At 42.9% G+C, this 144179-nt stretch overlaps 1 protein-coding gene across 1 annotated transcript; it reads right to left on the bottom strand.

Annotated features, from left to right (window-relative positions):
- Positions 1-35346: 35346 nt before the first annotated feature.
- Positions 35347-102660, bottom strand: LOC124776033 (IQ and ubiquitin-like domain-containing protein). Its single transcript, XM_047250873.1, has 4 exons — positions 100961-102660; positions 75401-75530; positions 51253-51435; positions 35347-35523 (listed from the first exon to the last, which is right to left on the bottom strand). Exons 1-4 carry the CDS (start codon positions 102658-102660, stop codon positions 35347-35349), a joined length of 2190 nt encoding a protein of 729 aa, XP_047106829.1.
- Positions 102661-144179: the final 41519 nt, after the last annotated feature.

A 144179-nucleotide genomic window follows, 5' to 3' on the forward strand; every position in this document is an offset into this window, starting at 1 on the left:
AACCATTTAGCCCGTAGTGGCAATTTCATTGTTCTTCTGCCTGTTTCCATAGACGCTCACGACAGTAAAAATTGAACATTCGACCGGTCACGCCGTTTTCGGGAGACTCGTTCACAGGCTCTCCATAATAATAATCTGTCCTTTTGCCAAAGACGCTTATCTTAATGGATTTCCCCATTTGCAGGCCATATCTTCGCTAGGGTGATGCCACGTACCTTTTCGCTCCGCTTACGTATTTCTGTTAGCGCGTCAGGTGCCCGCAACGCCACCATGAACATCCACCGTCGCGGTAGTTAGTGGTTATAATGTTTTAGCTTATCAGTGTATGTGGCATTCACAGTTCAATTAGACAATAATAATACCACCATTATTTCAATTCCAAGAAAGTTGTATTACAGTCTAACCGTAAGTGGCACTATAATCACTAGAAACGTAACGCCGAGCAATGCAACTCTCTTTCCCAACTGCTTTCGTTATGTGAGCCGAAAACATAGAGTGAGATTATCAAGAACAGCGAAGCTTCTGTGGATGGAGGGCAAAAAAACAGCGGCCGTTCATGTACTATTAGTGGCAGTGGGTGGAGAGTGCCGACAGTCACAGCTGTTTACGGATTCATTCAGTTTCTTTATAGCTCAAAGGGCAGAATCTGCCGTAAATTCAGTATTAACTACATCGCCAATTTTTCTCTTTTGCAGAGATACAAAAATAAAATGTTGAAGCTTTATTTTCATAGTGGTTTCCTATTTACGTGCTGCTCTCTGTGATGAGTAACAGATAGACCATAAACATACACATGTGGATTCAAAGTAATACACTTTTAATAACATGTACAGAAACATACAGGGGTGGAGGGGCCAAAACGTTTCCAGCCTAACAAATAAGAATGACTCAAATTTCATAATACCAGTTTATTTTTCAATATAATACCTGGTCCGCCCTGAACCATGGACCTTGTCGTTGGTGAGGAGGTTTGTGTGTGTCGGCGAAACAGATAGCCGTACCGAAGGTGCAACCACAAGGGAGGTGAATGTGTTGAGAGTCCAGACAAACGTGTGGTTCCTAAAGAGGAGCAGCAGCCTTTTCAGTAGTGGCATGGGCAACAGTCTGGATGATTGACTGACTGCCCTTGTAACATTAACCTAACGGACTTGCTGTGCTGGTACTGTGAACAGCTGAAAGCAAGGGGAAACTACAGCCGTAATTTTTCCCGATGGCATGCGGCTTTACGGTGTGGTTCAATGATGATGGCGTCATCTCGGGTAAAATATTTCGGAGGTAAAATAGTCCCCCATCTGGATCTCCGGGCGAGGACTACTCAAGCGGACGTCGTTATCGGGAGAAACAAAACTGGCGTTCTACGTATCGAAGATCCCTTAATCGGGTAGGTAGGTCAGAAACTTTAAAAAAGGGAAACGAATAAGTTAAAGTTAGTTGCAGTGGGATTAAGTTAAGTTCGGTGGCAAGAGGAACAAGGCTTGTGATCAGGTGAATACAGCATTATAAGTATAAAATCAAATTGGGGTAATGCAGGAGTAGGTTTAATAATGAATAAAAAACAGGAGCGCAGGTAAGCTACTACGAACAGCATAGTGAACGCATTATTGTAGGAAAGATACGTAGTCACGATTATCACAGTAGTCCACTAGCTCCGCATATGACGAAGAGATTGAAGAAATGTATTATAGATAAAGAAGATCATTCAGATAGTGCAGGGAGACGAAAATTTAATGGTCATGGGGGACTTGAAATCGATGGTGGGAAAAGGAAGAGAAGGAAAATTGGAGTTAAATATTGAATTGGCAGTAAGCAATGGAAGAGAAAGCCGCCCAGTAGAATTCTGCACAGAGCATAACTTAATCACAGCTAACACTTGGATTAAGAATCATGAAAGAAGGTTGTATACGTGGAAGAGGCCTGGAGACACTGGAAGGTTCCAGATTGATTATATGTTGGTAAGACAGACATTTAGGAACCAGGTTTTAAATTGTAAGACATTTCCAACCTCTGAAAGAATCAAAGGTTGTAGGAATGGGTGGTTTTTGAGAGATGAAATAGTGAAGGCATCAGAGGATCAAGTACGTAAAAAGACGAGGGCTAGCAAAATTCCTTCAGTACCAGGAGAGATGTTCAGTTTAATTGATGAAAGGTAAAAATATAGAAATGTAGCAAATGAATTAGACAAAAAGAAATACAAACGTCTCAAAAATGAGATCGGTAGGAGGTGCAAAATGGCTAAGAAGGGATCGCTAGAGAACAAATTTAAGGATGTAGAGGCATATATCACTAGGGGTAAGATAGATAATGCCTACACGAAAATTAAAGAGACTTTTGGAGAGAAGAGAAACACTTGTATGAATATCAAGAGTGCACATGGAAAACCAGTGCTAAGAAAAGAAGGGAAAGCATAAAGGTCGAAGGAATATGTAGAGGGTCAATACTAGGGCGATGTACTTGAGGACAATATTATGAAATGGAAGAAGATGTAGATGAAGACGAAATGGAAGATATGATACTGCGTGAAGAATTTAACAGAGCACTGAGAGACCTAAGTCGATGCAAGGCCCCAGGAATAGACAACTGATAGCGTTGAGAGAGCCAACCCTGACAATGCTATACAATCTGGTGAATAAGATGTATGAGACAGGCGAAATACCCTCAGACTTGAAGAAGAATATAATAATTCCAATCCCAAAGAAAGCAGATGTTGACAGGTGTGAACATTACCAAACTATCAGTTTGATAAGCCACAGCTACAAAATACTAAAAGGAATTATTCACCTCCTCAAGGAATAACTGGTAGAAGCCGACCTCGAGGTTTATCAATTTGGATTCCGTAGAAATCTTGGAACACGTGAGGCAATACTGACCCTAAGACTTATCTTACAAGATAGATTAAGGAAAGGTAAACTTATGTTTCTAGCATTTGCATACTTAGAGAAAGCTTTTGAGAATGTTGGTCGGAATCCTCTCATTCAAATTCTGAAGGTGGCAGGGGTAAAATACAGGGAGCGAAAGGCTATTTACAATTTATATAGAAACCAGGTGGCAGTTATAAGAGTCGAGGGACATGAAAAGGAAGCTGTGGTTGGGAAGGGAGTGAAACAGGATTGTAGCCTATCCCCAATGTTATTCAAGCTGTATACTGAGCAGGCAGTAAAGGAAACAAAAGAAAAATATGGACTAGGGATTAAAATCCACGGAAAATAAATAAAAACTTTCAGGATTGCCGATGACATAGCAATTCTGTCAGAGGCAACAAAGGACCTGGAAGAGCAGTTGAAGGGAATAGACAGCATCCTGAAAGGAGGACATAAGACGAACATCAACAAAAGCCAAACGAGGATAATGGAATGCAGTCGAATTAAATAAGGTGATGCTGAGGGGATCAGATTGACAAGGAAAGCGTTTCTGAAGAAGAGAAACTTGTCAACATCGAGTATAGATTCAAGTGTCAGGAAGTCCTTTCTGAACGGATTTGTGTGGAGTGTAGCCGTGTTCGGAAGTGAAACATGGACGATAAATAGTTTAGACAAGAAGAGAATAGATACTTTCGAAATGTTGTGCTACAGAAAAATGCTGAAGATTAGGTGGGTAGATCACTTAAGGAATGAGGAAGTACTGAACAGAATTGGGGAGAAAGGAATTTGTGGCACAACTTGACTAGAAGAAGGGATCGGTTGGCAGGACATGTTCTGAGGCATCAAGGAATCACCAGTTTAGTATTGGAGAGCAGCGTGGAGGGTAAAAATCGTAGGGGGAGACAAAGAGATGAATACACTAAGCAGATTCAGAAGGATGGAGGTTGCAATAGTTTTTGGAGATTAAGAAGCTTGCACAGAATAGAGTAGCGTGGAGTGCTGCATCAGACCAGTCTCTGGACTGAAGACCACAACAACATAATACTCGGTACACTAATCCGCTCGGATAATTTCTGAAAACCATTCAAATATAAGGTCTTCGGTTTCAAGTCCAACCAAGCGTTCACAGCATTAATCACTGCATCATCATTGTCAAACTGTGATTCTTTGAGTTCTTTTTTAGGTTTGGGTAAAGAAAAACGCATGATGGAGCGAAATCTGGAGAATATGGCGGATGACGGAACAATTCGAACACGCAGTCACGCGAAGTTTCCAGTATTGCGAGGGCTCTGGGCGCCAGTGCATTGTCCTGACGCAAAAGCACTCCGCGCACCAATTTTCCGGGCCTTTTTTTCTTTATCTCTTCTCTCAAAGAACGCAGGAGGGTTCAAAAGTATGATGCATTGATAGTTACGCCGTTATGCAAGTAATCTACCATAATTACCCTTCTGCATCCCACAAGAGCGATGACTTCACCTTACCAGCTGATTTTTGCACCCAGAATTTCTATGGCTTAGTGGATAACGGAAGTTTCCAGTGTTGTGGTTATTGTTTTGTTGTGAACCCAACTTTCATCTATCGTCACATAGCTATCAAGAAACCTGTCTTCATTCACTTGAAATTGTCGGACGATTTCTTCAGAATACTGCTCATGCTCCCGTCTCTGATTCAAGTCTTTTGGGACCTACCGAGAGGAGACTTTTCGCATTCCCAAAATATCAACAACAATTTGATGAACACTCCCATGAGAGATTCCAAATGTTGTTTCAATGTGCTGCAACGTTGTTCAACGATCCTGCAAGGTCGTATCTTGAATTGCAAACTATAAACTACTACTGCGATTCCGTTATGAAGCAAGTGTAGAGGGGCGTTCTTGGGGAAGGGGAAGTGCATCGATTATGTTGTTCTGAAATCCTGAAATCAGCGCTTCAGAGTACAGAACCAGTCCCTTCCTGAAGCAGGAAAATGGCTGTACGAGGGAAAGGTAGAGAAAAGACTGGAGACTCTATTTCAGTATTTTCGTGTAAAAGTTCGCATCACTCTTGACTGGAGAGTAGTGGCGAAACTGACAAGGTACCAAGGAATCAGCGTAATTTCTCATGAGCGGCGCGAAGAGAAAAAAATCTCTAGGCTGGTAGTCACAGTATTTTCTATCGTGATCGATAATGTTGAATCTGAAGTTTAATAACGCCACAGATAATTACTGGCAGAACTTCGTGAGAATTTAGCGTTGACTTAAAGGATATACCCAGATTCCGGGGAAAGGAGCATCACTGCCCACTCTTAACCCAACCTCCCCCTCTCCCTGTGGACGCCTACGGTATCGATACATATCTGTCTGCCAAACAGCAAAAAAGATTCTTTCAGCCTCTTCTAGTTATGCTCTTCTTCTCTTTTCGTTTCTGAATCGGTTTCACCACTTTCTTTCATCCTTTATTTACTAATGTGTATTCTTCTCATGGTTCCTCCTCTCTCTCTCTCTCTCTCTCTCTCACTCCCATCACTTTCCTCACGTCCAATGCTGCAAGTGTTCTTAATTTAAATCTACCTGATTGTAATCTGCCTTTGTTGCTCTATCTATCATGAACCAATATACACTGCTATTTTTTCTACTATAATTACTACTATTTTCCACTATTTGTGTTACAGTTACTCTTAATGTGGTATCCCAAGTTGAATATATGTCCTTTTATAATAACTGCTTCGTTATTTGAATATAACATAAAATATGTAAAATGCTTGGTAAGATATAAGATATGTAATCTTGCCAGGATAAATAAATAAATGAAAAGCAAGATAATAAACGTAACCCACATACACAGGGTGAACCACAAATACACCGACAACTGTTCAGAGGTGGTAATACGGATCAAAACAAGAAAAAATTTCTAACAGACATGGGGCCCTAAGATGTTTATCTTAAGGGCTATGAGTACTTATTCATCTACGCTACTGCGAGACATCTCTTCTACTAAGAGTTCCTTGCTTTCCATAGTTTGAGAAGTGGTAGTATGGACCAAAAAAAGAAAGTGTACATTAAACATTGGCTCTAAAGTGGCTACATTAAGAGTCAAGAATACTGATTAATCGTCGCTACTGTGAAACACTTCTCATCTTCTGAACAAGTGCTCATGGCTCTAAAGGTATGGATTTTAGAGTCCTTGTTCACTAGACTTTTTTTCCTATTTTTGGTCGATACTACCAGTTCTGCAAGTTTGGCGGCGGAGTTCTGGTTCACCCTTTGTATACTATGTAACAAAATGATTATGACAGGCGTCAAGGGTTGTGAAGGATGTCTTGACAAACTGATTGGGAACACGAACCCATGTCTGGAAACGTCATCCGAGGGCGCTACAAAAGTCGACATAAAGTTGTATCAGCGCCTGTCGCTAGGGCACTGATTCAGCAATAGACTCCGACTTGGTACACTAGAGTCTTTGCCGCCGTCACTCTGATCGGTTTCTGCAGTGTCGCTGTGACATGTGGACTCATTCACGCTGCAGTGGTTAGCACACTGGACTCGCATTCGGGAGGACGACGGTTCAATCCCGCGTCCGGCCGTCCTGATTTAGGTTTTCCGTGATTTCCCTAAATCGCTCCAGGCAAATGCCGGGATGGTTCCTTTGAAAGGGCACGACCGACATCCTTCCCCATCCTTCCCTAATCCGATGAGACCGATGACCTCGCTGTCTGGTCTCCTCCCCCAAACAACTCAACCCTCATTCACGCTATCTAACGTCCTGGATGCTGTCAGATCCATTGCAAGAAATTCCCCTTGCCGTTGCTCCAAGTAGAAAATCATGTTCAGTACCGAATAAGGGGGCTTTGGTGACCATAGCTTGCATACTTGCAGCGTCGTTGGGTGACGTTTGCGGACATTGGTTCCTATCCTCAAATAATTCCTCAAAACATTCTTCACAACCTCGTGGAAGTTACTTTGTACTACGACTGCGGTTCTGTGTCGTGAAATTGTTGCTGTAATCTGCGTATACTTAAATAATTTCAACTCTTTTGGATGTTTACTTTGTAGCATTACAACTAAAAATGGTTCAAATGGCTCTGAGCACTATGGGACTCAACTGCTGAGGTCATTAGTCCCCTAGAACTTAGAACTAGTTAAACCTAACTAACCTACGGACATCACAAACATCCACGCCCGAGGCAGGATTCGAACCTGCGACCGTAGCGGTCTCGCGGTTCCAGACTGCAGCGCCTTCAACCGCACGGCCACTTCGGCCGGCTAGCATTACAACTGTCTGTTAATGTTTATGCCCTGTAAATGTCTTTTTTTACATTTTTTATTTGCGCAGGACTTTTATTTTTGTATGATCTAATGTGACTGAAGTCGGAAATTAAAGTGAGAGAATCTGAGACATACAGTATTTATTTTTGGGTGCTGAATCCTATAGTATTTGTGTTAAAAAATATGGGCATCTGTCTTCTCCACTTCATCTACGTCTACATGATTACTCTGCAACTCAAAATTAAGCGCCTGGCAGAAAGATTCATCAAACTATTATTTAGCCACTTTTTTACAGTTCCACCCCTGAACAGCGCGTAGGAAAAACGAACACTCAAATCTTTCGGTAAGAGCTCGGATTGCTTTTATTTTATTATGACGCTCATTTCTCCCTATGTAAGCGGGCGTCAACAAAATATTTTCACACTTTGAGTAGAAAGTTGATGATTGAAATTTTGTGAGGAGGTCCTGCCACAGTGGAAAATGACACCCCAATTCGTGTATCTTATCCGTGGCACTATCTCCCTCATACACAACAAGCTGCCCTTCCTTGAACTTTTTCGATGTACTCAGTCTGTCCTACTAGATTCAGAGCCCACAGCAGTACTCCAAAAGAGGTCAGACAAACGTTGTGTAATCAGTCTCTTTAGTAGACCTGTTGCGTTATCTAAGTGTTCTAGCTTGGTTTGCTTTCCCCACATCATTATCCATGTGATCGTTCCAGTTTAAATTCGTAACTGTAATTTTTAAGTATTTAGTTGAATTTACAGCTTATCGTTTCTCAGAATTTATCGCATAACCGAAATTTAGCGGATTCCTTTTAGTACTCATTTGAATGATTCACATTTTCATTATTTAAAGTCAATTGCCACTTTTCACACCATACAGATATCTTATCTAAATCATTTTGCAATTCGTTATGATCATCTGATGATTTTACAACACGGTAAATGGCAGCATCATCTGCAAACAATCTAAGAGGGCTGCTCAGATCGTCTCCTAAATCTTTTGTATAGATCAGGAACAACAGAGGGATTATAGTGCTTAAAAATAAATCCACAATAAATTATAACTGTTCACTTTGTTTTTCTGGTATCTGGTATATGCAAATCTAGTATCGTCTGCATCGTATTGATTAATCATGTTAGACATTTTGTCAGTTATTGACAAAACTTATGTACTTGTTTCATTATTTCACTTGTAATAGTCGCGTGTTTCTTGCAACCTCGACATTCTATCCAAAATGTTAATTTTTTTAGTACTTTACATACACTCTCACACCATACATCGTCGCTTCCCTTTTCTGTTACCATCCGACTCTTACTGACTTAGCATCCCCTCGGCCTACTGCGTCCGTACGTGTCGCACGGTGTGATCACGTGCACAATACACAGGGGTTGATAACAGTGCCTAATCTCTACAATTTTAGGTGCCTGAACGCTCCTATTCAGCAATACACCCCCCCTCCCAGCCATAAAAAACACTAATCACTAGTTTCGATTTTTTAAGACTTGCAGTAAAACTCACAATGACAAATAACTTTTTACAAAATACTGTTCTGTTTTAAAAGATAATTTCTTATGATCAAAACAATAAAACTAGAGGCTTTAATCCAAATGACAGGTACTACCGTCTGTCCACACGGCAGTGTTACTTTGCTCCTAGTTCTTCTTGATACATATCGCCACAAGTACGTGCTCTTCATGACTGTTGCGTCATGTTCTCAACTGCTACCAGCCGCAGCTTTTGAACAGTTGCATTGTAGCTGCTCGGTCAACGTGTGTCCAGTATTAACCCTAGGACTTGCCTTTTTTTCTAACTTGGGGGAGGGGGGGGGGGGAGGTTCGGCGAGCCCACAGGTATTAAATAAGTTTACTGACGAAAAATTACAACTTTCAAAATGGTTTATGTATTTTAACTAAGGCATCGGTTTATAAATGTTGTTAATTGTTATAAATATTGGATTGAGTGAATAAAAAATTGACATATTACAATACAAAATACAGATGTGTTCATATACAATAGACTACTCTGAGTCCTCAACTTCAAGGCAAGAGATACATTTCACAATTTTTTCTGAATGTGTGTTACACACATGTTTATGACACTGTTCACAATACTGTTTTGGTTTACTTAGATTGTTGTACTCCTGCTTCTTTGTTTTAGCTTCTCTTACACAAATATGGCACCGACCTTTCCCTGCAGGAGGCTGACGTGCTTCTGTTGTCACTTCTTTGATTTTCTTTTGTAGAATAGTCTCCATTGCTTGAACAATTTGGTTAGATAACCCTCTTGCAATGGCACTTATTTCTTCTACCTGCAATTTCACTAGTTCAATCCGAGATTGCAGAAGATAAAGTTTCTGTTTGTTGTGTTTCTTTTCATTCCATCTTGGATGTTGCTGGATGAATATGGTGGTTGCGTTGATAGCACAAATGTCGATGAGAAAGTAAAATACAGATAGAGGCCATCTCTTTGTTCCTCTCTTGCAGGTGTACATACGCGCCATTTGATCAATGGTATCAATTTCACCTTTAGTGGAATTATAATATGCATTTATCTCGGTTTTATTCGCCTCTCCTCCAACAGTGCCTTTATCTTGGTGCATTGTTGACAACATCAGTAAGTTTTTACTTGGTTTCGTTTTTGCTATGTAGGACACCAAAGTTACTGGAGGCCTACCTGTTGATGGGTCTGTGAACAAGAACATTGATGAATATAGCTCTCGATTTGACGTGTTCTTCATTATGTCTGGAATATGCTCCCTGTTTGACTGGAGAGTTCCTACTGTAGTAACTTTGTAGTCTTGGTTTAACTCTTCCGCCAAATCCGCCGATGTGTAGTATCGGTCTGTAGTAGTATTTCGACCAGTATTTCTCACAGGTGCTACCAGATGTTTGACGACAGCTGCTGAATCCCGTTCTTCTTTCGACAGATTCTGAACATTACCTGCATAGGGTTCCATATTCAAGACGTATCTGTCAACTGCATCGGACATCATGCGTATAAGGATGCCATACTTGCCCGGTTTATCCTTCATAAATACTTTGAAGGGACAGCGCCCTCTAAAAAAGCTGAGCATCTCATCAATGGTGAGGTGGACCCCTGGTTTATACAGTAGTGGAAACCTATAATTCACTTTGTTGAAAACATCACGGATTGTTGTGAACTTGTCTGCTTCCCTTCTTAGCTGGTGGGTACTTTTGTCATCAAACCTTATGATTGCAATAAGTTCTTTGAAACGTTCTCTTGCCATAATACCCTTGTAAACTGGGCGACCCATTAGGTCTGACCAAAGATCGTGTACACTGACAGAATTGTCCTTATTTGCCCCCATAAGTATCAGAATTTCTATAAAGGCATACAATTCTTTCTCATTAGTCAAAGTAACTTTTCGCCTAACTGCCTCTTCATTTGAATGTTTTACTATAACATCCATGATATCAGGGGTAAGAAGTAACTTCAAGGCTTCTCCAGGTGAATGGCAAACACCAAATGGAGTTACTCCTGCCTGCTCCCTTACTATATTAGCAACAGACCTCCGAGGAATTCTAGGCTGTGTGGTTACATATCTTCTTCCAGACTTGACCACAATCACATCCTGATGGTCACTGCCTGTAGCTGCGCTATCTTCATCTTCTCTAACATCCACATCACTTTCCCGATCTGAATCATACTCCATAACACCATCCTCATATTCACTTTCACTCCCCGAGTCAGAATCTTCATCTAAAATTTCATTCAGAACTCTTTCTAAAGACGAGTCACGTATTCTTTTAGTCATTTCTAAGTCTGGGTGTGAATAGTAGGGAACTGCACTAATTCACTGGATGTTTACAAGATAAATAACAGCTGATTGACATCAACAATCACTTCCTCTCAAAGTAAACCTATTGTTGTGAATATTAAGAATTCCAACCAACAACAAACTAACTTGTATTGTTGTAGAGGTGAGATATACGAAATCCTACTAAGGGAAATTTTCAATAGCATGGAAGCCTAAGGGGAGGGGTGGGGGGGGGGGGGGTTGTTGGACCCATAATAAGTTTATTTTTTCTTTCAAAGCAGGAATTTTCTATAAAATATATTGACTCTAACGTTTCATAAAATAGCCAACAAACAATAACTCAAAGGGAATATGTAGTATGAAAGTTACTTGGGAAAAAGCATGGGACATAAAAAAATTATGGGTTCAACGAACCCCCCACCCCCACCCTTAGGCGTCCTAGGGTTAATAAATAAAGCATTTAGCGATGAATTACTATGGAGTATCGTACACAGGTTGCAGACTACGCACACCGTATCAGCACGATAATGGCCGTGTCACAAGGCCTGGAGTGTCATGATGGGGTAGTTCGAGGAACACAGTGGCGAGTTCCAGTTGATGTGCTGCCACCCCCCCCCCCCCCCACGCTAGATACGAACCCGATTGAACATGTCTGGGATGTGATTGAACGTGGCGTCATAGCTCACTATCCCCTTCCGCGGAGTTAACGAGTATTAGGTGACTTGTGTGTGCAGATGCGGTGCCATCTCCCTCTAGCGATCTACAAAGGCCTCATTACTTCGATGCCATGACGCGTCGCCGCTGTTATCCATGCCAAAGATGGACATACCGGCTGTTAGGTAAGTGGTCAGAATCAAGCGACGATACACCGAGCTTGTAGAGCAACATTCTGAAACGCCTTTACCGTACCACTGAAATAGGGCATTGTGCTGGAGGTGGGAATCTGTTCTCTGTATCCCAGGAGGTAATACTATTCCCATCGTTTTTCATTATTTCAATTCTTAAAGTTTGCGTATTCTCTCACGTTGCTCTTTGTACACGCTAACATACACCCATCCTGTTGAAAAAGAAAAATGCTACCTGTCGCCGGCCGGTAATCGTCTTGGTTCAACACTGTTGAGTAAATTATTTTTCCTTTTATCACTGTCACCAACACCATCTTCCAATTGGCTTTCCCCGTCCTCATCAAGTTTCGCTACATTTCTGTTGTAGACAGAGGGCTCCCTTGCTTATTGTAACAGCTAGATATTCCAGTGAAGCATCACGGTTGGACCTATGGCATCGTCGCAATTGACAGTCAGTTCGGAACCTGGGGCACGTAGGATTCCTACGATTGCTTTAAGTCATACCGTTAGTCCAAGCATCAGGCAAGAAAACAGTCCACAACTTTCGCCTATCAGAAATACACTACTGGCCATTAAAACTGCTACACCACGAAGATGTGCTACAGACGCGAAATTTAACCGACAGGAAGAAGATGCTGTGATGATTAGCTATTCAGAGCATTCACACAAGGTTGGCGCCGGTGGCGACACCTACAATGTGCTGTAATGAGGAAAGTTTACAACCGATTTCTCATACACAAACAGCAGTTGACCGGCGTTGCCTGGTGAAACGTTGTTGTGATGCCTCGTGTAAGGAGGAGCAATGCGTACCATCACGATACCGACTGTGATAAAGGTCGGATTGTAGCCTATCGCTATTGCAGTTTATCGTATCGCGACATTGCTGCTCGCGTTGGTCAAGGTCCAGTGACTGTTAGCAGAATATGGAATCGGTGGGTTCAGGAGGGTAATACGGAACGCCGTGCTAGATCCCAATGGCCTCGTATCACTAGCAGTCGAGATGACAGGCATCTTCTCCGCATGGCTGTAACGGATCGTTCAGACACGTCTCGATCCCTGAGTCAACAGATGGGGACGTATGTAAGACAACAACCATCTGCACGAAAAGTTCGACGACGTTTGCAGCAGCATGGACTATCAGCTCAGAGACCATGGCTGCGGTTACCCTTGACGCTGCATCACAGGCAGGAGAGCCTGCGATGGTGTACTCAACGACGAATCTGGGTGCACGAATGACAAAACGTCATTTTTCGGATGCATCCAGGTTCTATTTACAGCATCGTGATGGTCGCATCCGTGTTTGGCGACATCGCGTTGAACGCACATTGTAAGCGTGTATTCGTCATCGCCATACTGGCGTATCACCCGGCGCGATGGTATGGGGTGCCATTGGTTACACGTCTTGGTCACCTCTTGTTCGCATTGACGGCACTTTGAACAGTGGACGTTACATTTCAGATGTGTTACGACCCGTGGCTCTACCCTTCATTCGATCCCTGCGAAACCCTACATTTCAGCAGGATAATGCACGACCACATGTTGCAGGTATTGTACGGGCCATTCTGGATACAGAAAACGTTCGACTGCTGCCCTGGCCAGCACATTCTCCAGATCTCTCTCCAATTGAAAACGTCTGGTCAATGGTTGCCGAGCAACTGACTCGTCACACAGGAAGTTTCATATCAGCGCACACTCCGCTGCAGAGTGAAAATCTCATTCAGTTTACGTTTTATTAGATTTGTGTGTGTTAGGACAAGTTTTATAAGATACTATCTCATGTAAGGTTTGTGGTGGGCAAATTAGCATCTGTCACTACTCTTGTTGAACTGTGCTATCGTATTGAAGCTGCATGGGCAGCTGTACCTGTACACGCCATCCACGCTCTGTTTGACTCAATACCCAGGCGTATCATGGCCGTTATTACGGCCAGAGGTGGTTGTTCTGGGTACTGATTTCTCAGGATCTATGCACCCAAATTGCGTGAAAATGTAATCACATGGCCGGCTGCGGTAGCCGAGTGGTTGTAGGCGCTTCAGTACGGAACCGCGTGACCGCTACGGTCGCAGGTTCGAATCCTGCCTCGGGCTTGGATGTGTGTGATGTCCTTAGGTTAGTTATGTTTAAGTAGTTCTAAGTTATAGGGACAGATGACCTCAGATGTTCAGCCCCATAGTGCTCAGAGCCATTTGAACCATTTTGTAATCACAAGTCAGTTCTGTTATAATAGATTTGTCCAATGAATACCCGTTTATCATCTGCATTTCTTCTTGGTGTAGTAATTTGAATCGCCAGTAGTGTACATGTTGCGAAAGGAGGTGGTAATTGCTTGTTGTATTTTAACAAGACTAGCGGGAAGAGCAGGAAGTAAATAATTAACAAAGAAAAAAAATGGCTCTGAGCACTATGGGACTTAACATCTGAGGTCATCAGTCCCCTAGAACTTAGAACTACTTAAACCTAACTAACCTAAGGACATCACACACATCCATGCCCGAGGCAGGATTCGAACCTGCGACCGTAGCAGTCGCGCGGTTCCGGACTGAGCGCCTAGAACCGCGAGACCACCGCGGCCGGCCAATTAACAAAGACTAAGAATTAAAGCTCTCTTCTGGCACCACTTGTGTGTGCATTTTTGCATGGAGTCAATCCATCAATGCGTTTGCTGCGGTTCAGTGTCTTCCCATTTTAGAGTTCAGAGAAAGATGTCCGTTTCTTTAAAGTATCTTTTAATGTATATGTGTCTGTCGAACAAATTTGAATTCTGAATAATATGTTAATTCAAGCGCGAGCTGGTGATTCCTTCAGATGTGTCGTCTTCTCGTCAGCTGAGATGTTTCGCAAAGTATGGACAATTCTTGCAAAATGCCTTACTTTAGTGCAGTTTGAATGGTTGAATATGTTTACTAATTGGTAAGGTTTTGTAGAACCTAGAACCTTCATTAACTAGTTGGATAGACTGACACAATGATTTTGTAAATAGGCTATGTATTTAAGTGTTAGGAAGCGTTTACTGAATATGTTTTCTTTTTCGGGGGTGCAGCTTTGTACGGAATTGGAACGTTCACTATAAGCAGCACAGACAAGAAGAGAGTGGGAGCTTTTGAAACGTGATGCTACAGAAGAATGGTGAAGATTGGGTAGATCAGATAGCTAAAGCAGTTGTGCTGAAATGTATTGCGGGGAAAAGAAATTGATGGCACAACTTGGCTAAAAGATGCGATCAGTTGATAGGAAACATCCTGGTGCATCAAGATCTGTCTGGTAAAAGACGAAAGTGTGTGAGGTAAGAATTATGACAGGGTGAGGCACGTAAGAGAGTCCACCTCCAGAATAAATAAACATATTGCGCTGCGATTTTCGCTAAGTTATAGCAGACAAAATGGCGATTTTCTTGACGTTATCAAGTAGCTTTTATCGTTTATTGTCACCCAATTACGAACCGACTTTGCTTTTCTTTCCTAATGGAACTATATGGTTTTTTTCTGTGAAATTTGAAAGGAGCTTCTAATATCACTTCTGCGAATAACATGTATTGTCAAGATAACAGCGCTGCAAACCACAGAACCGTGTCAGGAGAAGAGGTCCCACAAACTTGTACACTACTATACCAAATGTAAGGAAACGCGTAACTCCGATATGGCTCATGAGTTTACCTGTGCGCTTACAGCCTATCAGACTGTGTTCTGCTGTTGCCGCAATCAGGTAATTTGCTCGTAAACCTACTGACACATTCACGATGCATACAACAGTTAAAAAAGTTAAATCATTTATGGAAAATGACGGCAAACTATTAGAACTGCGGTGTGGTTGTAAGCTAAAGTGTCCAGATCGTGCCAAGCACTTACTATCTTTGACTGCAAATATTATTAAAAAATTCTAGAAGTGTGGAGAGTAAAATATGCCAAGGAGAAAGCGGAGCAAGAAAGAAAAAAAAGAAAGAAAGAAAAAGAAAGAAAGAAAAAAAAGAAAGAAAGAAAAAAAAGAAAGAAATAAAACTAACATTTTAGCAGCAGTAACCTACTTCGTAAATGTTAGAGGCGTCTCGGAAGTACGAGAGGGATCGACCAAACGAGTGTTCTGCGTACACTACATCCCATCACGTTTTATCCTCTTCACATTTCGCTGCATCTACAGCTTTATGGCAGTGATTTCCAAAATAGGTAACAGTTCTCATAATGTTATCAATAAAAATGCACAGTGATGTGGCATATCTATTCAAAATTGTGTTTAAGGATGAAGCATCGATTACAAACTACGGTCAAATCAATCTTCGCAATATGCACCAATCGTCAGCTGAAAATCCACGCTGATTCAAAAAGTGGATAAAAACAAAAAGTGGATAAAAACAAAAAGTGGATAAAAACAGCGCTCTTGGCCTGTCAATGTTTGGTGCGTGTTTTCAAGGGCCGCGTCATTAGCCGCTGCTTGATTGATGGGAATCAAACTAAATACACTCATGTATATCGAGTTCATAAGATATACTGCGGCTGCAGTTATTGGAAGGCATCCCACTGGACAAAAGGCAATCGTTGTGGTTTCAACTTGACGGATCTCTGTCTCATTCGCACATGTAATGACGGGCCCTCTTGAGAGAACATTTGGAAGAATTGGAAAGGTCGTTCAGGAAACACAAAATAGTCTGCACCCTTACAAAGTTAACACCTCTATACTTTACCTGTGGTGAAAGTTGAAACATGAGGTCTGTTGGGAAACACCCGCAACTCCCAAAGGCATGAAATGCCTTACAACACGGGCCTGTGCTGCCGTCAGATGAAATTGCTGTTAGATGAATGTGCTAGATGAAATTCAACGTCAGTATTGTTTCTCTAAAATTACTTTATAGGGTTTAGCGGTGCTCGAGATCAATATTTTGAGCGCTTGGTATGATAGCCGTGATAACAAACACAAGAACTGTACCTGAGTTACCTATTGATCTACATTTGGTATCACATGGCAGACGTTTGTGAAACCTATTCTCTTGACGGCGGAACAGAGGTATGCCGCGCTGTTGTTAGTATTCGATCAAGCATCGTACTTGTTATGTCGTTGAAGTTCTCTTAGAAGCTTCTTTCAAATGTCATAGAAAAAAGCATATAGTTCCATTAGCAATAAAACTAAGGTCGATTTCGTAATTCGTGGACTATAAACGATAAAAATTACTTGCGAACGTCATGGAATTCGCCACATTGTCAACTATAGTTCGACGAAAACCACCCTTCAACACATTTCTTCATTGCAGAAAAAGTTTTGCATCACCCCGGTTCCCAGAGCTCCTGAAGATAGACGTTGACTGTGTATGTTGTATCACAGACACAGTTCTTTTGACTGTTCAGAGATGACACTAAACCCGCCCAAAGATGTAAACAACCATGCATGAGCAGCGCCTATTATACGGATGGTGTCCGACAGCCGATCAGTTCCAGTCATTCCACCAGGAAGGAGGTACAGGGCTCGTGTTATCTGCACTTCAACCATGTCTAGACGGCCAGTACCGCGGTTCCATCGCGTCCGCATTGTTACTTTGTGCCAGGAAGAGCTCTCAACAAGGGAAGTGTCCAGGCGGCTCGAAGTGAACCAAAGCGATGTTGTTCGGACATGGAGGAGATACAGAGAGATAGTAAATTTCGATGACATGCTTCGCTGAGGCCGTCCAAGGGCTACTGCTGCAGTGGATGACCGCTACCTACGGGTTATGTCTCGGAGGAACCCTGACAGCAACGCCACGATGTTGAATAATGCTTTTCGTGCAGCCACAGGATGTCGTGTTACGACTCAAACTGTGCGCAATAGGCTGCACGATGCGCAACATCAGTCCCTACGTCAATGGCAAGATCCATGTTTGCAACCACGACACCGTGCAGCGCGGTACAGATGGGCCCAACAACATGCAGAATGGACCGCTCAGGATTGGCATCACGTTCTCTTCACCGATGAGTGTCGCATATGCCTTCAACCAGACAGCGCCGGAGACGTGTTTGGAGGCAACCCGATCAGGCTGGACGTCTTAGACACACTGACCAGCTAGTGCACCAAGGTGGAGGTTCCCAGATGTTTGGGGTGGAATTATGTGAGGCCGATGTACGCCGCTGGAGGTCATGGAAGGCACCGTAACGGTTGTACGATACGTGAATGCCATCCTCCGACTGATAGAGCAACCATATCGGCGGCATATTGGCGAGGCATTCTTCTTCATAGACGACGATTCGCGCCACCATCGTGCACATCTTGTGAATGACTTCCTTCAGGATAAAGACATCGCTCCACTAGAGTGGCCAGCATGTACTCCAGACATGAACCCTATCGAACATGCCTGGGCTTGATAGAAAAGGGCTCTTTATGGACGACGTGACCCACCAACTACTCTGAGGGATGTCCACCGAATCTGGACCAGCAGTGCCTTGATGAACTTGTGGCTAGTATGCCATGACGAATACAATAATGCATCAATGCAAGAGGACGTGCTACTGGGTAACCAGGTTCAAGTGGACGTAGGTTGCAGTAGTTATTCAGAGATGACAGACTAGCGTGAAGCAACCAGTCTTCGGACTAAAGACCACAACACCAAAAAACGGTAGTATGAAACCTTACGGAAAGTTACTTTTTTACTTTAATTTGTTACTGTAAGATATTTCGTGAGCATTTAAAATTTTTTCGGCGTTCTTATCAAGCTTGTCCTTCACAGATAAAGATGACAGCATAAAAACACCGAACATGATTTTTGAGAAACGACAATTTAAGCTTGTTAACCAGCAACTTCAAAAAACAATGTTTATAAGCCGACATTCGATTGCATTTCCACCGGGTGGTTATAACTAAACTTTCCCTATCAACACGTTATAACTCGGAAACTAATTAACGTACGAGTACCAAACTTAGTAGCATAAATGTCCAGAATATGGCGTGCATGATTTCCAGGCGTCACAGCGTAACCGTCCAGTTCCAACTCTGGCCACCAGGTGCCCTGATCAGTCATCGTTCATAGTCTCACACACCTGTCCAAACGCAGTGTACTTGTTGATGTGTCAGCATGAGCTTGTACAAAAGGAGCAGGACATTATTGATGAATCTCTATTATCAAAACAACACTAATGCTGCAGCTGCACTTCAAGAATATCGCCGGCTGAAAGGATTACAGAGGGGTCTTCTTTCTCTACCTGCTGTGCGGAGCATGATGAAGTAGTTCGAATCAACTAGAGAACTGGACCTCGCACTGGAAACTAAGGCCGACGACCGGTTGAACCACAGGTGGCTGATGAAATCGCTGTTGCTATAGCAGACAACGCTGCTCGCAATTCCTGATCGTCAGGCAGTGCGCATGCTGTGTGACGACAGTTGAATATCCCGTGGTCCGCTGTACGGAAGATGCTTCGAACCATTCTCAAACGGTATCCGTACAAGATCCACATCGTACAGCAGCTTGCACCACAGGACGCATAACGACGTTTTGACTTCGCTCTCCACTTCCTCACACGGATTGAAGTTGACAAGGGCTTGCTCTCAACCCCCCCCCCCCTCCCCTCCTCCCCCCCCCCCCCCTCGCGCTATGGACAGACGAGGCTCATTTTTCTCTGACAGGTGAGGTAAACATACAGAATAGCCGAATGTGGGGATCTTCACCTCCAGTCACTATGCATAAAGTTCCTCTGTAGGTTGAACGTGTCACCGTATGGTGTGTCTCCACGGCTATGTTCATCATTGGCCCATTCTTTTTTTAACACGTTGGCGCTCAAGAACCAAAGACGTGCTGTGTGACTGGCCAGCGTTACCGCGATATGCTTCGCCAGCATCTCATACGCGCCCTGCAGCAGAGAGACGCATCGAACTCGTTTTCATGCAAGATGGGGCCCCACCGCACATCGTTGATGAAGTTCACCCGCTCCTCCGAAACACATTTGGAAACAATCGAATTATCAGCTGATAGTTTCCAAACGCTTGGTCGGCACAATCACCTGATATCACTCCCTGAGATTTCTGGTTGTGGGGCTACCTGAAGGGCAGGGCTTACCAGGGGAACATTCACACATGTGCTGATCTGAAGGACAGCATATATAGAGAGTAGACAGATACTCACGGATATGCTTCGTTCTGCTGCGCAAAATTCAATCCTGCGCTTTCAGATTATTCTGGACACTGATGGGCGTCATATTGAACCCTTTTGTAGCAGTAATGGTTCCGACATATAATGGTATGATGTACCATAGCAGCACATTAAAATTATTTCTGTTGAACTGACTGAGTATTTCTCTTCCCCACGACCTTGACATTAATCCTACCAAGTTTGGTCTATGGACGATAATTAGTTACCGTATTATAACGTATTTAATAGGAAAAGTTTGATTATAACCACCCGCTATTTGCACGAAATGTATTCACATTTGCGAATATGGACAACCATCAGCCGCATAATGGAATAACGACAATGAAAGTTCGTGCCGGACAGGATTCCCCGTTTATCGCCAGCTATCGCCTTAACATTAGGCTAATCCAGCACGACTCACGTGTCATGTTTACTCAGTATTCTTCTGTTTTGTGCGCGCTGGCTCAAGCGTGTACACTGAAGAGATAAAGAAACTGGTACACCTGCATAATATCATTTAGGGTCCCGCGAGCACACAGAAGCGCCGCAACACGACATGTAATGGACTCGATTGATGTCTGAAGTAGTGCTCGAGGGAACCGTCACCAAGAATCCTGCAGGGCTGCCCATAAATCCGTAAGAATATTAGCGGAGATCTCTTCTGGACAGCACGTTGTAAGGCATACCACATATGCTCAATAACGTTCATATCTGTGAAGTTTGGTGGCCAGCGGAAGAGTTTAAATTCAGAAGTGTTCCTTCAGCCACCCTGTAGCAGTTTCTTTGGCGCTTCAGTGTAGATCAGAAAGGCGAACGAATACACAAAATCGATCATCGCTATAAAAAAATTGTTCAAATGGCTCTGAGCACTATGGGACTTAACATCTGTGGTCATCAATACCCTAGAACTTAGAACTACTTAAACCTAACTAACCTAAGGACATCACACACATCCATGCCCGAGGCAGGATTCGAACCTGCGACCGTAGCGGTCACGCGGTTCCAGACTGAAGCGCCTAGAACCGCACGGCCACACCGGCCGGCCGATCATCGCTATACATTTATCCTTTGCAAGCAGTATAGTCTATGTCAAGATCACCAATGATGCAACGTGTGAACGGATCCTTCGGGAAACAAAACAGGGCGTCCGCTTCTCCCACGTTGATGGCTATGTGGGTACTGTGGACGTCAATCGCGCAAGTTTGTGAATCTGTACGACAACGATCTTTGAACTTCCATTTAAACTACCAGCAGCAGAAGTCGAATCGGCTCTTCACCCCTACGGCATGGTATAAAGCCATTTGCAGAAAAATGGACGCAGTTCCGAATATGTTGTTGTTGTTGTGGTCTTCAGTCCTGAGACTGGTTTGATGCAGCTCTCCATGCTACTCTATCCTGTGCAAGCTTCTTCATCTCCCAGTACCTACTGCAGCCTACATCCTTCTGAATCTGCTTAGTGTATTCATCTCTTGGTCTCCCTCTACGGTTTTTACCCTCCACGCAGCCCTCCAATACTAAATTGGTGATCCCTCGATGTCTCAGAACATGTCCTACCAACCGATCCCTTTTCTAGTCAAGTTGTGCCACAAGTTCCTCTTCTCCCCAATTCTATTCAATACCTCCTCATTAATTATGTGATCAACACATCTAATCTTCAGCATTCTTCTGTAGCACCACATTTCGAAAGCTTGTCTAAGCTATTTATCGTCCACGTTTCACTTCCATACATGGCTACACTCCATACAAATACTTTCAGAAACGACTTCCTGACATTTAAATCTATACTCGATGTTAACAAATTTTTCTTCTTCAGAAACGCTTTCCTTGCCATTCCCAGTCTACATTTTATATCCTCTCTACTTCGACCATCATCAGTTATTTTGCTCCCCAAATAGCAAAACTCCTTTACTACTTTAAGTGTCTCATTTCCTAAACTAATTCCCTCAGCATCACCCGATTTAATTCGACTACATTCCATTATCCTCGTTTTGCTTTTGTTGATGTTCATCTTATATCCTCCTTTCAAGACACTGTCCATTCCGTTCAACTGCTCTTCCAAGTCCTTTGCTGTCTCTCACAGAATTACAATGTCATCGGTGAAGCTCAAAGTTTTTATTTCTTCTCCATGGATTTTAATACCTACTCCGAACTTTTTTTTTGTTTCCTTTATTGCTTGCTCAATATACAGATTGAATAACACCGGGGATAGGCTACAACCCTGTCTCACTCCCTTCCCAACCACTGCTTCCCTTTCATACCCCTCGACTCTTATAACTGCCATATGATTTCTGTACAAATTGTAAATAGCCTTTCGCTCTCTATATTTTACCCCTGCCACCTTCAGAATTTGAAAGAGAGTATTCCAATCAACATTGTCAAAAGCTTTCTCTAAGTCTACAAATGCTAGAAACGTAGGTTTCCCTTTCCTTAATCTTTCTGCTAAGATAAGTCGTAGGGTCAGTATTGCCTCACGTGTTCCAACATTTCTACGGAGTCCAAACTTATCTTCCCTGAGGTCGGCTTCTATCAGTTTTTCCATTCGTCTGTAAATAATTCGCGTTAGTATTTTGCAGCTGTGACTTATTAAACTGATAGTTCGGTAATTTTCACATCTGTCAACACCTGCATTCTTTGGGATTGGGATTATTATATTCTTCTTGAAGTCTGAGGGTATTTCGCCTGTCTCATACATCTTGCTCACCAGATGGTAGAGTTTTGTCAGGACTGGCTCTCTCAACATTGTCAGTAGTTCTCATGGAATGTTGTCTACTCTGGGGGCCTTGTTTCGGGTCAGGTCTTTCAGTGCTCTGTCAAACTCTTCACGCAATATCTTATCTCCCATTTCATCTTCATCTACAGCCTCTTCCATTTCCATAATATTGTCCTCAAGTACATCGCCCTTGTATAGGCCCTCTATATACTCCTTCCACCTTTCTGCTTTCACTCCTTTGCTTAGAACTGGGTTTCCATCAAAGCTCTTGATATTCGTGCAAGTGGTTCTCCTTTCTCCAAAGGTCTCTTTAATTTTCCTGTAGGCAATATCTATCTTACCCCTAGTGAGATAAGCCTCTACATCCTTACATTTGTCCTCCATCCATCCCTGCTTAGCCATTTTGCACTTCCTGTCGATCTCATTTTTGCCTGCTTCATTTACTGCATTTTTATATTTTCTTCTTTCATCAATTAAATTCAATATTTCTTCTGTTACCCATGGGTTTCTACTAGCCCTCGTCTTTTTACCTATTTGATCCTCTGCTGCCTTCACTATTTCATCCCTCAAAGCTACCCATTCTTCTTCTACTGTATTTCTTCCCCAATTCCTATCAATTGTTCCCTTATGCTCTCCCTGAAACTGTACAATCTCTGGTTCTTTCAGTTTATCCAGGTCCCTTAAATTCCCACCTTTCCGAACATACCCTATCCTAAATGGAGTCCGACAGGTAGGAACTGAACTTAAAAAAACACGTCCCCTCATATTTCCATATCGGCGGTTGCCGTGCCTTCGTCATTTATGATGGACAACCAAGAACATGTTCCGGATGCGGGGAGGAGGGCCACCTCCGATCCAAATGCATCCAACACCGCATCACGCAACTACCACCTGCAGACATGGCGCCGCCGTCGCAGCCGATACTGCTTCTCGTGGATTACGTTGCCGCCCTCACGACTACTGCCGTTTCACTGCAGCATCCAACACTCCCTGATGACCCAACGCAGCATTCTCCCATGCGGCAGAAAGATGAAACACCCGTTCTATGTGTTGCGCACTCCACTCCGATAGCGCCGCTCCCGTCGACGGATGACGATGTCCATGGCGATGAAATGATGATAAACTCGTTGATCGTGCCAACTGCGGCCTTTTCGCAAGAGCGTCGTGAGTCGCTGCCTTCGTCTGACACAGGGGTGCATATTAGAAAGCAACGATCTCTAAAGCGCCGACACTGAAGGCGCAGAGCAACTTCAGAACCAGTTGAGGGGCAGCCGCCGGAGAACAGGGACTCCACCCGCCAAGATGATGCTCCCACAGAGGCATCCGCCGCCAGCTGCAGCGTGGGAACGTAGAATGGGACTGAAGAAGTTTCGTATGTACCCACAGCTCAAGGATCAGACATCGATACGCGAGACGGACTTTGCTCTCCACATGCTGGAGTGCAGATACCCATCCCGCTTCCCAAGTAGACGGTAGGAGTTGGTTTTGCTATGTGATCAATGGTGGGGATGCCGCCACGTAAACTACATCAACAGGGACCGCGCCGATGGCGCCGGCACTTTAGAAACGGTTCCAGCCGAGGAGTTGGTGGAGACCAGTGGTGACGAAGCAGCTTGGTCCTCAATACACATTTCCGACCTAATGAATAACTTGGCACCCGCAGTTCGACAACAAGCTTATCTTATCGCCACAGTTAACCTCAATATGTTTGGAACAACAGTGAAGATAAATCTGCTGCGAGAGATGCTTCATACGTCAGATGTTGACTTTGCTTTATTTCAACAAGTGCGACTCGTGTTCCTCACATACTTCTGTGGTTGTGAATATATATGACACCTAGTGATCAGACTGGCAATGGTACGGCGTTACTACAATCTGTTCATCATAAGAATAAACCTGATGCAAACAAACACAAACGCGATGACTGGTCAGAAGCCGTAGTACACGTACAATGGTGTTGTTACGCTTTTGGAAGTAGTTCCTACTTATGTATTAGATATCTTATTACTAAGTTACGTTAAATGAAGCTTTAAGATATTCAAATGTATTAACAGCAATCAACGTTTTTCTTAATCACGCTTTAGCTACGTAGTTTTTATTTCAAAAATCGTGTAGTCACAGCCTCTGCAGCGTTGTGCTCTGATTGTCGCGCTGTTAATGAGCAGTATCAAAATGGCTGAGGCCGCTCTCTGTTCTGTAGTGAAGTACGCGCGTGGAACATGGTTAAAAAGTACCGAGAAATATGCTGTTCTTAATGTCTTTCATAAATTTACGGAGATAATCGGCATTGAAATCCCCACCCCCCGTCCCACCCCGGGGCTGTATACAATACAGTTGATTAACCTTTTGCGTATTGAATGTTTAGCGCAGCTGGTAGTGTAATAGAATAAGAACCAAATTCGATTATCCGTGCGTTGCTTCAAATGTCCCCCAAACCATTTTTTCCCTCGTTCGATCTGAAATACCTACATCTCGTAATTATAAAACTCATCTTCATTTTTTATGACTAATGCACGTCTACTCGTTTCTAATTACATATTGGACGCGTAATTCCTGTTTCCATTTCAAATACAAATTCTGAATTATCGATGTTTTATGAAAGACTGTTCATACAAGTTGTTTAAATTAAGAAAAACATAACAATTCAATTTTTAAGACAAAAATGAAATACCAAATCCTCTTCATTCGGACTATGTCCATCGTTTTATACCACAGAGGTAGATAAGTTCGGAGAAACATGAAAAACAATCATTTTCACACCATCGAGCACATCATACAAATGCTACATTTTTACATTTGGTACTGTACCGTTGCAATATGAACTCAACAGACCTGATCTGGAGCCAAGCTGTGGGATTTGGCCCGAGAAGTAACAAGACTGTTAAGCTGCCATACGTACTGGAACTAACGCAAGCAGCTTTTTCACACGTCACTGCAGAACGCTGGCGCGATGTAGAATAACTCATCAAAAAAGAAGATGAGAAAATGCTGCGCCTGGTTGGCTTCTTGGATTCTGTTGTTGATAGGCTCGTTATCAAAGTAGCAGGTGACACTTCCAGAACTGAAATGTATTTCTTGGATTCGGATGAGGAAGGAGCTAAAAGGAAGGAGCTAAGAGATTACCAGACTGTATGTAAGTAATACCTTCACTGGCTTCAATATTTAACTACACAGTGATGATGATGTTCAGATGTGTGTGAAATCTTATGGGACTTAACTGCTAAGGTCATCAGTCCCTAAGCTTACACACCACTTAACCTAAATTATCCTAAGGACAAACACACACACCCCGGCCCGAGGGAGGACTCGAACCTCCGCCGGGACCAGCCGCACAGTCCATGACTGCAGCGCCATAGACCGCTCGGCTAATCCCACGCGGCAACTACACAGTGAAATCCTTCAATACTCTCTTACATTACACACAGCTTATGCAGAAAAATTAGCTTGTGCTTAAGTCAGGAATTTTCATCATTCTTGTTTTTAATTACAATAGTACGTTAGCTAAAAACGATAACGTGTTGCGGATTTCGCCTAGTCGTCTAAGGAGCGTATTGTGGCAAATTTGCACTGTATTATATCAGTCTGCATAAAAATTAAATGAAATTCAAAGCTGTATTGCTCCTCTGCTCGTCTCTCTCTCTACGTGTGAACTTCAGCTGGCCAAGTCACTGCAGGCTAGCTGTACCAGCTGACCGACCAGTGCTATCCAAGTCCCTGTTGTCCCGTATTATCGCTAAGTCAATGTGTGCGTAACGCACAGCACAAAACATACCTATATTATCGCACTTAACAGTATTCGAGACACCCTGGCTGCAGTCCCACGTGAAACGAAAATCCAATGGGGTTCCAGCAAACGCGGAAGAACAAATAGTGCAATGTTTACATCTGGTTTATTCTTATGATGACCGGATTATGGTGCGTGACGGTATTCCCATCGAAGATGTGACTTACCTCCCCTGAGCCAGAGGGCTGCCGGTCACGGCGCTGGGTACACGTATTATTAACATGTATGCTCCATCGAGAACCGACAAACGTGGCGAAAGATCACAGTTCTACTCAGAGGAAATCACCCTACTGTTTCTTTGTGGCTACAATCACTATAACTTCGGTGGCGATTTTAACTGTGTGCTCCACGCCAAGGACCAGGTCCCACACTTTTCGGCTTATCAAGAACTTCGGATAATGGTATGAGACCTACATCTTATCAATACTTGGAAGAAAGTGCAAGGTGGCCGCCCCGGACACACATTTCTTACTAGTCACTCTGCCAGTCGCATCTATGTCTCACATGATCTTGCACCAGGAATATTGAAGGCCGTTCAGGTGCCACTTGCCTTCTCCAATCATAGTTCCTTCATATGCACGGTCACCCTCCAACAACAAAGTGTATGGAACAGTCGTGCCATGTTAAAGATGAAGCTGGCACACCTTCCAGGACCCAGAATGCCGTCAGATTATGGCCGCCGCGTTGGCAGACTGCGAAACACATCTTCCACGATATCCTTCAACGTTGGCATGGTGGATGGAATGTGCAATACCAGCGTTCCGGCGGGTACAAATACGATGTGGAAAGGACATCGCCGCATGGCATCGTCATACTTTGGACTTTTATTACATGACGCTTCGCGAACTCGCATCTCAACCGCCGTCTCTACAACGACAGATGGCAAGCCGCCTAATTAAAGCCAACATATTGTCCCATACACGGCGCAAATTGGAAGTTATCATCGTGCAGTTGCGGTGTCAAAACCGAGCAAATAGTGAAATTCCATCCATGTACCACATCGTGCTTGACAGCCGTCAACGCCGACAACAGTTAACCATGGATCCTTAGTAACCCAGGCAACCACCATGAAGTCTTTGCAAATCGTTATCGGCGTTTTGACCAGGAGGAAAATATAGAGGAAGGAGACGACAGCGACTTCTTGCAGTATATGTTTTGCACCCTCGACTCAGCAGTATCGTCGCTTTTAGCGGAGATAACGCAGGACGACACTGAGGGCGCGCTAGGTAAGGGTGCACTTACTAAGTCGCCCAGGCTGAGGGACTGCCGCTCGAATTCTATCAGACTTTCCGCACTCTGATGTTGCCACTTTGGATCACAGTGTACCAAGAGCTGATGTCCCCCTGTTTTCGCATGCCATCTGCCTTCGTCGAGGGACTACTCATCCCGATACACAAGCCTTTCAGAGGTCAGTCGATCGAGGACTACTGCCGGATTTCAATCTTAATTTTGGACTATAAGATTTTTCCCCGGCTCCTGCAGTGCACGTAAAGGAAGTCCGCCACTAATCGTTTCAACAGAGCAAACAACACGAGTGTTGTAACTGACAATTTGAAAGTTTCAAAACGTTCAGATGTGTGTGAAATCTTATGGGACTTAATTGCTAAGCTCATCAGTCCCTAAGCTTACACACAACTTAACCTAAATTATCCTAAGAACAAACACACACACCCATGCCCGAGGGAGGACTCGAACCTCCGCCAGGACCAGCCGCACAGCCCATGACTGCAGCGCCATAGACCGCTCGGCTAATCCCGCGCGGCATTTGAAAGTTTATACAACACAACTTTATTTACGTGAGTCTACATGGAATTGACTGAACAACCACGAAAAGTCCCAATCACAAAGCCAGTAAGAATTTCCTACTAGAGGCAACAAAAGGTAACTTCTAAGATTTCTACGAGAGTCCGTGGTATCACACATACACTTAATTCTAAGTCCTATTTCGATGGCGGAGACGTAGTCTTCGTGGAGACGTCCTTGAGGTCGGTATCCGGCGTGAACTGACTCCGGTGCTGGTTCTAGCCTTTAAATAGTATTGGTCATCCATTCAGATTTGGTGTAGAAATACTTCATGCAGGCCATCTCGAACTCCCTCAGCAGGAAGTAGTTCACGGAATGTCTGTTTCCAAAACAGCCGATGTTTACGCCTTTGGACCTATGCAACCTCGGTCCTGTGTCGTGTTAGATGTGTTGCCGGCCCATAGGGGCTACCTTGGCGACGGCGTAACAACGAGGAAGAGACTCCAAAATGCAAATGGCCCTGGTGAATGTAAGGTTTTCGTAGCTCTCGCCACATTATGTCGCCTCCGAGCTGCTATGATCTCAGTTGACTTCGACCACGCTGTTGACAGAGAGCACCACAAGTGCTTTTTTACAATACTGGCCATTAAAATTGCTACACCACGAAGATGACGTGCTACAGACGCGAAATTTAACCGACAGGAAGATGTTGAGATATGCAAATGATTAACTTTTCAGAGCATTCACACAAGGTTGGCACCAGTGGCGACACCTACAACGTGCTGACATGTGAAAAGTTTCCAACCGATTTCTCATACACAAACAGCAATTGACCGACGTTGCCTGGTGAAAAGTTGTTGTGATGCCTCGTGTAAGGAGAAGAAATGCGTACCATCACGTTTCCGACTTTGATAAAGGTCGGATTGTAGCCTATCGCGATTGCGGTTTATCGTATCGCGACATTGCTGCTCGAGTTGGTCGAGATCCAATGACTGTTAGCAGAGTACGGAATCGGTGGGTTCAGGAGGGTAATACGGAACGCCGTGCTGGATCCCAACGGCCTCGTATCACTAGCAGTCGAGATGACAGGCAACTTATCCGCATAGCTGTAACGGATCGTGCAGCAACGTCTCGATCCCTGAGTCAACAGATGGGGACGTTTGCAAGACAACAACCATCTGCACGAACAGTTCGACGACGTTTGCAGCAGCATGGACCATCAGCTCGGAGACATGGCTGCGGCTACCCTTGACGCTGCATCACAGACAGGAGCGCCTGCGATGGTGTACTCAACGACGAACCTGGGTGCATGAATGGCAAAACGTAAATTTTTTCGATAAATCCTGGTTCTGTTTACAGCCTAATGATAGTCGCATCCGTGTCTGGCGACATCGCGGTGAACGCACATTGGAAGCGTGTATTCGTCGTCGCCATACTGACGTATCACCCGCAGTGATGGTATGGGGTGCCATTGGTCACACGTCTAGATCACCTCTTGTTCGCATTGACGGTACTTTGAACAGTGGACGTTACATTTCAGATGTGTTACGACCCGTGGCTCTACCCTCCATTCGATCCCTGCAAAACCCTACATTTCAATAGGATAATGCACGACCGCGTGTTGCAGGTCCTGTACGGGTCTATATGGATACAGAAAATGTTCGACTGCTGCCCTGGCCAGCACACTCTCCACATCTCTCAACAATTGAAAACGTCTACGCCATCCAAGCTTTGTTTGACTCAATGCCCAGGTGTATCAAGGCCGTTATTACGGCCAGCGGTGGTTGTTCTGGGTACTGATTTCTCAGGGTCTATGCACCCAAATTGCGTGAAAATGTAATCACATGTCAGTTCTAGTATAATATATTTGTCCAATGAATACCCGTTTATCATCTGCATTTCTTCTTGGTGTATCAATTTTAATGGCCAATAGTATAGTCCACATAGGCTTTCCATCTGACTAACTCGACATAATTTTGCGCCTCTTACGCAGAACATCATCCCATGTTCTTGTAAATCGACGTACGGAGGGTCCCTTGCAAATCTGGCGTTCGGTCTGATAAGGATGCCCACTCTCCATGATTTTTTTCATCTTACTGGACTCTGACTTTCGAGGATTACGTGGAGGGGCCACATTGTCCACTGCAAAGCGTATGCTGATGATTTTCTACTGCTGGTCCGATCAAGCGATGAGGGGTGTTCCATACTTGAATGGATTAAGCGATATGGATCGGCGGCGAGAAGCCACATGAATGTAGCCAAGTCGGCAACGATGCATATCGGAAGGGACCTGCAGGGGAGCTGCGTGGCACCTCTCCCACATATGGATGCAGTCAGATATTTCGGTATTTCATTTAAATGAGATGTGTGTCACATGGCTACCACGAACAGTTTTCGTCCTCTACAGGCGATAGGCACAAAACTGCATCAGACTCTTCTTCGATTTATGGATCGCCTACAATGTGTCCGTTATCTTAACCTTCATGTGGCAAGCAAGTTGATACACATGGCTCAGGTTCTCCCACTACCAGCAGCGATAGCATGCACACTACGGGAGGGATTTGGGTATTACCTTTCTGCTAGATTGCTATTTAAAGTCCACTGCGACACCCTAACCCTCCCTGCACATGAAGATGGACTGTGACTTATAAATGTGTGAGTGCAGGCTACAGCCTCATATTTGTTCATATTAGTGAAACAGTGGACCTGCCAACATACTTCACTTACGAGAAGGCTATTGGAGGAACTGGTGGCGGCATCCAACCTGCCACCTGTTACAATTGCTTGCATCACTCCCTCTCTTTTCCATGTCTCAGCATTCATTATCGAATATAACTACGTGCCCCTGGATCTGTCCACCACTCGAGCTTCGAAGATTTGAGATGTCTATCATTTGCTGTCGAGATCCATACCTCGCAATGTGATGAGAGTAAAACCCTGTCCAGACTATGGCCTATGGTGTGGAGAGAAGACCAACAACCCTTCCTCTCTACACGGGTATGACTAACGTGGAACTGTGCAGTCAATTGGAAGTACGTAACGCAACACAGTTTGCACGCTATTGGGCTAACAGATTCTCCCATCTGCCTACAGTGCCACCTCCTAGATACTGACGGACACTGTTTCACATATGGAGCAACGTTTGACATATGGATGCTGGTACAGAAGATCCTCGCCTGTTACTTTCATGCCCCGCCTCACAAGACAGAGCCGCATATCCTCTTATGCCCGGAGGATAATTACTTCCTGACCGTAAAGACTCACCCTATCACATGATTTAAAGGCATGTCCATCAATTACTTATCCTTCGATGATGAGGAGATGGTTCTTGACTATTGACAATATTTACAAGATAATTGTTATCAACGACTTTTTGCAAATTATGTGTGCAGTATCTTCATCCCCCCCCCTACACACACACACACACACACACACACACACACACACACACACACACACACAGTTGGGGTGTACTGAGATAAATACGACCCCTGTAGTGGACCTTGACACAAAGCGAAATAGTTATCGACTTGGTACCGATGAACATTGTCCGGAGATGGGAAGCGCATGTGGAATGGAGTGCCGCGTTTGTTTTCCATGATTATTTTGATTTACTTTGACCGTGTTGTCATTGTTAAGTAATACAACTGTAAGAATTTCCGTTCTCTAATTTCTTTTTGATGTTTTGAGTTCATCCATATGTTGAAAGGTGGATGCACGAAGTAAATGTGGCTAAAATGTTTATTTCATATTGAGATTATGTTCTTTAATTTGTTTATAACGCCTTCTTACTAACAGAACAGTTTCTATTACAATTGTATCCGCAATTTTGGAGCCTAAGAATAAAATAAACAAATTTACAAAAGGATTGTAAAAAATCGTGAGGCGACAGCTCGCGATAAGTGGGAAATCTGGGTTCGAGTCCTAGTCCACCACAAATTTTCAGTGTTGTCATTCCATTCTACAGCTCATTTGACATATTCACAACTGGCAATACATTTAATGGCAGTATGTCTCGTGAAATTGGTCAAAAAGTGACATTTTCCGATTATTATCTCTCTATAATATTTTATCTCTCCTGAATAATTTGATGCATCATTTGTCGATTAATTCCAACAGGAAGTGTAGTTTCTATTATTTCAAACTTAATAGTGCAAGTGTAAAAAAATCCAGTCATTCTGCACTTACTTCCTTAAGTATCTCTATCTCCGGAACTATTCAAATTAGAAGGCTGTGGTTTTCATATATTTACTCCTTCAATTCATGTTAATGTTTGTGTTAAGAGCCTGGATGTAGTATGTAAACAGAAATGGCGATATTTCACATGCATTTTGTGGAGTTACTTTGTGGTTGTAGTGTTTTATAGATTATGAACTGTAACCATAGTGGTTTGGTGCGTTATTATACGTTCTTATGGTATACCTCTTTCAACATGACGTAAAGAAAGGGCGTTTCCATGGAAATCAGCATACATCTGAATCACAGACACATGATAAGAACAGGCCCACTAGTGCTTCGAAGAGGAAATTTGGAAAGCATGAGGATTTCTTACTGACAAAGAATAGCATGTAAACAGTTTACGTTTTATTAGATTTGTGTATGTTAGGACAAGTTTTACAACATACTATCTCATGTAAGGTTTGTGGTGGGCAAATTAGCATCTGTGAGGACACATCTGCAAGGACTGGACTTGCTAACAAATTTGTTATTCAGTGCAAAGTTTGCAGGCTTTCTACATCATTTTGGACTTCTCAAAAATGCATGAATGACTTGTTTGAGAGCAATGTTAGATTCTTGTATGGAATGAGGTGTACAGGTAAAGGACTGACTGCAGCTCAAGTATTACGTGCAAAGCTAAACTTGTCAAACTCACCAACCAGATCAATTAAGTACACCAAAGTAATTGGTGAATGTGTCAAATCTGTCACTGTAGCTTCTATGAAAGATGTTGCTAAAGAAGTAGCATTAAGTAACACAACATATTTACCTGTAGCAGAAGAGAGGCCACACATCTAAAAATTCAGTTGCAAGTGTCACTAGTGTAGACACAGGCAAAATTTTGGAGACACGGGCAAAATTTTAGACATAGAACGGCTCACTAAATACTGCGATCGCCGGCCGGAGTGGCCGTGCGGTTCTAGGCGCTACAGTCTGGAACCGAGCGACCGCTACGGCCGCAGGTTCGAATCCTGCCTCGGGCATGGATGTGTGTGATGTCCTTAGGTTAGTTAGGTTTAATTAGTTCTAAGTTCTAGGCGACTCATAACCTCAGAAGTTAAGTCGCATAGTGCTCAGAGCCATGTGAACCAAATACTGCCATCAGTGTAAATCAGTTGACAATGGAACAAGTGAAAGTCATAAATCAAATTGTGCTAAGAATTATGAGGGAACTAGTGGGGGTGTGGAGGCTATTGCAGTTGTTTCTGTGATCAGACGCTCACAGCAGGAGAGAGGTGTGTGCTACACTGAGTACTTGGGGAGGTGGTGATTCGAAGGTTTTCAGATCAGCAGTGGAAAGTCAACCTTATGGTGAAAAGCATATTTTAAAGATTTAATGTGTTGTCCACGTTCAAAAACGGATTGGAACACGCCTTCGAAAAGGAAAAGAGAAGATGTCAGATGGAAAGACTCTAAATGGTAAAGGAAGACTTACAGAAAAAACATTGATGGACTCTAGGAATATTATAGAATGGCAACAAGAAACAATACACATGATCTACAAGGGATGAAAAGAGCAGTGTGGGCTACATTCTTCCACAAATTATCCACTGATGATATACGTATACATGGTCTTTCCTCACCCAGTTCAGACTCATGGTGCAAGTACAGCAAAGCTCAGGAGACAGGTACAGAGGAACAGTTTAGACACAAAAATGGCATACCATTTGCAGTGATGGAAGCTATTAAACAAATATATAAAGATGATGACTATGATGATAGAGAGTTAGTTCATCCTGAACTTCCTTCCAAATGTGTCCGTGGTCTAACGCAAAACCCGAATGAGTCTTTCAATAATGTCGTTGGGACCCGCATGCCAAAAAACGTCTTTGTAGGAATGAAAACTATATGCTTGGGTGTTTGTGACGCTATGATGAAAAGATCGTAATAAGGGAAGAATTAGGGTACTAGAGCAACTTGGTATTACTCTAGGACCCAACATCGTGCAAGCCTCCCAGCTAATGGATCGACTCAGAATCATAAAAGTCCAGCGTGCAGCAGAGGAAATAAATAAAGAAGCAAGAGGCAGTAAAACAAAGAAGTTTTAGGTTTGCAAGGTGATCAAGAAGAGGATCCAGATAATGCTTATTATGGGCCTGGCTCTTTCTAGGAGAAGACATGACTCCATATGTGAGTTAACATCAAATGAAAACGTTTAAACTTTATTTCCTGAAAATGACTTTTTTTAAAGATTTGACCCATTATCTCATGAACTATTACATATATGTATATCTAATTTTACAGTATGTTACCTTTTAGTATACTGCTGCTGCTGAACCACCAAAACATTTTTAGCTATAATGGTTTTTTACTTACAGAAGCAAGAGAGGATTTCAAAAATTGAACAAAAATTTTTAAAAAATCATAACTAATTAATTATCTGCCTGTATGTCATGATTCTGGTTCAGTAATCAGAAAAGAAGTGAAACTATACTTTCTAAAACTTTATATCTCTATCTATCAAAGGTTCTGAGATAATGTGTCATCAATATTGTAAATGTAACACTTACAGCATAGCATGTACGTACCCCCCTTAATGTGTTCTGTAGTTAAGCTTTAGCTTCGACAATGATTACCTTTCCATGATATTTATGTCATTCTCCAACATCCGACCTGTCAGTCAGCAAGAGTCGGCGGAACCAGAAGCACCTCTGAAGATAATCGACGTACCTCTGCACTAAATGTCAGGAACAAAACAGTTTCATAGGGCGGGACAACATGTAAGACTAACCAAGTAATAAACAACCCATCGTCAAAGCCTACATGACGTAGAAAATGAAAGATGGTTGGGCAAAGAAATGGAAGTAAGAAGATATTTTGTTTTGCAGAAGCAGGAGCAACCTTGTCAATATTTTTCTGCAAACATGACTACTGCGAGTATCTCTCCTCCTATTTGAGGCACTCTGTTGGCGAAACTTATTATCACAACTGAATATGCAACGGCCAATATCCGCCCCGGTCACAAAGGTTAGTGGCGGGGAGCGGTAGCAAAATACCATGGCTACTCGCTGGAAGGAAAAGAATGACGTCATTGTGAGTGCGGTATAATTGCGCAGAGTACAGCGAGCAGCAACGGCGGGCAGCCTAGGGCTGGAAGGCATCGGCCTCCAGTGTGGGAGGGCAGTAGACGACATCGTCCTGCACCTTCTCCCACGCCCCGCTGTGCCGGAAGCGGCGCTCCGCCTCCGCCAGGTTCCGGAAGCGCTGCCTGGCCAGCAGGTGCCGCACCCGCACATCCTCCACGAAGCCCGGCTCGTACACCTGCGATAAATAAATACGTACAGTGTTTTCACATGACCGCATCGAGTTTCTAATGATACTGCTCAACGCTAACTCTCGCTGTTTACTAAAAGAAACAATGCCAGTATTATCTTCATTAGTTCACAGTCAAGATTATTTATTCACATTGTCTCTGGAGACACTCAAATAATTTTAATACTATTTCTCAAAATTAATAATGCTATTTCTTAGGTAACTGTGAAGGAAGAAAAAGAGCTCTGTATGTGTGAAATTCTTGTCCGACGTGGGCCTGATGGTCCTAATCAGATCAAATGAAATAAATAAATAAATAAACAAATAAATAACCGATGCATTAGTTTAATATACAACATGGTACTTAATATAATTCATATACAGGATGGAGAAAAATTGTGTCGCGAAATTTGAACCCGGGATAGCTGATGCCAGTAGGAGCCAAAATTACTAGTGTTGGCCGCGGGATTACCCTGTTGCTGGATACTCTGGACACTGCACGACCGCGAGTGCTTTGCCTGCCGGAGATCGCGATGTACCCAAGGCAGCCTGCACGCTCGGTGGTAGCGCGCCAGCCTTCCACTCTGGGGGCGAATACGCCGGGGTCCCGGCACATCCATTGTAGTTTCCTGGTAAGACGTACTGGGAAGAAACCCGTCAACGGCTGTTAGTTCGCGTACAGGAAGTCTTCTACAAATTGTGTCAGCCCTGAAAAGGTCCTTTTTTGTAGCTAGAACATTGTTTACATAAAGCAGGTGCTCGAACTGGCGACCCTCTGACGCGACAGAAGCTTGGTAACGCCGAACGGTGTTTTGTCGAACTCTTTCAAAGATTCCTGGCATTGCCCTGATGTGATTGGTGGCATGTTTCTAGACGGTTCGCGTCCGGATGGGTGAACTAGAACCTTGAAGAATGGCTCTGAGCACTATGGGACTTAACATCTGTGGTCATCAGTCCCCTAGAACTTAGAACTACTTAAAACTAACTAACCTAAGGACATCACACACATCCATGCCCGAGGCAGGATTCGAACCTGCGACCGTAGCAGTCGCGCGGTTCCGGACTGAGCGCCTCAACCGCGAGACCACCGCGGCCGGCACTTGAAGAATCCCCACAGGAGAAGTCCGGTGGCATGAGGTCTGGCGATCACGGGGGCCATGTCCTACGAGCACCTCTGCCAACTACGCGGCCATCGAAGAATTCATTTAAATATCCGCGCACAGCACGCCTGCAATGTGCGGGCGCCCCATCACGCTGCAACCAGATGCGTAGCCGTATGTCCAAGGAAACATCTTCCAACAGGCCAGGTAGAGTTTCTTGCAAAAAGTGAAGGTAATATGCCCAGGTAAGTCGAGGAGGTAGACAGAATGGCCCAATCAGATGATCACCCACAATGCCTGCCCAAATGTTGAGCGAAAATCATTCCTGGTGTCCGTGGACGTACGTGACATGAGGATTTCCCCTTGCCCAGTAATGAACGTTTCGAGTGTTGTAAAGGCCATCCCGATGGAAGTTGCACTCGTCGGTAGACAGCACAATGGCAGGGAAGTCGTGATCTCGTGCAACATGTCGCAGAAACCACCGGTAAAACCCTAGTATGTGTTCATAGTCCGCCACATGATTATAAGTCTTGGTCAGGGTCGAAACTAAATGGATGCTGGCTGTCATCCTTCAAAACCTCCCAGACTAACCGATGAGTGACCCTTATGTCGTGTCCAACCGCTCGAGTACTTGTCGTAGGTGCTTCCTCGAAGCGCTCGAGAACAGTGCCTTCAAATGCAGCATCTCGTCGTGTTCGAGGTCTTCCAGCATCACTATGATATCCCGCTAACGAGTCTGTTTCGTCAAGTCACCGGGGAATTGCTGTAACCATCTGTGGCTGTGCGTGACGTCTTGCTGGGTAGCGTTCCTCATACAACCGTCGAGCTTCATGCGCATTACCGTCGGCTAGTCCATAAACAAAGACCATATCACGCTGTTCTTCAAACGAATACTGTGCCACCATGCTTACTGTATGAGTAAATCACACGTGATGTGTGTGTGCTCCGAAGCGAAGCGAAGCTGATGTGAGGTGGAGACAAACAGCAAGACCTATTCGACACGTTGGGGCAGTAACGCGGAGAGAGACGTTTGTATGTGTGAACCGACAATCATAGCGCTGCCCGTCAACCGACGAACGACAACAGGGCAGTTCCATGGCCAATCGGAGTGCATGGCGTCAAGTTTCCGTAGTTTAAAAATGGTGTGTTTTCGACCTACACAACATTTCCTACTGGCATCAGCTATCCAGACTTAAAATTTCATGACACAATTTTTCTCTAACCTGTACAATTTTCTTTACGCCAGTTTTTATAACTTGCATACCATTTACACCACAAATACATTTCTATCATTACTACACTGACAAAAAAAATCGCGGCACCAAAAAATAATTAATGTAGAGTAACGAAATTTCTGGAATACATTTGTATGGGTAACATATTTAAGCGATTAACATACCGAGATCACAGATTAATGTAAGCGCGAGATAAGGCATTTCAAATATGCAATGCTGGTACATTAATAACAGGTGTAACCACCAGGATGTTGGGTGTAAGTACGCAAACCTACATGCATTGTGTTGTACAAGCGCCGCATGTCAGTTTGTGTGATGGAGTTCCATGTCTGTTGCACTTGGTCAGTCAATATATGAACGGTTAATGCTGTTAGCGGACGACACTGCAGCTGTCGTCCTATGACGTCCCAACATGCTCGATTAGAGGCAGATCTGGTCATCGAGCAGGCCAAGGCAACATGTCAACGCTCTGAAGCGCATGCTGGGTTACAACAGCGGTATGTGGTCGAGCGTTATCCTGTTGGAAAACACCCCCTGGAATGCTGTCATAAGTGGCATCTCAACAGGTCGAATCACCAGACTGACGCACAGTTTCGTAGTCAGGGTACGTGGGATAACCACGAGGGTTCTCCTCCTGTCATACGAAATCGCAACCTAGACCATAACCCCAGATGTGGGTCCAGTGTCTCTAGCACAGCGACGGGTTGGTTATAGGCCCTCAACTGGCCTCTGTCTAACCAACACGAGGCCATAACTGGCACTGATGCAGAACCAGTTTTCATCGGAAAACACAACAGACCTCCTCCTGTGTAGTGATCTATGCCATTCATGCAAGAGCATGCATCACGTATGTCAATTGTAGAGCTCAGAATAAAGATGTCCATGATCGCAATTAGTTTGTAAACATCGGGTCACATTCTGTGGGGAAGTACAAACATAAAAAAGTCTTGCATTACCTAGGTTCGGCTATTTACGGAACTAGTAAAGGAAACTGGAATAGAGATCAACATAAACATCATTTCTCCCCTTTTATTGTTCATGAAAATCACACATTGCATGTTGTAACGCCATACAGTGAGACCTTCAAAGCTGGTGGTCCAGATTGCTGTACACACCGGTACCTCTAATATCCAGTAGCACGACCTCTTGCACTGATGCATGCCTGTATTCTTCGTGGCATACTATCCACAAATTCATCAAGGCGATGTTGGTCCAGATTGTCCCACTCTTCAACGGTGATTCAGCATAGATCCCTAAGAGAGGTTGGTGGGTCACGTCGTCCATAAACAGCCCTTTTCAATCCATCCCAGGCGTGTCGATAGGGTTCATGTCTGGAGAACATAATAGCAACTCTAGTCGAGAGATGTCGTTATCCTGAAGGAAGTCATTCACAATATGTACACAATGGGGGCGCGAAATGTCGTCCATGAAGAAGAATGCCTAGCCAATATGCCGCCGATATGGTTGCACCATATGTCGGAGGATGGCATTCACGTATCATACAGCCGTTACGGCGCCTTCCACGATCACCAGCGGCGTACTTCGGCCCCACATAATGCCACCCCAAAACATCAGATATAGCCTCCACCTTGCAGCACTCGCTGGACAGTGTGACTAAGGCGTCCAGCCAGACCGGGTTGCCTCCAAACACGTCTCCGACAATTCACTGGTTGAAGGCATATGCGACACTCATCAGTGAAGAGAACGTGATGCCAATCCTGAGCGGTCCATTCGGCATTGGGCCCATCTGTACCGCACTGCATGGTGTCGTGGTTGTAAAGATGGATCTCGCCATGGACGTCGGGAGTGAAGTTGCACATCATGCAGCCTATTGCGCCCAGTTTGAGTCGTAACACGACGTCCCGTGGCTGCAGCAAAAGCATTATTCAACATGGTGGCATTGCTGTCAGGGTTCCTCCGAGCCATAATCCGTAGGTAGCGTACATCCACTGCAGTGGAACAAGGCATGTCAACGACAGTTCCTGTCTCTCTGTATCTCATCCATGTCCGAACAACATCGCTTAGGTTCACTCCAAGACTCCTGGACACTTCCCTTTTGAGGGCCCTTCTTGGCACAAAGTAACAATGCGGACACGATCGAACCGCGGTATTGACCGTGTAGGCATGGTTGAAATACAGACAACACGAACCCTGTACCTCCTTCCTGGTGGAATGACTGGAACTGATCGGCTGTCGGACCCCCTCCGTCTAATAGACGCTGCTCATGCGTTGTTGTTTACATCTTTGGGCGGGTTTAGCGACATCTCTGAACAGTCAAAAGGGACTGTGTCTGTGATTAAATATCCACAGTCAACGTCTATCTTCCGGAGTTCTAAGAACTGGGGTGATGCGAAACTTTTTTTGATGTGTGTGTCACTCGACATGTGTGAAATCTAGTTGCCGGAGAGCATTTACAATCTCCGTGCAGCGAGGAGGAAAGAAGGAGCTCTGGTGCCAAGGAAGACCACTGGCACCACAGGAGACGCATATGATGTAGATAAGCGATAGTTGTTATACACTATTCAGAGACATGTTAATGAGAGATCTTTGAGATAGTAATATCACTTGGTTTTGGGAGTAGTAATTTCCCATGTAACGTGTATACGTTTATAAAAGTTGGTGACAACATACAGAGTTAACTGGAACCAATCTGCACTTTATTTAAGTAGAGAAGCAGTGTTTTGTTTTATAACCACTTCACGTATAGAAGTCTGCACGGAAGAAAGAAGTTCGACGCCAAGGAAGAACAGGACACAGAACAGCTGGATCCTGAGAAAAATCACAAGAGTAGCAAGGTTGAATCTCTAGACCAGGCTGTGGCCGAGCGGTTCTAGGCGCTACTGTTTGGAACCGCGCGACCGCTGCGGTCGCAGGTTCGAATCCTGCCTCGGGCATGGATGTGTGTGATGTGCTTAGGTTAGTTAGGTTTAAGTAGTTCTAAGTTCTAGGGGACTGGTGACCTCAGAAGTTAAGTCCCATAGTGCTCAGAGCCATTTGAACCAGGCTAATAAGAGTTTTAAGGTGGCGGTGTTAAGTGTAGCTGCATGGAGCAAGAGGCTCAGAACACAGATGTTGTTCAAGCATTCAGAACATCGCCACACAAGCTGAATATAGAAGTCATCAGCCATTAATAAACAGTTCATGTGCCGACCGTCTGGTTATAAGTGGAATGTGGCAAATAAAAAACAGACTGAAAGGAAGAAATTCTGTAATACGCAATACGAGATGGCGCTGCCATAGAGACAGACCAAATCTGCTTCCGCTGATCCACGTATCAATATGTAATGAAGCCAATGAGATTGCTGCTGGCGTAGAAACTTTTCTCCTCGCGGATCACACTCGCGCAGTGATACATTAACGTGCAAGGTATTATAACAAGTGTACAGATCTCCGATTAGTCAGTCTACATTTGTCTGCACCTGTCTGTACCAGTCTGCATTAGTCTGTACGAGTCTAAAGTCAAGTTTCAGTCTGCACCTAATAAGATTATCATATTCCTGTACATAGCCATGAAGGTAAATGTATAGACACTTATCAAGTATCAGAGATATATGTGAGAATAAGATTAACGTACCAATGCCAAAGGAACTTCAGATTGTCAATTGTAAATAGCATCCAGAACCATGTTAAGTAATTTTTATGCTTGTTATTATTTTAATAAATGTGTGTGAAAATTAATCAAGTTCTGTTTAAAGTTGGTCACCGTCAATCTGCTACTCCAAGCGTGCAAGTGGCATTTCTATCGTCTGAAGAGTGACAAGTCAAATATCTGATGGTGTGTATACTGAAGGTCTTACAGTACGCACACCTCAAGGTCCATGAACATGTTAAAGATTTGCACATGGACGTAGATAGTTTTCATGAACAGAATGTAAGTTGGTAAAAAATCTGATGTTAGATGCGCAAACGACTTAGAAATTTTAGAACAGAGAAGCGACAACGGAGATTTCGTATATTCGCATGAAATACATTCAATTTTGGAGGAAAAAATACAAGAATTGTTAGATCATAAATTTCAGGAGTCTTCACGCACTTTAGAAAACGGGCAGTTTTCCTGGGAGGAAGCCACTAAAAACACCAATGAGTTTAAAAGACTGTGGGACGAATTGGAAAAAGCTAGAAGGGAACTGAGAGAAAGTCAAGTTAAAGGTACATCTTCCAATGAAACAGCACTATTAGAGGAATTACAGTTGGGAAGCGGAATGAACTTTTATAAGCATTTTCCAAAGTTTAAACCAGATAGGGAAGTACATCCAACGTACTTCCTGGGAGTATCTTCCAGGTTATTATCACAAAAGTGGGATGACTCTAGAAATACAGATTTCGTTTTGAGTTATTTACTACGGGGCACTGCTAAGTGGGACAAGGCCCATTCGGAAGAGTTTCCTCGTGGGACGATTTTCAGGAGAAATTCAAACGTAAGTATTGGTCTAAAACAATACAAGAGAAACTGACTCTAGAATCATTAGACCCAAAACATTTTAACATTCATGGGGTAGGTTCAAAAAGTATATAGAATGGCGTCTAACAGGATCCAAGTATTCTCTCTTAATATCAGAAAAAACGGGAGGTTAATTACTGTCAGGTAAATAAAAGTCACAATAATAAATTCAAATAACAAAGACGGGAAGTACGAAGTGTTGATACAATAGACGAAGTACATCTAGCAAACGTATTGGTAAAGCGTTACCATACTATGTAAGAAAGGAAATTTTACATAGTGGATCGTCTACCGTGAATGAATTACTGTCGTTTGTTGAAAATCTAGATACGATGAATAATCGCAGTCACGAGGATGCGTGCCAGGAAGGAGGTAAATTGAACTCTAAATATCAGAAAAAACGGGAGGTTAATTATTGTCAGGTAAATAAAAGTCACAATAGTAAATTCGAACAACAAAGACGGGAAGTACGAAGCTTTGATAAATAAATATTCACAAATAGTGGCCTGAAGGAAGGTGCTCGAGTAGTGCAGATTTTTCGGCAAATCAAACAAAATAGTAACGGAAAACAATCGACGTCCTGGTAAAGATGTCAGATTCAGTACGTGTCCAACTAAGTGTAGGCCCATACGAAAAAAGTTTGTTGCCTTTAGTGAGGTAACACCACTACGAAATTGGTTACTCGCTGAAGGAGACAAAGAAAAAGGTATTGAGATTACTAAACCAATAGTTTCGGAAACAACTGACGATCAGGAAGTGAGGGTGTCCATAGATTCGGGGAATGAAATTTCTATTGTGTCCCAGTTTTTGTTCGATGTAATAAAATGTGAGAGTATATCCAATACTGCCAATTACTGGTGTATATGTAGTAGGTAGTAGGAATAACTGGAAACAAAGCAAGATAAAGTAAGCATGAAGTATGGTTACCGAAAGCATTAAACCATTTTACGTTTATGCAGTCATTCTTAATAGTGCCTAATGTAAATTTGCAATTGTTAGTAGCTATTGATTGGCTGATATGATTTAAAGTAATACTAGATTTCTCAGCACAGATATTAACATGTACTTATCAAGATGAAGTATTTGAAGTATCATTTAGTGAGGAGATTACTGGTAATAACAAGATATGTAACATCCACCTCATAGCAACAAGCACTGTGACGGATTTAGAGAACAGTTCATATCCACAAAGTACGCTGCAAAAACTAATTAGGACGAAAGCTTATGAATCTGATTTGTTAATTGAGTTACAGAAAAATAATCTATACCATATACTGAGGAAGTATAGTAAAGTTTTCTTAAATAAACCTAGAGTACTTTGTAACTATGAATGTAGTTTTATGATCAAAGATGAATCGCCTTTTTTCTATAAACCCTATCTGGTACCATTAAGTGTAGGGCCAGCCAAACAAAAGGAGATTAATGAAATGTTATAAGCAGGAATAATAGAATGGAGTTATAGTGTATGCAATAACTTGTCATTAGTAGTGTCTAAAGCGATTGGGGGAGTACATCTAGTGTTGGACACATGTACTCTAAATTAGCACATAGAACCTGAAAAAGATCGACCAGTCAGTATAGACAAAATATTGATGAAGTTTGAATAAGGAAAGTATATTAGATCGATGGACCTTAGATTTGGGTACTGGTAAGTCAAACATGAGATTTCAAAGAAATTTACTGCTTATTTGTTTGAGGGTAAGGAGAGTTACCATTTGGATTAAATATCTCAATGTCGATATTCACAAGAGTCTTGGACGCTGGACTGAGTAATAATTTATTGAAAGAAGTAATAACCTATGTAGATGACATACTTCTAGTGTCCAAGACATGGGAAGAGCATTGTGATTTACTGGTTAGAACATTAGGAAGGTTTTACGTTAAAGGAATCGCTATAAGACTGTCAAAGTTGATTTTTAGGAGAGAAGAAGTGAAGTTTCTTGGTCACTTGGTAGATATAAGCGAAATAAAAGCAGATCCAGACAGGATAAGAGCCATAAAATAATGTCCAGAACCTAAAAGTACGAAACAATTGAAAGCATTTCAGGGACTAGCAGGATTCTTTAGGAAATATATTCCAGATCAGCCTATGAATAATCTTAAGTTATTAAACTTACTGAAGAAAAAACTAAATGGCTTTGGAATGACGAAGAGTCTAAGACCTATAATGAGATTCAAGTAGTTCTAGTAGAGGCATCCATTTTAAAACAGCCACAGATGGACAAACCTTTCAGGTTAAATAATGACACATCAGAGTATGGAATAGCGTGTGAGTTGTTTAAGAGAGAGTGGGAAATTAGCATGGGAGAACATAATACACTAGCTTCTGCGAGCTGAGCTCTAACCAAACATGAGTAGAGCTACAAAGTAACAGAAAAAGAATTATTTGCTATAGTGTTGAGTATCAAAAAATTTCAAGTTCTAATATGAGGATCAAAAATAATAGCGTATACTAATCACGAAGCACTAGATTTAGTTTTCGAAATTAAGTATATAATTACGCTTTCCAATGGGCATGAATTATTTTGTAAGAACAGAAGGTCCTGGAGCTACCTTCAACATTAATTTTTTATCAATAAGTTATACTAATAATGAAGTAAGAATCCTAAACTTAAGAATAATGAAGGACATCATTGATGATCCATATTTTAGGGATAAGTGGAAAACCTTAGACCAAGGAGGGACAATTGATAACGGTATGGTAAATCATGTTCTGTTTTGGAGATTAAAGAAAATTAGACTCAAATGGAGACTCTTTACTGAAACCTGTAGGACTTGGTTTAATTACATTTATTCATCAAGCGTATGGACAGTTTGGGGTACGAAAACGTGGAAAACATAGGGTACTTTAAGAACTTAAGTAAAATGATGCTGTTTGTACTACATACATGTGAAACTTGCCAAAACATGAAAGACAACAATCAAGCAATAATGTATAAGTTATACCCGACTCTACCTACAGGTTTACATGAGCTCACAGCTGTTGACTTCTTTGGCCAAATACCAACGAGGAGAGGGAAGGGGGAGGGTAACATATATCTGTATTGGTTGAGTGTTGGTCTAAGTATGTTAAACTCTACCCTATTAAACATGCTGACACAGAGACAGTGATTAGATGGATTGCCACCTATGGAAATAATGGATAAGCCTTTTATAGGAGAACCTTTACTAAAAGTGTTTACTTGGCCTCAGGCTGAAACTAGAGCGACAGAGGAGCTACATCAATAATTGTAGAAAAATATAACAGACAGTGACGATTCGCGAGTGAAGCGGTATAATATACAAGTGTGAATACTGGAATTTAATATTGAAGATCTAGTACTAATTAATGATCAAGAGACAGACAAGTAAATTTTTTTCCCAAGTATGTCGGCTCGTACAGAGTCGAAGGGGTACCACACCCAAAAGCATTATTTTTGATAGGGCCAACAACGGGGAAAGAGAAAAGTTTATACAACGTGGAAATAATAAAAAGCACAAACAATGAACTACTTGAAGAAAAAAATCAGTCGCCTATGAATTTGAAGAACACAGTACAAGATGTGTTATGTCATGATTATCGAGGACGTAACTGATGGTTTTTGTTAACTTTTGTAGTAATTTGATGTGTTGTAGGTGGGTTTGTGTTTAGCTTTTAGGGGTATGTGTGGAATTTATGCCTACTACAGGTCACACACAAACGCCCTCACGTACACAAACACACACACCTACATGCATACACACACTTAAAGACTATGCACAAACAAAGATGCATAAGGGGTCTTCTTTTGCTAGATTTGTCATTATTTCAAGGAAGGGGGGAATAAGACAGCGTGTCCTACTAATAAGCTTGATATAGAAATGACAAGCCAACGTTAAGAAGGAAAAGGAGTTTTGATGGGAGAAAAACAGGCAGGAGAACTCGTAGTGGAAAAGTGGGAAACGGCTGGAGTTTCATGGAGGATGCAGCCTTAAGCTAACGTGAAATGAAAGGGGAGAAGTACTGCAGTACTCAATGAAGTAGTGGAAATGGAGGGTGAGCTACTGTAAATTTGCAGTTATGGGTAAGTAATCCCCAAAGAAGGGAGCTTATGGCTGGTTCGAGTGGACCCATGGAAGGGAGGACCTCAACAACTTTAGAGGAAAGAAGCGATACTCGTACATCGCAATGACCGGCCTGCGAAATAAGAGGAAAGGAATGCTGAATCCCATTAAAGATATCCTTCAAGAAGAAGAGATATGCTTAGGGTAATATTCGCTAAGAGAAGAAATAAGGACCCTGCTTAAGGAAACATTTCCTACAAACTGGATAATAAATTGAGAAAGTAAAAATTAGCTAACTCTGTAGTTAACCACGAGTATTTGAGTCTCTACGTTATATGACGTTTGATTTTAAAATTATGTATAACAGTTTCTTCCTCCAAAGGCAAGAATACAGATTAATAGAATTAATGGTTAAAGAGCTGAAAGTGCTTTGAAAGAAAGTAATGTAATTATGGTTCACTCTACTTCACTTTGCCAGCCAAAGTAGAGGAGGTATTAAATATAAATTAACAAAGCTAATGAAAGTCCTAATTAGAGGATATGTACACTCCTGGAAATGGAAAAAAGAACACATTGACACCGGTGTGTCAGACCCACCATACTTGCTCCGGACACTGCGAGAGGGCTGTACAAGCAATGATCACACGCACGGCACAGCGGACACACCACGAACCGCGGTGTTGGCCGTCGAATGGCGCTAGCTGCGCAGCATTTGTGCACCGCCGCCGTCAGTGTCAGCCAGTTTGCCGTGGCATACAGAGCTCCATCGCGGTCTTTAACACTGGTAGCATGTCGCGACAGCGTGGACGTGAACCGTATGTGCAGTTGACGGACTTTGAGCGAGGGCGTATATTGGGCATGCGGGAGGCCGGGTGGACGTACCGCCGAATTGCTCAACACGTGGGGCGTGAGGTCTCCACAGTACATCGATGTTGTCGCCAGTGGTCGGCGGAAGGTGCACGTGCCCGTCGACCTGGGACCGGACCGCAGCGACGCACGGATGCACGCCAAGACCGTAGGATCCTACGCAGTGCCGTAGGGGACCGCACCGCCACTTCCCAGCAAATTAGGGACACTGTTGTTCCTGGGGTATCGGTGAGGACCATTCGCAACCGTCTCCATGAAGCTGGGCTACGGTCCCACACACCGTTAGGCCGTCTTCCGCTCACGCCCCAACATCGTGCAGCCCGCCTCCAGTGGTGTCGCGACAGGCGTGAATGGAGGGACGAATGGAGACGTGTCGTCTTCAGCGATGAGAGTCGCTTCTGCCTTGGTGCCAATGATGGTCGTATGCGTGTTTGGCGCCGTGCAGGTGAGCGCCACAATCAGGACTGCATACGACCAAGGCACACAGGCCAACACCCGGCATCATGGTGTGGGGAGCGATCTGCTACACTGGCCGTACACCACTGGTGATCGTTGAGGGGACACTGAATAGTGCACGGTACATCCAAACCGTCATCGAACCCATCGTTCTACCATTCCTAGACCGGCAAGGGAACTTGCTGTTCCAACAGGACAATGCACGTCCGCATGTATCCCGTGCCACCCAACGTGTTCTAGAAGGTGTAAGTCAACTACCCTGGCAGCAAGATCTCCGGATCTGTCCCCCATTGAGCATGTTTGGGACTGGATGAAGCGTCGTCTCACGCGGTCTGCACGTCCAGCACGAACGCTGGTCCAACTGAGGCGCCAGGTGGAAATGGCATGGCAAGCCGATCCACAGGACTACATCCAGCATCTCTACGATCGTCTCCATGGGAGAATAGCAGCCTGCATTGCTGCGAAAGGTGGATATACACTGTACTAGTGCCGACATTGTGCATGCTCTGTTGCCTGTGTCTATGTGCCTGTGGTTCTGTCAGTGTGATCATGTGATGTATCTGACCCCAGGAATGTGTCAATAAAGTTTCCCCTTCCTGGAACAATGAATTCACGGTGTTCTTATTTCAATTTCCAGGAGTGTATGTTTGTATTGATTGACTGTAATGTGTATGATCACATCTTGTCTCTTAGTGGAGCGATATGTAGTGATCTATGCCATTCATGGAACGATATGTATCACGTATGTCAATCATAGAGCTCTGAGTAAAGATGCCTTCTGTTTACTCTTCTCATAGTATCAGTGGGATTCATCAACCACCTGTCATGTGACACCTAAAGTTATCTTCTTTAGGTTGTCGTCCACTGCTTTGATAAGAATATTGTTATACTGGATATTATTCGGTTATATGTGCAGTAATTTTTATATGCGGTACTTTAACACGGACACACATTAGTGTGGTGGTTGTTTCTTCTCTGCATCGAACAGTCTTCCCATACACAAGTCACAAACATTACGACCTGATGTTTTCTGCATTCTCGTAACTGCACTACTAAGTGGACTACACCTGTCAGTATAGACTAACCATTTAGCGGCTACGCATCCACACTTCAACACTTGACTTGCTTCCCAGGAGAAAAACACAATGTCTTCCACTTGCCACACATACTTGGAGATATTAATCAACCTAAAAACATAAGACTTGTAATAGCTATAATTATTAGTCTACAAACGACATAAATATTTATGTAATGTTCTTCACCACATCATCCTCAGTCACCAATAGAAATATATGCACTCATACCTGTTATACCCCATATACACCATCTAAAAGCTGTTTTTAAGCATTATTTTCCTGCATCTGGTTGCGACTATTTCTTCATCATTTGGCGGACCTTGATGACGAAACAGCAATTGCAGGAAAATAAAGTAAATAAAGTTTTATATCAGTTCTTTGTTAGTTTATATAATAATTGCATCTTTCTCTGTTCATTCTAGCGATCCAGAATACATCATATAGCGTTTCTTAGATTGATGCTCTGTTTCTTGACTTCCAGAAAGCCTTCATCCAGTTTCGTACCATACTTATACAATATTCGCAAAACTATGTTACTGAACTGAAGACTTCTAGAAAATCGTTGTTGATGGAGACAAGTTGGGAGAAGTGAAAGTAACATTTTGTGTAACTCAAGATAATGTGGTACGCTTGCTTTTGTTCAGCACATATACGAGAAAACTGTTTGCCGAAAAAGTCCCGAGAATGGTTTTATGCACGGCAAATAAGCGACATCAGCGCAGTAATTACGGTGGCAGTTTGAACTAACAACCATAAACTACAGATTTTCATTTGACCTGTCAGTTGCGAACAGGCAGACGCATTGACTCAACATGGTTGTGTCACGAATCGCAATGAACTGAAGATGCCTAAGTCAAGTATTCGAGATTTCTTCATAATGTTTTGAAAAACAGAAGTATGTGAGTGAAGTTTGCCCCACACACCTTAACTATTGAACAAAAAACAACGACGTGTAGATCCTTGTCGCAATCTGACTGAAATGTAAAACGTGGACAATTTTTTTCTAGAAAAAATCATCACGGGTGACGATACTTGATGTTATCAATATGAACCTGCCATGGATAACAATATATGCAACATTTTAAAGAAGGGCTTTTCTGACAGTTCCACATGGTTATATGAACGTTCTTTACGTTGTACTTGTGGAGGGGAGACTATGTAAAAGACACGAAGTATTAAAACTAACATCTTAATTTTTTTTATAGTAAAGACAGCCCACTGGTTGCAATGGATTTTATAGTCGAATTGACCATGGTTTCGACTCCTAAACTAAGGGAGTCTTCATCAGAATTCTTTACTATAAAAAATATTTTCACGGTTGCTGCACACAGCTATGTTTAAAGTGGTAAAATCTTAAATTTTCATTATTTTTTTGTTAATCCAGTCTCGAAAATTTTTGGACTGACCTAGCAAATAACGGCTTTACACCTATGAGGGTGTTCGCAGAAGATGTAACTGTACATACGGGTTGATATCCTTAGAAAATTGTTACGAAATGCGAAGAGTCTTACAAAAGATCAGCGCCTGGTGGAAATATTTACTCCTGAACCTCAACATAATTAAACGTAATGCAAAGCACGTAAATAGACGAAAAATGTAATGTCGTTTGGCTAACGATCGGCAATTACTATTTGGCAAACACCAAGTACTAGTCTGAATTATGATGATAGGATCAGCTGTGAGGAAGGTAGCTTACGTATTTAGATCTATCATAAAGATGCTACAAAACTGTAATTCAAACATTACCAAGGCGGCTTACAGAATCTTTGTTTGACCAATGCTTAAGTACAGTTCGTCGATCTGGAATTCTTAAGAAATTAATTAAAGGATGTATTGACGATCTAAGAACAGCTCCACTTTTCGTTAATAGCTCATTCAATAAGTGCGAGAGCGTCACAAAAATGCTCAACACATTCCAGCACGAGCCGCTATAACAAAGGCTTTGTGCATCACAGAGAGCTCTATTTTCAAAATTCTTAAGAGTCCACGTTCCAGTAACAGTCAAAGAGCAAATTACTCCTCCCCCTCCGCAATATGCATATCATGTAATTATCACGACAGTAAAACTAGAGTGATTTGGACTTATACTAAAGGATGACTAATATTTCTTATCGTGTGACATGTATGGAACAGAAATTAGTCACAACGTCGATTCGCTCGAAATCCTAGCTCCAAAATCACTGCCATCTCTGGTTTCCGCTCTTTGCGAAGAATGGGCTGCCATTCTTCCACGACCTTCAAACATTTCATTAAAAATGTACCCAGCAGATTTCAAGCAGTCATAAACTGAACTGGAACGTGGACTAATAATATTGACAGCAGAACTCTCCACTATGCACAATGTATTTCTTGTAGAGTCTCGCACTGGAATTCGTTGAGCATTTCTGTAAAACTCTGGCGCTGATTAAACAAATCAGTGACGACAAGCGGAGCCCTTCTTAGAATCTTCTCTATATCTCGCATGAAATGAACTTCTTAATGTTTGTGGTAAACCGCCGTGCCGTAGCTTGTACAGGTGCGGATGCAGGGTGAGGACAAACCTTGTGGCTTGTGACGCGCACGTGGGCGCGGGCTTCCGCGTCTGTGAGCAGGACACAGTTCCAGGGCGCCCAGTCTTTGCCCACGTCCCAGCGAGACATCCGCAGGTCGCGCACGATCTTGTTCTCACTGAGGATGGACCGCGCGTGCCAGATGTTCGTCACCAGGTAGTGGAAGTCGTCCTCCTGCCACACAACGACACCAGCCCTCTCAATATTTTTATCAGTTTAAATACATTACCCTCCATATGTTTGGAAACACATGCTGCCCATTACAGAAGAGCAACATGGGAGTGGTATGTGTGTGTTATTGACTGTAATAAAGAATAACATGCTCAAAGAACGATTAACAATGATACTTACAGTATTGTACAGATAAATATTGTACATTTACATACATATTGGTATTGCTCAGCTTTATATAAACTGATTTACCTGTCCAAGCAGGTCTACTAAAAACGCTGGGTGGCGCCAGTAGCGGCGCGACTGTGTAGAAGTACGTTGTTTACAATTCGGTTCGGTTGTAGTTCCGTTTGTAATCAGTCCCCGAGACTTAGAACTACTTAAACTTAGCTAACCTAAGGACATCACACACATCCATGCCCGAGGCAGGATTCGAACATGCAACCGTAGCAGCAGCGCGGTTCCGGACTGAAGCGCCTAGAACAACTCGGCTACAGCGGCCGGCGAAGATAGTACACATGCAGCGCAAGTAATAGAAAATGGCCCCAAAATGCCAGATTCATAATGTTTCATGAGTAAAGATAATAATTACGCACCAGTAAGGCAACACAGTTCGACAAATATCAAAGAAACGGAAGATTTCCGTCAGTAGAGTTGTCAAGGCCATAAAGCGACATCGGGGTACAGGCTCCTACGATATTCGTCCTCGCTCAGCAGCAGTCAGGAAAATAGCAGAACACCAGGAAAAGTGAAACTTCCTGGCAGATTAAAACTGTGTGCCCGACCGAGACTCGATCTCGGGACCTTTGCCTTTCGCGGGCAAGTGCTCTACCAACTGAGCTACCGAAGCACGACTCACGCCCAGTACTCACAGCTTTACTTCTGCCAGTACCTCATGTCCTACCTTCCAAACTTTACAGAAGCTCTCCTGCGAACCTTGCAGAACTAGCACTCCTGAAAGAAAGGATATTGCGGAGACATGGCTTAGCCACAGCCTGGGGGATGTTTCCAGAATGAGATTTTCACTCTGCAGCAGAGTGTGCGCTGATATGAAACTTCCTGGCAGATTAAAACTGTGTGCCCGACCGAGTACCGGCCGTGAGTCGTGCTTCGGTAGCTCAGTTGGTAGAGCACTTGCCCGCGTAAGGCAAAGGTCCCGAGTTCGAGTCTCTGTCGGGCACACAGTTTTAATCTGCCAGGAAGTTTCATATCAGCGCACACTCCGCTGCAGAGTGAAAATCTCATTCTGGAAACATCCCCCAGGCTGTGGCTAGCCATGTCTCCGCAATGTCCTTTCTTTCAGGAGTGCTAGTTCTGCAAGGTTCGCAGGAGAGCTTCTGTAAAGTTTGGAAGGTAGGAGACGAGGTACTGGCAGAAGTAAAGCTGTGAGTACCGGCCGTGAGTCGTGCTTCGGTAGCTCAGTTGGTAGAGCACTTGCCCGCGTAAGGGAAAGGTCCCGAGTTCGAGTCTCGGTCGGGCACACAGTTTTAATCTGCCAGGAAGTTTCATATCAACGCACACTCCGCTGTAGAGTGAAAATTTCATTCTAGAAATATCCCCCAGGTTGTGGCTAAGCCATGTCTCCGCAATATCCTTTCTTTCAGGAGTGCTAGTTCTGCAAGGTTCGCAGGAGAGCTTCTGTAAAGTTTGGAAGGTAGGAGACGAGGTACTGGCAGAAGTAAAGCTGTGAGTACCGGGCGTGAGTCGTGCTTCGGTAGCTCAGTTGGTAGAGCACTTGCCCGCGAAAGGCAAAGGTCCCGAGTTCGAGTCTCGGTCAGGCACACAGTTTTAATCTGCCAGGAAGTCTCATATCAGCGCACACTCCGCTGTAGAGTGAAAATCTCATTCTGTAAACCAGGAAAAGTATTTGATAATGACTAGAAACGGTAAAGATTCGAAATTGTCCGTGAATTGACTGCAGAACAAAACGCAACTAAGGATACATCAGTGAGTGAGACAACAGTGAGACGCCTCCTGGCCGATAACAATCTCCAGGTTTATGTAGCAGCAAGGGCGCCATTGTTGGGGCGCGTGAATTCCTAAGGGATCAAACTGCTGAGATCATCGGTACCGTTGTTGCAGCCTGTTAAGAGGAAGAAAAGATTTAAATAGGCTACAACACACCAACATTGGATAGCAGGAGACTGGGGCAGAGCCTTATTCTCTCATGAATCCAAATTCGAAATATTTGGAAGTAAACGCAGTCAATTCGCACGCCGTTTACCTCATGAACGCTTGTATCCTCAGTGTGTTGAAAAATGGCTCTGAGCACTATGGGACTTAACATCTGAGGTCATCAGTGCCCTAGACTTAGAACTACTTAAACCTAACTAACCTAAGGACCCCACACACCCATGCCCGAGGCACGATTCGAACCTGCGACCGTAGCAGCAGCGCGGTTTCGGACTGAAGCGCCTAGAACCGCACGGCCACAACGGCCGGCCCTCAGAGTGTAATTGGAACTGTGAAGCATGGAGGGTGTTCTGTGATTGTATGTGGATCTTTCGGAGGGAAAAATGTTGGACATTTGCTGAAAGTACATGAAAAAATGAACCAAAAGAATTATCATGCCGTTATCCAGCGACATGTCAAGATATGTGGTTTGCGTCTGACTGGCAAAGAGTTACTCCTGCAGCAAGACAAAGACCCGAAAAATACATTCCGCTTGTGTCAGAACTATGTGAAATCTCTAGAGGTTCAGAAAATTCTGAAAAACAAGGAACGGCCTCTCTCGCCCGTACTATTGGGTAAGCTGGACAAGAGGATCCGAAAACGGGGAGTCATAAGTGAGGTACACTAGTGGGAAGTCCTGCAGCAAGAATGGAGACTAATTCTAACTGAAACGCTGGCAAAATTGACCCAACGCATATCGAGTGTATGTAAGGCAGTGTAAGCGTGGCTATTTTGGGGAATCTAAAATTTAATAGTTGCATTTACCTATGAATTGTTTGAGCTTCAAAACATTTAGAAAACAATTAAATGCAGTTTTATAATGTATTTTCTTCCCATTGTCCACAGTCCCTTGGTGTTTCCAAACTTATGGAGGGTACTTTATATACAACGACAGTCATATCTAACATATATGTAACTACTAAAAAGTTTGTGAAGTGCTCACATGGAACGAAAAAACTTGAAGAGTTCCTGGAACAGTTATATTCTATCCATCCTAATTTAAATTCGCAATGGCATTTCAAAAAATGATCAACTACATTTCCTAGAGTTGTTGGTTAAGAGAAGACTAGGGAAATCCCTGAGCTCGCGATGAGCTCTAACCCCACGCCTCGAGGCATCCGTCACAAAGAAATTCGATGCTAAAGACAGTTCCACTGAGATCAAACACTTTCAGACAAGGAGATCATAACCGGAGAATTACAACACATATCAATAGCGTTCCAGAGGAATGGGTACTGAGATCGGCAAATCGAGCGATCTTCGCAGTCAAAATCAAAAACGACTGAGAAAAGAGTTGACTGAGACAGGCAAAGAACCTTATGCTGACTCAACATCTGGTAAAAGCGGTAGACTCCTACAGAAACACTACACCCAGCGTACTTCGCTCCAGTCAACATACATGAAAACTTTTATGTGTATTGTTAAAGACACTCGAGGTCTCCAAAAGCCTAGTATGTACGGCATTCCATGCGAATGTGGCATATCTTATATGGGGCAGACTATTTGTAGGCTAAAGGAACACCTAGAAGTTAAACAATAGAGCGGATCTGCTTCAAACCAAGAAGGATACAAACTAGGGCACATGACTATTTGTATGTATAAATTCAAATATAAAAACAAATATATTTTAATATGTGTATCCTCTCGTTGTATAAGAATAATCCTGCTCCTGCTCGTTCTTTTTATTATTCTGGGTGCCTTGGAAAGACATGGTACTGCAAAGTGAGGGTACCACAGGGTAAGATAGTACAGATAGTGAGTATATGGTGTACACCGTAGAAGTGAACTTATGAGAGTGTAAAATTGTGAAAATATGAAGATGAATTTGTAAATTTCGTGTGGACATCAAAGTGTTGTTATTCATGTTTTATCTCGTATAGCTTACGTTAAGGAAATTTTCGTTTGTTGTTGGATATTTATCTAAGGGTGATAAATTACATTTTGACTAAATTAGATGAGTAGACGTTATGTTATATGTAGTAATGTAATTTACATTATGTATGCTCCGACTAAAAAATTCCGTGGAAATTGTTTCCAGATGGATTATAAAGGCCCGCATCTCGTGGTCGTGCGGTAGCGTTCTCGCTTCCCACGCCCGGGTTCCCGGGTTCGATTCCCGGCGGGGTCAGGGATTTTCTCTGCCTCGTGATGGCTGGGTGTTGTGTGCTGTCCTTAGGTTAGTTAGTTTTAATTAGTTCTAAGTTCTAGGCGACTGATGACCTCAGCAGTTGAGTCGCATAGTGCTCAGATCCATTTGAACCATTTTTTTGGATTATAAAGAAATGAAAACAGTAGGAGAGAGATACAAAACATCAGCGGCACATCCGACTGAAACAACCAAATAAATCAGTTGTCGCCGTAGACCGCCGGGGACGACCTCGCACATAACCACGAAATGAAATACTACGAAATCAGTAATGTGATGCAAATGCCATGTTTCTGCGACAGTATAACTAAGAAGTCTATCGAAATGAGGATGCCGGCCGAAGTGGCCGAGCGATTCTAGGCGCTACAGTCTGGAACCGCGCGACCGCTACGGTTGCAGGTTCGAATCCTGCCTCGGGCATGGATGTGTGTGATGTCCTTAGGTTTGTTAGGTATAAGTAGTTCTAAGTTCTAGGGGACTGATGACCTCAGATGTTAAGTGCCATAGTGCTCAGAGCCATTTCAACCATTTCTTTTTTTAAATTAGGATGTCGGAAACTCTAATAAACACGGATGGATGTTTCAATTTGAACGGAACTTGGGGTCTCTATGCCGATCCCTCGGCCATCACATCCACCTGAACTGGGAAATGTTGCCAGAGCGTAACCTTCAGTTCATAAGACTCCATACAAGACTGACGTCGTTTTGAAGTCGTACGCTCTATGGAAGACGAAACGACCTGGCTATCGACTTTCGTAACCGTTCGGTTCACAACACGTGAAGCGAAAGGCAACGTTCAAAGCAATAACGCTCACTTCAAGTAGAGAGAACTCAAAGTTACACTTTGTCGTTAATGCAGGATACGGTGACCTCGAAGCTACAGTGCTTTTAAATTTGTAAAGTTCTGCATTCTTGTGGACTGGGCTGTGAATAGGGGAGAGATTGAAGTATTGGCAACAATTAACTCTGAAAGTTATTGAAAAAGTAAATAAGAATCCTAAAACGCCTTCATCAACCCCGAAAGTGAAACGACTTACTGATTTACACGTAAAAAGAATTACATAAAATAAAAAGGCTGAAGCCAGCCAGTACTGAATCCAGTAACGCATATACACTGTGTGATCAAAAGTATTCGGACACCCCCCCAAAAACATAGATTATCATCTTAGGTGCATTGTGCTGTCACCTACTGCCAGGTATTCCATATCAGCGAGCTCAGTAGTCATTAGACAACGTGAGAGAGCAGAATGGGGAATTCGCGGAACTCACGGACTTCGAACGTAGTCAGGTGATTGGGTGTCACTTGTGTCATACGTCTGTACGCCAGATTTCCACTCTCCTAAACATCCCTAGGTCCACTGTTTCCGATGTGATAGTGGAATGGAAACGTGAAGGGACACGTACAGGACAAAAGCGTACAGGCCGACCTGTCTGTTGACTGACAGAGATCGCCGACAGTTGAAGAGGGTCGTAATGTGTAATAGGCAGACATCTATCGAGACCATTACACAGGAATTCCAAACTGCATCAGAATCCACCGCAAGTACTATGACAGTTAGGCGGAGGTGAGAAAACTTGGATTTCATGGTCGAGTGGCTGCTCATAAGCCACACATCACGCCTGTAAATGACAAACGACGCCTCGCGCTTGGTGTAAGGAGCGTAAACATTGGACGATTGAACAGTGGAAAAACGTTGTGTGGAGTAACGAATCACGGTACACAATGTGGCGAACCGATAGCAGGGTGTGGGTATGGCGAATACCCAGTGAATGTCATCTGCCAGCGTGTGCAGTGCCAACAGTAAAAATCGGAGACGATGGTGTTATGGTGTGGTCGTGTTTTTCATGGAGGGGGCTTGCACCCCTTGTTGTTTTGCGTGGCACTATCACAGCACAGACCTACATTGATGTTTTAAGCACCTTCTTGCTTCCCACTGTTGAAGAGCAATTCGGGGATGGCGCTTGCATCTTTCAACACCATCGAGCACCTGTTCATAATGTACAGCCAGTGGCGGAGTGGTAACACGACATTAACATCCCTGTAATGGACTGGCCTGCACAGAGGTATTAAAATCCATGGAGAAGAAATAAAAACTTTGAGGTTCGCCGATGACATTGTAATTCTGTCAGAGACAGCAAAGGACTTGGAAGAGCAGTTGAACGGAATGGATAGTGTCTTGAAAGGAGTAGTAACAGTAAGATCAACCAGGGCATTTATAAGACAAAAAGCTTATTGCAGTTATAGAAGCAAAACACATTAGCGAATTATGTAAAAAATGGATCTACAAAGCTACATTACAGGTCAATGAATGTAACAAAACTTATATCTCTGGCTACAAATGGCGTGAAACTTAGACTGGGATACCACAGACATAAAACTTAGACTTCTGGCTAGTGGCGACATAAACAAGAGTATGACAGTTCGTAAGTTAAATCTGTAGTAGACCTACTTACATTTCAGCGAACCATCGCTTGCTGTAATGAATAGGGCATGTTTGTACCCCCATCTTGTGTTTTGAAGGGAAAAAAATGAAAAGGCCGAGTACAAGGACGGTATGCCGCCGGGTTCCACGATTTTAATGTGACAAAAGTCGGCGTATGTAACAACTGATATTTTTCTTCTGTGGCTAAGGAACCATTTTGCACCGAGGAAGCCTGAGGGAACATTGTGCTTATTTTGGATGGACACAGCTCTCATTGCAGCAGCGTGGATACAGTAGAGTTTGCAGAAGAAAAAAAACATAATTTTGTTCTGTCTACCCAGCCACACCACACACTATCTGCAGCCGCTAGACAGAGCATTTTTTAAAGCTCTGAAATCCTATTATTTCAGTAGTTGTAATTCGTACATTAAAATAAATCCAAATAGAAAAATTTCCAGACTAGTGTTCGGAGGACTGCTTACAAAGGCATGGGTACAAGCAGCTACGACTGAGAATGCAATATCGTGGTTCGGAAGCACAGAAATCATCCCGTTTAATCCTGATGTCATCCCCGAATACGCGTTTTTAACATCAGCTGCAGATCAACATCAGGAAGACATCGAACGACATGAAAACAGACCTACTTCACCTCGACCAAGTTGTTCGCACTGGCAGGAGATACCTAATCCCTCGGAAGAAGCAACTGCAGACGTAGATAACGATCAGGGACTTCAACACATACAAGCTTCACCACAACGGGGCTGTTCGCAACGGGCGGAAAATCCACAGGAAAACATGCAGTTTTCATCAGAAGCAACAGATATGACCTCGATAGTAGCAACAGAATAATCTCAAATAACCCCTGGCAAACTCTTGGACCGTATTTCGCCGATACCTATCCTAGATAAAGTTGCATCTGCAAGGAAGAAGTCCAGAGCTTTAGCTGAGGTTTTGACTTCTCCAGAAAACATCGATAACCTGCGAAACAAGAACGACAAAATGAGTCAGTGGAGAGGAGAGCAAATGCTAAAAAGAGGACCAAAGGAGAAACCGTAGCCAAAGGAAAAACCGTAACCAAAGGAAAAATCGTAACCATAGAGACTACCAAGGGAAGTATCGAAAAGAAGCAGCCTAAGAAACGAAAAGCGTCTGCCACTGACACCGAATCCGACTCGTCGCTGGATATCCAACTGCAAGACGATGATGACGACGCGGATGATGAAGAGTGTTGTTGTGTAGAGTGTGGTGAACTGTACAGTTGCACTTAAGAGGATGTGGATTGGATCAAATGTATCAGCTACCAACGTTGGCTGCATGAAGACTGTTCAAAATATGAATCTGTGTGTGACGTATGTGGCAAAAAGCAGGGGAAAATAAGTTCACCATTTCACCCAAAGGGCATTCGCCATTTCACCCATATACATGGGTGAAATGGTGAAATTGATAAAAATAAGTATTGTTTTTTTTAACTTTTGTAGTGCCTTAAAGAGGATGTGGTACTGTTAATGTGTTACTTATGTATTTTGTGAAAGGAGAGTGTTTTTATTTTGTTTAAATAAACAATTTCTTGTCTTCTACGAGGCTCAAATTTTGTGTTCACCATATCACCCTGATTTTCCCTACATAGAACTGTCAGGCAACTAGAACAAACGGGCACAACAGATCCACGCCCCTGTCATAGATACGGAGTTCCAAAGACGTTAACTCAGGTGGTGCAAAACGAATCTTTTAGAACAAGTGTCAGAGGTAGGCTTCCAAACCCTTCTCTTGCTCCTTCATGCCCCCACCAAAGTGTAACAAATAAAATGCTACCGAAGCCTCAACTTATAGGTAAACAAGATGTGAAGGTCGTCAGAAGGCGATTGAACTTCGACAACACACGGAAAAAAACAATAGTTTACTGCGTGGTTGGACTCCAGGCAGCGAATACACATAACAAAAATGGTTCAAATGGCTCTGAGCACTATGGGACTGAACCGCTGTGGTCATCAGTCCCCTGGAACCTAGAACTACTTAAACCTAACTAACCTAAGGACATCACACACATCTGTGTCCGAGGCAGGATTCGAAACTGCGACCGTAGTGGTCGCGCGGTTCCAGACTGTAGCGCCTAGAACCGCTCGGCCACTCAGGCCGGCGAATACACATAACACCTCGATTCACGGCACCTGGTTCGGTCGCCGAAATATTGAGCACAAAATGGAAACAGGAACGCAGCTGAACAACCAGAAGTACACCATTAACTAAACTCCATTATGTTCAGAGGCCACGCGATGTTGACGTGAACAGCCATAAGGGGAATCGGATAGAGCTCCTCGCATGGCACTTGACCGCTCAGCTGCTGGCGTGTGAAGAGATGGGGAGGAAGTGCCATTGTGAGACTGAGCAGTATAAGATCGCAAGTATCTCCACAGAAAGAACTACAAAGTGACTATATTTTTTATTTATTCTCGTATAAGAAACATCCATATTATACATAGTCATGACTGTATTAGTTTTGCCCAAAACTTGGCTATTGGAAAAAGTGAATTTTCTGTTCCTTGATCAAATTCATCTTCTATGAAGGAGGCTGGATACAATCGACACTGAAGCATATGATGAACAGTCCGGCCTTCTCTGCAGTCTCACGGAATATATGTTGATCAGAGTAACCTTTGATCTGCAAACTGCAGATCTCAGTCTATTCAGGGCCTATCAAGTCGTCCATTTCTCATCATGGCTAAAAACTCTTTTCCAGCCAGAGGGAAGACAGGTCGTAGGCCTAGCTCAACCTAGCTTTTTTGGCAGTGGTTCTAAGTGCCGTCGATGTTCTAAGAAACTCCACCTTGACATCAGTCGTAGCCACAATATTTATTTCCCCTTTTTTTCAGAAAATAAGTTCTTAACTGGATTTATATCATATCTAGTTGATCTTCGTTATATATATATGCTGGCCATCAAGAGTTTAGATTTGCTACCGTTCATTTTAAACTCCTGTTATTTTAACATTGTTGTGAACCTCAGTATGTTTTTCTGGCAGCCATTATATCAACACAGTAGACTATAGCAAGATAGGAATACCTACAAAGCTTTTATGGACTGAGTAAGGGGATTTAATGTTGTTGACTGGAAAAGCTCTTGAAAGCTAAACCAAGGAACTAGAATAGCTGAAGGTTTGCTTACAATGACTCCTCGTTAAATGCAGAATCTTCTAGTTTTAACAGTCAAAACAGATAGTACAGAAATTCGTTTCTACAGTGCTAAATAAAAGAACGACACACCGACAGAATATCCTGCTTGAACGTTCACTGTAGGAAATAACTAACGCTATTCTAGATTCACTGTGAAATTTCTTAGCTAAACGGATAACGTATTTTGTGAGTAACGTTGTGTTTTATTGTACAGCGTCGTACAAAGTAATCTTGGTACTGGAGACAAATGAGAATCATGTCTTCACAAATGAAATAGAAATCCCTTTACCGTAGAAATGACACACTGTAACACATGAGACTGCTATATAATTTATTTTTAATTGTACGATAGATTTAAGTCAGAGCCCATTGCCCAGTACATTATGGATAACGGACAATGTTGTACAACAGGTACTAGAAAATAGTCGCTGATCGAAACTGGTCGTACACTTAAAAGAAAATTATACGGCAGCTCCATTCGCTACAATATCTCATTCTTAGGAATTATCAAAATTGTGAAACACAATCAAAAATGGTTCAAATGGCTCTGAGCACTATGGGACTTAACATCTGAGGTCATCAGTCCCCTAGAACTTAGAGCTACTTAAACCTAACTAACCGAAGGACATCACACACATCCATACCCGAGGCAGGATTCGAACCTGCGACCGTAGCAGTCGCGCGGTTCCAAACTGAAGGGCCTAGAACCGCTCGGTCACAGTGGCCGGCCGAAACACAATCGACAAAAACTACTTTTATCTGTTTTATACATTAGTAATTATGTGAGCAAGTATATTACAAATTTTAGTATGGAATTTATGAACCTAACCTAACCTAACCTAAACGCATGTAACAGAAAGAAAAGTAATTACTTTTGTCTCATCCATGTTTCGCTCCTACGTGTTTTTGAAATTCCTAACATCATGAGTTACGCGAGTATTTTGAGAAAGTGTGTCACATGCTCTATACAGTGCACAAACCAAGCTAGACTTTTTAAGAATAGGTGCGCCATCTTCCGCTGTCCGTTCACGTTTAACATTTCTGTCCATATGTGATGCTCTGCAGATTTATTCAAATGACTTGCTAAAAAATGTCACAGTTACTCGCAGTAGCGTAAGGTGATGTAATTTCTTCAGGTTTCAACCTGCTTCTCGTCTAAGAAAGCACTAGACGTCAAACTGTCAATATACGTCAGTTGCAGCAGCTTGTGAGTATACTTCTTTGTCATCCTCATTCAGTAAACAGGTGCTGAAAACATCGCCTTGTCTTTCTCGAGAAATCGCAGCTGATTCATTGATTCCGAGAATGCTGTTTCTTTTAATTTTTCTGTGAATTTTTGTTTTATTTTCAGCCTTCAGCACGCGGTACTCATCAATCATATGTTGATTTAATTTCTCTCGGTACCTATTTCTTATCTCATTAGTGGCAGGTGAAACCTTTCACCATCCCTATTTTTACAATTCGCATAATTTTCCAAACATCTACGGACCCTAAAATATGAACGATATCCGTTCATGATACAGACAGATTACATGGCGAAATAGCCTTCAGCACGCGGTACTCATCAATCATATGTTGATTTAATTTCTCTCGGTACCTATTTCTTATCTCATTAGTGGCAGGTGAAACCTTTCACCATCCCTATTTTTACAATTCGCATAATTTTCCAAACATCTACGGACCCTAAAATATGAACGATATCCGTTCATGATACAGACAGATTACATGGCGAAATAAAATTAATCAGTTTTTATTTTATTCCAGTCAGCCAGCAGAAACATCTGCACTTTTTCTCTTACTGACTTCTCGCTATGCGGAATGCCTTTGTCAGTCAGCTTTTATTTTTGAGACCCAATCGAAATTCAGAATTACGAGGGTCACTCCAAAAGAAATGCACACTATTTTTGTAAAAATACAGTTTTCATTCTGCATGTGTGCAAGTTTTACAGTGTGTAGATACATCCTTCCCACTTGTTTTCAAACTTAGTTCAACCTGTTCCCGTCAGTGGCGCCGTCACAGCATGTCTTCAAGATGGCTGCTACACTTGACGTTTGTCAGAAGCAACGTGCTGTCATAGAATTCTTGTGCTGTGAAAACGAGCCTGTGGGAGACATCCACAACAGCGTATGGAGATGCTGCTGTCGATCGCAGTACAGTTAGTCGGTGGGAAAGCAGGTTATGTGATGAAAGCGGGCACGGCAATATTGAGGATTGTCCTCGCAGCGGCAGGCCTCGTACTGCACACACTCCAGACAATGTGCAGAGAGTTAACGAATTGGTGACTGCTGACACACGCATCACAGTGAAAGAATTGTCACGCTACGTTGGGATAGGGGAAGGAAGTGTTTGCAGAATACTGAAAGTGTTGGCGTTAAAAAGGGTTTGTGCCAGGTGGATTCCCAAGATGTTGACAGTGGCTCACAAAGAAACAAGAAAAACAGTATGCAGCGAAACTTTTGGAATAGTGCGAGAATGGTGGAGATGAATTTCATGGAAGAATTGGGACAGGTGATGAAACATGGCTCCATCATTTTTCACCAGAGACGAAGAGGCAATCAATGGAGTAGCATCATGCAAATTCACCCAAGAAAAAAAATTCAAAACCACACTTTCTGCTGGAAAAGATATGGCTGTGGTTTTTTTTTCGATTCCGAAGGACTCTTGCTTGTGGACATCATGCCAGGTGGAACCTCTATAAATTCTGATGCATATGTGACGACACTGAAGAAACTTCAAGCTTGACTGAGTCGTGTTCGACCACATCGGCAAAAGCAGGATGTTTGCTGTTGCACGACAATGCACGGCCACATGTCAGTCAAAAAACCATGGAAGCGATCACAAAACTCGGATGGACTACACTGAAACACCCGCCTTACAGTCCTGACTTGGCTCCATGTGACTATCATCTCTTTGGGAAACTGAAAGATTCTCTTCGTGGAACAAGGTTTGAAGATGATGACTCCCTTGTGCACGCTGCTAAACAGTGGCTCCAACAGGTTGGTACAGAATTTTACCGTGCGGGTATACAGGCGCTGGTTCCAAGATGGCGTAAGGCAGTTGAGAGGGATGGAAATTATGCGGAGAAATGAAAATATTGTTCCTAAAGGACGTATCTACACACTGTAAAACTTTCAAACATGTAGAATAAAAGAAGGATTTTAAAAAAATAGTGTGCATTTCTTTTGGAGTGACCCTCGTATTTCACCCATTCGTACTGAAACGTAGTGATGGCTGCAACATTCTCCTGTGTCTAATAGTATCCAGTCAGAGAACTCTTAGCCTCAACGTACATCACTGAGTGAGACAATGTGGCATGTCAGTTGAAGAGCGAGTCAGATCTCCGTCCATTTACCTTATTTCGATTCCCCACTGTTTTCCTAGATCACGTAAGATGATGACGATATTGCTCCTCTAAAGTGGCCTTAGCCAATTTTCTTCCCCAAACTTGTTCAATGCAAGCTTCTACTCTGCTTTTAGTGACTTCAAACACAACGGGACATTAAAATCCTAATGTTCCTCTCAACTTTCATTTTAGGATGTGTGTTTATTTCAGTTTGACAAATTGCAACAAGCTTCCATGTTTTCTTAAGTTTCGTCAGTTTCTTCGAGCGTGGGTACACAGTTTGCCAGCTTGGCTTCCGACAATTAATTATAGTTGAATTTCCAAATTACCATGTCCCCTCCAGTCCAAGTAGACGAGGTGATATTCCAAAAGGCAGACCAAGGGGAAAATGGTACATGCATTGCACTGAAGAAAACTTCTGCCTCCTAGAAGACAAATAATCAGTCATTGCAGTGCTGATAAACCGAACTCATGCATGTGTTACGCATCGTTTCTGACTCTTTGGCCAGCTTAGTAGACCAAGATAAGCGAAACGTATCTGACAATGTGTTCTGTCGCCGATCGCTGGGCACTGACTAATGAAACACTCATTATAGCCATGGGCGGCTCGCCTTCATATTCCAATATGGCTACTGAAGGGTTATGCTGGACATATAACACATGGACCCTATGGAGTCATGATCGCAGATGAAGACTGCTATAAATTGCAGATGTCACTGACAACAAGCCAGCGGTCAGTCATATGGCTCCTTCCCCAGCCGTCCCATACCATGTTCCAACAAAGCGACGAGCATCCACATTACATGTGGGGCATGATTTCTTAGCAGAATACAGGGTGTACATGATAACTTATAACGTACCATGGTGGTTTAGGGGAAGTATAGACGAACAATTCTATATACAGGGTGTTCAAACAAAAGTGTCGCATACTTTGACAGGTGGCAGTACTCACCGAAACAAGAAAAATAAGATGATAATTAAATGGACACCCTAGCTGCTAACAGGTGTTGATATACTTCATTGGGGACACGTTGAAAATGTGTGCCCCGACCGGGGCTCGAACAAGGCGCACTATGAATGTAGTGGTGTGGACATGTTGGGAATGTGGGTCTCATGGGGAGCGTGCAAGGGATAAGTCCCTGCAGGCACACTATCCTCTGTGCCCTCGGTGGCTCAGATGGATAGAGCGTCTGCCATGTAAGCAGGAGATCCCGAGTTCGAGTCCCAGTCAGGGCACACATTTTCAACATGTCCCCAATGAAGTATATCAACGTCTGTTGGCAGCTAGGGTGTCCACTTAATTATCATTTCATTTCTAGCAAAGCTGCGTGGTCATGAGCGGTAGCTGTTCTTTCGGGAACAGATACTACCGTCATATACAGTATAAGAAAAATAAGTCCAGCACACAAGGGTCCCCGAGAATGCATACTTTCTAAGTCCAATAACCATGGGTTTGGAAATGCATACTTTCTGCGATAAACACGTGTTTAAAGGAGATGTTCAACATTTCGTCCATTCATGACAATGCACCCCTCTACCTTCCGCCATAAGGAATGACACACCCTTTGAAGTGTACCTGGTTGTTGTATCTGCTGACATGCACTGAATGTCCATCCCTGTAGTGTCCACACATCATTGATTGGCACGGCGCAGGCCAATTCCTTCAAGTGTCCCCATGACCAAAAGTGTCCCCCTGAGGTCTGGGAAAAAAGCAGTCCGAGGTATGCCCCTCCTTCCTCATACCCCCACCCTCACGCTATCGTGCATGAACCACATTTGCATTCGTTGCTGCAATGCAAGGTAGGCAATCCATAATGAGAAAGTCCAGATAATTCGCCCCAGTTAACTTATGTGGCAGGACGTATGGCCCTACTAATCTATCGCCAAGTATGCCTGCCCATACGTTGATGGAGAGTTGGTCTTGCTGCCCTCTTTCCTGAATTGCTTGGGGATTTACGCTACCTTATATGCTGGTTATGGAAATCCACAGCACCATCTCTTGTGAACCCTGCCTCATCGGTACGCGAAGTCTTGGATGTGAACAGTGGATTCGCGGCATTCTTCTGCAACAGCCATTGACAGAAGCGCCGTCTGCCATGATGATCCTGTGGCCTTAGGGCCTGAACGCCCTGTGGATGATATGGGAACAGCAATTGTTCATGAAGTACCCCCCCCCCTTCCTCCCCAGATTAGATAGTGAGATATGCCTTCTGATGCTGCTAATCGTCGCACGGTGGTACGAGAGGCTTCTTCACCGCACGTAGCATATGCACCTCCATGTCAGGTGGGTGGTCTGCGTGGGGCCTTCCACTGTCAGTCTTCCGAGATGCAAGGGTAACTGTGTCCCTCAGACGCTAGAAAAGTATGACGAACAGCTTATCAGAGGGCATTTGTACTGTGGATATTTTTCAGCGTAAAGGACACGGGCCCGCAGGCTACGTCCATGCTAAACCATCAGCCACTTCTATTGTCCATTGCTAACAAGTGGTGGTAGAGAGAAAATGCAAATTTACTACACCATTTGTACGTATAACAGCGTAATAACAGTAAATACATAAGTGAATTCGCGTTTGGAAGAAAGTAAAACACCATGATACGCACCCCGAGTTGACAGTGCTGCATAATAAGGTACACAAACAACGAAAACTGACGCAGCCTACGACACGACTCGCATCACAAAACTGACTGCGGACCACGTAATGGTAGGCAGAGTACTGTGAGTAAGACATTATAAATCCTGCCGACAGATCTGATGGAGCACCAACGCAACGTCTGTGCTAATATCCGCAACCGAGCGTCGTACAGCCCTTCCTGTAAACACGTGATTTTCTCGGGAAGCGCGCGAATCCCGACCCATGTTTATTGTACTTATTTTTCTTGTTTGGATGAGTACTACTACCTCTTAAAGTATTCTACAGTTTTTTTAACACCTTGAAGGACACATAATCTATCGCGTCGAGAAACAAACTCAGATTGGCGTAAAAAAACCTTGTAAGCTGCAGCGCATGCGCGCTGCGCTATTTTTGTGTATTCTCGCCCTCTTATGCCACCAGCTCAGTCGGTCAGCTTTATAAAATTATTTCGTAAATTATGAAAAGAGCTAGTTTGCTTTTATTCGGCAGCATTAGTTTATTGTGTTAACCGGCTTTCGGCTTATGAGGCCATCATCAGACATTTACTGACTACTGTCGCCAAAGACGTTACAATGTTTGTAAACGACATTGGAAAAGAACTTACACATCTACACTGAAGCACAAACGCACAGTAAATGATATCTTTGACAGTGTGGTGGTAATGCAATGAAAAACTAAAAAGTTGAACAATAAACAAATATAAAGGGAGTAAACAGGAAAACTTTAATACAAAACTAAAAAAAACATGCCTGCATAACAGTTTATGTTAATACACAAAATCAATAAAATAAAATAAAATTAATACTTGACAAAGCTACTTCAGGAGGTATAAAACATGGAGAGTGGTATACAAGCCAATTAAAAGAAAGAATTACCATTTGTAACTACAGAATATATGAAGAACTTAAGCAGTATCAATAAGATAAACAGAAATGAATAAATGTAGGAAAATCGAAGAATGCGAGGGAACATACAGTAAATACCGGCTTTGAGAGTGTGGTGGTACTGCATTTTAAAAGTAAAAAGTTGAGCAATATACAAATATAAAGGTAGCATACAGGAAAAACATTAACACTGTACTCAAAAACTATGCCTATATAACAGGTTGCATTAAATAAATGAGCCAAGTAAAATAAAAACAGTGCCTGACGAGACAACTTCAAGAGGTATTAAACCTGGAAAATAAGTACCAATAAAAAGAAATACTTAACAATGGTAACTATATGGATCACATAGGCAAATTCAATACAATAAAAGAACTCAATGAATACAGGGAAATTGGGGAATATGTGGGAACATAAGTAATTTAAAATTTTCCCTGAGAGCAATGAAGGAAAAAGACTTTTGTAAAAATTATGTAAAAGCTAATTACGTTTACTATTCGATTTAACTTAGCTCTCACTAGCACAGCAGTCTCATAGTAAGGAGGTCACAAAAACAAAATGATTTAATTTTTAATTTTGCGCTGTTAAAATTCACAAAATTATGAAGTAAAACTTACAGAAACGTCAATTTTACAATTTGTAAGTACTAAAACGAGGCACATTTTAGTGAGAAAATGTGTGAACTTCAAGCGATTAAGACCGACTAGGACTTTGCCATAAGAGGGCGAGAAGATATTCAAAATCTCGTGCGGCGCACATGCGCTGTAGCCTAAATTCATTTTAGAGGTCAATTAGAGGTTTCTTCTGGCTTGACAGATTACAAGTGTCCAAAAAAAAAAAAAAAAAATTGTTCGTTTCCAGTTCCGCTACGTGACCGCGGTACGTTGTAAACAGTTGTGGCGGTTACAAGCAAAGTGGTGTAACTGACAAAAACGGATATTTGGAGACATGTGCACCGTATGGTAGTGGAAGAATCGATCTATGTGGTTGCAAAGGGATGTAGCTATATGTAGTGATTTTAACTACTTCCTATAAGTTGTGTGAAGAACTACTGAACAAGAAATTAATTTACTCATAGAGAGCTCGAAGAGGCGATCTGTACTGATTACTTACGAGAAGAAGAACTTCTTCGCCGAGATCGCTATAAAAAGCTTTATTGAGGATAACCGGTTTCGTTAAAACTAAGTTACCATGTAATAAAATTACAAGAAGTGCTAAAAATAGTTAAACAAGTAATGTTACATTAACCCATAGAAGAACCAAATGACAATATACCTTCATAAAGGTTACTACAAACATCCTGTGCCATTTACCTTTTTTTGACTGCAACGCTGAATAAGCGACAAACATAGTTACTAAAAAGAAAAATAATTTTTTAAAACTTACTATAAAAGCAGAAGCACTTGTAGTTTTGTAATAATATAACTCAAATATGGTAAATATGATGTGTAGGGTTTCTTTGCAATGTCCTGCCTTGAAGAAATCATCCAAAATATTTTATAAACATTTCAGGATTACTTATGCATATTTGGAATCATGATTGGTTTTAATTACATATTTGACGTTTACTGATAGAATCTATATACTACAGCGACACATATTGTGATTGTGGTCAGTTCGTCTCACAGGCTGGCTGTTGTCAGTCTTGTGGTGTCCTGGTAAGCATCACATGTTGTTACGGGAACGATGCTTTGTAATAACTTTTATGATGGTATGCTGTCATTTAGTTCTTCTATGGATTAATGTAGCATTATTTGTATAACAGTTTGTAGCACTTCTTGTAATTTTATTACGGATCTGAAGATTGTATCTTAGTTTTAACGAAACCGGTTATCTACGATAAAGTTTTTATTGGGATTTCAGCGAAGAAGTTCTTTTTCTCCTAAGTGAATAACAAGTGTTTTGGTTTTGGATCCAAAGAGATACACTCTCTTGCTCAAAATGTTTTGCAACGTGCTGTGATCAGGTGTTTCGGTGCGTTACAATTTGCCGGATTAGCAGCTGTTTTTGCAAAAAAAGCATTAAGAAGAACAGGATCATATTAATAAAAATGGAGATGATGAACAAACGTCATTAAGTTTTGCATTTATATCATTAGGCATGCCTCACTGAAGACCATTTACAAGTTCCTGATTTCCAGCCGCTCCTTTACGAAATGTTTTACAAAACCACCCTCAATTATGACAAAAATTTTGACTTCATTAACTTAAAAACGATCAAACCCAGGATGCCCAAGCTCAGTGACAATGTGGTTGAATGTACTGTCACCACCTGCCATATCAGCAAAGAAATATCAGAATCAGCAGCAGTTATTTCAGTTTGTTCTTCTTGTTTACCATCCATTCTACATATATCTTAAGCACAAATCGAAAACATCTCTTTCCAAATGACATAGGAGATAATTAGTAAGTAGAAGACCAAACACACAACTGATAATCGCCTAGTGACTTCTGATAATGCTATGTGGGACTTTATGTAATAAACGCATAGGCACTTTCCGTAATAAACACATTTGGGAGTATGTGTGTGTGTCTATGCTAAGAGTTTGCTTAAAAACTTATGTTTCTGTATGTAACATTGTTGATTCATTTCCCTTATCCATTCCATTGTATGTATAATCAATAAAAGTTATGTGCATAGACTAATGTAATAAATGAAAATGATACAGAATATTGTATCACATTGTTGTGGTTCATTCAAACCCTGATATTAATGTGATCCAAACGTAAGTAAGGGGAAGCTTTGGAGGCAGATAGTTTAAGTGCTAACAAGGTTGTTCAAACAAATTTCGGGCTTGCAGCCGGTCGCCGTTCAATACTTCGCACGATATTTCAACTGGGCACCTGTCAGTCATCTTCAGGTGAGCCGTCGCAGACTGTCGACAACGTCCTCCGTTCCGCAATATATAGCGTACTGTAATTATTCTGCGCATGCGTCGAAAACTTGATAGTTGAACCACACTGCCCGCCGGCAGCGCCCTCGCTGGTGGAATAGCGGAATGCAGTCGCCCTCTGCGTTGCTGTTTGCCACGGCCGTCGACGCACTCTGTCGTGTTCGATTTGAGCAAATCGTGGAGATGATGGGATTCCATGCACTGTGCAGCTGGTAGCCGCTGTCACGGTTTAACAGATTTTGTGGGATCAGTTAAGGACAATCTATTATTACGAATGGCCGGAATTTACAAGATACCGTGCCAATGTGGTATGGCTTACATAGGTCAAACCACACGCACCGTGAAAGAACGCTGCACTGAACATCAACGTTACACCCGCCTTTGGCAGCCAAGCAAGTCCGCTATTGCTGAACATTGTATTTCTACTGGACATTTAATGGAGTATGAGAAAACAATGATTTTGTCCACAGCAAAGTCTTTCTGGGACTCCATTATTAAAGAATCCGTAGAAATACAACTGGCGGAAAATCTGTTACACCGTGACAGCGGCTACCAGCTGGACAGTGCATGGAATCCCACCATCTCCACGATTTGCTCAAATCGAACACGACAGAGTGCGTCGACGGCCGTGGCAAACAGCAACGCAGAGGGCGACTGAGTTCCGCTATTCCACCAGCGAGGGCGCTGCCGGCGGGCAGTGTGGTTCAACTATCAAGTTTTCGACGCATGCGCAGAATAGTTACAGTACGCTATGTATTGCGGAACGGAGGACGTTGTCGACAGTCTGCGACGGCTCACCTGAAGATGACTGGCAGGTGCCCAGTTGTTTGAACACTCAATTCACCGGGAAAATTTTAAAATTCACATGCTAACAAGGTTATTGGTAAAAACGTAACTGAGCACAACATCCTGAATTTAATTCATTGATCTTTTATGTACAGCTTCATTAATAACAACTGCATGTAATGGTTATTGAAGACAATGTAACAAACGAACATACCGTTTAAAATGTGATATAACCTTCGAAGCTATTTTTCTCAGAATCATGGTTTTGTCGCTTACTGCCCTTTGCTTTTAACCGCCTCAGTTGTGGTTTACAACCTGCAGACAGTATCTTCCGCTCCAACCCACGCTTTCGCCAGGCACGTAGCAAGAAAATTCATTGACATCGGGCAAGTCTAGTTAGTTCCGTAAAAGTACAAAGACTCGGATCGAAGCAAATGACAAACCTTTGCGCTTGTTTCATTCGATGATGTGCCACGCAGACACAGGCTATCTCAAAAAGATTCATCCGGTTTCTAAATCAATGATGATGGAAAATTGGAGGGAGTTTTGATTTTGCACATGGAAACTAAAATTTTATCGTAGCGCTAGTTGTAAGCTGCCAGTTCAAGTGGTTGTGTAGGTGTGTATGTCCTCCCCTTCTGCCAACTTTGGATGAATTGAAGACTCGCATACCAACAACAGTGAATACAATAATTCCGGGTACACTCACAAAAATAACGGATGAGTTTGACTCTCGTCTGGATGTTTTTCGTGCTTCCGGTGGAGAACCCTTTCAATATTTCTGGAAGCTAAATGAAAATTTTGATTCCAAACTCAGATGTAAAAAATATGCCAAGACTGTATGTGCATACGTGTAAAAAAACCTTGTAAAACTGGTCTGTTCTTTTGAAAACAAAAACTTTGAAGTCCATTGCCCAAGTTACAATTCACCCGACGTTTCTATCTTAATTCATGAAGAATATACAGTCTTGTGAAATCAGATGAATCTTTTTGAGACACCCTGCGTTTCAGGTGATGGTAACTGTTTCGCTACAATGCTTTGTTTGCATTGCTTTGAAATGCCAGTCATTTATTTACATCAATATATTTGATTTTTGGCATCAGGTTCTTTCTCTGCTAATGAGCACATTGTGCTGCTTGTTCAACGGCAAATCTGTTAATCACTTCGTATCTTAAAATTCGTGTTAGAGCATGTGTCCAATAAATGGCGGGAATGGGTTATCCCGGACAAAGGGAAAGAGGGTTTTTAGGCGGTCGTATGGCCAGGAACGGTGTTGGCGTATGTCTTGCATTCTAGAAGACTGGGACCCGTTGGCTCCGAGTCTATGCAATGTGTAGATTACTAGTGTAAGAATTGCTCGTGTTGAAAGTCAAGATATAACGAACAACGAAGCAACGTTGTTCGATCACATTTTTTACTGAAATGAACAAATTTCCTACAATGATTTCCGATAAGATAGGCAAGACTTAGAAGGACAAAGATATGTCCAGTGGTTTTGTGTGTCGTGGAGAATTCAGAGATGACTGGGAATACGTTGTAGATCAAGACATCGCTGGGCATACGACATCGACCCGAACTGATGAAAATGTGCCTCAAGTCAGAGAAATTCTGGACTGTTATCGTCGGTTAAATATTCATTTGATAGCGTAAGAGCTGGAGTTAGTGGAATCCACAGTGTAGTTAATTGTCAATGATGATTAGTATACGTGCAACATGTGTGTGGAAATAGTACCAAAGGTTTTTTAAGGGGCAAGCCGAAGAAACAACGTGTCACGAATTTTCGTGAACTACTGGAATGTTTGGAGATCAGTCCAAATCTTTTGGATGGCGCGACAAAACAGATGTTTCGTACAATCCTGAGACCAAAAGACAAGGTGCTGAGTGTTACATGAGCTCGAACATTTGGGGATTACTATCCGACGCCGCCGAAGGCAGATTGCTGATACCTGAATGCTCCATCATGATAATGCGTACAGTCACACGTCACCAGCTGTGGAGGAGACACTCGTCAAACGCAACGTCGCTCGCTTCTTCAATCATCCTACTGCCCAGTTGAAACGTGGGTCTTACAGAAAGCAGGAAAAGGTGTGGACGGGGCCTAATCAGTTACCGTTGGTTGCACAGTTAACACATACGCTTTATGTAAGGAAATAATTTTTTTAAACAATCATTTTAAAATTATGACAGTAACACAAGCTACACTGGCGGCTGAAGGCCTTATTAAGAAAGAATTCAAAATTATTTGTCGGCTGCAGGCCACAAGCAATAGGAATAATTTAAACAAAATATTATTTTCAAACAATTAACACTATCAGACCAAATAAAAAAAAGGGGAGTGATCCACAGACCGTGCTCCAAGGATCGACCTGAGAAAAGTCCCTACAGCTGCGTAAGCGGGGAGACAGGCAGCCAAGAGTTATGCTCACCTAACAGGATGGCAACTCAAACTAGGGACAATTTAAACGTCGATCATTGCTCCTACAAAATCCACCTAACGTGTGATAACCAGTACAACGATGGAATAATTCAAGCGAGGGCGGAGTGACAGACAGCACTGCGTCTTCAGAATCCGGTATTTAAAACATCGAAATGCAGAAGGAACCACTACAACCAAAGTAGACAAAAGAAACCACAATCCACACCGCAGTCAAGGAGACTATCGAACTACACGTCATGCCAGACAGCATCGGCGAGACGAGGAAAAGTACCCTGCCGCAAAAATACGCTAACCCCAGGGCAGGTAACTGGGGCGTTAGCGGCCACTAGGCAGTAAAATCCCGCTGGTTGCACTTCACCAAATAATAACACAAAATCCAAAACTAATAACAGCCATTAGAAGATGGCTAATAGATTCCACCAACTCGACACGCTGCACTTCTTGCTGTTCGCCTCTCGGCGACCCTGCAAGCAGCAACGCACGAACAAATAGCGTGATCACAAAATAGTGGAGGTTCACTCAACTCAAGTCAACGTGGTGGGTCCGGTGGACAACGAGGTTGTGGCCCTCACAACCATAGCCCCTCGATCCGGCATTGGCTGCGTGCCGCCAGCGATCTCGGCATGTCCTCGCGCTGCCAGACCTCTCTGCTGCTCCGTCCCAACCATACTCCTGACACACTCCACCCGGAAAACACCTCACGCCCTTCCAAAGATACTACGGGTACTAGATATCGTTAGACGCTGCTGCTGCCACTCGCGGACAGACAACGCAAGCAAATGTAGTGGCGCCAGTAACAGAAGAAGAAAACGAGACGCCACTATCCCTATTACGTGATGGCAACCTACCAACGGCACCAACATGAGCCGCACACGGATCACCAGATTTAACTCTCTCGCAGCTTAAATCAAAATCAGCCTGAAAAAGTACAGTTTCGAGAAGACTGAGGAGGTGCCAGTTTATACGACGCGGTTCCCAAGCAATTCTGCCTTGCTCAGTTCCAGGGAAGCCTGAAGAGTGGACGGAACATTGGCAGCGCAGGAGGATCATATTCTGGAGAATATTAACTTGCTACTGTACCTGCATGATGAAGGCCACAGAAGAGAAACAGCGGCGACGTTTCTCATCTCTCCGCAAGGCCCGCAGCATGAAGCTGTACGGAGTGAGGTCCGTCCTCGAAAGCGACGCTTTCTCCAACCATCGGCACGACCTGCGACAGCAAGCGACTCACTCCGCAGAAAACGGGCTCCATCGCACTTAAAAAAAATACAGGTATTTAATGGTAAAACACTCGTATCGATTGCCGAAGTAATTATATTTTATCATCTCGCGATGCGTTTCGGGGGAACACCATCACCGGATCTGTGACGTGAAACGCGGGATAAAAGACAAAATATTGAGAGGGAACATTGCGGAAACGTAGTAAAGCGAATAACATGTACATTAAAATCAATACAGAGTATCTTGACACTTACTACGCTACGACACTAGGAGTGCCCAACTGACATCCGCATTTGAACATCCGCATTTCACCAGTAGGTGGCGTTAGTCACAGCAATGCCTACGACATTAGGCATGATTATTATTTGACTACACATACCGCTTATCCTCTCCTTCAGCATCTTAACTGTTTCATCCACGACACTACATGCGTTTACAACCTTATCTATACTAATGGCCTTTAAAATTGCCACACCACGAAGATGATGTGCTACAGACGCGAAATTTAACCGACAGGAAGAAGATGCTGTGATATGCAAATGATTAGCTTTTCAGAGCATTCACACCAGGTTGGCGGCGGTGGCGACACCTACAACCTGCTGACATGAGGAAAATTTCCAACCGATTTCTCATACACAAACAGCAGTTGACCGGCGTTGCCTGGTGAAACGTTGTTGTCATGCCTCGTGTAAAGAGGAGAAATGCGTACCATCATGTTTCCGACTTTGATAAAGGTCGGATTGTAGCCTATCGCGATTGCAGTTTATCGTATCGTGACATTGCTGCTCGCGTTGGTCGAGATCCAATGACTGTTAGCAAACTATGGAATCGGTGGGTTCAGGAGGGTAATACGGAACGCCGAGCTGGATACCAACGGCCTCGTATCACTAGCAGCCGAGATGACAGGCATCTTATCCGCATGGCTGTAACGGATCGTGCATCCACGTCTTGATCCCTGAGTCAACAGATGGGGACGTTTGCAAGACAACAACCATCTACACGAACAGTTCGACGACATTTGCAGCAGCATGGACTATCAGCTCGGAGACCATGGCTGCGGTTACCCTTGACGCTGCATTACAGACAGGAGCGCCTGCAATGGTGTACTCAACGACAAACCTGGGTGCACGAATGGCAAAACGTCATTTTTTGGGATGAATCCAGGTTCTGTTCACTGCATCATGATGGTCGCATCCGTGTTTGGCGACATCGCGGTGAACGCACATTGGAAGCGTGTATTCGTCATCGCCATATTGGCGTACCACCTGGCGTGATGGTATGGGGAGCCATTGGTTACAGGTCTCGGTCACCTCTTGTTCGCATTGACGGCGCTGTGAAAAGTGAACGTTACATTTCAGATGTGTTACGATCCGTCGCTCTACCCTTCATTCGATCCCAGTGAAACCCTACATTTCATCAGGATAATGCACGACCGCATGTTGCACGTCCTGTACGGGCCTTTCTGGGTACAGAAAATGTTCGACTGCTGCCCTGGCCAGCACATTCTCCAGATCTCTCACCAATTGAAAACGTCTGGTCAATGAGGGCCGAGCAACTGGCTCGTCATAATACGCCTGTCACTACTCATGATGAACTGTGGTATCGTGTTGAAGCTGCATGGGCAGCTGTACCTGTACACGCCATCCAAGCTCTGTTTGGCTCAATGCCCAGGCGTATCAAGGCCGTTATTAAGGCCAGAGGTGGTTGTTCTTGGTACTGATTTCTCAGGATCTATGCACACAAATTGCGTGAAAATGTAATCACATGTCAGTTCTAGTATAATATATTTGTCCAATGAATACCCCTGTATCATCTGCATTTCTTCATGGTGTAGCAATTTTAATGGACAGCAGTGTACATAGATGCTCCTCAGCCCATCATACGTTGCGTGGCGGAGGATACCCTGTGCCACTACTAGACATTTCCCTTTTCTTCCAAACAGAGCGATCGAAAAATGACTGTCTTTATGGCTCCGTACGAGCTTTATCTTATCTTCATGGTCCCTGGGCGAAATGTACATTGGCGGTAATAGGATCGTCCGAGGTCAACTTCATATACCGGTTATCTAAATTTTCTCAGCGTTCTTCGATAAGTAAGTCGCCCTCCCTTCAGGGATTCCCATTTGAGTTCCTTAAGTGTCTCTGTAACACATTTGCTTGCCGGCCGCGGTGGTCTCGCGGTTCTAGGCGCGCAGTCAGGAACCGTGCGACTGCTGAGGTCGCGGGTTCGAATCCTGCCTCGGGCATAGATGTGTGTGATGTCCTTGGGTTACTTAGGTTTAAGTAGTTCTAAGTTCTAGGGGACTAATGACCACAGCAGTTGAGTCCCATAGTGCTCAGAGCCAGAGCCAACACTTGCTTGTTGGTCGATTATCGGTAATAGCCCACCTGTGAATTGCTTCGATATCTTCGTTTGATACGACCTGGTGAGGATTCCAACAACTCGGGCAGTAATGAAGAATGGGTCGCAGTAGTGTTCTATATGCAGTCAGCTTTACAGACAAACCACACTTTCCTAAAACTCTTCCAATAACCCATACTAGTTCAGAGTTACAGATAGCAGAGCTGTATGGTCCCCTCATACTGAAAGACTCTCAGCTTTCTACATTCAGCTAGAAATACAAAGCACTGAATTATCAGCCCAATATCTTCTGTCAACCCGGAGGGTAGGATCCGTTATTCACTTCTCCTACTGGCATCTCCCATCTGATTGCATCGACGTTGCTGTCCTCGCCCAAACTATTCACCGGCAGCTCCGAAATGAGAGGGGGGGGGGTTACTTCTGTGGGGAATCACTACCTCGGTGTGTGACCCTTGGACATGGGACAAACCAGTTCGACGACGTACTTATTGTCACGGTTTCGAGGTGTGCCCTGGAAAACCTAGAAAAACAGCAATGGAACTCCAACACTGTCCGACAAGTGCTTGATGTAATTCAGTCAATCCACCAGTGAGAAAACCGACATAAACCTGTTCAATTATTATGTATGAAGGTCCACTCTGGTGTCTCATATAACGAGTTGGTGGACCGCCTAGCGAAACAAATTGTGACTATTGGTCAACCGTGGCAAAAAAAAAGAACTTTTAAGAATGTTAGCAGATGTGGCAGATCTCACTGCAGTCCAAAGGAAGACACTACGCCGCAATGCAGCCGAACATCTCTCCCCCCCCCCTCCCTGCCAAAAAAAAAAGTTTCCACAAATGAAGATATCTTTTTTTTTTTAAATAGGCGTCACACCTTTACTTTAATGCGCATCTGGCTAGAACATGACTGTTATCCTTCACATTTTCATAGGATGAAAATTCAGTACAACGAGCTGAGATTCCATGTCTCAGCCATGTGATACTTGGGTGTTCGCGTTACGGCAGATAAGCGCGCAATTTTCACAGGGCTTTGGTCAGAGTAGGAATTCCCCAACCTACATCTGTGACAGACCTGTCTGAGCAGCTGTCCACAGCGAACTGTTAGTATTGACCTGTTTCTGCAGGAACTGGGTCTACAGTTACAAATAAGCCATAAAGGATCCGTCGTGAGAAGGTAATACCTGAACTGCGTTGAACGTATAAAGTTTAACACTGTTAGCGTAATGTAATATGGCTATGTTGTATAAACAATATTGTATACCAAGTCTGTCATTACTCACTTCTCTGGCTAAATGATTAACGCCAAAGGCAAACAGATAAATTTAAACTATCGTTATTTGACAAGATCAACGCCAAAGGCCAACAGATAAATTTAAACTATCGTTATTTGACAAATGCTCATTAAAAACTACACATATTATTTGCTTTCTATATATTCGAGTAAACAATATTGTTAATAAAAGGGACGAAATCTGTACCTCCAAGGTATTAGCTGCGGCACTCAAAGCTGCTGGAATTTGAACATAGGAAACTGCCACACTCCGGAACAGCTCAGTAAATAAATATCAACCTAAATCGTTAAGAGCAATAGTACACGGCAAAATTAAATTATAAATTGAGTATTATGTATATATAACTTTAAAATGAGGAAGGAAGAGAGACGGGACACTTATTACTACTACGAGGAACCACTGATATTATGGCCTAGTAGCAGGTAATACTTAAATCAAGATCATCAGTCATTAAAACAAATTATAGTACAAAACACTGACAATATGTTATTACATTTAAACATTTGTACAAACAACCCCGAAGCTGCAACCCTTCTAGCTGCTGGAATACGGTGCATGTCGAAATACAGCCTTGTTGGTAGAAATTTGTAAACGCAGTGACTGATGATCTCAGTGTTTTGTTCTATAATTGTAATGATTGATGATTTTCATGTAACTGTTACGTCCTACTACGCCACAAATATCCGTGGTTCCTCTTAACAGTAACAAACGTCGTTACGCATATTTAAAGTTTTAGATTTATTGAATTGTTTATAATTTTGATTTATACAATACCTATTGCTTTCAAACGTTTTGAAGAAATCGATTTCATTAGGTGCCAATTTCCTCCACTTCAAGTGGTCCTCGTCAGAAACAGTTTTTTCTCTGTATACCAAAGAGTTCAAAACGGCTCTCTTTTAAACAGTGTTATGGAAACTCTGTGCGTTAAGGTATAAATCGTTATGCGTCGGTATGCGTTAGTATATAGAGCAAATACAGTTTCTGACGAGGGCCACTTGGAGTCCGAAATTAACCATCTGAAGTACGTGTTTCGAAAGAATGGCTATGGTGCACGCGATATAAATAAAGGCAGCGTTCTCCAAGAAAAGGAAACGTGAAAATGCTGCACACTCACAGGATGAAACACCGATTGAGGTTCTTCCTTTTTGTGGCGCTATGTCCAGCAAAATAGGAAGAGTCCTTCCTAAGAAAGTTAAGGAGATGATGCACCCTGTTAAGGACAATCTCGGCCTCAGGGTTCCTGGAATTTATAATATCTCCTGTGAGTGTGGAAGCAATTATATAGGTCAAACCATTCGTACCGTTTCCAACCGCTGTGCAGAGCACCAACGGCATATTAAAAATAGAAAACTAGAGAAATCGGCAATTGCGGAACACAGCCTCGCAAACAACCATAAAATACTGTTCGATGAAACAAAAATTTTGTCCATGCTTCCACATACTGCAATTCTGTTATTAAGGAGGCTGTTGAAATAAGGATGAGCGAGAAGAACTTTAACCGTGATAGCGGATACTATTCGTACCTGAGCGGTGCATGGAAACGAGCGCTCCATGCAGAGAAGCAGCAGAGACATTCCTTCCAAGGTTTACGTTCCAACAGAAGCGGTGGCTCCAACAGCGCACACATTGACACCGTCTGCGACAGCAGTACGTAATCGCCAACCAATCACAAGCCGTCCACAGGCTACATAAGGCCGCCACAGCAGCAGTGACGACAGGCAGTTGCTCCTGATGATGTCGATGGAGACTATCGTCGAAAGCTTGAGATTTTATCCCGAACTGACGCGGCAAGAAAACCGAGAGTGTTTTACATATCATTACTTTATGCTCTCTGAGGGAAAGGAAACGGTACTACCTTAAATGACAAGGTGGCTTCGTTCAGAAACTGGTGAATTATTACACACCTTGCTAATGGATAAGACATAGGCAAAAACACAGACAAAACTTATTTTACATCAATCCCTTACGTACATATAAAGGACGGATGGATCAGTCTGAGAGAATTACCTACTAGAAAAAAAAACCTACATGGATATTCCAGAAAGGTACAAGCCAATAAAAGTGGACAGCCCATAATCCCAAATTGCAATAAATTCCAAGGAGCCGCGGATAATTCACTCTGTACCACGAGTAATGGGGTTCGATAGGCTCGTGGGCCTGAGACCTTTCAAACTAAGTAGTTACAGTTGAAGTTGGAATGGCCACGTGGTGTCCGATACAATGGCAGGAAAAATCATACACCTTGCTCAACACTGAATTTAGAGCAAACGAACTGATGCTATGTGTACCTAGCTGCATCTGTGAGAATTACGAGAAAGAACTGCTGAAAATTAGCTACAAGTTTCATTACAAGAGCGCACAACATTTCGAATTCATGATTCTAAGTTCCACTCGAAAAAAATTAAATTTACCGTTCAAAAATGAAAACAAGTGAAATAATATCAATCGCTATACTTGGGGGTGCTGATATCAACAGGTTTGAACGTGACATAACTCATAGGATCTCAACCCTACTTAAAATCCAACACCACGTTCCATCAGAAATGTGTGTACTCACCAGCTGTCAGTATCTGAGTGTCTCTTGCAAAAAAAGTTTACAAACCTCCCCTGGACGCAGTGTTGAGAGTCAGTTCTTTATGAAGTGGAGACAACTGACCAATTTCCGGCGCCTGTTAAAAATGCGTGTGTCGCTGAAACAACCAGGGTGACTGAAAAAGCACAGGCAGCCGTTGCTCTTAGGCCCTTCCCGAACAATGAAATGTTCGAGAAAGTTTTAAAAAGATTCTAAAGTGACAATCAAAGGACTCGGTTTAAAAACGTTAGGAAGTCTGGCTTTTGTCATTATGACTTGTTCCCGCCAGACAGGCATAAATAAAGTCAAAGAACTTTATCACGGCTTCCGAAGAAAGTAAGAAAGAAAAAAAAGAAGTTTTTCTAACTTAAGACTATGCCGCCATGTTCTCATCTCACGATGGTGACTCGGAAAAGGATTGAGGCTTATGACTGCCGAAACAGAACACGAATAAAATCAAATGTCCAGCAGAAAATCCACGGCTGGTCCCGGCAGAGGTTCGAGTCCTCCCACGGGCATGAGTGTGTGCGTTTGTCCTTATGATAATTTACGTTCAGTAGCGTGTAAGCTTAGGGACTGATGACCTTAGCAGTTAAGTCCCATAAGATTTCACACACATTTGAACATTTTTGAGAAAATCCACCTCCAAACATCGGCATTACAGTAGCCTCCGCAGATCACTAACGCACGCTAGTACGACGGCGCTCTATGACGAATGGTAGTGTAACAAATTTTTTGTTAACATCGGCAGCAGAGAGAGCCCGTAGTCCAGAGCCGCTGGAGACCCGGCTTAGTGGGTGTGCTCCATTGGTTCCACAGGATCCCACACGGTGGCTTCCGGCACCTGATGGAAACTTGCAATTGCGTTGCCAACTCTGAGACGTCCATGAGTTGGTATCGATTCTTGTTATAACACTAACAATTACGATCTTCATAATTTATGGACAGTACTTCAATACCGCGGTATCATCACCATCTGTTTGACATCTCTCGTCCATCCTCGCAACATGCATAAAATCACAAATAAATTACAGTTAATTATTAATAATTTTTCAGAGAAATATCTTTGATAGCCTCTACGACACGTTAATCACCCTAGTCCAGATAGTAGTTGCCACCCATGAAGGGTGTTGCATCACAAGGTAAGCATTTTGGTGGCGCTCCATAGCGCGATACTGAACTGTGCATGTTTATTTGTCCTGTATTACCTCGTAATTAAATAATCATAACATAAACTTTGCACTATGCAGATCGAAAAGACAGTTATGTGATGTTTTCAGGTGTCTTACAAGGGAACCTCACCATCGCACCCCACTCAGATTTAGTTCCAAGTTCGCAGAGTGGATAGGCCTTGAAAAACTGAACACAGAGCAATCGAGAAAAGAGGAAGAAGTTGTGTGGAACTATGAAAAAAATAAGCAAAATACACAAACTGAGTAGTCCATGCGCAAGATAGGCAACATAAAGGTCAACTTCAGCTCAGGAGCGCCGTGGTCCCGTGGTTAGCGTGAGCACCTGTGGAACGAGAGGTCATTGGTTCAAGTTTTCCATCGAGTGAAAATTTTACTTTCTTTATTTTCGCAAAGTTACGATCTGTCCGTTTGTTCATTAACGTCTCTGTTCACTGTAATAAGTTTAGTGTCTGTGTTTTGCGACCGCAGCGCAAAACCGTGCGATTAGTAGACGAAAGGGCGTGCCTCTCCAATGGGAACCGTAAACATTTGATCGCAAGGTCATAGGTCAACAGATTCCTCCACAGGAAAACACGTCTGATATATTCTATACGACACTGGTGACGGCATGTGCGTCACATGACAGGAATATTTTGTTGACCCACCTATCTTGTACACTTGGCGAATGGGTAAAAAAATTCTTCTACCTTGCCCGATTTAGGTTTTCTTGTGGATGTGATAATCACTCCCAAAAGTGTGATGAAAACATAATAGTTTGTCACATAAACTGCAACAAATGAATGCAACAGTTTCACAGTCGCACAGTTTTCCCTGCGCTCTGTCAAAACGTATGTTTTTAACGTTTTCAATTTTTTCCTTGTGTAGACCGTTAAATCCTAAATATGTCCAAGCAAATCTGAACATGTCCTGGAATTTTGGAGAGCGAAGTTGATTATGTGTGAGTGCCCGAACTTTGATAATTGTCTGAAAATAAAAAATTAAACTTTTCACTCGAGGGTAGACTTTAATCAAGAACCTCTCGCTCCGTAGCTGCTCACGCTAACCACGGGACCACGGAGCTCCTGAGCTCCAATTCTCTTTGATGTTGCCTATCTTGCGCATGGACTACCCAGTTTGTATATTTTGCTTATTTTTTTCATAGTTCCACACAACTTCTTCATGCTTTCTCGATTGATCTGTGTTCAGTTTTTCAAGGACTATCCACTGTGCCAACTTACAACTAAATCTGAGGGGGGTTAGTGTTACAGGTGTCCCTATGCGCAGAACTTCGAGAATGGATTAATAGAAAAGAAAAAGAAGTTAACATGGTGGTTTTAACGTTTCAGATGTTCCACACAGTCTTCCCCCCAACTGAGGACAATGCACAGAACGTCCATACAATCATGTCAAACTCTCAGGAAAGTCTTTTTTTGGGATGTTGTACAGCTTGCGCATCAGATTGGCTTCAACATCAGTTTTATCGTCAAGGCGTTGACCCTTCATGTGAATTTCTGCACTCTCCCGTTCTGTGGTATATTCGTATTGATAGCTCCAAGTCTCGTCATCCGCGATGATCTTTTACAGAAAAGAATTCTACGCATTTCGCATTTCAGGAAAGCTGCAGTAAGGGTTCCTGCTTCAATGTTTCTGTTCGGGAGTCAACGCCTTATGCACAAACATTGCACACACTTTTCTCTTCTTCAAAACATTCTGGCGAATGTCTGGAGCACTTGATTTAGAAATGTTCCTCAACTAAGATTTGTGACACAGCAACGTTGACACACCACGGCCGTATGTCCACTACTTAACACTACCTCCTCACAATTGACTAGTCAAATGCACAGCTGTTGTTCGTTCAACCTGGCACCATAGTTACTAATATGCCATGAACAACATCAGTCTCGGAACTTTTTCGGCGGACGGTGTAGGAGCGAGGATACACTCGGATATTCAGCGTCCCAAAAGTCCTGTCATACTGATTTGTGTTTGCAGGTTTTCATCTGTCATCATCCAGAACAGACTGTGGGCTTTCTCATGATGTTGATTCACCAAGCTCAATGTTACAGCGCTACAGGTGCAGAGCAAGGTAAAGGATAAGGGCTTTCCAGATGACAGCTTCCGTGTCATACCTACAAAAGGAAGTATCTCAGTTTCAATGGCTAAAACGCAATGAGAATTATAGATCTGATATAAATAAGCCGAAGATGTGAACTGAAGTTCGTGTTAGGGAGGACATTCGAGGAGGGTAGTCCGTGCAATTTTCTTAACTATAATGCTGTGGTGATGTAGTGGTTGGCACACCTGCCTAGTAAGCAAGGAGGCCTGGATACAAGTGCTGACCACTGCTCAAATTTTAATTTATTTCTTCAGTTTCATCCATTATCATAGCGCTGAGAATAATTTTAAAAATGGAGATGTCTCTGTTGTGCCTACATTCAAGGTCTTTTATCTGTTAAACTCAGCATTTGTGTACAAATCTAAATACAACAGTAGCACCAGCTCATAGCAAATATCTATACAGGGTGTTACAAAAAGGTACGGCCAAACTTTCAGGAAACATTTCTCACAAATAAAGAAAAGATGTTATGTGGACATGTGTCCAGAAACGCTTGCTTTCCATGTTAGAGCTCATTTTAGTTTCGTCAATATGTACTGTACTTCCTCGATTCACCGCCAGTTGGCCCAATTGAAAGAAGGTAATGTTGACTTCGGTGCTTGTGTTGACATGCGACTCATTGCGCTACAGTACTAGCATCAAGCACATCAGTACGTAGCATCAACAGGTTAGTGTTCATCAAGAATGTGGTTTTGCAGTCAGTGCAATGTTTACAAATGCGGAGTTGGCAGATGCCCATTTGATGTATGGATTAGCACGGGGCAATAGCCGTGGCGCGGTACGTTTGTATCGAGACAGATTTCCAGAACGAAGGTGTCCCGACAGGAAAACGTTCGAAGCAATTGATCGGCGTCTTAGGGAGCACGGAACATTCCAGCCTATGACTCGCGACTGGGAAAGACCTAGAACGACGAGGACACCTGCAATGGACGAGGCAATTCTTCGTGCAGTTGACGATAACCCTAATGTCAGCGTCAGAGAAGTTGCTGCTGTACAAGGTAACGTTGACCACGTCACTGTATGGAGAGTGCTACGGGAGAACCAGTTGTTTCCGTACCATGTACAGCGTGTGCGGGCACTATCAGCAGCTGATTGGCCTCCACGGGTACACTTCTGCGAATGGTTCATCCAACAATGTGTCAATCCTCATTTCAGTGCAAATGTTCTCTTTACGGATGAGGCTTCATTCCAACGTGATCAAATTGTAAATTTTCACAATCAATATGTGTGAGCTGACGAGAATCCGCACGCAATTGTGCAATCACGTCATCAACACAGATTTTCTGTGAACGTTTGGGCAGGTATTGTTGGTGATGTCTTGATTGGGCCCCATGTTCTTCCACCTACGCTCAGTGGAGCACGTTATCATGCTTTCATACGGGATACTCTACCTGTGCTGCTAGAACATGTGCCTTTACAAGTACGACACAACATGTGGTGCATGCACGATGGAGCTCCTGCACATTTCAGTCGAAGTGTTCGTACGCTTCTCAACAACAGATTCGGTGACCGATGGATTGGTAGAGGCGGACCAATTCCATGGTCTCCACGCTCTCCTGACCTCAACCCTCTTGACTTTCATTTATGGGGGCATTTGAAAGCTCTTGTCTACGCAACCCCGGTACCAAATGTAGAGACTCTTCGTGCTCGTATTGTGGCTGGCTGTGATACAAAAAGCCATTCTCCAGGGCTGCATCAGCGCATCAGGGATTCCATGCGACGGAGGGTGGATGCATGTATCCTCGCTAACGGAGGACGTTTTGAACATTTCCTGTAATAAAGTGTTTGAAGTCACGCTGGTACGTTCTGTTGCTGTGTGTTTCCATTCCATGATTAATGTGACTTGTTGTTGTTGTTGTTGTTGTGGTCTTCAGTCCTGAGACTGGTTTGATGCAGCTCTCCATGCTATTCTATCCTGTGCAAGCTTTTTCATCTCCCAGTACCTACTGCAACCTACATCCTTCTGAATCTGCTTAGTGTATTCATCTCTTGGTCTCCCCCTCCCCCTACGATTTTTACCCTCCACGCTGCCCTCCAATACTAAATTGGTGATCCCTTGATGCCTCAGAACATGTCCTACCAACCGATCCCTTCTTCTGGTCAAGTTGTGCCACAAACTCCTCTTCTCCCCAATCCTATTCAGTACTTCCTCATTAGTTATGTGATCTACCCATCTAATCTTCATCATTCTTCTGTAGCACCACATTTCGAAAGCTTCTATTCTCTTCTTGTCCAAACTATTTACCGTCCATGTTTCACTTCCATTCATGGCTACACTCCATACAAATACTTTCACAAACGACTTCCTGACACTTAAATCAATACTCGATGTTAACAAATTTCTCTTCTTCAGAAACGCTTTCCTTGCCACTGCCAGTCTACATTTTATGTCCTCTCTACTTCGACCATCATCAGTTATTTTGCTCCCCAAATAGCAAAACTCCTTTACTACTTTAAGTGTCTCATTTCCTAATCTAATACCCTCAACATCACCCGACTTAATTCGACTACATTCCATTATCCTCGTTTTGCCTTTGTTGATGTTCATCTTATATCCTCCCTTCAAGACACCATCCATTCCGTTCAACTACTCTTCCAAGTCATTTGCTGTCTCTGACAGAATTACAATGTCATCGGCGAACCTCAAAGTTTTTATTTCTTCTCCATGGATTTTAATACCTACCCCGAATTTTTCGTTTCTTTCCTTTACTGCTTGCTCAATATACAGATTGAATAACATCGGGGAGAGGCTACAACCCTGTCTTACTCCCTTCCCAACCACTGCTTCCCTTTCATGTCCCTCGACTCTTATAACTGCCATCTGGTTTCTGTACAAATTGTAAATAGCCTTTCGCTCCCTGTATTTTACCCCTGCCACCTTCAGAATTTGAAAGAGAGTATTCCAGTCAACATTGTCAAAAGCTTTCTCTAAGTCTACAAATGCTAGAAACGTAGGTTTGCCTTTCCTTAATCTTTCTTCTAAGATAAGTCGTAAGGTCAGTATTGCCTCACGTGTTCCAGTACTTCTACGGAATCCAAACTGATCTTCCCCGAGGTTGGCTTCTACTAGTTTTTCCATTCGTCTGTAAATAATTCGTGTTAGTATTTTGCAGCTGTGGCTTATTAAACTGATTGTTCGGTAATTCTCACATCTGTCAACACCTGCTTTCTTTGGGATTGGAATTATTATATTCTTCTTGAAGTCTGAGGGTATTTCGCCTGTTTCATATATCTTGCTCACCAGATGGCAGAGTTTTGTCAGGACTGGCTCTCCCAAGGCCGTCAGTAGTTCCAATGGAATGTTGTCTACTCTGGGGGCCTTGTTTCGACTCAGGTCTTTCAGTGCTCTGTCAAACTCTTCACGCAGTATCGTATCTCCCATTTCATCTTCATCTACATCCTCTTCCATTTCCATAATACTGTCGTCAAGTACATCGCCCTTGTATAGACCCTCTATATACTCCTTCCACCTTTCTGCTTTCCCTTCTTTGCTTAGAACTGGGTTTCCATCAGAGCTCTTGATGTTCATACAAGTGGTTCTCTTATCTCCAAAGGTCTCTTTAATTTTCCTGTAGGCAGTATCTATCTTACCCCTAGTGAGATAAGCCTCTACATCCTTACATTTGTCCTCTAGCCATCCCTGCTTAGCCATTTTGCGCTTCCTGTCGATCTCATTTTTGAGACGTTTGTATTCCTTTTTGCCTGCTTCATTTACTGCATTTTTATATTTTCTCCTTTCATCAATTAAATTCAATATTTCTTCTGTTACCCAAGGATTTCTACTAGCCCTCGTCTTTTTACCTACTTGATCCTCTGCTGCCTTCACTACTTCATCCCTCAAAGCTACCCATTCTTATCCTACTGTATTTCTTTGCCCCATTCCTGTCAATTGTTCCCTTATGCTCTCCCTGAAACTCTGTACAACCTCTGGTTCTTTCAGTTTATCCAGGTCCCATCTCCTTAAATTCCCACCTTTTTGCAGTTTCTTCAGTTTTAATCTACAGGTCATAATCAATAGATTGTGGTCAGAGTCCGCATCTGCCCCTGGAAATGTCTTACAATTTAAAACCTGGTTCCTAAATCTCTGTCTTACCATTATATAATCTACCTGATACCTTTTAGTATCTCCAGGGTTCTTCCGTGTATACAACCTTCTATCATGATTCTTAAACCAAGTGTTAGCTATGATTAAGTTGTGCTCTGTGCAAAATTCTACCAGGCGGCTTCCTCTTTCATTTCTTAGCCCCAATCCATATTCACCTACTACATTTCCTTCTCTCCCTTTTCCTACACTCGAATTCCAGTCACCCATGACTATTAAATTTTCGTCTCCCTTCACTATCTGAATAATTTCTTTTATTTCATCATACATTTCTTCAATTTCTTCGTCATCTGCAGAGCTAGTTGGCATATAAACTTGTACTACTGTAGTAGGTGTGGGCTTCGTATCTATCTTGGCCACAATAATGCGTTCACTAAGCTGTTTGTAGTAGCTTACCCGCGTTCCTATTTTCCTATTCATTATTAAACCTACTCCTGCATTACCCCTATTTGACTTTGTGTTTATAACCCTGTAGTCACCTGACCAGAAGTCTTGCTCCTCCTGCCACCGAACTTCACTAATTCCCACTATATCTAACTTTAACCTATCCATTTCCCTTTTCAAATTTTCTAACCTACCTGCCCGATTAAGGGACCTGACGTTCCACGCTCCGATCCGTAGAACGCCAGTTTTCTTTCTCCTGATAACGACATCCTCTTGAGTAGTCCCCGCCCGGAGATCCGAATGGGGGACTATTTTACCTCCGGAATATTTTACCCACGAGGACGCCATCATCATTTAATCATACAGTAAAGCTGCATGCCCTCGGGAAAAATTACGGCCGTAGTTTCCCCTTGCTTTCAGCCGTTCGCAGTACCAGCACAGCAAGGCCGTTTTGGTTATTGTTACAAGGCCAGATCAGTCAATCATCCAGACTGTTGCCCTTGCAACTACTGAAAAGGCTGCTGCTCCTCTTCAGGAACCACACGTTTGTCTGGCCTCTCAACAGATACCCCTCCGTTGTGGTTGTACCTACGGTACGGCTATCTGTATCGCCGAGGCACGCAAGCCTCCCCACCAACGGCAAGGTCCATGGTTCATGGGGAGGAATGTGACTTGAAGAGAAGTAATAAAATGAGCTCTAACATGGAAAGTAAGCGTTTCCGGACACATGTCCACACAACGTATTTTCTTTCTTTGTGTATGAGGAATGTTTCCTGAAAGTTTGGCCGTACCTTTTTCTAACACCCTGTATAATGTGATGACTGTGGCTTCGGATACTGGACTACCATAGTGCGAATGGACTGAAAACGACGTAGCGTGTACACACACTGCTTCTCTCAACTGTGCATACCGTTTCATTTGGCTGTCTTTCAATCACTTCATCAAAGCTCCACATTTGCACCTCTATGATGAATAAGGGAAGCACGTACCACGATACAGTAACTCCTACTTCGGAAATTGACTTTGTAAATACTGCATGATTTAACAACTGCTTTTTTTTTCAAGCAAATGTTATTTTCTTGGCAATGAACACCTCATTTATGAGTCTCTGCTGATCACAAATGTCTCTTGTTTCTGCGACGACTGCAGCTTCAGTAGCCGTTCGATTCGTTAATCTTCAAATATTAATTGTACACACATGCAGAGTTTTACCGATTAATGACGGTCATGGGTTGCGTAACAGACAAATATCTGTTTTTTAAAACCAAATTTATTCGGTTTTAGCCCTTCGAACTGAGCTATTTCCATTCTCAGGAAATGTTTTCGTTGGAACAGGTGAGTTCAAAAAATGGCTCTGAGCACTATGGGACATAACTGCTGAGGTCATTAGTCCCCTAGAACTTAGAACTAGTTAAACCTAACTAACCTAAGGACATCACAAACATCCATGCCCGAGGCAGGATTCGAACCTGCGACCGTAGCGGTCTCGCGGTTCCAGACTGCAGCGCCTTTAACCGCACGGCCACATCGGCCGGCAACAGGTGAGTACTTAGGAAACACCAAATTCTGATCTTTCGTCCTCCAAGCTAAAACCCCGGTGCTCCTTTGCTCGTGAGCGACGAGTAAGCGCTATGCAAGACGCAATTTTAGAGGCCTCCGTGTCGTGTTTTAATCAGCAAAAATTAAGGCGCATCGTTCAGGAACGCGTTGTGCAATACCAGAGCCACATTCGCCTACTGCGACCCAGCAGATCCGCTGTTACAGAACATTGAGTTTCGACGGGTCATTCGCTTTCCTACAGTAAAACTAAAAATGCTGCCCACGACTTCATCTTTCATGACTCCATCAATTAGGAATGTGTGTAAATTCGGTCGGCAGAAGGTCTCATGGTTATTGTTTGAGCTACCTCTGCGACTGTACTGCACTGAGTGAAAATTTCTATCTGCACACCAGAGCAAATGCGTGCAATGAGGAATGTCGTTAGCATTCGTCAGTAAAAACTTTTTTACTGACCCGTGGTACTCGTTGCTGATAACTCAGTTGCAAGATTCTTGCCTCATATTCTGCTCTGTTCTGTCTCTGGTTTTTCTCACATCACGGTTAGTTATAACATCACGGTTAGTTACTAGTAAGCAGTAACACAGAATGAATCAGTGTTCCAGTTCGTACCAGAGTGATACACATAGTTGTCTGCTGGTGGTGCGTGGGCGAGGTGACTGGCAAGAGGAGGCACTCACCCACCGCCGCAACCCCCCCCCCCCCTGCCCCCGGAATCTAGAATAAAGGGTTTTTATTCATATAATGAGCGAATAACCATTATTTCTAGGGATATAATGAGTTTTTTTGTATCACCTTGAATTTTAGTTCTTGTGGTATGACATGTCACGTAACTGACCAACTTAAATATAAAAAAAGGAAATTTTTACAGTCTTCCTCCCTGGAAAAAACTCTGCAGACGGCCATGTACAGACCTAGTGTATAGTGCCTCAGGATGTATTGTAAGAAAGGCATAACGACGCAACGGACTGCTTTTGTTGCTATGATACCAACCTCATCACAGCACTTCTGTACTTGTACATATACGATTACGAGAATCGCGGCCTTAATACAGTGAGACAGTGCATTCTCGCCGTGAAAGGTATGTTCGAATACCAGAACCTACAGAACACGTGTTAAACGGGATTAGTGCCAATCCAATAATCGGCACGTTGTACATCACAACATAATCATAAGCGAAACAACTGTTTTGTGAATGCCCCGTCAACAATAACTACATACCATCCACCGAAGGTAGACGTCTTTCAAACAACGTACTTCACACATCGAGTGTAATTTGTAAATTTATTCCTAAACAATGTGCAGAAAACATCATTATCGTGTTTCATAGTATGAAGAAAATAAGTTTTATATAACTCAAAGAGAGTCAAATCTGTCTTATGTATATCCTCCATTGTCTGACGATGATACTGTAGACTGAAATCGGCAGCAGAAAATGTTTCGTTTGTCAGCAGCTCCGTCTGCACAAAAATTGTGAAACATTTTGTAACTATGGTGTCTTTATAAGAGCTGCGATGGGTCAAAGACGTTTATAAAAATGTCTTACGCATATCTTTTAAACCCCATACTATCCTACATTTGTGAGAGCTGAAACCTTGAGGCGGAGAGCAAAGGAGTGTCAAAGAGCACCATGGGTCCCTAGACACGCTTTCTCTATAAGCATGTCACACATTCCGTATTCTCGCACCAGTAGTTATGTACTTGTATTTTCTCTATCCGACAATCACCAAAGTAACTGGGAGAACAAACCGAATGAATTATTTTGCAACGAGTCCCTGGAAGTCAAAGGTTACCGACATCAAAACACTGAGCAAAAACGCCTTTTCATTGTCTGAATGACTGGCGATACACCCCGTAATCATCCTCTATACGAAGCAGTGGACTTAGAGGCAAAACAAATCACTCAAAAACTGTAACTTGATTTTTTGGAGCCAGTTATTAATAATATATAATATTTTAGATTTCCTTCTGGGAAACAACTACGTAAAGTACATAATAACGAATTTTATTCGGCACAGATCTTTGTAAATATATAGTTTAAAATGAAAACATCCAAGCAGTATTAATTCACTCTGAATTTTAATTGTTCAGGAAACTCTCCAAATTCATCTCCTCGTATGCCGTATAGCAATACTGTTAAGTGATCATGTATACAAGCATTATTATTTCCAAGAATCTTTTATCATGTTTATCGTACAGATAATTCCACTGTTATTTCAGCTCTTATTCTACTCAGCAATTCAAGATTTAAATTGAATTAATTAATTTATAAATTCAAATTAAGGAAAAACGAAAAAATGTAAAAATAAGTTTCTAAAAAAAGAGGCTGCGCGTTTATATGATCCCTAGTTTTGCTGACTAAGCAGCAAGACAGAGTATAAATGCTGTAGACCAAAAATCACATTTTCTCTCTAAATTACGTAAGGCTAGTACCCTGTTGGTTGCCTTGAAGAAGAGAGGAACTTTTTCCTTCCCTATTATCCATTCTGAGTTTGAGCTGCCCCTCTTCGTCAATGGGCTGCTAATACTGTAATCTCCCATCCTCCAGTCTGAGAACGTATAGAGCCGCAAGAACTAAATTTCACCGCAATTACACAAACTTTATTGTGCCTCAACTGATTGATAGGTATCCACTTAATGTTTTCTAGGTAGATAGCTTTGATACTGAAATTGTTTGCATATTTCATTAGTACATGTTTCTATATTATTAGCATGAATGCCACCATTTTTTTATTCAACGACCTGTTTGTGAGTAAATCCGGAGTATTCAACTAGTTTTTTATCCACGTACCATTACTAGTCATGTTAGTTTGTCACTGAAGAAGACAATCTGAAACAGGAAAAAAATTTGAACGACTGAGAAAATCCTGTTAGGAAGCAACAAAAATTATCAGGAAAAAGGCAAAATTAAAACTTCTCAAAACGGTGCAATCAAAATAAATTATCAGGGCCACAATAATTCACATAGCGCTCGGCAACGCTAAATCTGCACCTTTGTGGGATCGTAGGCAATCGCTGAGAAGTTCGTAAGAAATTAAAATCTGTAACCAATATTACAAGAAGAGACGAATGACCCCTCTTGTCTCCCTTGGAGACGTCAAGGGTGGCAACGGAAGTAAGTTAATAAACTATAGTTTTCTGTATTATTCGAACAACAAAATAATGGCTTATTTGTAGCTAACTTACGCACTCCGTTAACAATGGTTATAAGCTAGCGTGCTAGTATTAATAGTTAGGTTGCGGCTGTCGACATGTGTAAATGTCCTGCATAAGACGAGCAATGAGTGTCGCATAACTAACTGTTTCACATTTATCTGAGCTGCTGTGGTTGATAAAGTTTACGTAAACATGTCCAAGTATTACGTGTATTTAGAACTAAGAACATAAATATGACACACGAGTTTCAGTTTAACGACACACTAACAATTTAAGGTGATCTGTTACGGTCATTTGCGTCACTGATCAGTGGTTTCGGAATTCCAGCTCTCCCTACAGTTCCCTAGTTAAGGAATCACATTATTGTTGTTTTGCTACTGACAGGGTTCTCTAGTGCGACAGTCAATTCTGCAACGCCTTCCACAGCTGTCGTACTCTTACACTACTGGCCATTAAAACTGCTACACCACGACGATGACGTTCTACAGACGCGAAATTTAACCGACAGGAAGAAGATGCTGTGATACGCAAATGATTAGCTTTTCAGAGCAATCAAACAGGTTTGGCGCCGGTGGCGACACCTGCAACGTGCTGACATGAGGAAAGTTTACAACCGATTTCTCATACATAAACAGCAGTTGACCGGCGTTGCCTGGTGAAACGTTGTTGTGATGCCTCGTGCAAGGAGGAGAAATGATTACCATCACGTTTCCGATTTTGATAAAGGTCGGATTGTAGCCTATCGCGATTGCGGTTTATCGTATCGCGACATTGCTGCTCGCGTTGGTCGAGATCCAATCACTGTTAGCAGAATATGGAATCGGTGGGTTCAGGAGGGTAATACGGAACACCGTGCTGGATCCCAACGGCCTCATATCACTAGCAGTCGAGATAACAGGCATCCTATCCGCAAGGCTGTAACGGCTCGTGCATCCACGTCTCGATCCCTAAGTCAACAGATGGGGACGTTTCACAACAAGCATTTGTACGAACAGTTCGACGACATTTGCAGTAGCATGGACTACAGCTCGGAGACCATGGCTGCGGTTACCCTTGACGCTGCATCACAGACAGGAGCGCCTGCGATGGTGTACTCAACGACGAACCTGGGTGCACGAATGGCAAAACGTCATTTTTTTCGGATGAATCCAGGTTCTGTTTACAGCATCATGATGGTCGCATCCGTGTTTGGCGACATCGCGGTGAACGCACATTGGAAGCGTGTATTCGTCATCGCCATACTGGCGCATCACCCAACGTGATGGTATGGGGTGCCATTGGTTACACGTCTCGGTCACCACTTGTTCGCTCTGACAGCACTTTGAACAGTAGACATTTCAGATATGTTACGACCCGTGGCTCTACCCTTCATTCGATCCCTGCGAAACCCTATATTTCAGCAGGATAATGCACGACCGCATGTTGCAGGTCCTGTACGGCCCTTACTAGATACAGAAAATGTTCGACTGCTGCCCTGGCCTGTACATTCTCCAGATCTCTCACCAATTGGAAACGTCTGGTCAATGGTGGCCGAGCAACTGGCTCGTCACAATAGGCCAGTCACTACTCTTGATGAACTGTGGTATCGTGTACCCGCCATCCAAGCTCTGTTTGACTCAATGCCCAGGCGAATCAAGACCGTTATTTCGGCCAGAGGTGGTTGTTCTGGGTACTGATTTCTCAGGATCTATGCACCCAAATTGCGTGAAAATGTAATCACATGTCAGTTCTAATATAATATATTTGTCCAATGAATACCCGTTTATCATCTGCATTTCTTCTTGGTGTAGCAATTTTAATGGCCAGTAGTGTTATTTCTCATCCCAATCCTTTTCAATGACCGTCTGTCGCGATACTCAACAGATAGTTTCGTCCGCATTGTGACTTAGCGGACGTTGTTTTTCCGCTTTTTATGTATGTATGTATTCGTTATGGTGCCTCTTAAACACCGCACACTTCGGATCCCTTGGTTACGGAAGCACCCACTACACGAGCACCTACAATTTGACCACGTTCGAATTCACTTCTCTCAGGCACTGTGCAATGACAGCTACATAGAACAGTGCTCTGACCACGACTGACATTTGCAACGTATCGAGGATATTGCATAGGTGCTGTTAGTGCTCAAATACAACAGCACAACCTGCAAGCTTCGCTAGCATCTACATTTACGTTCAGGTATGCATTTCTCGCGGTGATTCCATAATACTGTCCAACACTTGTACATCTAGATCTAAACCTACATGACTACTCTATAATTAACACTTAAGTATTCAGCAAAGGGATCACGAAAACGCTTTCAGGGTATTTATTCATCGCTCCATTCTCAAATTACACGTGGGAAAAAAAGGACACCTAAATATTTCCGTGCGAGCTGTTATTATATTAGGATAGTTCCTCCGATGTAGGAGGGAGTCAAAAAAAGATGGAGGCAGTTGGCGATTGATACACTACTGGCCATTAAAATTGCTACACCAATAAGAAATGCAGATCATAAACGGGTATTCATTGGACAAATATATTATACTAGAACTGACATGTGATTACATTTTCACGCAATTTGGGTGCATAGATCCTGAGAAATCAGTACCCAAAACAACCACTTCTGACCGTAATAATGGCCTTCATACGCTTAGGCATTGAGTCAAACAGAGCTTGGATGGCATGTACAGGTATGGCTGCCAATGCAGCTTCAACACGATACCGCAGTTCATCAAGAGTAGTGACTGGCCTATTGTGACGAGCCAGTTGCTCGGCCACCATTGACCAGACGTTTTCAGTTGGTGAGAGATATGGAGAATGTACAGGCCAGGGCAGCAGTCGAACATTTTCTGTATCTAGTAAGGGCCGTACGGGACCTGCAACATGCGGTCGTGCATTATCCTGCTGAAATGTAGGGTTTCGCAGGGATCGAATGAAGGGTAGAGCCACGGGTCGTAACATATCTGAAATGTCTACTGTTCAAAGTGCTGTCAGAGCGTACAAGAGGTGACCGAGACGTGTAACCAATGGCACCCCATACCATCACGTCGGGTGATGCGCCAGTATGGCGATGACGAATACACGCTTCCAATGTGCGTTCACCGCGATGTCGCCAAACACGGATGCGACCATCATGATGCTGTAAACAGAACCTGGATTCATCCGAAAAAAATGACGTTTTGCCATTCGTGCACCCAGGTTTGTCGTTGAGTACACCATCGCAGGCGCTCCTGTCTGTGATGCAGCGTCAAGGGTAACCGCAGCCATCGTCTCCGAGCTGATAGTCCATGCTGCTGCAAATGTCGTCGAACTGTTCGTGCAGATGGTTGCTGTCTTGCTAACGTCCCCATCTGTCGACTCAGGGATCAAGACGTGGATGCACGATCCGTTACAGCCATGCGGATAAGATGCCTGTCATCTCGGCTGCTAGTGATACGAGGCCGTTGGTATCCAGCTCGGCGTTCCGTATTACCCTCCTGAACCCACCGATTCCATATTCTGCTAACAGTCAGTGGATCTCGACCAACGCGAGCAGCAATGTCGCGATACGGTAAACCGCAATCGCGATAGGCTACAATCCTACCGTTATCAAAGTCGGAAACATGATGGTACACATTTCTCCTCCTTACACGAGGCATCACAACAACGTTTCACCAGGCAACGCCTGTCAACTGCTGTTTGTGTATGAGAAGTCTGTTGGAAACTTTCCTCGTGTCAGCACGTTGTAGGTGTCGCCACCGTTGACAACTTTCTGTGAATGCTCTGAAAAGCTAATCATTTGCATATCACAGCATCTTCTTCCTATCGGTTAAATTTCGCGTCTGTAGCACGTCATCTTCGTGGTGTAGCACTTTTAATGGCCAGTGATGTATTTCGTATAATGATACCGTCGCAGTGAAATAGGTCTTTGTTTTAATGAGTTTTACACCAATTCTCGTATTATAACTGTGACACTCTTTCCCCTATTTCGCGCCAATACAAAACGAGTTGCCCTTCTTTGGACTTTTTCGATGTGCGCCGTTATTCCTATCTGGCAAGGGTCCCACACCGCGCAGCACTACTTATGAGTGGGACGGACAGGCTTATCGCAAGCAGTTTGTTTAGTAGATTTTTTTCGGCTTCTAAGTGTTCTTCAGATTAAATGCAGTCTTTGGATCGGCTTCCTCAAAATGTTCTCTTTGTGATGGAAATTGCTCTACCGACTGAGTTTCCCAAGCATTACTCACGAGCCACCATCACAGCTTTACTTCCGCCAGTACCTTGCCTCCTACTTCTCACACTTCACAGAAGTTTTAGTAATTGCAATTTCTAGGATGAATTGACATCCTATAAATTTGTGTAATTTATCGTGTAACTGAAATTTAAAGAACTTTCTTTCTGGTATTCATGTGGGGGATCTCACACCGTTCATTGTTTGAGGTCAATTGCCGCTTTTCGCACCATACAGGCATCGTGTCTAAAACATTCTGCAATTAGTTTTCATATTCGGATGACATCATCATCTGCAAACAGTCTAAGAGAAACTTCATGACAGACTAAGACTGTGTGTCAAACCGTGACTCGAACTCTATAGCTTTGCCTTTCGCGGGAAATTGCTCTACCGACGGAGTTACGCAAACACTACTCACGAACCATCCTCCCAGCTTTACGTTTAACAGTGCTTTGACTCCTACATTCCAAACTTCACAGAAGCTCTCCTGCGAACATTGCAAGATTAGTGCACCTGGAAGAAAGGATATTGTGGAGACATGGCTTAGCCACAGCTTACTGGATGTTTACAGTATTGAAAGGGTCTCAGGAGAGCTTCTATGAAATTTGGAATGTGGGAGACGAAGTATTTGCGGAAGTAAAGCATTGAGGACTCGTCGCGGGTCGCGCTGGAGCAGCTCATGTGGTAGAGCACTTGCCATCGAAAGCCAAAGGTCCGGAGTTCGAATCTCGAACCTTGCAAAACTAACGCTCCTGGAAGAAAGGATATTGTGGAGACATGGCTTATCCACAGCCTGATAGGTGTTTCCTGTCTTGCAACGTTCGTAGGAGAGCTTCTATGAAGTTTGGAAAGTGGGAGAAGAGGTACTGCTTCACTTCCGACAGTACCTCGTCTCCCACCTAGGTTGAGCTGGAGTATCTCAGTTTGTAGAGCACTTGCCAGCGAAAGGCAAAGGTCCTAAGTTCGAATCTTGGTCCAACAAATAGTTTTAATCTGCCAGGAAGTTCATATCAGTGCACACTCCGTTGCAGAGTGAAAACTTCGTTCGGATTCATTTGCCTCTACATACACTACTGGCCATTAAAATTGCTACAACACGAAGATGACGTGCTACAGAAGCGAAATTTAACCGACAGCAAGAAGATGCTGTGATATGCAAATGATTAGCTTTTCAGAGCATTCACACAAGGTTGGCGACGGTGGCGACACCTGCAACGTGGTGACGTGATGAAAGTTTACAACCGATTTCTCATACACAAACAGCAGTTGACAGGCGTTGCCTGGTGAAACGTTGCTGCGATGCCTCGTGCAAGGAGGAGAAATGTGTACCATCACGTTTCCGAATTTTGATAAAGGTCGGATTGTAGCCTATCGCGATTGCGGTTTATCGTATCGCGACATTGCTACTCGCGTTGGTCGAGATCCAATGACTGTTAGCAGAATATGGAATCGATGGGTTCAGGAGGGTAATACGGAACGCCGTGCTGGTTTCCAACGGCCTCGTATCACTATTAGTCGAGATGACAGGCATCTTATCCGCGTGGCTGTAACGGATGGTGCAGCCACGTCTCGATACCTGAGTCAACAGATGGGGACGTTTGCAAGACAACAACCATCTGCACGAACAGTTCGACGACGTTTACAGCAGCATGGACTATCAGCTCGGAGACCATGGCTGCGGTTACCCTTGACGCTGCATCACAGACAGGAGCGCCTGCGATGGTGTACTCAACGACGAACCTGGGTGCACGAATGGCAAAACGTCATTTTTCGGATGAATGCAGGTTCTGTTTGCAGCATCATGATGGTCGCATCCGTGTTTGGCGACATCGCGGTGAACGCACATTGGAAGCGTGTATTCGTCGTCGCCATACTGGCGTATCATCCGGCGTGATGGTATGGAGTGCCATTGGTTAAACGTCTCGGTCACTTCTTGTTCGCATGACGGCACTTTGAAGAGTGGATGTTACATTTCAGATGTGTTACGACCAGTGGCTCTACCCTTCATTCGATCGCTGCGAAACCCTGCTTTTCAGCAGGATAATGCAGGACCGCATGTTGCAGGTTCTGTACGGGCCTTTCTGGATGCAGAAAATGTTCGACTGCTGCCCTGGCCATCACATTCTCCAGATCTCTCACCAATTGAAAACGTCTGGCCAATGGTGGCCGAGCAACTGGCTCGTCACAATACGCCAGTGACTACTCTTGATGAACTGTGGCATCGTGTTGAAGCTGCATGGGCAGCTGTACCTGTGTACACGCCATCCAAGCTCTGTTTGACTCAACGCCCAGGCTTTTCAAGGCCGTTATTACGGCCAGAGGTGGTTGTTCTGGGTACTGATTTCTCAGGATCTATGCACCCAAATTGCGTGAAAATGTAATCACATGTCAGTTCTAGTATAATATATTTGTCCAATGAATACCCGTTTATCATCTGCATTTCTTCTTTGTGTAGCAATTTTAATGGCCAGTAGTGTAAATGAACACAATTGACGATAAAATGTGCCACCAACCTGCAGAACTGCAGCTGCTCGTCGCGGTTCCCAGGCAGAAACTTCTCCCGCGGCAGCAAGTTCTGGCAGCGCACGCACAGGGAGAGCGAGAACTCCAGCCCCTTGTAGCTGTACTCGAGCGAGTACTTAGCCACCTCCGGGTTGAACTCTGGCGTCTTCATGAGCTGCAGGAAGAGGCTGCGCAGGCGCGCCCTCAGCGCCTCCAGCTGGTCGGTGTTCAGGCCGCGCACCAGCAAGTCGCACTCGCGGTCTACCAGCTCGATGATGTCGTCCACCAGCGGCGGCTCGCGGTGCACCACCAGCGCGTCCTTGACGGCCATCAGCAGGTCGACGCGGCTCTCCAGCGGCGCCTCCTCGCGGCACAGCGCCGAGTACAGCTCCCTCAGTTCCCTCGCCCTCTGGTTGCGCAACGTGTCCATCGACACCTTCATCCCCTTGTAGCCGGTCCAGGTGATGGGCTCGGCGCACCTGTCGATCACTTCCAGCTCCTTTCTGCGCAGCCTCTCCTGCTTGACGGACAGCCTCTGTTTCTCGATCTCGAATAGGTTCTTCACCTCCTTCTCGAGCACCTGCGCGTACTCGGCGCACTTGGTGGCCTGGGCCTTTTGCGACCGTTGGATGCGGTCGACCTCCGCGGACCGCCACTGCTCCACCGCGGAGTACAGCATCTCGAAGTCGGCGCGCCTGCGCGGGAAGGTGCTCTTAACGATGTCCGCCTTGATCCTTGTCTCCCTGGCCTCGATCCGCAGTCTCTCCTGCTCGGCCTCCCTGGCGACGCGCCGGCGCTGTTCCTCGCTGGCCCGTCTGATCATCCTCCTGATAAGCCACGCGCGCACGTACCGCTGGATGACGCGCACCTTGCGCTCCAGGTCTCGGCGCCTTTCCTGCTCCTCCGCCGTCACATACTCCTTCGCCGTCTTGATGACGTCGCCCTTCCAAGGGATGTAGTAATCCCTGCGGTAGTTCTGCGTCGCCCTGTCACACACTGTCATCTGCTGCTCGTCTCGCCACCAAGCTGTCTGAGTGTCGCGGTCGTTCTTCTGCTTGTACGGCTTTTGCGGAAAAGGTTGTGTCTGAGAGAAAGCGTGGTGGTATTCGACAGCGGTTTCCTTATGCCGAAAACCACCGAGGAACGGTTTCTTTGCAAGCTTCCAGACAATTATTACTCTCACCTCTTTGAATTCCCCGTATTCCACCTGGACTCTAACTCTAATGATGCGCTTGTTTCTCATTTTCTCTGGAACGTTGCTCAGTAGTACTGGGTAAAAGGGATCCGCTGAAGTAATTTCCATTATAGCAATTTGGGAAGTACTGAGTCCCAGTGACTGTAGCGAGGACTCATCCGACAGCATCTCTCCATTCAGTGTCAGAACAATCACGCAAGTTGGAATTTCAAACGCCTCTGATAAAACTTCCTTTACTTTAGAGATAGTAGTTATAGGCCAGAATTCCTCGACGAAGCAAGCCCCAGTTTCCATCATGAATTTAACTGTGACGCGATCGAGGTCAGTTGGCTGGTAGAAGGCAGACTCTTCTCCAACGTAGCGATGTTCCTCAAAAAGTCGCCGGATTTCCTCGAGCGTGGCTTCGCTCCTATCAGTCGACGTGGTGCTTTCATTTGGGGTACATAGACACTCCCCCTCTTCATCCAAGCTGCTTGCATCTTCCCGCAAAGCATCTTCTTCTATTATCACGTCCATCTCCGCTGACTCTTATTAATTTGCTGTTTCTGAATAAAAAGACACTATCAATAATAACAAAAGTATTAAGGTATAAAGCAAAACAGCAGAGGGAATAAAGGCAGCAGGATGGAAAATGTTGAAAAGTGTAAAATATCGGAATAAAATTACAGTTAAACGCAGTCAAGAAAAAGCAAACTGGGGTAAGAGATTGCCAATGAGATAAGCAAATATCACCAAATGGAGTTACAAGATGAAGCCTAAAGGAAATTTAGAGCATTCCAGTTGTAACGTAGGGCGGTCTGTAATTATCGGAGATCAAGACAGAATGTTACTGAAGCCTAACGATTAAATGACTACACGACATAAACAGAACATCGAAGCTCTCTGTAGTGAACAAATATCAAAATTCGACATGTGTATGACGTACTTAAAGATGAAAAGACAACCGGTATTCTTGACATCTCTACAGAATTCACGAAATTACAGGAAAAAGTGTTCAACAAAATTAATTAATGCTATGAAAATATTGTCTTACCAGACGATATGATAAACAGCAATTTAAAAATATAGCAAAGGCAGTTGACAAAACCAATTACAGGGCACTGCATGTCCTTTCTCGTGTCTCTTAAGATACCTCCTTTCTCTTGTCTCTCAAGATACCTCTTAACATACGGAACAAAAGTTCAATAAAAAGAAAAGCCCATCAGTGCATTATTGCAGAACAGTCTGGGTTTAGAATAGCTGCAAGAACAAGAGAAGCAATTACAGACTCGCATCAGACGCTGGAAGGAAGGTCAAAAATGACCAAGTAGTCCCGTTTCTGTTTCTATAATGAGGAAGAGACTTTCGCTTATTTCAACTAGACTAGTGTTTTCTCACTATGGAGAAAACTGGGACGGTTCAAAAGAATAATTTACAGCTTACATAATAAACGGACCACTGAAACCTGTATGAATGTGATTAAAAAATGAGGAAAAAATCAGAAAAGCAGTAAAGCTGGAAATTCCTGTGCCTTCATAGCTGTATAACATATAGACTGAAGACCGTACAAAACAGGAAAGGAAACACAACAAAAATTAAATCAAAAAGTAGAAATATACACGACATTGAACTTGCTGACATAGTGATGGTTGCAGATTCAAAATAGAAATGAACATAATGCTGTACATGCTACCTGATACACAAAAACAGAAAATTATAGTAATGGCGATTAGGAATCATGGTAAATAGACTAATATTTAGATTAAAATTCACAGCACTAAAACTAATCAAGTAAAGCCTGCTGACACATCGGCAGTATGATTACAAAAGATAACAGAGATTTCAGACAAACAAAGAGAATAATAGCACCACCAAACATACATTCACGGCTCAAAAAAGCATTCTCACAAGCACGCAAATCAATGTGTAAATACGGAAATCCTTCACAGATTCCTTTCTACGGGGTAAACATTTATATGGGTGTGAAATCGGGACACTGGAGAAACAATGTAAGACCTGGCAGGAGGTAACAGAGGTGTGAATATGGTGGAAAATGCCCCATAATTCTGTATAAAAACAAAATCTACAAAACTGGGAAAACTACGTGATATAAAGGAGGTCAGAAGGCCAATAAGAGCGATACAGGTAAATTTATAGAGACAAGGAAGTTTAAATTTACGGAACGTATGTTTAGCCACAACAACTTTTTCATAAACGTGTATGAAGGCACGTTATTAGGCAGAATTCAAGAGGACATCCTAGAAAAATGTACTATGAAGACATCACGACCAGAACAAGTTGCGGCAAGTATGAGAAGATCAAAAGAGTAGCAAATGACACAACAGAATTGTTGGTAGTGAATGAATGAAAATAGCTTTCGGTGGAGTACATCAATCGGAACTGACATTACAATTATAAATACACATTGCAAGCATAAATACGAACTTTCATAAGTGATATAGCAGACTACCCAGGAAGCAATCTACGCTAGGACATACACTGAAGCGCCAAAGAAACTGGTATAGGCATGCATATTAAAATACAGAGATATGTAAACAGGTAGAATACGGTGCTGAGGACGGCAACGCTTATATACGAGGACAACAAGCGTCTGTCGCAGTTGTTACATCGGTTTCTGCTGCTACAATGGCAGGTTGTCAAGTGTAAGTGAGTATGAACGTGGTGCTATAGTCGGCGCACGAGCGATGGGACACAGTATCTTCGACGTAGCGATGAAGTTGAGATTTTTCCATACGACCATTTCACGAGCATACCGTGAATATCAGGATCCCGGTAAAACATCAAATCTCCTACATCGCTGCAGCCAGAAAAAGATCCTGCAAGAACGGGCCCAACGACGACTGAAGAGAATCATTCAACGTGACGGAAGTACAACCCTTCCGCAAATTGCTGCAGATTTCAGTACTGGGCCATCAACAAGTGTCAGCGCGCGAACCGTTCAACGAAACATCATCGATACGGGCTTTCGGAGCTGAAAGTCTACTCGTGTACCCTTGATTACTGCACGACACAAAGCCTTACGCCTCGCTTGGGCCCGTCAACATCGACAATGGACTGTTGATGAATGGAAACATGTTTCCTGGTCGGACGAGTCTCGCTTCAAATTGTATCGACTGGATGGACGTGAACGGGTCAGCATTTCAGTCCCTGGTGGAGGCTCTGTAATGGTGTGGGACGTACGCAGTTGGAGTGATATGGGACCCCTAATACGTCTAGATACGACTCCGACAGGCGAAGCATACATAAGCGTCCTGTCTCATCACCAGCATTCATTCATGTTCATTTTGCGTTCCGATGGACTTTGGCAATTCCAGCAGAACAATGCGACACCCCACACTTCCAGAATTGCTTCAGGAACACTGTTCTGAGTTTAAGCACTTCCGTTGGTCACCAAACTCGCCAAACATGAACATAATTGATCATTTCTGGGAAGAGATCTCCATCCCTTGTGTCTTACGGATTTACGGACAGCTCTGCAGGATTCGAATGGCGTCAGTTTCCCGCAGCACCACTTCAGATATTAGCGGAGTAGTGTTGCACTTTTGCGAAATACCCTCAGACTTCAAGAAGAATATAATAATTCCAATCCCAAAGAAAGCAGGTGTTGACAGATGTGAAAATTACCGAACTATCAGCTTAATAAGTCACAGCTGCAAAATACTAACACGAATTCTTTACAGACGAATGGAAAAACTAGTAGAAGCCAACCTCGGGGAAGATCAGTTTGGATTCCGTAGAAACACTGGAACACGTGAGGCAATACTGACCTTACGACTTATCTTAGAAGAAAGATTAAGGAAAGGCAAACCTACGTTTCTAGCATTTGTAGACTTAGAGAAAGCTTTTGACAATGTTGACTGGAATACTGTCTTTCAAATTCTGAAGGTGGCAGGGGTAAAATACAGGGAGCGAAAGGCTATTTACAATTTGTACAGAAACCAGATGGCAGTTATAAGAGTCGAGGGACATGAAAGGGAAGCAGTGGTTGGGAAGGGAGTAAGACAGGGTTGTAGCCTCTCCCCGATGTTGTTCAATCTGTATATTGAGCAAGCAGTAAAGGAAACAAAAGAAAAATTCGGGGTAGGTATTAAAATTCATGCAGAAGAAATAAAAACTTTGAGGTTCGCCGATGACATTGTAATTCTGTCAGAGACAGCAAAGGACTTGGAAGACCAGTTGAATGGAATGGACAGTGTCTTGAAAGGAGGATATAAGATGAACATCAACAAAAGCAAAACAAGGATAATGGAATGTAGTCTAATTAAGTCGGGTGATGCTGAGGGAATTAGATTAGGAAATGAGGCACTTAAAGTAGTAAAGGAGTTTTGCTATTTGGGGAGCAAAATGACTGATGATGGTCGAAGTAGAGAGGATATAAAATGTAGGCTGGCAATGGCAAGGAAAGCGTTTCTGAAGAAGAGAAATTTGTTAACATCCAGTATTGATTTAAGTGTCAGGAAGTCATTTCTGAAAGTATTCGTATGGAGTGTAGCCATGTATGGAAGTGAAACATGGACGATAAATAGTTTGGACAAGAAGAGAATAGAAGCTTTCGAAATGCGGTGCTACAGAAGAATGCTGAAGATTAGATGGGTAGATCACATAACTAATGAGGAAGTATTGAATAGGATTGGGGAGAAGAGAAGTTTGTGGCACAACTTGACCAGAAGAAGGGATCGGTTGGTAGGACATGTTCTGAGGCATCAAGGGATCACCAATTTAGTATTGGAGGGCAGCGTGAAGGGTAAAAATCGTAGAGGGAGACCAAGAGATGAATATACAAAGTAGATTCAGAAGGATGTAGGTTGCAGTAGGTACTGGGAGATGAAGAGGCTTGCACAGGATAGAGTAGCATGGAGAGCTGCATCAAACCAGTCTCAGGACTGAAGACCACAACAACAACAACAACAACCTCCTCATTAGTTATGTGATCTACCCATCTAATCTTCAGCATCCTTCTGTAGCACCACATTTCGAAAGCTTCTATTCTCTTTTTGTCTAAACTATTTATCGTCCACGTTTCACTTCCATACATGGCTACACTCCATACAAATACTTTCAAAAATGACTTCCTGACACTTAAATCTATACTCGATGTTAACAAATTTCTCTTCTTCAGAAACGCTTTCCTTGCCATTGCCAGTCTACATTTTATATCTCCTCTACTGCGACCATTCTCAGTTATTTTGCTCCCCAAATAACAAAACTCATTTACTACTTTAAGCGTCTCATTTCCTAATCAAATTCCCTCAGCATCACCCGATTTAATTCGACTACATTCCATTATCCTTGTTTTGCTTTTGTTGATGTTCATCTTATATCCTCCTTTCAAGACACTGTCCATTCCGTTCAGCTGCTCTTCCAGGTCCTGTGATGTCTCTGACAGAATTACAATGTCATTGGCGAACCTCAAAGTTTTTATTTCTTCTCCATGGATTTTAATACCTACTCCGAATTTTTCTTTTGTTTCCTTTACTGCTTGCTCAATATACAGATTGAATGATATCGGGGATAGGCTACAACCCTGTCTCACTCCCTTCCCAACCACTGCTTCCCTTTCATGACCCTCGACTCTTATAACTGCCATCTGGTTTCTGTACAAATTGTAAATAGCCTTTCGCTCCCTGTATTTTACCGCTGCCACCTTCAGAATTTGAAAGAGAGTATTTCAGTCAACATTGTCAAAAGCTTTCTCTAAGTCTACAAATGCTAGAAACGTAGGTTTGCCTTTCCTTAATCTATTTTCTAAGATAAGTCGTAGGGTCAGTATTGCCCACGTGTTCCAACATTTCTACGGAATCCAAACTGATCTTCCGCGAGGTCGGCTTCTACCAGTTTTTCCATTTGTCTGTAAAGAATGCGTGTTAGTGTTTTGCAGCCGTGGCTTATTAAGCTGATAGTTCGGTAGTTTTCACATCTGTCAACACCTGCTTTCTTTGAGATTGGAATTATTATATTCTTCTTGAAGTCTGAGGGTATTTCGCCTGTCATAAAAACGCATAATTCACGTTTTGAAGTCCCTGCCCATATAAAAAAAATCTTAAAACTACACCTTTGTATTACTTCTCCACCCAGTCAGATTCAACTATTTCTAATACATCGTAACTTATTGAAAACGGTCCCGGCGGAGGTTCGAGTCCTCCCTCGGGCATGGGCGTGTGTGTTTGTCCTTAGGATAATTTAGGTTAAGAAGCGTGTAAGCTTAGGGACTGATGACCTTAGCAGTTAAGTCCTATAAGATTTCACACACATTTGAACATTTTGAACTTATTGAAAAATACCCCTTGTATCAAATTCAGCCGCCTTAGAATACTTGCTGAATTTCTTCGTCGGAGTAAAAGGTTATGGAGACTAGCCACTTTCTCACATGTATAAAGAGGCGTAAATCACGTCGGATTAGGTCTGGGGTGTAGAACGCATATTCAAAACAGTCCGTTCGAAGAGAGACAACAACTCACTTGCTTGCCGGGCAGAGTATGGCTGAGAACCAAGGTGAACATTCGTCCCTCGAATCTAAAACAAACGACGCCACTGACGCCCAACTCATCACTCATCGTATTCGGTAAAAACACAGCGAAAACTCTGTGATGAGTTCTTTGAGAGTTTTTGCTACTAAAAATCATATTTTACGTAAGGTAGGAATTTCAATTGCTGCGCTCATTTTGAACGGTGACTGTACGTCAAAGAAATGCAGTGTGGTTTTCTCGTCAATACAGCTCTAAGTACACTGACTAACTGCATCAGTCAGTACAGTCACTTTCCCAAATTCTTGGATAGTTTTGCCGCTAAAAATTGTATTTTATATACGTCGAGAATCACAATTCCATTGCCGACCGCGTGTCATGTACTGCCAATTCCGTCATTGGATCTACATCTACATGTACATCCATTCTCCGATAGCCACCTGACGGTGTGTGGCGGAGGGTACTTTGAGTACCTTTATCGATTCTCCCTTCTATTCCAGTCTCGTATTGTTCGTGGAAAGAAAGATTGTCGGTGTGCCTCTGTGTGGGCTCTAATCTCTCTGATTTTATCCTCATGGTCTCTTCGCGAGATATACGTAGGAGGAAGCAATATACTGCTTGACTCTTCGGTGAAGGTATGTTCTCGAAACTTTAACAAAAGCCCGTACCGAGCTACTGAGCGTCTCTCCTGCAGAGTCTTCCACTGGAGTTTATCTATCATCTCCGTAATGCTTTCGTGATTACTAAATGATCCTGTAACGAAGCGCGCTGCTCTTCGTTGGATCTTCTCTATCTCTTCTATCAACCCTATATGGTACGGATCCCACACTGGTGAGCAGTATTCAAGCAGTGGGCGAACAAGTGTACTGTAACATACTTCCTTTGTTTTCGGTTTGCATTTCCTTAGCATTCTTCCAATGAATCTCAGTCTGGCATCTGCTTTATCGACGATCAACTTTATATGATCATTCCATTTTAAATCATTCCTAATGCCTGCTCCCAGATAATTTAGAGAATTAACTGCTTCCAGTTGCTGACCTGCTATACTGCAGCTAAATGATAAAGGATCTTTCTTTCTATGTATTCGCAGCACATTACACTTGTCTACATTGAGATTCAATTGGGCGTTAGGGGTCAATTAGCTCCTCAACCGGCATCAAGAGGCTACGTGCGACCTTCCAGTCGTCTCCTCAAGGAAAAATACCTGGCAGCAACGGAAATCGAACCCAGGTCCTCCGCATGGCAGTCAGCCGTTCTGACCAGTCAACTGCAGAGGCTGACACTTAACCAGACACCCGACGTATTCAGTATAATTATTTGTTGTGTAATGCTAGTTGTCACTTGAATGTGGTATGCTAGTGTTGTGGTGTGACTGGCTAATCAAGAAACAAAACGAAGCCCGAGTTTCGTTCGAATTTCAAAAATTCTGCACACTGTAATGTGAAACTGAAGAAAATAATTTATTTTACAAATACCTCTGCAGGCCTTCGATATCATCCCCATTCTTGCTCGTGACAGTTTTCCAACATTTTGGCAACTTCTGTATTCCCGATAGGGCACCTTCATCAATTGAACCAAAACGTTTTCCACGGAGTTGTTCCTTCAGTTCTGGAAACAAACCGAAGTCTGTTGGGCTCATATCAAGACTGTGTTGTGGATACTGAAGTACAGTATTTCCCATCCATATTTGTCAAGTGTTTCTCTCACTGGTACGACAATAAGCGATCTTGCATTACCGTGCAAGATGGGGACACCTACTGCAAGCATATCAGGGCTTCTTTGACGAATTTTCAGATGCAAGACTTCTCATAGAAACACCTTGCAGTATACACCTGTTTCTAGCTATGACTCCATTCATGTCATACGCACAGATTGTCATCAGTTTCAGTCTGTTGAAGTTGATGATCTTCCTCTTCTTGCGTTGTCCTCAGTGCTTACCCGACCTACAAAGAGACAAGCAGACCATCGTGATTTTTTCTGTGCTATCATTTGCTAAACTATTCCCACACACCTTTCACAAAGCGGTGTCAATTTCTGTTGGGTCCTTTCCACGAAGGGATTCGATCTTGCTGTAAGAATACTGGTCACTACGTGTGATCCGACCTGACACGGTTTCAGGTTCCATTTTAAAACTGATTTACGCACGACACAGCCACGAAAACGAGAAAACACATATACCACCGTCGCGCCTTAAGTCTCGCTCACAACTGATATGAATTTCAACTTGATCACGCCTACGTAACGCACGCGTAAGCGCAGTGTCCGGGACTTCTGAAATGGCCCGCATAATTATCAAATTTAACGACCATGGAAATGCGACTATGCAACAGGACCACCAACGTGACCACCTGTTTCACACATTGGTTCAAAAATGGTTCAAATGGCTCTGAGCACTATGGGACTTGGCTTCTAAGGTCATCGGTCCCCTAGAACTTCGAACTACTTAAACCTAGCTAACCTAAGGACATCACACACATCCATGCCCGAGGCAGGATTTGAACCTGCGACCGTAGAGGTCGCGCGGTTCCAGACTGTAGCGACTAGAACCGCTCGGCCACCCCGGCCAGCCACACATTGGTGATACATTTGAAACTCATCTGACGGCGTATGGTAAACAAAAGAAAAGATCTACTAAACTTCCGTTACGGAGTTTGTGCGTTTCCTGATAAAAATTAAAACGAATTGGACATGAGACATGTCAGCGTTAAAATCGTACGTCATATTTTTAAAGCAACAAAATGTAGTGTTCATACCGAAAACATTTATATGTATTAAGTGAAAACCAACCATTTAATCAGTACAGTGACTGCTTGCGGTACGCTGAACAAGAAAGTAAGGACGTCATAGGGAACATGTTTCGATCTAAAATGCAGGTAGTTCTGGGTTTAATGTCCCGTCGACGACGCGATTGGAGACGGAGCAGAAGTTTCGGGGCTAGAGACGGACCACAAGGGGTAGACTAGGGAAGGATAGGTCGTGCTCCGTCAGAGGAACTATCCTAGCATTCGCCGTAACTGATTTAAGGAAATAACAGGAAACCTAGATCCAGACGATCGGACGAGGATTGGAACCACCGTTCTCCCTAAAACGAGTCCAATGTCTTAACGCTGCGGCACTTCGGTATTTTTCGATTTCACCAGCCATAAGAAACCGACCTGGTGCAGTAAATCGGCGTAATTGTGTACAAAGATTTTTAATGGAGAAACGAGTCATTAAAATATTTAATGTGCGGTACTGATTGTGATCTGTTGGTCTAATTAGACAATTGAGGCGCTGGGAACCATAAGGGCCTAAACTATACCGTCGTCAATTTTGAGACTATAGCACATATGCATGCTCCTGACATTTTTTGATCTTATGGTGAGCCAGCGATATCAGTACTGTAACCCAACGCTGTATATATGAACATACGCGAAATACTGTCCCACCGATTTCTCTCATATTAACTCCCATAATTGGCCAAAGCATAAATTTTCATTGCTGTAGGAACGCTCACTAGCAACACTGTCAATTTCTTCATAAAAGATGGAAGCTCTTGAGGGAGTGCTCCCACACATAACCTCATATTCCTTGGTTTCAGTAATCCAGTTCGTAAAACTGACGCTTAGAACTTCAGAACGATACAGCATTCCAGTCCGTAAAATTGACGCTGAGGACTTCAGAATCTTTAAGAGTGTTACGAACCTTATTATCAACCCAAAACGTGACGTTTGTGGTAACAATTTACATTTCAGAAATTTTACACTGATGAATTTTCAATAGGTTGCCACGAACTGTTATTTAAAGTAACATATTCTTCATAGGAGTCATGGGAGGCCATCATTTCTTCATGTCATGTTGAGGTAGGCCAAAAATTGTTATTTCCCCCAGTTTGTAAATGTCTTGCAAAATCTGGTGTCCAAATCAGTAGACGGAAGGAAAATATCAACCTTGAAACATAAAGACTTAACAAAAGTAGTTGATCTAACTTGAAACAGGTAGACATAAGAAAACTACTAGATTTCATGCCTAAAGTGAACGGACAGTTTTATCTGAATCTCAAGCCAGAGAATGTACTTAATGAAAATGATGATAACGCGGATCATGAACTGTTGGGATAGGACATAATTGTGTGTGGTACATTTAGTATGAGTTCTTTACGTTCTGATTTTAGTTTCACATTCATTGCAAACTACACAATTCAGTCAAAAAGATACGATTGCCACTAGCCCATGATATGAAAGTTTTATGGATTAAGATTGCAAAGAAAGCAGGTGCTGACAGGCGTGAAAATTACCGAACAATCAGTTTAATAAGTCACGCTTGCAATATACTAACACAAATTCTTTACAAACGAATGGAGAAACTGGTAGAAGCCGACCTCGGGGAAGATTAGATTGGATTCCGTAGGAATGTAGGATGACGCCGGCCGCGGTAGTCGTTCGGTTCTATGCACTGCAGTCCGGAACCGCGGGACTGCTACGGTCGCAGGTTCGAATCCTGGCTCGGGCATGGATGTGTGTGATGTCCTTAGGTTAGTTAGGTTTAAGTAGTTCTAGGGGACTGATGACCTAAGATGATAAGTCCCATAGTGCTCAGAGCCATTTGAACCATTTTGTAGGATGACGCGAGACAATACTGACCCAACGACTTATCTTACAAGCTAGGTTAAGGAAAGGCAAACTTACGTCTATAGCATTTGTAGACTTAGAGAAAGCTTTTCACAATGTTGACTGGAATACTCTCTTTCAAATTCTGAAGGTGGCAGGGGTAAAATACAGGGAGCGAAACGCTATTTACAATTTGTGCAGAAACCAGATGGCAGTTATAAGAGTCGAGGGGCACGAAACGAAAGCAATGGTTGAGAATGGAGTGAGACAGGATTGTAGCCTATCCCCGATGTTATTCAGACTGTACATTGAACAAGCAGTAAAGGAAACAAAAGAAGAATCTGGAGTAGGAATTAAATCCATGGAGAAGAAATTAAAACTTTGAGGTTCGCCGATGACATTGTAATTCTGTCAGAGACAGGAAAGGACTTGGAAGAGCAGTTGAACGGAATGGACAGTGTCTTGAAAGGAGTATGTAAAATGAACATCAGCAAAAGCGAAAGGAGGGTAATAGAATATAGTCGAATTAAATCAGGTGATGCTGAGGGAATTAGATTCGGAAATGAGACACTTAAAGCAGCAGATGAGTTTTGCTACTTGGGCAGCAAAATAACCGATGATGGTCGAAGTAGAGAGGATATAAAATGTAGGATGGCGATGACAAGGTAAGCGTTTCTGAAGAAGAGAAATTTGTTAACTTCGAGTATAGGTTTAAGTGTCTGGAAATATTTGCTGAAAGTATTTGTGTGGAGTGTAGCCATGTATGGAAGTGAAACATGGACGATAAACTGTTTAGACAAGAAGGGCGTTGATACGCCTGGGCATTGAGTCAAACAGAGCTTGGATGGCGTGTACAGGTACAGCTGTCCATGCAGATTCAACACGATACTACAGTTCATCAAGAGTAGTGACTGGCATGTTGTGACGAGCCAGTTGCTCGGCCACCAGACGTTTTCAATTGGTGAGAGATCTGGAGAATGTGCTGGACAGGGCAGCAGTCGAACATTTTTTGTATTCAGAAAGGCCCGTACAGGACCTGTAACACGCGGTCGTGCATTATCCTGCTGAAATGTAGGATTTCGCAGGGATCGAATGAAGGGTAGAGCCACGGGTCGTAACACATCTGAGATGTAACGTCCACTGTTCAAAGTGCCGTCAATGCGAACAAGAGGGGACTGAGATGTATAACCAATGGCACCCCATACCATCACGCCGGGTGATACGCCAGTATGGCGATGACGAATACACGCTTCCAATGTGCGTTCGCCGGAATGCGCCAAACACGGATGCGACCATCATGATACTGTAAACAGAACCTGGATTCATCCGAAACAATGACGTTTTACCATTCGTGCACCCAGGTTCGTCGTTGAGCACACCATCGCAGGCGCTCCTGTCTGTGATGCAGCGTCAAGGGTAACCGCAGACATGGTCTCCGAGCTGATAGTCCATGCTGCTGCAAACATCGTCGAACTGTTCATGCAGATGGTTGTTGTCTTGTAAACGTCCCCATCTGTTGACTCAGGGATCGAGACGTGGATGCACGATCCGTTACAGCCATGCGGATAAAATGCCTGTCATCGCGACTGCTAGTGATACGAGGCCATTGCGATCCAGCTCGGCGTTCCGTATTACCCTCCTGAACCCACCGATTCCATATTCTGCTAACAGTCAGTGGATCTCGACCAACGCGAGTAGCAATGTCGCGATACGATAAACCGCAATCGCGATAGGCTACAATCCGACCTTTATCAAAGTCGGAAACGTGATGGTACGCATTTCTCCTCCTTACACGAGGCATCACATCAACGATTCACCAGGCAACGCCGGTCAACTGCTGTTTGTGTATGAGAAATCGGTTGGAAACTTTCCTCACGTCAGCACGTTGCAGGTGTCGCCACCGGCGCCAACCTTGTGTGAATGCTCTGAAAAGCTAATCATTTGCATATCACAGCATCTTCTTCCTGTCGGTTAAATTTCGCGTATGTAGCACGTCATCTTCGTGGTGTAGCAATTTTAATGGCCAGTAGTGTAAAACTACGTGTGCAGTTCTGGTAGTGGGCACATTGACAAACATGTTTCGAGCAGTGGTTCGCCCAACTTGGGAGTTTTGTTAAGCGGCAGTAGTGGCCATTTTTAACAACTGAAGAGCTTTGGATGTGGGCTGTGACTAGTACCCACCTTCCAATGTTTGCCTGTTTAATATCAGTATGTTTACACAGGTTTTTTTTTTCATTTGCTATAATTCGTAGGCTTAATTTGATACCTAATGCATACTGGATGTCCCAATTTTTAGAGTCAAAATTATACAAGCGCTAGAAGATTCTAAACTGAGTATTATGAAATAATAAAACAGTGGTCAGAAACCATTATTTCAGGTGTATGAGATCTGTGCTACCGAGCTTTCTACACTTTTAATTGATCACAGATGGACCTCTTTCAACTATGACGTCGGTTTCAACTGCAGCAGCAACCGTCCCTGGAGCGGCGAGAAATCGATACGCCATGGTGGTGTTGAGTCACCACAACTATTCTCTATCAATAAGTTCGAATTACACAGAATCAACAAGTAGGACTTCCTTGCCCCCACTCCATTTTGGTTTGTAATACGTCACCTGACGTTCACTGGAGTTGTAACTGTATCTCTCGTTATCAGCAAGGAGATGTTGTTTTAACGCAACTATGCACCATCTCAATTCGATACTAACACCTGCGAGCATCTAAATGAAGGTATACTCTCATTGTTGGTTTGTACAGGGTCAAAACATCCTGCAGATAGTAGCAGCGTATGACGGTTTAAAAGAAATACATCCAACACGGCTGGAGAAGAAATTATGAAGGTGTATATAAGTTAGTGTAGGTAGTATTGGAAGAAAAAGTTGATATGCTAATGACATTGCAGTACAATAAGAATTGAAAATAACTGATCACTGAAAACTGACGACCAAAGAGAAAAATTTGAAAATTTACATAAGACGCCATAGATAGCAGGAAATTCACTAACAGTGACATACAAAATAAGGATTCTTGCAGTGGTAGATATGAATGATGACAAAGACTGTATACTACATTTCAGCACTAAATAGCTATCTACAGCTACTGCTTTATATCTTCAGTGCTATAATTACTTTGAAATATTTTACATTCTATCCCAGTAACTGGCTCTCCCAATTTACTCGAGAGCTTTCTGCTGAAAGCATGCCGTCTTTCTTCCAACTTTTCCCGTGTAAATTCCCTGAAAATCTCAGTAACACTGTCGTATAGAATTCATTGCACTACTAATGCCGAATTCCCTCGAGTTCTCCCTATAAGTTAATTTAATCACGAGCCCAAATACTCGTAAATAGTTCGTCCAAGAGTCTGACAAGCGACTCCGAAGTGCTTCTGTATCGTAGCGTTCTTCCAATAAATCAAGTTTTCAAATGAATTATTCAAATTAGCACATAATGGAACAAATATTTTGTAAAAACACTGTCTCCAGAGAGGTAAACGTTTACAAAATAACTTGACAAAAAAATTAATTAATGACTAGAACAGGAAACCACTGATTCTTACAATTATACAAGGAAAATTTACATATGTTTCAAAATTTACATATATTAATACCACAGCCACAAACCTAGAATTTAGGGACCAAAGATGAGGGATAATAGAATGCATATTGAATTAGAATTTCATTGTGAGGACTCAAATATCTAAACTGATTTTGAGGACCGTTTCATGAGGCGCCAATAGAAATAAGAGAAAATAAGAAGTCGTGTTGATGCCGAATGGATTAACAGGATAGTTGGAAATTCGTCTTGAGCTATGTGGTTAGTTATACAGCCGAAATGGCAGTTAAATGGGGTTGGGCGGATCACGGGAAACTGTATGCACAACCTTTAGGAACTTAGTGGGATGGTAATCGAGAGATTCAAGAAAAACTTTGGTGGGTACTGCTGCACTTCTGGTACCGACAGGGCGGAAGACATCTGACGTCCCAGCAAATTTCTAGCCCAAGGTAGCGTGACGTTGGACAGTTGGTACAGCAAACGACAGCTTAATCAGAGGCTGACGTACACTTAAGATCTCGGGTATGACATTATTAATTAAAATCAATTTGAAATGCAACATCGTCTAATGTTGCGCAGTCTGTAGTTTTATCAGGTGTCAACCTGAGCTTGTACATCGGCGGGGGGCAATGGCTTGTGGCGCTTACATTCTTATGATATAAGGCAGACATCCCGTGGTCAATTTCTGTACTGTTAATAGTCGTGAAGTTATGGTTCTGGAAGAGGATAGATACAGATCATGTTCTCCACAGATAATCATAACACGGAATTACATACTAGATGCATCAAAGATCTAAGGTGTCGATAGCATAATTTGCGTTGACACAGCGTTGGCTAACACCTGTCAAATTACTAAGGTCAATACGATTACCACTATCAAAAAAATTAGATACTCAAATACATGTTTACACGGGGTACGGTGAATGTTGATCGATCAGAAAAGATGCAAGGAACAGTGCTGCAGCTGTGAAATGAAAGATGTGTTCTGTTGAAAGAATGAGGCGTGGGTTCAACTTCTAGAACAGGAATCGAAAACGCAGACGACAGAATGGAATCACACATTGCCATTGTCGTAGAAAATTTCAAAATTACGCAAGAAGATTGATGATAAGAGTTTTTGGAGTCACGAGGGAGTGATCCCAGTGTTTTGGCTGAGAGACAAACAATCTAATCTGTACAATACATCAGCCCCTAAAGAAATTTGTAACAACTTTTCAGGAAGAATTCCCAATAAAAAGCGTTTGTACTTTTGCATGACAAAACAAAAACTCACACGAGTGGGTATGATATTGTAAAATTGGTGGGATGTCTTCATCTATCTACCACACATCTCACTTGTAGATACATCAGATAGAAGTCTTTTCGAGTCTCTAGAGAGATCGTTGCTTTGAAGATACAAAAAATCTGAAAAATTCAGCAGGCTCATGGCTGAACAATAGAAACACCGATTTTTACCGCACGGAAATACATACTCTTGTTCGAAGTTGGATAACGACCCTTGTAAAGATGGACACTGTGTTGAAAAGTGGAAGGTTATAGCTACATGCCCTACAAACCTCACCCCGTTTTATTCTTTTTTCGTCATTTACAATAAAAATATATTAAAAGACATTACTTTACGAGCGTCTTTCGCAGAAGCAACAACTGAAATGAACCAACGATACAACAGCAGACAAAATGAAGAACTCAAAAGGAATATTTAAGAAGTTGGCGCCGTTTTTAATCTAAAACGACGTTCCGTTTAACCATGTTAGCTGAGGTCTGTCATGGATGAACTATGGCTCGAAACTTTGCGTTCCAGGGGATGGATGATATTTCATTTCGTACAAATGTGGTGTCCCATGTCATCTTCATTGGATGACTGAACGTCATGTTGGTCCACGCCGCTGCGTCTGCGTTTAATGTGGTATAGGTACACAAAGTGGGGACGACTAAATGCTGATGGCATCTATAACACTATGAGAAATGAAAAGTTTCTCCAACTACAGAGTGTTTTCTGCGACTATTTGCACACACAAAATACTACAAACAGATATTTATCGATAAAATACTGATCGATCTAATTATTTGTTTTCAGTTGTAGAACGTTAATTTGCTCTAAATATACATCTTTGTTAAGCTTCCGCTCACCAACAGTTTGGTCCTTGTGATTCAAATTTTTATATTTGAAAAACTAATAACCTTAAAGCAAGTCCATAACAAGCATGCAAATGTGAAACTAAAGAATGAACTGCTTTTGTCGTTTATGATGAAGGATCTGTTCCTTACCTTTCTGTGACACGTTCGCTACCTGAATTTGTTACGCCCCCGCTACGGTGTTAGCTGCCAATCAGGGGGGCTACCTCTTTTACAGCAAGGACTGAGGGAACAGGTAATCTGCTCTAAAAGTAACATTACACGAGTAACTGAGGCACTGAGCTTGTACCTCAGAGATACTGATGTATGCTTACAAAGGTATTGCTATACGCTTTCACAGATTTTATTGCATTTTGGTGGTTAATTCGCTACTGGATTAATTTGAGCAACACGAAAATTTCACAGAGATCTTTACCTGAGTTTAGGTGAGAGAATCAATTTGTAACGGCACCAGACCATCACTTCAAATTGTGAAACATTTTCAAGGCTACAAAGGAACAAAATTCGTAATTAAGGTAAACTGACGGAAAATAAAGATGCGCCGAGCAGACATGGTCGTTCGTCAACGTAACTTTGTACACTACACCCCATTGACGTATATTTAAAAGATTAGAGCTTCAATTCTCTGCAACCGGTAGAACGGCTATCTGAATGCATCAGTATTGTCGTGTTTAATGTTGATATCAGACCTAGTAGATTGGGCTATACGAGGTCTGTTCAAAATATTCCGGAATGTTCATAATTTCGCGCCAGTGGTGTATTGGAGCGAAATCCGGTAGGTATCCCTGCACACGCCCGTATTTAATGTGTAACTGCCGGATGTTTCATTGTTGTATGTCTATTAATTATTGTTCAGTGCTGCATTGAATGGAGTGTTGTGTTGCACAGTTTGCGAATTTCGAGATGGCAGAGTTAGAGGAGCAACGTGTCTGCATTAAATTTTGCGTGAACCTTTACACCACCAAATGATGCAGGAGGTCTACAGTGATGAGTACTTAAGCCGTACTCGGTGTACAAATGGTTCACATGGTTTAAAAATTGCCAGATAGAAGTTAAACATGACCCTCGTTCAGGATTCCCTTCGTGTCAATCGAAGACTGACTGTCTGAGAGATTGCAGAAGAACGTAACATATCAGTTGAATCATGTCATGAAATCTTGACACAGCATCATGGACTACATCCTGTTGCCTCCTAGTTCGTCCCAAGGCTCATGAATCAAGACCGGAAAGACCTTCGCCTCTCAATCTGTGAAGAGCTTTTGGATCGCGCAAATGAAAATGAGATGTTCCTTAAGAGAATCATAATGGGTGATAAGACACGGGTCTACGGTTATGATGTTGAGACCGAGGTTTAATCTTCACAATGAGTCAGGAAAGGTTCTCCAAGACCGAAAAAAGCCTGTCAGGTCAGGTCAAATGTCAAAGTCATGCTGATAGTTTTCTTTGACTTTGAAGGATTAGTTCATCATAAATTCGTGCCACAGGGACAAACTATTAATTGATGGTACTATCGGGACGTATTACGACGCCTTTGAGAAAATGTGAGAAATAAACGGCCTGACATGTGGCGAGACAATTCATGTCTCTTGAATCACGATAACGCAACGGCACAGTCATCCCTGTTTGGTGCATGACCATTGCACAAAAAACGATATTACTGTGCTGCTTCATCCTCTGTACTCTTCAGACTGCGGACTTTTTTTATTTCCAAAGTTGAAAAACCCGATTTGCAACGACGTACGAGATAAAAGGAAATTCGCAAATGGCGCTTCACGCAATCCAGCAAGACTGCTTCTGGACATGGAAACGGTGTTGGAAGCGGTGTATCAGTTGTGGAGGAGTTTATTTCGAAGGAGACGATGCACATAAGCAATAGTAAGTGTGGAAAAATTTTGTGGAGAAAGTTCCGGAATTTTCTTGAACAGACCTCGTATAAGGGACGTGAACAGCACCAAATGTTGAGTGAACGTTGTGCAGGATATGGAGACGCTACGTACTCGTCAGAGCAAATGACAGAGTTTGAGAGGTACCTCGTTATGAGTCTCCAGTAATAAGTGGGTACGTTGGGTGCACTCGCAGATAATTTAATGATGCTTTTCATTTTCTTATAAACAACTAGGCTGAGCACACTAGCCATTTACTTACTAACATTTTTCATAAACGGATGCAAACCAACACACCCACAAAAAATAAAAAATTTTAAAAATTTTCAATCAAAATTCTGCAGCCTCGAAAAGCTACACAACGAACTCCAGATCATGAAATTACTTTTAGTACTCTTCATTCCTTTATATTTTAGTTTAATGTCACCATCTTTAAAAAACTGGAAGTCCCAATTATCTATTATTTTATTGAACCTTTCTGACAAAATAATTTTAAATTTATTATCGAGCTCGAGAGAAATTTTATCTCCATATCTAGTTTTTAAACATTCACAATCAGTGATTTAATACCACTCATTTATCTCAAGCTCACTAATCTTTTTAAACAGATTAGAATTCCTTGCATTATTGAGCTTCTTCAGTAGAGTGTCCATTTATACAGAACAAAATTTTAATAATCTTTTACATTTTTAATCTTTATAAATATGACTAATGTGTGGGATGAATCTCAATTTGACATCTTTGTCGAAAGAAGTTACAATCCAAGAGAGAAACAAGTTTAGTGTAATACTTGCAAAGAATATTTTAATCAGTCATTAATCATAGAACACTTGAGAAGTCAGAATAATACTGAACGTGTTAGTTTTTTAAAGAGCATTTATGGAGAACAATACAAAAAGTACTTTGATAGCTATGAGGAAACTGATATAGAAATATGAGAGGAAACAGAAAACTCCAATTCTCTCTTTTCTATTATCGTAAAGCAAACAGTAAATTCTAATTTACCAATTAATAATCTCCCTAAACAATAACATTAAAGCCTATTCTTTACTTTTAAAAGTTTTTCGCTCTATAAGCAGAATGTTAGATAGTACATAATATAACAACACGCAACTAACTACTTTATATTATTTATATAAAAAAATGTGGTATGAATTTTATTGAAGAGATTCAATAGCCATAAGGCGCTGTATTATAGTTATCTAGAACAACTCTTTTGTCATACTGAAACGAGAATTCTTTCTTAACCTGCTTATTGACTAGATTTTTGGTATCAACATGTCTTGTTATCTGATTGTACTCTAATTGTATGTTTTCTTTCAGTTCATTCTCAATTAATCTAATCATAGATTTACCATTCAACTTTTGAATATCCTTGTGATTTAATGTGAATCCTTTCACCTTCATTTCTGTTTTTCCATCATTTTTCTCATAATAATAACTTTTCGGTCCTGTCGAAGCCCAATCTGTAATCCAATTATTTCCTAATTCATTAGTACATTCACCTAACATACAACCTGTTTCCACGGTATTTTTACCATTATCAATATATACAACAGAATCAGTATCAAAATATCCAACAGATTCTCCTAGCTTATCTAACATATCATACAATCAAAGCCTTGCATCTGAAGTAGTGAATGCTGCTATGAAAATATTTGTAGCTGCATTGTTTTCCACATAATAATCCTGGAAATTGTACCTCGTCTGAACCATCTGCTCTGTAACAAAATTGATGTCTAAATTATCTAATATGTCATCCAACAGTATCTCATAAAAACGCTGTAAACTGGTTACATATTCTGTTTGACTCAAATTTAGCCTCTACCCAAATTTCCCCATAATGAATTCAGACAAATCTTAGCAACAGCTCGCTTTCCAGGATTTTCTTTTATTGTATAACGATCTAATTCAATGTCCAGTTTCTCTTTACCTGTTTTGATGTATTCTTCATCACTTCCAAAATTGTGTGAACTGGTTTCCAATTTTATTTTCGTAAAGTCTTTTACAAAATTTTTGAACAACTTGTTGCTTTTGTTTCTGAAATCCCATACTTCACAGACTTCTAAAACTTTATTTCCTTTTTTGACAGCTTTCTTTTATTTGTTCTTCTGCACATTTGACACACAAAGGAAACAACAGTTTTTCATTTTTATCGATTTGCATGTGTGCAGGCAAAACAGGGTGGTACAATCATCTAGGAGCCAATATTTACATTTTATTAAACCATACCAGTTTTAGAATAATATCTTGGTCTATATGTTCTTCTTTCATGTCACTCAGGATAATAATCATAATATTGTACAGTAGGATAAAGATTACAAACATCAATATATTTTATTTTTGTGCTAATACCATCTGCTTAGCTCTTAATTTTATTGTATTTGTTCGCCCACCATAAAAAGCATCTCTTGGATTCAATTGTTCGATAACTTCTGGTAACTGTTTAAGGTTTTTATAGTCTGCTGAGTTCAAAAAATCACATTCCCACATTTCCACTAAATTTTATCCAGCATTTCGTACTTCTGCACTTCTTGTTAAAGTCTTTTGATAAAGATCATCCATCGTCTCCTTATTTTTATTGTTAATCGTTTCACTTTTGAAACATTTTTTACATCCATGCCAATGACAACCATGATATTGATAAGCAGTATTAGTTTCTTTATCAAATCCATCTACTTTTGCTCCTGTAACTCTTACTTCTTCACCATTAAGAGCATATTGAACGTTGCTATTATTTAAACTATTCGACCAAGCTATCGATTTGAGACCTTTACTTTTCCCTGCGAATTGAATCATCAAATAACTTACGGGTTTGCTGCCGGGTGACATCGTCGACCTCCGCCGATATTTCGACAGGAGCACACCCTGCCATTCTCAAGGCACAACTGCAAGGAGGAAGCAATGTGCCAGGGAATTTAATACCTTGGTTCACAGAGAAGAAACAAGGAAGATACCACACACAGAACAAGTAACCGCAGAGTCAACACACAACCAAAGATAACCAACATGAGAAATATCGATAGTAACTGTTAATCAACAGGTGAGGTAGCACTAATTCTGTCCCTCTGTTTTTTGATGTGAAACAGAGCCGGATTCCAAGCAGCATTTAAACAAAATCCGCCATCTATGTTTATAAGGTTGTTTGATAGTTTGATTTCAACAGCTACCTTAATAACACTATCCCAACAGCTGGACGTGCAAGCCAGAATCTCTGTGTTGTTGTATTCCATAGGACGACCAGTGTCAAGGCAATGTTCTGCAATAGCGTATTTGCTCGGCTGTTACAAGCGTGTGTGACGCTTATGCTCAATACACCGGTCTTCCACAGTCCTGATTGTCTGACCAATAAATGACATGCCACAACTGCAAGGAATACGATAGACACCAGCCTTACGCAAACCAAGATCATCTTTTATGGACGCCAACAGGGCCTTAATCTTAGAAGGTGGTCGAAAAACACATTTCACATCATATTTCCGCAAAATACGGCCAATCCTGTTGGAAATGCTTCCTGCGTAAGGCAAAAAGGCCGTAGACTTAGGTGCCATTTCGTTGCTATCGTCAGTCACCCGTTACACTGAAGGCTGATAGCGCAACGCACTTTTGATCTGCCTCTCACTATAACCATTCTGGCGAAAGGTGACAGAGATGTGATAGCTCAGCTGCCAAATTTTCAGGGTCTGAGATAACGTGGGTCCTGTGAACCAAGGTACGAAGTACTCCTTCACGCTGAGCTGGATGCTGACAACTATCAGCTGGCAGATACAAATCAGTGTGAGTAGGCTTCCTACAAACAGAATGTCCCAACGTACCATCAGTCTTCCTTCTGACCAGCACATCAAGGAAGGGAAGGCATCCATTCTTTTCCACCTCCATAGTGAACTGAATATTCGGGAGGATTGAATTCAGGTGTTCTAAAAACCGGTTCAAATTCTCACTACCATGAGGCCAAACAACAAAAGAACCGTTTACATATCTGAAAAAACACGCAGGTTTCAAGGTCACTGACTCCAATGCACATTCCTCAAAGTCCTCCATAAACAAATTGGCCACAATAAGTGACAACGGGCTTCCCATTGCAACTCCATCAGTCTGTTCGTAGTACTGACCATTGAATAAAAAGTAAGTGGAAGTCAGTACATGTCGAAACAAATTTGTTAACTCGGCACCAAACTTAACCTCAATTAGCTGCAACGAATCAGAGAGAGGAACACGAGTCAAAAGAGAAACCACATCAAAACTGACTAAAATATCAAAGTCATTCAAACGCAAGCCCTGCAATCGACGTAAGAAAACTGCAGAGTTCTTAATGTGGTGTTACACCTACCTACTAGTGGGCTCAACAAACTAGCAAGATGTTTAGCTACAGGATATGTCGGAGCACCAATATTAGAAACAATAGGCCTCAACGGGACAGCCTCTTTGTGGACCTTAGGGAGGCCATATAACCTAGGTGGTACAGCACAGTAAGAATTAAGACTCTTGATAGTCTCCTGTGACAAAGAACTTTTCTTCAGGAGGTTATTAGTCTTCCTCTCAACACTCTTAGTAGGATCAGCACCGATTTTGCGATACGCCGAATCAGAAAGTAGACACTGCATCTTTTGAAAGTAATCGTGCTTGTTCAACAAAACCGTGGCATTTCCCTTGCCCGCAGGTAAAATAACAATATCAGGATCCATTCTGAGTGAACGTAAAGCAGCCGCCTCCGCTACTGTAATGTTACACTTGGGTGGACGGGCCGCACTCAACACACGACAAGCTTCCCTCCTAACCTCTTCCGCAGCCTCGGAAGGTAGTTTATAAACAGGCTGTTCAATAAAACTAATAAATTCAGCGACTGGCAAACTCTTAGGCGTCGGCGCGAAATTCAAACCTTTCCCCAGCACAAACAAAGCTACGTCGTCAAACGTTTTCTCCGTGAGATTGATCACAGAACGTCGAGAATTACAATTAGAATTAGACACTGAGCCAAGGAAACGTTCAGACTTCGACAAATGACGAGCAGTTACAGTTGAAATTCCCAGTCAGACTGCGACCAAGAGGCACCGTCCACCCAATACCAAGAAAATTCAGAAACATTAGACGCCATCATTAAATGAAGCTGGAGTAATTCCTTAGAAACAAAATCTAATTCACGACGAGTATAGTGGATCCTTTCACGAACAAGAGCTAAACCAGCACGTTGCTTGATGCGATTGGCGGCAGGAGAATTAATATGATGCACAACCTTAACAAACGTTGGAACCACACTAACAATGTTTACCTCTACGGGGAGGAAATGTATCGTTGCTTGCGGAGGTTGGATAAACTTCGCAGCAGTAGAGTAAGGTTGAAATGTGCGTTATCGCTTTATTGAAGTGTCGAAATCATATTTCAAGCGAAAGGTGCATCCGCCAAGGCGGCGGAGGCACGAGCTACAAAGCTTAACGACCTGACAGAATCACGAACAAAAGAAGAGCAATACTCAACTTAAGAACGAGATCGAGACAGAAGGCCAGGAACATGGAGCCCGGTCTAACCAAACAGTTCCTCTGGCAACGGCCAAGTCGTCAAGCCCCGATGCCACGTCCCACCGTACCGGAGCAAGTACACTACACTCCGCCCAACTGAAACATCAACTTCAACATCACACTTGTGATTGCACATCGAAATTACATAAAAGAATAAAACGTAACATTGAAACGTGAAGGCTCGCCAATTTTTTCTCAACCCTTAAAAATTCATTTAAATACTGCAATACACGCGTAAATAAGATTGTTCCTTGAAACGTACAGCAACAGCCGAGTATTACCTTAAATGGGCAAGAGTCCACCCGAACTATACCCGGGCCGGTGAAACATGTCACTTGACAGCTCGCGTGTGGTTGGCTATACTGCGATTCCGAGGTTGCAATAGCTGCCACCACAAGCTACAATCAACGTTTATATGTTAAGTGCAACAAAGTACGTTTCTCTAACAATGGAGAGAACGACGACGGAGTATAAGCCTTTGATAGTATATGAAACCGGGAAAGAAAAACACCGGAAGTTAATGACAATATCTATGAAAAGTCGTTCCAAATTGTTACCGTAATAGCTGTACATAAAACGTCGTATAATAATGTAAACCTAAGCATACCAAAGAACACGCTATCAACACTCATAGAAAGAAATAAAGCAAAACATGCATAATCTTCCCGATTGCATAGAGAAAGAATTAGTTCTGTATGCATTTACACTCACCAATCGACGATGTCAATAGCGCAGTTCCATCCAGTTCCCCTTTACTATCATCGGAATCGGCGCCAAAACTGTTGTCTTCATCATCATCATCATCACCATCATCATCATCATTAAGAGAAATCATTAATTGTTCGTTTTCGTTTATAATGCCGTCTGTAGTCTGTGCTTCTCTTATGAGTTTAGCAGTATGGTCTTCTTTTTTCCTCCGTGAGGTAGCGTCTACAGCAGCAAGACCTTTACGTAGCAGTCTTTCCACTTCTGTTTATAGTAAAAGTCTTATCGTTACTTCTAATGTACGCCTTGACTTCACTCCAAACCAATTCAATTGGATTAAAATGGCAGTTATAAGGCGGTAGCCTAATTACCAAGTGACTCTGTCCGCTTGCAATTTCATCTTAAACGTATTTAGGCGTCACAGGCTTATTTCGTTTTACGAGCGAGTATAACAGCAGCTTTGTCAGTATCATGTCCGCAGCAATGTCTCTCGCCTGCAATCACTGCACCATAGTTTTTTACGGTCACTAGTAGTGGGAGTTTTATCTAAAATCACGGAACGGTACGGTGCATTGTCCATCACAAACACTGTCGGGACACTGAACTGGAGCAACAAATTTTTAAACCACGGTAGAAACCGTGGGTGGTCCATATCCTCATGATAGTCACCGGTTTTTTTCGATCGAAAACCTGAAAGTCCTTCAGGCTCAAAGCCGTTTGAAGATCCTGCAAGGGCCGCAATTAATTGGGATCTCTTCCTGTTGGCTGATTACAGCTGCTATTCGGTCATCTGTCCAGCATTTAACAACTGATTCTCCAGCGTTGACCCAGGTTTCGTCTAACCATACGACTGATTGTATGTCCTTTCCTACAATTTTGTGTAAGAAAATGGTACGAGCTGCAACGAAATGAGCTTTTTGAAGTAACAGTTTTTGTCCATCTAACTTTTTAAAACGGAAGCCCATACTTTTTAATATCATCTTAAGTGACGTTTACCCACTGAGAAAAGTTCACTTTCTTTTAAAGAGATTAGCAGCTTCGCTATTGTGGGGTATTCTTTCCTTTTATGGTATCCTTATATGTGCCGACGAATTGCATCGGATTGGAAAGAATCACTATCTGTAACAGGACGAGGCTGTTTTTTTTTCTTTCCCTGACTACTTAAAAACACACTGTTTCTCCCACAGGGGCTTTCTTCCACACGGTTTACTTCACTGTCTTAAAGTAGGACCTCCTTCCTTAAAACTGTTGTTTCACCCCCGGTAGCTGACTGGTCAGTGCGACAGAATGTCAATTATAAAGGCCCGGTTTCGATTCCCGGCTGGGTCGGAGATTTTCTCCTCTCAGGCACTGGATTTTGTGTTGTCCTAATCATCATCATTTCATCCCCATCGACGCGCAAGTCGCCGAAGTGGCGTCAACTCGAAAGACTTGCACCCGGCGAACGGTCTACCCGACGGGAGGCCCTAGTAACATATGTGATTCTTGAGAATCACCCGGCGTATTTGATAATCAAAATATCCACGTGTGTGGGGCTCGGACGGTGGAGGGAGCGCGCCGCGGGCGGAAGGTATTTAAATCGGCCGCCGCCCCGAACGAACCCAGTTCCCTCTGAGCAGCCATAGCGTAAGGATCTCCGTGCCGGCACGTTCACAGGAGCTCAGTCCGTCAGTTCACCTGATGATGGCGACATGTATGGGTCAAAAATGGGTCAAATGGCTCTGAACACTATGGGACTTAACATCTTAGGTCATCAGTCCCCTAGAACTTAGAACTACTTAAACCTAACTAACCTAAGGACATCACACACATCCATGCCCGAGGCAAGATTCGAACCTGCGACCGTAGCAGTCCCGCGGTTCCGGACTGCAGCGCCTAGAACCGCACGGCCACCGCGGCCGGCGGCGACATGTATGATCGCCGAATTATTGTGCCCGATTGACACTGTAGACCGGCAGTACACCCGTGGATATTTTGGCTAGTAACATTTATTTTACTGAGTCCTAGAGTTTTCGAGGCACACTCTAAAACTTTATCGGCAGGAATCGACGCATGCCTGTGAACAGAAACAAATTCTTTTTCCTGCTCTTAAAACTCACGCGTCCTCCTTAGCAATTCCAAAGTCTGACTTTTTAATGGCACTCCACGGCGCAACGGATTGTCGCTTGGTGAACGACATCGTTTTGGTGACATAGTTTAACAAACAAAAACTGTAGTCGAGGCGGTAACACAACACAACAGCTGGCGTTCACGCACAAACATACAATGTTTACGCGGAAGCCGGCAATCGGCCGCTGTGATCGAGCGATTGTAGGCGCTTCAGTCCGGAACAGAGCTGATGCTACGGTCGCAGGTTCGAATCCAGCCTCGGGCATGTATGTGTGTGATGTCCTTAAGTTAGTTAGGTTTAAGTAGTTCTAAGTCTAGGGGACTGATGACCTCCTATAGTGCTTAGATCCATTTGAACAATTTTGAAGCCGGCAACGTGGTAGAATCGACGCCGGAACCGGCTTTTGTTCGGTGCTGTTATTGGTTCAGAAGACGCAGCGCCTCTCATTCCTCACTGGTTTGCTAGTTATATTCCCAACTCTGTGGCACTTGAGGAGTGACCTTGAAGTGACATGATTCAGCAGCCTGGGTATACACTTTCATGGAACAGTATTTCGTTACTCGTTAATTAAGGTGCAAATTTAGGTACAGAATCACCAAAGTTTCCACAATTTTAGGTATACCATCACTCAATAATGAGGAGCTCACCGGGTTTCCGTACGTCTAGCTGCAGATCCATCATCAAGTGGTAGGAAACTCAGATGGAGAGCCCACCCTCCATTATCATGTGACATAACTTTGACATATCAGACTCGTCACTGAAGACAATGTTAGATAACTATTAACAAAATAGATAACCACACAATTGCACCTGTTTAAATGAAACACACACCATGTGCCCAGGCGAACGGTTAATGCTAGGCGACGCTCCGGTAAGCTCTTCTCAGCATGCACTGCGTGGCGAGGAAGGTCAAACACCAAGCCTCGTGCCGGAACCTAAACCCTCTACGTCGTCTTCGGCCGCAGCACTCCAGTAAAACCACGCGCAAGTAGCATGAGCACCAATTAAGGGCCAATCTCCCTACGGTGTCGTAACCGCAACAGACAGACCGCAGAGTGAGAGCCACTATCTCGACTCTGCAAATAGCCGAACCCACGGTGAACAACCAACTCACGGCCGGCCAAAGCGAAATCGATGGCAAAGATGGCACTACAATAAAAGGGTACTGGCGCCAGCCGCGCGACGTTTCAGTTTCATTTCGTTTGCTCCTCCCCTTCTGGTTGTTTTACATTTTTGTCAGGCAGTGTGAACAAGTGTACAAGTATTTTGACAAGGGCTTGCCATGACCTTACTCAATAAACCATCAGAGTTGCCTGAGATAATTTGCGGAAGCAACGTAAAACCGGAATTAGGATGACTAAGGAGGATTAGAGCCACCATCGTCCCAAATACTACCCAAGTCCATTAAAAACAGAGCAGCCTCGTTCGGTTTATCCCTAGTGTTCATGTTATGAATGTACTAAGTAAATGCTAGCGTTAATTCAGTCCAAATATCCACGGTAGCAGAAATTATAACAGATACACTATGTGATCAAAAGTATATGGACACCTGGCTGAGAATGACTTACAAGTTCGTGGCGCCCTCGATCGGTAATGCTGGAATTCAACATGGTGTTAGCCCACCCTTAGCCTTGATGACAGCTTCCACTTTCGCAGGCATGCTTTCAATCAGGTGCTGGATGGTTTCTTGGGGAATGGCAGCCCATTTTTCACCGAGTGCTGCACTGAGGAGAGGTATCGATGTCGGTCGGTGACGCCTAGCACGAAGTCGGCGTTCCAAAAGATCCCAAATGTGTTCTATAGGATTCAGGTCAGGACTCTGCGCAGGCCAGTCCATTACAGGGACGTTAATGTCGTGTAACCACTCCGCCAAGGCCGTGCATTATGAACAGGTGCTCGATCGTGTTCAAAGATACAACCGCCATCCCCGAATTGCTCTTCAACAGTAGGAAGCAAGAAGGTGCTTAAAACATCAATTGTAGGCCTTTGGTATGATAGCCCCACACAAAACCACATGGGGGGTTTACTCTCACTCTCCATAGTCGAAGCTTTGAAGCAATCTATCTTGGAGGAATCTGAGGGTCTGACACTCGTCTCCACTCAGTTTTGCGCAATGTTTCCCACGGTTTTTACAGGGGATGCAGATGTCTCGTTTGATTGTCCTGCACTGCAATTTTGTGTCCCTTCTCCCGGCAGTTGGAACACGTGACCTCTGTTTCTTTGCACTGCTTTGTGGTGTGTCCAAGGTCACAGCGCTTGAAGCAGCTGGGGACTTGAGCAAAGTTTTTCACGGTTAGGGACTGAAATTCTATATAGACTCTGTCCAGTTTTGTCAATGTTTTGTGTAATTTCGGCGTGACCTCAATTACCTGGTGGTTCTAGCCCCTGCCTCTTGGTCCTGTGCGGAAAAACACGGCCACACCATAACACCACCGCCTCCGAATTTTACTGTTGGCACTACACACGCTGGCAGATGACGTTCACCGTGCATTCGCCATACCCACACCCTGCCATCGGATCGCCACATTCTGTACCGTGATTCGTCACTCCACACAACGTTTTTTCACTGTTCAATCGTCCAATGTTTATGCTTCTTACACCAAGCGAGGCGTCGTTTGGCATTTACCGGCGTGATCTGTGGCTTATGAGCAGCCGCTCGACCATGAAATCCAAGTTTTCTCACCTCCCGCCTAACTGTCATAATACTTGCAATGGATCCTGATGCAATTTGGAATTTCTGTGTGATGGTCTGGACAGATGTCTACCTATTACACATTACAACCCTCTTCAACTGTCGGCGGTCTCTGTCATCAGACGAGGTCGGCCTGTACGCTTTTGTGCTGTACGTGTCCCTTCACGTTTCCACTTCACTATCACATCGGAAACAGTGAGCCTAGGGATGTTGAGGAGTGTGGAAATCTCATGTACAAACGTATCACACCCATTCACCTGACCACGTTCGAAGCCTGAGAGTTCCACGGAGCGCCCCTTTCTGCTCTCTCAAGATGTCTAATGACTACTGAGGTCGCTGATGTGGAGTGCCTGGCAGTAGGTGGCAGCACAATGCACCTATTATGAAAATCGTATGTTTGTGGCGGTGTCCGGGTACTTTTGACCACATAGTGTAACTTTTACTAAGAATATGTTACAAAGCTGAACTTAACTTTGGTACAGTTTCGTGCGTACGCTTGATCTGATAGATCTAACGCAATGATATCAAAGTAAGTTTGCTGTTCTTGGCAGTCTATGAATTGTCATTATAACTGAACGTCGTTCTGCAGACTCTCTGGATTGTTTCATGTTCTCCATAAATAGCGTGTGTTAAGTCAGAAGGTAGTCTTTAGAGAACTATAGTGAGCTAACTGCAGGCACGGAAGTGAACTGTCCAAATGGCTCTGAGCACTATGGGACTTAACAGCAGAGGTCATCAGTCCCCTAGAATTTATAACTACTTCAACCTAACTAACCTAAGGACATCACACACATCCATGCCCGAGGCAGGATTCGAGCCTGCTACCGTAGCGGTCGCGCGGCTCCAGACTGTAGCGCCTAGAACCTCTCGATCACCCCGGCCGGTGAACTGTCTGACAGCTGGTTCGTAACAGTGTGAGCGTCCACAGCATGTCGTGTTTTGATGCTTGTCAGGAGGAGAATTTCCGTGTCCACCAGTACGAGACGGAAGCTAAGTAGCCCGCAGCATTCCCTGTTGGCTGCCCTCACTATCAGTAGATGTGCTGGAGGAAGTGGTGCGAAAGTAGGAATAGTTCTGCGTTTGCGACCGCCAACTGGAAGCTGCGGGACATGCGAGACGAGTGGCTGCGTTCTCTCGCGGTATTAGTTGTTTACCTGTTGCATGGTGCACAACATCCCTCCCCTTGGGAGAGGGGAGTGGGGGCAAAATTGATGTAGCCAACTGGCTTCATTGGCATCCTGTTTCCTTGGTTGCTAGCGTGCATACTTGGTGAGTGTATGCATGGTGCTTCGTCTGGCATTCACCTGTGACACTATGGAAAACCCCTACAAAACCATGGGGAGAGGGCAGCTTGTCCAACGTTCGCCATTGCACCGTCCGTAGGCGAGTCTGAGGTGAGTAGCATGATGTCCACTTCTATTGGTTCGCCGCAGGCTCGAGATTGCTGGGACCGTCTCTAGAGGCGCTGGCGGAGGTGGATACAGGCTGCATCGAAAGGTCTCTCAGATGGCTGGCTGCATGTAGCCTTCTGATTCTGTAAAAGAAAACAGCCTAAGAGTCCTGCCTAATGTACATGAGCGCGGTATGGGTTGATCTGGAAATTTTGGAAATTTGTGGTAAGGTCTTATGGGACCAAACTGCTGAGGTCATCGGTCCCTAAGCTTACACACAACCTTATCTAACTTAAATTAAGGACAACACACACATCCATACCCGAGGGAGGACTCGAACCTCTGAGGGGGAGAACGTCGCGAAACGTGTCAAGACCCCCCCCCCCCCTAGACTCCCCCCTAGACCTCGCGGCTACGCTGCGCGTCTATGGGTTGATTTCATTTTTGTATTGCGTTCCAATTCCATGCTAATATTTAATTTTAAACATAGCATTGCTGAGCTCTTCTAGGACTGAGGCTGGTACTCATGTCTTTTTCTCATAATTTTATACTGAAATGAATACCGGACAGTTCAGTTAAAAAAAAGTTTCGAATGTTGGATGGTAGATGTTCGAGTAGCTTTAAAAGTGGCATTAGTGTTCGATGCGGACTTCTATGGAGTTACACCGCTGAAGATTGTGCATCGTGTGGAGCGATTTGTACTGAGATAAAAAGATCAATGAAGCATTGTCTTTATTGTACTCTGAATCAGCTTCGTCGTGTGCGACTTGAAAGTTCGTACGAAGCGTTCAGTGCGCCCACTGGCCTCAGGATGGATCGATGCAATCCTGAAGTGTAGAATGCCGTCTGTTTCACAAAATAGCTTATATTCCTGAGAAGAAAATATTACTGAGAAGAAAACTGTGTGCTGTTGTCAGTGACAATAATTTCGGAAGTCTTTCAATAGAAAAGACCTTTGACTACGCCTGAACAGGCTTTGCTGAAGATATCGATGGCATCTGTATCACAAATGGAAAGGTGGTGAGGGCACCGACGGGAAAGAGCCAGTAGCTTCCGAAAAACGGTCCTGCAAGGTCAGTACGCAGACAGGATCGGAGTTTTGCTGCCTGTGACAGGAAAATATTGTCGAGGCGGAGATGACTCGTATTTTTGACGTAAACGACATTTAGCCAACGTTATTTCAATGTTTTGTCAATATGTTTTCAGTAGCAATGCTTTCTGGCAGTGCGTTTGGTACGAACTATGCTCCAGTAGCATATGTAGTACCTTATGTTTAAGCACCGCAGGAATAACAACTCGTTTCTTGCCTATTTCTGAAGGTACCAGAATGGCACCTTTTTAAACTGTAACTGCATGCCTTAGATTCCAATCAGATGTAATCTCTGGTTGATTAAGTAATTTCATATCATTATGACACCCAATATGAGTATACTTTTTGATCTTCGACGAAATACGATCTTTAGGCACAGTTTGCCAATTAAATTTGAATTTCCTGGGGAATTTTCCACAGTGACTTGCTACTGACATCTATTGCAAAATAAACATCAGCTGATGAGTCAAATGTTTTGCCTTGTCCTACCAGCAAAGTGAAAGCAAATCTGCGTTCACGTGTTGTGCTGTGGACCTGAATTAATTTCATGGTCATAATTAACAGAAGTAGTACCGGTATCGCAAACTTTCAGCTGAACGGTATTGTTCGGTCGAAATATAGCCACTAAAGGTTTGTTGCCGGTGAGGAGATGAATTTATATCCACAAATGAAATCACGAAATATTTTGCCTGCAAACATATTAGTGAAATCTTCCCGTTTCCTCAACATCTCTTTTGTTACGCAACCTTCCCTTCTACAATAACCTATGAAGCCTTCCCTTAGGCTTTCTACTCTTGCTTAATAATAACAAATGAAATCTTCCCTTTGAAATTAATTCTCTTTCTCAATAATAATAAGTGCAATCTTCGCATACAAATTTTAATGCTGCTTATTAAAAGTGATTTGCTGATTATTTCGGCGAAACATAGAATGTGTCGTCGTCGTGGCTCTTAGTCGTTACCTGCAATAACCCAAAACTGTTCCTTACCTTTTTTACTGTTACTGGATCGCCATCTGACTGCTACATCGAACTGCGACATGGATATACTTACTCTGTTTTACGATACTCTGTTAGCTGCTGGTGGGCTGTCATAATAAGTTGCTGTATTTATGTAATTCATAGTTAAACTTTTTCTTGACAACAATAAAATTTTGCAAAGTTTTACGTTGATGGTTTTTGGGATGGCTTATAATCAGTAATGCAATATTGCTGGCAAAAATTAGTTACATTCTGAAAACAATTCTTTAAATACTTACTGTTGGTAATGAAATGATTTTACAAACGTTCAAATGGGACTTACTTTTTACAATAATCTTACAACTAGCATTGCGCAAACATACCTTCAGTAGTCTTGAGTTTAAAAAAAAAAATAATTCAATAATATTAGTTCCTCTTATGATAATAGCTGATGTTATCCGTTTATTATCTCTTGTAAATCATAGCTGGTGGCTGGTAGGAACACAGCTCCTCTCAACCTCTCGCTTCAGACCTGCTAGCGACTCGCTTCACATCTCGCTTACTACTGACTTCCTACGAACGCTTAAGTGCGGTCTATCCCGCGAACAGTCCGCAGCTCGTAGTCTTGCGGTAGCGTTCTCGCTTCCCGTGCACTGGGTCCCGGGTTTGATTCCCGGCGGGGCCAGGGATATTCTCTGCCTCGTGATGACTGGGTGTTGTGTGTTCTTCATCATCATTGACTCGCAAATCGCCGAAGTGGCATTAACTAAAAAGGACTTGCAATACGGCGGCCGAACTTCCCCGCATGGGGCCTCCCGGCCAACAATGCCATACGATCATTTCATTTTTTCCCGCCAACAATGCTTTCTGATGCAGACAAACCCTCCTACCATTACAAAATGTATCAATGCGCGGTCTTTCCCGCTCTTTTCTTAAAATGTATCCATACGCGGTCTCTCCCGCCCTTTTTAAAATTATATCAATGTGCGGTCTCTCCCACCAACAATACTTTGGTGCAGACATTCCCTGCTACCACAATTATTTCCAAAATGACAAATATTAATTATTCCTACGTAATCCTATTAATAAAATATAAAACATGTTTCATAAATTGTGGTTTGACATTAGACAATAGAAATATACACGTCTTACAATAGAAAGTCTCTTCCTCGAACTGATTGTATTTTCCTTGTGCCACTGTCAGAATCTCTGAAGTGAACGGAATTGGTAGTTCAAAACCATGATGTCGATGCGACTGAACAGTGCCTATGTCATAGTCTGAAGCATCCGCAGCAGTTGTGAGCATTTTGCTCGGATCGTATGTCGTAATCAAGCAAACATTATTTTAATTTATCAAATGACTTTGTCATTCACGATTCCTCTCCCATTTGGTGCCTTTTCATAACAGCTTGTGCAGTGGGTAGAATTTGCGTGAGGTAGAACTTCCGATAATAATTTATTTATCCCAGTACGGAACGTATTTGGTTGAAGTACTTGACAGCTGGAAGATTTTTATTGTCGTCTATGAATTGAGGAGTTTGCTTGATGTCCTCTGCGGACAGTATGTGTCCTAGTATTGCACGTTGTGCTGACAGAAAAATGCAGTTATCTTTGTTGCAGTTCAAATTTTCCGCTTGTATGATTCTGAAAACAGATTCCAAATTCCGTAAGAGTTGATGTGGAATTGTTCCTAAACAATTTGTCCTCAGGGTAGTTCACAGCGTTATGAGTCTTCCGAATCAATTGTTCTAAATATCGTTGGAACAAGCTCGGTACGCTGACTATACCGCAGAGTAACCTTTTGTAACGGTAGAGAGCAAATGGAATATTTATCACTATTAATCTCTGTGTGTCTTCGTCCAAAGGGATTTACAAATATGCTTCTTTAAAATCCAGCTTGGCAAAGTATACATCACCAGGTAATTTTGAAATCAGTTCTTCCGGCTTGGGAATGGGATATGAATCACAATTAGACTGAGAATTAACCATCGCTCTGAAATTTCCATAGATTCAGAGTGAATCATTCGATTTCAGTATAATAATAATTGGCGTTGCCCATTGGCTACTTATCATGGCTTCGATAACATGCCTCAATTCAAGATGGTCGAGTTCTTGCCTTACTTTATGTTTCAACGCCAAAGGAACCTTGTGTGCTTTGCTAAATTTCGGCACCGCATTCGACTTCAGCGTAATGTGTTGCTTGCAACTTTTGATACTGCTTGTTGCTTTTGAAAGAATATAATTATATATTTGCAACAGCTGATTTAACTTTCCAGTCAGAATGTCAATTTGAATTTGATTTCCTCCCTCGTGGATGGTGAAGCCCAAAGCACTGAAGAGATATAGTCCTAGTAAATTCGTTGCTTTATTTGAATTTACGACTACGAAGATAGCCTGTTTCGTAATTTGTTTGTACGTCATAGCCGTTTAAAATCATCCTTTCATTGGAATCTCCTTATTGCTGTAACTGAAAAGCGAACTTTGAAAATCTGTTGCTTTAGCATTCCTAACTTTTGGTACACCTGCAGGTTAATGATAAACATGTCGCGAATTAGTTACTTTGTGTCAGATTTCTTACATTGGCCATTTTCATAATGAAATTTACACTACTGAGCCAGGCCCTGTAATTGAATAACCCACTCTTTATAGCTATGATTTGACTTCTTGAAACATTGAAAAAATCTATATTTGGCAGCAACAACATTAACTTGCGAGGAGAAATATGCCGCAAGCCTTTCTGTAATGTCAGAATATGAGAGAGTCACTGATTCACAAGTAGGTGACAATTTCTGAACAAGATGAAATACACCTTGGTCTGCATACGTTAATAAAAATGATTTTCGTCCCACATCGTTTGATATCTGACGCGTGGGGATGGGATAGTGTTGCTCAAGTCGCTGGATGTAGTTTTTCCAGGACTCAGCTTTCAGATCGAATGCCGGAACGAGTTATGACGGCATCTTTTGCCGGCCGAAGTGGCCGTGCGGTTAAAGGCGCTGCAGTCTGGAACTGCAAGACCGCTACGGTCGCAGGTTCGAATCCTGCCTCAGGCATGGATGTTTGTGATGTCCTTAGGTTAGTTAGGTTTAACTAGTTCTAAGTTCTAGGGGACTAATGACTTCAGCAGTTGAGTCCCATAGTGCTCAGAGCCATTTGAACCATTTGAACGGCATCTTTTACTGCAACAGTTGTTTTGGTTGGTTGTCGTCGTTGCTCTGCCTCGTGATGACTGGGTGTTGTGTGCTGTCCTTAGGTTAGTTAGGTTTAAGTAGTTCTAAGTTCTAGGGGACTGATGACCATAGATGTTAAGTCCCATAGTGCTCAGAGCCATTTGAACCATTTGTCGTCGTTGCGTTCTTCAAGTCAAGCAAGCACACCATCTACAGCTCCTGAGTTGCTGACAGTTGTCGTAAGTTTATAACTGGTTGTAGGATGAGTTCCGGTTGGGACATATCTGAAAAATACGTTCAGAACAGTCCACAATATTCACAAAAATCTGCGTGGAAAGGGAAAGGATTAGCAATCTTAGAATCGAACAGTCTCAAACTAAAGTGACACATGGTTGCCACAAAAATCAGGATGACATGAAATGATCATACACTCTAGGATATAGTAAAAATGAAAATTTCGTCTTGCTTATTAATCTTTCTCTCGTCACCATTCTGTTCTGACTGTAGTAACTGAAAACACTTGCACATAACACTTATTTGATAGGGCGCACTAAAGTATAGGTATGCCAACACAATAACAAATAAGATTTATGAATAGTATGTTACAAAATTGTACTTCACTTTGGTGCAGATCGATGTGTGGCAATTGATGTTCTAAACTTAATAGAATGATATCTAATAACTTTGCTGTCTCTTGACACTACAACTGAATGTCATTGTGCAGACATTTTGGGTTGTTTCAATTACTTTATAAAGAACTACCGATATAGTGTTTAGTCAGAAGGTGGTCTTCAGAGACATGTATTGAGCTAACTGCAGGCACGGACGTGAACTGTCTGCCTGCAGGTTTGTAACTGCGTGTCTGCAATAGTAAAGTTTTGGTGCCTGTCAGTGGAAGAATTTTTCATGTTCAGCAGTATGACAGAGAAGCAAAGTAGTCTGCGGCTGACAGCATTCCCTTGGTTCAAATGGCTCTGAGCACTATGGGACTCAACTTCTGAGGTCATCAGTCCCCTAGAACTTAGAACTACTTAAACCTAACTAACCTAAGGACATCACACACATCCATGCCCGAGGCAGGATTCGAACCTGCGACCGTAGAGGTCGCGCGGTTCCAGACTGTAGCGCCTAGAACCGCTCGGCCACAGCGCCGGCAGCATTCCCTATTGCCTGTCTGCAGCATCAGAGGACATGCACGAGGCACTGGAGGAGGTGGCAAGGAAGGAGGAAGAGGTCTGGGATTTTAAACACTGCCCAGAGGCTGCTGCAGGGGACTGACAGTCGTCAGGTGAGTGGTTCGGCGTGTGTCGTGGTGGCCTATCACGGTATTTATTGTATATCTCTTGCTCCGTACCGACAGTTCAATACTGTTTTCTTTTCACATTCTTTCAAAGAACGTCTGGAACATAATGATGTAAGCTGTGGGTACGTCTGAAAGATTCGTTGAAGCACGCTGGCTACTTTTCCCTGGTGAGCTTTTCTTTCTGTATCATTCATCTCTTACTACAGCCCAATGCACATGGAACAACGATAGGTCGAAAATGTGAAAGCAGTTTCACGAAAATTTCAGTAGGTCTGCTGCTATCTGGATCCCTTATGGAATACTTTCGTCAGTTCTATCGGACGTACCGACCTCCCAGATAAAGGTTTCACTTTAGCCAACTTTGTGCTACAAACACATCTTCCACTGATATCTTTCCGCTGTTCAGAGATAATTAAGAACGACTTATTGGCTACTTAGAACACCAAATAAATCCCACTAACAGTTACACAACACAGTCAGAACAATACGTGCCACCCAAGGGAACTAGCAACACAGCAGAACGAAAATTTCATTCTGGGAACATTTTCCAGGTTGTGGACAAGCCATGTCACCCCAACATTCTTTCTTTTAGGTGTGCTAATCCTGCGAGTTTCACAGGAGAGCTTGTCTGAAGTTTGAAAGGTAGGAGATGAGGTATTGCCGAAGAAGAGCTGTAAGGTGAGATCGTGACTCCTCCTCGGGTAGCTCAGTTGCTAGTGCACTTGCTCCCAAAGGCAGACGCCCTGAGTTCGAGTCTCCGTCGTGCACACAGCTTTAATCCACCAAAAACTTTGGTATCAGAGCACATTACGCTACAGAGTGAAAATTTTATTCCAGAAATAGTGTTTTATCTTTAACAGTTTACTAAAGTGATCCTTTCTTTCTACATGTTTGTGATAGTGCCATTTATAGGAAAGCATATACAGCTGCAGTGTCCACAGATTATATTGCCTTAGAGGCTGTACTGTTTCTTTCTAGCACTATACACTGAATCACTAAAAGGATCCAACATGTCGTATGCTTTCCACCTCCACCATGGGTGGAAATTATGTCGTAAATTTTTATTAAAATGTTAAGGCAGTAATTCAGTGAGTGACCTCGAGCTGTAAAAGATATGCCTACCTTCTTGTTCTTTCCCTTCTGTACAGGAAGATGAAATGGGTCCATTTTTTGGAGGTAGAAGTTCATTTCACGCGGATCTTCTTGGGATGTAATATCAAAGTGAAGTGTCTTCCATAAAATCGATGTGGGCACAAACTCGGAAGCAGTCGACAAGTAAAGAACTTTGGAGACGCCACATTGTATTACGTGTTTCGTTATTTTCGTATTACAACTTGCGTGTTATGGCAGTGTGCTGTTTCAATGCAATTACACATTGATGATTTATCACAGACACGTCGCTCTTAAACTTAAAACCCTTCAGGACATCGTAAGATGAAACATAGTATCTGACATTGTTTGTTTTTTTTGTGTATTGAACAGAGGCATGGAGTTACAAAGAAGAAGGAAGTAAGGCCGCGTCTTGATACATTCTTTTTTTTCACCTTCACTGCTGTAAAAGATTCTGGGACTTCCTTACTAATTTAATAAAAGTATGCTCTGCAATATTCTACATTGTATCCACATAAAAGCCCGCTATCTCAGGAGTAAGTCTGTTCGACTTTGTAAGTTCAGTCTGATTAAAAAACGAGAAATTAAATTGCCCTAAGTGAAACGAGTAGTAATGACATTTGTATTCTTGGCTATCACAAATATTTGGCCGTTTATTTCCTAATATGTCGTGATTTCTGAGGGTGTGATTGAGCAGTAACCTATGAGCACAGCTTAAATTGCTGTGAGTGAACAAGCAGCAATGACAATTATATTCTTGCATGTCACAAATGATATCAAGAGAAGCAGCTATTTTCACCCTAGTTTCGGTACGACACGCGACAGCGAAACTCGATGACTGTCGCCAAATGTGAGACGTCATTCTGACTTCACTTCACAGGAAGATGCAGTTGAAACAAACTTCCCTTTTTGGAGAAAGAGTTCGAGGCCGCCATTAGAAAGAAGGGTACAAAAATGGTCTACAGTCGCCATTGCAGTAATCTACAGAATTAAGTGGAGCAAACTAATAATAATTAAGACTGATTATGCACTACTGGTCATTAAAATTGCTACACGAAGGAGAAATGCAGATGATAAACGGATATTCATTGGATAAAATATTATACTAGAACTGACATGTGATTACATTTTCACGCAGTTGGGGTGCACAGATCCTGAGAAATCAGTACCCAGAACAACCACCTCTGGCCGTAATAACGGCATTGATGCCCCTGGGCATTGAGTCAAACAGAGTTTGGATGGCGTGTACAGGTACAGCTGCCCATGCAGCATCAACACGATACCACAGTTCACCAAGAGTAGTGACTGGCGTATTGTGACGAGCCAGTTGCTCGGCCACCATTGACCAGACGTTTTCAGTTGGTGAGAGATATGGAGAAAGTGCTGGCCAGGGCAACAGTCGAACATTTTCTGTATCCAGAAAGGCCAGTACAGGACCTGCAACATGCGGTCGTGCATTATCCTGCTGAAATGTAGGGTTTTGCAGGGATCGAATGAAGAGTAGAGCCACGGGTCGTAACACATCTGAAATGTAACGTCCACTGTTCAAAGTGCCGTCAATGCGAACAAGAGGTGACCGAGACGTGTAACCAATGGCACCCCATACCATCACGCCGGGTGATACGCCAGCATGGCGATGACGAATACACGCTTCCAATGTGCGTTCGTCGCGATGTCGCCAAACACAGATGCGACCATCATGATGCTGTAAACAGAACCTGGATTCATCCGAAAAAATGATGTTTTGCCATTCGTGCATCCAGGTTCGTCGTTGAGTACACCATCGCAGGCGTTCCTGTCTGTGATGCAGCGTCAAGGGGAACCGCAGCCATGGTCTCCGAGCTGATAGTCCACGCTGCTGCAAACGTCGTCGAACTGTTCGTGCAGATGGTTGTTGTCTTGCAAAGGTCCCCATCTGTTGACTCAGGGATCGAGACGTGGCTGCACGATCCGTTACAGCCATGCGGATAAGATGCCTGTCATCTCGACTGCTAGTGATACGAGGCCGTTGGGATCCAGCACGGCGTTAAGTATTACCCTCCTGAACCCACCGATTTCATATTCTGCTAACAGTCAGTGGATCTCGACCAACGCGAGTAGCAGTGTCGCGATACGATAAACCGCAATCGCGATAGGCTACAGTCCGACCTTTATCAAAGTCGGAAACGTGATGGTATACATTTCTCCTCCTTACACGAGGCATCACAACAACGTTTCACCAAGCAAAGCCGGTCAACTGCTGTTTGTGTATGAGAAATCGGTTGGAAACTTTCCGCATGTGAGCACGTTGTAGGTGTCGCCACTGGCGCCAGCCTTGAGTGAATGTTCTGAAATGTAATCATTTGCATGTCACAGCATCTTCTTCCTGTCGGTTAAATTTCGCGTCTGTAGCACGTCATCTTCGTGGTTTAGCAATTTTAATGGCCAGTTGTGTATTAACGGCACAGACGACAAGATATCGATAACCCACATACTTTTGTTCGAGTCTTGGAAAAAGAATAAATTCAAAAGGTATTTGAAACATTTTAATACTATTTTTTCACACACAGTATTAAGATCATTTAAAGTTGTTTTTCCAGATCTTGTCTCCTCTCCATAATCCTGATAATTATTATATAATCTCTGTTCAATTTTCTTTTTATAACCTGTCTCTACATTTCCTTAAACGTATTTCTTACTAGTGAGATTTATATTTGTCAAAGCCTTAAAAACATCAACGAACCTCTCTTCAAAGGCACAGGTGCCGCCGTAACACCCAGCTCAATATGTTCTGTTTGTAGGCATTAGTGTTACTTCGGAAGTAGGCCTACTCATGGAATAAAATGTTTATATCTTTCCACCATAGCGTGTTGTAGCTAAAGCATTTGTAGTTGTTCTCAATTGTTTCAAAGAAAGGAGGTATTTCCTGATTACGCTCTTCAGCGTCTTTAAGGATAATATTTCAACTGCGGTTTGCACAATGGACGAAACAGATACGAGCTGCTAATTTCATGATTTTTTTATTGTAGACCATTATATAGCTACTGATAAAGGAAGCTCTGTCATAATGTAGACGCGAAATTTGATCAGATCTAGTTCATTTCGTTTTGTAGATGCAATTGTTTGACATGGGTAAAATATCTCTGAGTACAGGTAAGAAAACAAAGACGAAAAGGGAACAGGTCATCAAATTCTTCACCTACATTTGAGCTTACAGTATCGAATAAATTTGACGTGTTATCATTAGTAGAAGGAGAACAATCTCATCCTATTATAGGTCACAGTAGTGCTACAGGCCTCTAGTAAAGAAACTCAGCGCAGGTGGGTACCAACAGAGAGTAGAAGGGAAAAAGTCTTGCTGCTACGTAGTAGCCATGGGAGGGATATA

Source organism: Schistocerca piceifrons, chromosome 2, assembly GCF_021461385.2.
Source record: "Schistocerca piceifrons isolate TAMUIC-IGC-003096 chromosome 2, iqSchPice1.1, whole genome shotgun sequence".
Classification (NCBI taxonomy): domain Eukaryota; kingdom Metazoa; phylum Arthropoda; class Insecta; order Orthoptera; family Acrididae; genus Schistocerca; species Schistocerca piceifrons.

What these genes read in the sequence shown, in the direction of transcription:
- LOC124776033 (XM_047250873.1), bottom strand. Translation starts at nt 102,660, where the DNA reads ATGGACGTGATAATAGAAGAAGATGCTTTGCGGGAAGATGCAAGCAGC. An exon ending in GAGCAGCTGCAGTTCTGCAG is followed by an intron (nt 75,531 to 100,960) that starts GTTGGTGGCACA and finishes TTGCTGTCGCAG; the next exon opens with GTCGTGCCGATGGTTGGAGA. An exon ending in TGCGCGTCACAAGCCACAAG is followed by an intron (nt 35,524 to 51,252) that starts GTTTGTCCTCAC and finishes TATTTATCGCAG; the next exon opens with GTGTACGAGCCGGGCTTCGT.